Consider the following 144,179-nt stretch of genomic DNA (forward strand, 5'->3'; position numbering starts at 1 on the left):
TGTCAATGGTTGTCCCTGATTGAGAACCATATTTAGGGAGCCTGTTTTCTATTGTGTTTCGTGGGTGATTGTTTTCTGTTTTCTGTCTGCACCAGCCAGAACTGTTTTCGGTCGTTTCGCTTTGGTATTTTTTGTTATTTCCGTGTTCATTGTAATAAATATGGACACATACCTCGCTGCACCTTGGTCCTCACCTTCTTCCACCAACAACGGCTGTTTACAGCCATCTCTCTGCTTGCGTGGGCGGGCACTAGGTACTATAGATCCATTCACATCGCTATATGAAAGAAGAGAAAATGCCCAGATGCCATATCTGTTATATGAAAATTCTATAAATTCCTATGATACATACAGGATATTCAAGAGGCCAGTGCTTTGTCTTTCGGTAGTAGGTAGCAAAGCTCAAAGCTTCTCGGGGTTAAATCTGGAGATAGAGAGATGGCTTGGTGCTTTCGAAGGTAACATTTTACGTTGACATTCAGTAATAAACCATTTATAAGGCCGTTATAATAGTTATATCATTCATTACCCCCACATTTATAAACAATTTACTCATCATTAATACTGTTTTTGCCATCCCTAATCTAAAGTGAGCGCTGTTTGTACTTTATAATTGCTTTGTAAATATTTTGAGTGACCTGTGTAATTTCTCACAGAACTTATGGACATGTCAATGGTAGACATTCCAGCAGTACCTGATGCTCCTTAAAGACATGCTCTGGAACTTTGGTGTTTTTTAAACATCCAGCTTTGGGCTGGATGTGTCAATGTGTAGTTCATACTGTACACACATAATCTATGAGCAGAATTACTGTCTTACCATAATTAGCCATGACATCCCTAGTTTGAAAGCAACTGTTTTTCTGGAAGCTATGCTGCTCCATTTTCTCTAAATTGTCCCCCGATGTGGGCCAGCCCTCTAGCAATTCAAATTCTAGCAAATGAGCTTCAGCCACTTGCCATGTGAGTGACAGCTAGCAAGAGGCATGCAGAGCAAGCGATGACGTGGTGCTCATATCTGCACATACAGGTATGTGAAGTAGTATGCATATTTCGGGGACCACTTCTGGCTTACTAGAAAGTATACAACAGTACCGGAGAATCTCTTTAATGTCACAAAATGGCCTAGAACATGGTAAATTGGTAAAAGAATAAGCGGGATATTTAAGGAAATATATTGAACATTTTAAATAAATGCGTGAATAACTAGCTTACTAACATTTACAAATATGGGAGTCAAACTGTTCGTAAATGCCTTAGAAATGTATTACTGAACGTTAATATAATGTGTTACCCTTTTGAAACTATTTTTACATTTGAGTGGATTAGTAGAGGCATGGGGACATACTATACATTTGGAACCCTATGGCTTAGTGCCTTGTCAACAGAATCAAGCACGAGATGGCATTTAAGGTGATGGCATCTATGGTACTGATGCCAGCAATACTCCTGTTGCCATCTCCATAGAAGTAGAATGATTCTAATTCTATGGCCAGCTCACTTCCCATCTGATTTGGGATTCAGAAGGTGTGGCATGAGGAAAAGGGGATATCAGTCAGAATGGTGAAGCCAGCACTGCGTCTCATGATGAAATGAATAGTAGGATCAGAGAGAGAGAGAGAGAGAGAGAACCCAGACCAAGGGCAACCGATGAGCTCATTCTGGCTGGAGTGGGAGGAGTCCAGGGCATAACTTATCTTGTGCATGACATCACCACTAGCCAATCGGCTGCTCTCACCCCGGCTGGGGACATCCATTTACTGTACTGTAGACTCCAAATGTAATATCTTGGGTTTTTTCATCCTTTCTGTGTCAGATAATGAGGGAAATAACAGTGAAAAGTAGAAATAGATCGGCATCCTGCTCTGCAGAGACATTTAAACTCGTCAAACCAGTAAAAACTATGTTAAACAAGTTGTCGTTTGGAAAACCAGGCAAACAGGGCCCATATGAAATGACACTGTGTAAACAGCAACAGGAGGCATGTTTAATCCTTCACCGTTGAGCTGAAAATGAGAAAGGGGCCTCACACACACACACGCACACATCTCATCAATCATACTGTTGTTGGTATCGGATTCCTAGAGTGACAGGCCTCAAGGTCTCACCCTCTCAGGGGGACGATGGGGTGACCCAAGGTCTCTTTCTGTTTCAAAAAAATAATCTCGGGAACAAGAAGAATGTGTGTGCAAGCAAAGAAGCTCTCCACACTCACACACCCAGCTCCCCATTGAACCCCTTGCCCTCCTGCAGCAACTTAATAGCCACACATTCTTCTGTCAATCAAAGCTAGGTTTATTTTGCCTCGACATCGCTGTGTACCTTGGTATCAGCGCTTTCCAAAATAGGACCGGAAATGACTGTGACGAGAAAGAGGAGATCTGTGGCCTAAAGGCTTCTTTGAACAGAATGTAAATATAAAGTGACAGAGGGAAAAACACAGGGAGCCTTGACCCTGGTGGCATAAATGTGGTGTTGTCATATAAGATGTCTATCAGGCTGGGGTGTTGTTTTAGTGGAGACAGTCCCATCTGTGACTATAAAAACCTCCTATACAATGACGTACACCCCAAAAGGCAGGCACACAGTGGCTAGGAGCCCATCACAGTAGCCAGTCTTGTCCTGCACTTGAAGAGAAGGGTTCATACAGTTCAACGGTTGAGACATTTAAAACCCATTTAAAACCAGTACTGACCACATTGTCAGTGTCACATTACAGAGCAGGCCTTACATACACATCCCAGTCAAGGTGGTACACTTAAACAGCAGTCAGTGTGGTGTTATACATGACAACCAGCCATGTGCTGTCCTCATTACCACTACCATTTAAATCCTTCAAAGACACGGTTACATGAGGTCACCCCTCATACACTGTACCCCCCCCCCCCATCCCTTACCACCGAGTTATGGGGTCGTTTGTGTGTGTTTCTCAATGGGCACGGACATCAATTCAACGTCTATTCCATGCTGGTTCAACGTAATTTCATTGAAATGACGTGAAACAATGTTGATTCAACCAGTGTGTGCCCAGTGGGGTGTGTGTGTGTGCTTCACACTCGTTCGACACTGACAGGGAGCAGCGGGACTCGGAGAGTGGCCATGTCGTGATGTAAGCTGGCTGGGAGCCAGCAGAAAGGGTTGCGTGTGAGGATGATGCATGGTGCCTGCCTGACTGGTGTTGGGGTTCAGGGGGCAGGATCTGCAGCGGCAGCGGGGGTGCTAGGGTGGTTTGGTGGCGTTTGTGTCTGTTGAAAATAGTTTCTGCCTCTCAACAACAACATTCATGGGACACAAAGGGACATGGAGGGACATCCGAGAACCAGGACATCTAAACACAGGTCCTTCAACGACACCCCGACTCTCTGATTCCCTTCCAATTGTTATTGCAACTAACCGCAGAAACATCCAGTACATACAGTACATACAAAATCGCACCCTACTCCCTATATCCCTCAACTCTCAACTCCAGTTCCACTGCATATTTCCATTGTTCTCCTCTAATCAGGGACTGATTTAGACCTGGTACACCAGGTGTGTGCAATTCATCATCAGGTAGAAGAGAAAACCAGCAGGCTCTTCTTACCTCGTAGGGTCAGAGTTGAACACCTCTGCCCTATATAGTGCACTACTTTTGAGCAGGGCCCAACGGGAGGAACAGTGTGTGTGGTTTCTCCTGCAGGTCAAAAAACATTACCGTTGTTTAATTTCAGCACGTCACATTGTTTTCACCACTGACTGGTGGATTGCTGTTGATGATGTCTGATGGGATGTGTTGTGGCAGTGTTGGGAGAAACTTGTCGGTCCTGCTGAATTGTCTACAAGGCCACTCTTGATCACTAGCAGCACACGGTACTGAACCTGCAGTGTTTTTATTTATTATATTTAACATTTATTTAACTAGGCAAGTCAGTTAAACCTCCACAGGATCGGTGGGTCCCTCACGGGACGGTTGAGCTAATGTAGGCTAATGCAATTGGCATGAGGTAGTAAGTAACAATATATCGCAGGATATAGACATATCTAATATTGGCAGAAAGCTTAAATTCTAACAACATCTAACAGCACGGTCCAATTTACAGTAGCTACTACAGTGAAAGAATACCATGTTATTGTTTGATGAGAGTGCACAGTTATGAACTTAAAAAGTTATTAATAAACCAATTAGGTACATTTGGGCAGTCTTGATGCAACATTTTGAACGGAAATGCAATGGTTCATTGGATCAGTCTAAATCTTTGCACATACACTGCTGTTAACTAGTGGCCAAAATCTAAATTGCGCCTGGGCTGGAATAATACAATTTGGCCTTTCTCTTGCATTTCAAAGATGATGGTAAAAATATATATATATATATATTATATATATATATATATATATTTGAATTATCTTTTACCAAATCTAATGTGCTATATTCTCCAACATTAATTTCACACTTCCACAAACTTTAAAGTGTTTCCTTTCAAATAGTATCAATAATATTCATATCCTTTCTTCAAGTCCTGAGCTACAGGCAGTTAGATTTGGGTATGTCATTTTAGGTGAAAATTGAAAAAAAGGGGTGGAATCTTTTAAGAACAAATTCTTATTTACGATGATCACCTACCCCTGCCAAACCCAGAAGACACTGTTGTGCACCGCCCTATGAAACTCCCAATCACAGCCAGATGTGATACAGCCTGGACTTGAACAAAGGACTGTAGTGACACCTCTCACACTGAGATGCAGTGCCTTAGACCACTGTACCACTCAGGAGCCCAGTGACTTGCTCCCCTGAATCTTTGAATCTTTATCTTCTGATGTCTACTGAAGCTGATGGACGGTTGCAGAGCTATATCGTCGGATGACCAGCTTGATATCATCCCAAATAAATCCCATGTTAGAACTATGGCTCTAGATAGAACAACACCATTGGATTTCTACCCCAATAAAGAACTGTCACAGCAGTGGATTCTCTTCAGATAAAAAATCACAAGGCTCTGAACCTGTTTTGGTGATGAGAGATGGCAGCAATGGCAGGTTGGGTCTAATGCATTGGCTGAAGTGGTGCCAGTGATACAGATTAAGGAATGAGTCCCAAATGCCCCCCATCCCCTATCCCCTATCCCCACCTACCCTCCAGTCCCCCTACCCCTTTACCCCCACTCCTAATACCCTTGGATGATTCCATGCCCTTTAAGTCAGTACATTGTGTACCATGTCGCTCTTCCTAAAATAGAGCCAAGACCCAGCCCTGGATAATGGGCCCGCCAAGAGCTCCTGGACAGCCACATTAATTACAGAAACAAATGGATCTCATCACCAACCACAATTGTGTTCGTCCCACTGGGCACAGATGTCAATTCAACATTGGTTCAACATAATTTCTTTGAAATTATATTGCCCGGTGGGGAGTGTTTCACACTGACAGGGCACAGCAGGACTCAGAGAGTGGCCATGTAGTGATGTAAGTAGGCAGGGAACCAGCAGAGCAGGTGGTGTGTGATTACAGTGCATTACATTTGACATTTTTTTTTAACATTTGTTATTTTGCAGACACGCTTATCCAGAGCAACTTACAGTAGTGAGTGCATACAATTCTGTTTTTTTCCTACTGGTCCCCCTTGGGAATTTCACAACCCTGGCATTGCAGGCCCTATGCTCTACCAACTGAGCCACATGGGACCATGGTGCCTCCCTGACTGATTTGTTGGCCAGGGTAATGGGGTAGGATCTGGAGCGTCACCGGGCGCCTAGTGCCGTTGGGGGTTTGTGTTTATTGAAAATAGTCCCTATAACCCCCCAGCCTGCTACACACACACACACACACACACACACACACACACACACACACACACACACACACACACACACACACACACACACACACACACACACACACACACACACACACACACACACACACACTCAGCATCTCCGATCATGATTTTTCTGGCCCAGGCGAGGAATGCTCAGGCTATTTCTGCCTCCAACAACAACATGCATGGGGCTCGAAGGGACACGGAGAGACATCAGAGAACCAGGACATCAAAACACAGGGCCTGCAAGAACCCCCTGACCTCTTAATGTATCATGACACACATACACTGAGTGTACGAAACATTAGGAACACCTGATCTTTACATGACATATACTGACCAGGTGAATCCAGGTGAAAGCTACGATCCCTTATTGGGGTCACCTGTTAAATCGACTTCAATCAGTGTAGATGAAGGGGAGGAGACAGGTTGAAGAAGGATTTTTAAGCTTTGAGACAACTGAGACATGGATTTGTATGTGTGTGATTCAGAGGGTGAATGGGCATGACAAAATGTTGAAGTGCCTTTGAACTGGGTATGGTGCCAGGCACACCGGTTTGTGTCAAGAACTGCAACGCTGCTGGGTTTTTCATGCTCAACAGTTTCCTGTGTGTTTCAAGAATGGTCCACCACCCAAAGGCCATCCAGCCAACTTGACACAACTGTGGGAAGCATTGGAGTCCACATTGGCCAGCATCCCTGTAGAACGCTTTCCACAACTTGTAGTGTCCATATCCTGACGAAATGAGGCTGTTCTGAGGGCAAAAGGAGGTGTAACGCAATATTAGAAAGGTGTTCCTAATGTTTTGTACACTCAGTCTATATAGTGCACTTCTTTTGAGTGAGCAGTGTGTGTGGTTTCTCCTGCAAATCAAAAAGCATTACCGTTGTTTAATTTCAGCACGTCACATTGTTTTCACCACTGACTGGTGGATTGCTCTTGATGACGTCTAATGGGATGTGTTGTGGCAGTGTTGGGAGAAACTTGTCGGTCCTGCTGAATTGTCTACAAGGCCACACTTGATCACTAGCAGCACACGGTACTGAACCTGTAGTGTTTCCACTGAATCTTTATCTTCTGACGTCTACTGAAGATGGTGCACAGTTGGAGAGCTGTATCGTCGGATGAGTAGATTGATATCATCCCCAATAAATCCCATGTTAGAACTGTGGCTCTAGATAGAACAACAACATTGGATTTCTACCCCAATAAAGAACTGTCCCAGCAGTAGATTCTCTTCAGATAAAAAGTCTCTGAACCTGTTGCTGTAATGTGAGATGGCAGCAATGGCAGGTCTGGTCATAATGCATTGGCAGTAGTTGTGCCAGTGCCACAAATTAAGGAATTAGTCCCAAATGTCTCCCTATCCCCTCTACCCTTATACCCACCTACCCTCCAATACCCCTACCCCTGCACCACCCTGCACCCCTACCCCTTTAACCCCACCGATACCCCGTTAACCCCACCCCTACCCTCACTGGATGATTAGAATTCCATGCCCTTTAATACAGTACATTGTGTACCATGTAGCTCTTCCTAAAGTAGACCCAAGACCCAGCCCTGGATAATGGGCCCACCAGGAGCTCCTGGACAGCTACATTAATTCCAGAAACAAATGCATCTCATCACAAAACCCAATTCATAGACGCAGCATGCGTTACAGGCTAAGCTAGGCTGTTCCATGTTTGAAGCAGTGGTGACAGGCTAGGCACATTAGTGTGGGCAGGGTTGTGGAGCAGGGTGTGTGTGTGTGTGTGTGTGTGTGTGTGTGTGTGTGTGTGTGTGTGTGTGTGTGTGTGTGTGTGTGTGTCTGTGTGTGTGTGTGTGTGTGCGTGTGCGTGTGTGTGTGTGTGTGTGTGTGAGAGAGAGAGTCCCACTGCAGATTAAAAAGCATTACCGTTGTTTAATTTCAGCACGTCACATTGTCTTCACCACTGACAATCCAATGGATTGCTCTTGATGATGTCTGATGGGATGTCTTGTGACAGTGTTGGGAGAAACTTGTCGGTCCTGCTGAATTGTCTAACAAGGCCACTCATTATCACAAGCAACACACAGTACATCTTCTGACGTCTACTGAAGATGGTGGACGGTTCTAGAGCTATATCTTCGGATGACTAGCTTGATATCATCCCAAATAATTCCCATGTTAGAACTATGGCTCTATATAGAACATCAACATTAGATTTCTACCCCAATAAAGAATTGTCCCAGCAGTCGATTCTCTTCAGATAAAAAGTCTCTGAACCTGTTGCTGTGTTGCTGTGATGGAGCTCCCGAGTGGCACAGCGGTCTAAGCCACTGCATCTTGGTGCTAGATGCGTCACTACATACCCTGGCTTGATTCCAGGCTGTATCGCAACCAGCCGTGATTGGGAGTCCCATAAGGCCGCGCACAATTGGCCCAGCATTGTTAGGGTTTGGCCAATGTAAATAAGAATGTAAATGTAAATGTAAATGTAAATGAATTTATTCTTAACTGACTTGCCTAGTTAAATAACGGTTTTAAAAAAAATAATTTACAATAAAAGGGTGCAATGGCAGGTCAGGTTGTAATGATTTGTCACAAGTGGTGCCAGCTCTACAGATTGAGGAATTAGTCCCAAATGGCACCCTATATACACATGGGGCAGCAGGGTAGCCTAGTGGTTAGAGTGTTGGACTAGTAACCGGAAGGTTGCAAGTTCAAACCCCCGAGCTGACAAGGTACAAATCTGTCGTTCTGCCCCTCGACAGGCAGTTAACCCACTGTCCTAGACTGAGGTTAACGGTTAAAATAAAAAAGATCTCACCTATCCTCCCTGCACATGCTGCAACATTTTCTCCCTCCAAAATAGCACTACTTTTGACCTATGAATAGAGTGTCATTAAGGATGCAGATTAAGTCAAATCAGCAGAGAAACACCTGATCCGTCACCCTACAACACCAAGGTTTCGTCCCAAATGGCACCGTATTCCCTTTATAGTGCACTACTATTGACCAGGGCCTTATGGACCATCCAACCCTGGTCAAAAGTGACTAGGGAATAGGGAATATAATGCTATTTGGGACACATCTCCCAGTTGGGTTCACAGGTCTCTGTGTAAGTACAAAGTGCTTATCCCCATATTTTAAACCTATAATAAGTGGGCTGTTGTATGGTTTTGTGTGTTTTTGCAGCTTTGTCACGGCAGCTGCTGTGGAACCCTTTGAGGGCCCAACTAAAACATGTATGGATGCCTTACTGCAGAGTAGGAGCACATGTAACTCACTACGGCACAGATTCATTACATGGCATTTAGATTTTACAGATCAGTCTCTCTGGATAAGACTTACAATCAGTGCTTTCAAGTAAAGTAGGAAAAACAACCAATGAGCATGATCAAGAAGAATACCTAGTCTCTGCTAGGTAAAGCCCCGCCTTTATCTCAGCTCACTGGTCACCATAGCAGCACCCACCCATAGCACGTGCTCCAGCAGGTATATTTCACTGGTCACCCCCAAAGCCAATTCCTCCTTCGGCCGCCTTTCTTTCCAGTTCTCTGCTGCCAATGACTGGAACGAACTGCAAAAATCACTAACGCAGGAGACTCATGCCTCCCCCACTAGCTTTAAGCACCAGCTGTCAGAGCAACTCACAGATAACTACACCTGTACATAGCCCATCTGTAAATAGCCCATCAAACTACCTCATCCCCATACTGTTATTTATTTTGCTTCTTTGCACCCCAGTATCTCTACTTGCACACTCATCTTCTGCACATTTATCACTCCAGTGTTTATTGCCATATTGTAATTATTTAGCCACTATGCCCTATTCATTGCCTTACCTCCCTTATCCTACCTCATTAGCACACACTGTATATCGACTTTTTCTATTGTATTATTGACTGTATGATTGTTACTCCATGTGTAACTCTGTGTTGTTGTTTGTTTCGCACCGCTTTGCTTTATTTTGTCCAGGTCGCAGTTGTAAATGAGAACTTGTTCTCAACTAGCCTACCTGGTTAAATAATAATACAAACATAAAATGGAATGTAAATCCATCTTCAAAACTAGCAGCCATCTGAAACATCAGTGGTACTAAGCGCGAAGGAAAAGACACGTAACATCATAATAATAAATGCCATTTAGCAGGCGCTTTTATCCAAACTAACTTACGGTCATGTGTGCATACATTTGACATATGGGTGGTCCCAGTAATCAAACACACTATCCTGGCATTGCAAGCACCATTCTCTACCAACTGAGCTACGGAGGACCCATTCCCCATCAGAATAGACTGTTATGTAGGAAAGGATTTGTCTCTGATATTAACCTGAGCTGTTAGCCCCATGAGGACGGGGAATATGTATAACAACAACAACAAATGTGTTGAACGAACAGGGTAATTCACGGAGCCGCTGTGTTGTGTTTCCTCCTCCCTGTAACTCGTGTTACCCACCTCTCGCTCTCTGTCTTAATTCAAGTGGCTTCATTTGTTGTCAAATCAGGGTAATTATAATCTACTGTCTAATTGACTCTGTAATTAGAAGAGGTCATTTCATAAATCAAGTTCCCTTATTAACTTGTGTGCAAAACAAAACAAAGTTATTACACAAATGCCCATGATGAAAATGTATAAATGATTTAGATAACGATATGAAGTGAAGTCAACAGCAGTATCGTAGTAATATATAACAATAGCTTCTGTAGTGCAGCTTACAAAGAGGGCCTTTAACTGTGCTTTCATTTGGTCTAAATGTTAGGACAGTTACAGGCTCACCAAGGGCACTTAAATCTAGAATCTGCAGTTGCTGCATCCATTTTTTGACTTAATTATAACCATTGATTCTTAAAGATTATAACTTATAAGCACCTCATGAGCATAGTTCATCTGTCAAACCCCATCAGAACCCACAAAGCTTGTTTTACTCCAATGTTTGTAAACAACGTAAATGTTAAAAAATATATATATATTGAGAGTGGCTACATTTATCCAGGCCCATCCCTCAGCTTTTGATCAAAACAGAGGCGGGTGTCCGCTTTGTTATTGTTTCAACTCCGGAATCTAGCTTTAAGTTCTGAAGCAAACATAATGGTGGCCTGTCTATACATGGTGTCAGAAGTGGGACTCGAACCAATACCTTACCAATACACTGACTTGCAGTTCCAGTGATAACATGTCAGGAGTGGGACTCGAACCAATACCTTACCAATACACTGACTTGCAGTTCCAGTGATAACATGACAGGAGTGGGACTCGAACCAATACACTGACTTGCAGTTCCAGTGATAACATGTCAGGAGTGGGACTCGAACCACTACCTTAACAATACACTGACTTGCAGTTCCAGTGATAACATGTCAGGAGTGGGACTCGAACCAATACCTTACCAATACACGGACTTGCAGTTCCAGTGATAACATGTCAGGAGTGGGACTCGAACCAATACCTTACCAATACACTGACTTGCAGTTCCAGTGATAACATGTCAGGAGTGGGACTCGAACCAATACCTTACCAATACACTGACTTGCAGTTCCAGTGATAACATGACAGGAGTGGGACTCGAACCAATACACTGACTTGCAGTTCCAGTGATAACATGTCAGGAGTGGGACTCGAACCACTACCTTACCAATACACTGACTTGCAGTTCCAGTGATAACATGTCAGGAGTGGGACTCGAACCAATACCTTACCAATACACTGACTTGCAGTTCCAGTGATAACATGTCAGGAGTGCCCACATAGACCCTCATGATTAAGGGTTTTCCATGTTCAGACTGAAGCCAGAGCAGAAACGGTGGTGTGCACTGGCCTCAAGCCAATGACGGGGGTAAGCCACTAGGCCTATTCTGATTGTTTATATGATCAATGTCTCTATTTTGACTTTTGAAATATGAAAGACCAAGGAAGATATGCAAGGCTTGCTCAGCTACTCTGATCATTTTGGCAGAGTCACTCAGGTTGCTATTGATCTCAACCGCCATGCCAAGATAACAACTGCTGCAAGTGGACCTGATTGAAAGCACAAGTCTCCCTGGGAAAATGATTATTTTGCTCTCAAAACGAAGAAGCTCTTCATCAGTAACCTTATCCCTTCTCTGTGGAAACTTGGCTGAAGGCCAGCGGCTGACCAGTGAATGTGTCCCAAATAGCACTCTATTCCCTATATAGCACAATACTTTTGACAAGGGCCCATAGGGCTCCATTTCAGATTCAGACTGTGGCTCTTGTACTGTTTTATTTTTACCGAACAGACAGCTCGAAAACACACATTTCACATCCCAGGCCCGTCGTCTAGGCTATTTGTTGGATGAGGGAGAGAGTTTTCTGTCCTGTGAAATATTTATGTGATAATGCAAGAGAAGCCAGTGTTTGGAGGATATACTAGCACGGGTGTTGTTAGGTCCAGACAAAATCAAGGGCCAGCAAACTGTGTCAATATATCCTCCAAACATGGGCTTTGAGGGCATTATCACTTTTATACAACCGGTTACCAACATCTTCAAATAATGATTGACATATTTTCAGAAACGTTACTTTGATGAATTTATTGATACTATTTCATCCTTCCACAAGATATGTTTCCGACACAAATCTAAGGTTGCTAACCAAGCCGTCTGGTTGCTAATTCTATCGGTTCAGTTGCCAGAGACACGACCCAGTTGTTAAGTCTTCTTGTTCTGTATCTATGGATGCGACCCAGTCGTTCGTTTTAAATGTTCTATTGCCAACGTTCTTATCCCTTGCTTGCTTGCTAGCCAGCTATGGCTAACTTGCAGTCACATCAAACAGTGCAGACAGAGTAACAACAAAGTAGCTGCATTTGGTTGTCTATAAGTTGTTTTCTGGTGACATTTATTTTGGTACCTACATAACAATGAGCTGATGATGGCCGATTTCACATCGCAAAGAAAATGTGCTCTCTGGTCAGGACACTGTTGTTCAGAGGAGCTAGCCAACAACACAGCTAGCACAAACTGCTACTTCAAACTGAAACTGGAAAGTCCTGATTCCTACTGACATTACTTTGTATATATACATAAAAATTATGCCAGCTGATTCATGATTTCTACTGGCTAAAAAAAGCTGCCTTCCTGTCTTTCTCATCCGGACTACTGACCCCTACACATGAATTACTATTGGACAGCTGGAGATCGAATTTCAATACTGAAACAATGTTGCAAATATCAGAGAGACAGACAGCAAGCTTTATACAAATTTTAGTTATTGAAAACCAATTGCTAGTCGAAAAGAAATGGGAGATTATGTCTAGATGCTTTTTATAGTGGAGATCAAGTTTTTAAATTGCCTGGCTGGGCTGATGATAGTGGATTGTGCCGTGAGATGGAATAGAGTAAATAGGCGTATCAACATCTTAGCTTTAGCCGGTGGTAACTTGTGGAATAGACACCAGTTGGAATGCGGTTTTAACCAATCAGGGCCCAGGATTAGACCCACCTGTTGTATAAACTGTAGCACTCAACAGTTTCTCTGGAAACTTACATTTAAAAGTAAAGGCTTTTATAGCATGACGAAAGGCAGGAGACGTTCAGTCAAATGATTGAATTGAAGAATTTTGTTCACAATAGTAACAATGGAACAGCTGTAGTAAGAAGGAATATCAGTGAAGTCTATGTGCTATAACACTGTTAGGATAACTTGACCCTTGACTTGTACAGGCCTACAGAATGGCCTGTAACAAATGTCAACCCAGTTGAAAATCAAGCAAATATGAAATGAATTCAAAACATGGAATATTCACGATTGCAACCAAATCCTCATATAATACCTAAGATGAGATGATCCGTCCTGATTACAGTTGATCAAGGCGATGCCAGTAGTCTTTAGCATAATGACAGATTAATGAAAAAGAGCTTTTGGTGAAAAGAACCTTTGACATGTAATACATTTTATCCAACTGGCTACATTTTTTTCCATCTCAAAAAGCAATCAGACCTACAGTGCTGCAGTTATGGATGGTAGCTATAGACACTCACAAACACGAATACCATAGGAAATGTTATCGTTGTTTGTTTTGTTTCATTTTATAGCAACTAACATGTAGAATGATCTATGGTCATGTCCCAAATGGCACCCCTTCCATATATAGTGCTCTACTTTTTTACCAGAGCCCTATGGGGATAGGGTTCCATTTGGGACATAACTCATATTAGAAGTATTGCGCCCATAGAGTATGGCGCTGCATACTAAGAGACCAATGTTCTGATATGGGCAGCAAAGGAACACTGTGACCCACATATTGCAGTCAGAAAACATACAGTAAAGCCCACACTATACCACACACACACACACACACACACACACACACACACACACACACACACACACACACACACACACACACACACACACACACACACACACACACACACACACACACAGAGAGAGAGAGAGAGAGAGAGCTGAACTAGCTCCCCCTCCCCCACCCTGCACAGCCGCCTAAAATTCTGGAATATTAATCAAGCAGAATGCTGTTAGTGTGTGTGCGTGTGCGTGTGCTCAGCCAACAAGCTGTCCACCTCCTATTCCTCCTCCTCATTGCAATCTCTAGATACAGAACATGCCATACCACGTTATATAAACTGTATAATGGAACACAAATGAATACATTTAGGGCAATATATAATACAAAAAAACACGATGTCAACCAGGAACACTAAAACTCTTCAAAAAAAAGGGTTCCAAAAGGGTTACTCGGTACTTCTTTTTTCTAAATGTAGGTTTACCAGAAACTATATTCATAGAACACCACTGGTAGGTGAGCGAATCTTACCTAATGTAACAGCATTCTGACAACACAAGGCCTCCTCTCAGAGCTAAAGGGTGAAAGAAACCACAGGCTGGATGAGTAGGTAGTGAAGCCAGTTTCGTGGTGCTATTGCTGGTATACCAGCAGAGGGGGCTAGAAACGCCAGAAAGCTTAAGATGATGACTTCAAAGAAACAGAACATTGGTTTAGGCTGAACACACAGATGACTCTGACTAGGGTAGGAAAGGTCCACCTAGAATCGATAATGCTGTGGGATGCTGCCACAGTGAAGAGGTTCCACATAGATCGTATGACAAGCCATGCCCTGTGAAACAGAGTAAGGGAAGGAGGAGGAGTGAACTATTTAAGGTTGGCGGACAACAAAGCTCACACAGTGGACTTTGGCATGTAGCTACATGGATGAAGCGGAGAGAGCTTGGCTGTCACTCACTGGGTATTGATACAGCCATGACACAGATAATGAAATTACCAAGAGTTCAATGCTCCCTCCAGGCCTACTCTTTTGACCTGGGTTTATTCCAATGAATATGTCTATGCTAAGAGATTGAACAATTAGATGATCGTCTAGCACAGATAATGTCATTGTTTTGCAACACATTCGCCAACACCGTTGGGGAAGGATAATGATCATCACTAAGACCGGAGAGGCTGTTATCACTAATCTGATGGATTAAAATGGGATTCCGTCTTTTTATGACATGTGGTGGATCTTTAGAAAAGGAAGGAGCGAGTAAAGCAAGTACACAATGATGATCGTTAACGACCAGGGAGTTCAAACGTTATCATATGTGTTATTATACTATATGTCTGTAGATACTGTCCAATATATTATCTTTGTCTCTATCTGTATATCCATATCTACTGCATGTGTCTACGTACAGTGCCTTCAGAAAGTATTCATACCCTATGACTTAATCCACATTTTGTTCTGTTACAGCCTGAATTCAAAATGGATTAAATAAATACAAAATGCTCACCGATCTAGACACAATACCCCATAATGACAAAGTGAAAACACGTTTTTAGACATTTTTGCAAATGTATTGAAAATGAAATACAGACATATACTGTAGGAGTCAATCATTTGTAGAAGCACCTTTGGCAGCGATTACATCTGTGAGTCTTCATGGGTAAGTCTCTAAGAGTATTCCACACCTGGGTTGTGTATCATTTGCCCATTATTATTTTCAGAATTCTTCAAGCTCTGTCAAATTGGTCATCATTGCTAGACAATCAATCAATCAAATGTACAGTGCCTTGCGAAAGTATTCGGCCCCCTTGAACTTTGCGACCTTTTGCCACATTTCAGGCTTCAAACATAAAGATATAAAACTGTATTTTTTTGTGAAGAATCAACAACAAGTGGGACACAATCATGAAGTGGCACTGTAGGTATAAAGCCCTTCTTACATCAGCGGATATCTCAAAGTGCTGTACAGAAACCCAGTCTAAACCCCCAAACAGCAAGCAATGCAGATATAGAAGCACGGTGGCTAGGAAAAACTCCCTAGAAAGACAGGAACCTAGGAAGAAACCTAGAGCGGAACCATGCTTTGAGGGATGGCCAGTCCTCTTCTGGCTGTGCCGGGTGGAGATTATTACAGAACATGGCCAAGATGTTCAAATGTTCATAGATGACCAGCAGGGTCAAATAATAATAATCACAGTGGTTGTCGAGGGAGCAACAGGTCAGCACCTCAGGAGTAAATGTCAGTTGGCTTTTCATAGCCCATCATTCAGAGTATCTCTACCGCTCCTGCTCTAGAGAGTTGAAAACAGCAGGTCTGGGACAGGAAGCACGTCCGGTGAACAGGTCAGGGTTCCATAGCCGCAGGCAGAACAGTTGAAAGCCATAAATTTTCAAGTAGATTTAAGTAAAAACTGTAACTCAGCTATTCAGGAACATTCACTTTCTTCTTGGTAAGCAACTCCAGTTTAGATTTGGCCTTGTGTTTTAGGTTATTGTCCTGTTGAAAGGTGAATTCATCTCCCAGTGTCTGGTGGAAAGCAGACAACCAGGTCCATAGCAATTAGAAGAATATCCATCCCTTCACGCAGCCACCACTATGCTTGAAAATATGGAGTGGTACTTAGTAATGTGTTGTATTGGATTTTCCCCAAACATAACACTTCATGTTCAGGACAAAAAGTTAATTGTTTTGCCACATTTTTTGGAGTATTACTTTAGGTCCTTGTTGCAAACAGGATGCATGTTTTGGAATATTTGTATTCTGTACAGGCTTCCTTCTTTTCACTCTGTCAATTAGGTTATTATTATGGAGTAACTGCAATGTTGTTAATCCATCCTCAGTTTTCTCCTACCTCAGCCATTAAACTGTTTTAAAATCAATATTGGCCTCATGGTGAAATCCCTGACCTGGTTCCTTCCTCTCTGGCAACTGAGTTAGGAAGGAGGCCTGTATCTTTGCAGTGACTGGGTGTAAGTGATACACCATTCAAAGTGTAATTAATAACTTCACCATGCTCAAAGGGATATTCAATGTCTGCTTTTTTTATCCATCTACCAATAGGTACCCTTCTTTGCGAGGCATTGGAAAACCTCCCTGGTCTTTGACGTTGAATCTGTGTTTGAAATTCACTGCTCGAGTGAGGGACCTTACAGATAATTGTATGTGTCGTGTACAGAGATGATGTCGTCATTCAAATATCATGGTAAACACTATTATTGCAGTCCATGCAATGTATTATGTGATTTGTTAAGCACATTTATACTCCTGGACTTATTTAGGCTTCCCATAACATTGACTCAAGAGATTTAAACTTTAAACGTTTTGTTAATTTGCAAACATTTCGAAAAACATAATTCCACTTTGATATAGTGGCGTATTGTGTGTTGGCCAGTGACAATAAAAATCTAAATGTAGTCCATGTAAATTCAGGCTGTAACACATGAAAATGTGGAAAAAGTCAAGGGGTGTGAATACTTTCTGAAGGCACGGTATTTGTGGACTCCTCAAGGCAGTTCTCAGATCTCTCTGTGTTGCATTTTCACCAGTGACAGTATGTCCTTGCCTGCAGAGATGGAGAGAGAGAGAGTAGTCAATAGATTCCTCCTGCATCTTTTCTGTTTTTCACATGACATAATGCCTCCCTTGGGGCCAATGTTCAAGGCTAATGATGTTATCAAGCAATAAATTACTTTTCATCGCACCAAATGTTGTCTGTAAAAGTAATCAGGGACTATTGATGTTTAGATGGGTGGCTTATGAAACTGGAGACGGGAGGTGCGGGCCTAAAAGTGTCCAGACAGCCATGGAGGACTCGTGTGATCATCTGATCCTGTCTAAATCTCTCTCACTCTCCCACTCTCCCACACACACACACACACACACACACACACACACACACACAGACTTGTGTATATACTGTAAGATTATCTTTATTCCGTCACCCCTATAATATGTATCACATAAAATAGGTGTTTTACTGCAGTGTGCGTTTAATCTTCCATATTTAACACCTTGGACCTATTTCGGGAGCTTGGGGAACGGTTCTTGGCAACTGCATTTGCTTAATTACAGTAGAGCCGAGACTAGAGAGTACAGTCTGGGACCTGGGAAGCTGGATGGGGGGGGGGACTCCTCTGTGCTCCGACCTCTTCAGAGAAAAGTGTCTCATTAAGGTTTTGTTGGAGAAACGAGGACCAGGAAACCTTCATGCTCTGCAGGCATTCTTTTTTCATTGGATCATTTCTCATATTATTGACTTTTTTTAATACTATTTCTAAGCATCAGCTCTCCTCTTGAACATTACTAACAGCTGTAACACACTGTCTGTATCCTGTCTGTAAGTAAGTACTGCTGTGAATGACCTGACAAAGGAAAACTCATTCTCAGAGTGAAAGGGCAATGCTCACCACTGGAAAATAGGCTGTCTACTATTCAGTGCTCAGACAAGGTAGCCAATCAGCAGGATGTCTGCGGACTCATTTCCTGAACACATTAGCTGTCTGAAGGAAGGATCCCCTCTCAACATCACCCCAGGAGGTTTTTCTCATTGACTTAGCAGCAGGGTACAATACATCACTGCCATGCCTGGCTGGATCTCCACACACACATGCACCCACACATGTGGGCGCACACACACGCATGTACAGAAAACACAAGGACACATGCATGCACACACAAGACCTGTACATTAATGTGACACTGTCAGAAACAGAAAAAGCTTGGAAAGCAATCTGTTATGAGGCAAAGACATATACAGTTGAAGTCGGGAAGTTTACATACACTTAGGTTGGAGTCATTAAAACTCAAATTAAAATTAAATTAACTTAAAATGAAAACTTGTTTTCCAACCACTCCACAAAATTCTGGTTAAGAAACTATAGTTTGTCGGTTAGGATATCTACTTTGTGCATGACACAAGTCATTTTTACAACAATTGTTTACAGACAGATTATTTCACTTATAATTCACTGTATCACAATTTCCAGTGGGTCAGAAGTTTACATACACTTATTTGACTGTCACTTTAAACAGCTTGGAAAATTTCAGAAAATTATGTCATGGCTTTAGCCCTAACCCATCTGGACAAGAGGAATACCTATGTGAGAATGCTGTTCATCGACTACAGCTTGGCATTTAACACCATAGTACCCTCCAAGCTCGTCATCAAGCTCGAGACCCTGGGTTTCGACCCCGCCCTGTGCAAATGGGTACTGGACTTCCTGACGGGCCGCCCCCAGGTGGTGAGGGTAGGCAACAATATCTCCACCCCGCTGGTCCTCAACACTGGGGCCCCACAAGGGTGCGTTCTGAGCCCTCTCCTGTACTCCCTGTTCACCCACGACTGCGTGGCCACGCACGCCTCCAACTCAATCATCAAGTTTGCAGACGACACAACAGTGGTAGGCTTGATTACCAACAACGACGAGACGGCCTACAGGGAGGAGGTGAGGGCCCTCGAATGTGGTGTCAGGAAAACAACCTCACACTCAACGTCAACAAAACTAAGGAGATGATTGTGGACTTCAGGAAACAGCAGAGGGAACACCCCCTTATCCACATCGATGGAACAGTAGTGGAGAGGGTAGTAAGTTTTAAGTTCCTCGGCATACACATCACAGACAAACTGAATTGGTCCACCCACACAGACAGCATCGTGAAGAAGGCGCAGCAGCGCCTCTTCAACCTCAGGAGGCTGAAGAAATTCGGCTTGTCACCAAAAGCACTCACAAACTACTACAGATTCACAATCGAGAGCATCCTGGCCGGCTGTATCACCGCCTGGTACGGCAACTGCTCCGCCCACAACCGTAAGGCTCTCCAGAGGGTAGTGAGGTCTGCACAACGCATCACCGGGGGCAAACTACCTGCCCTCCAGGACACCTACACCACCCAATGTTACAGGAAGGCCATAAAGATCATCAAGGACAACAACCACCCGAGCCACTGCCTGTTCACCCCGCTATCATCCAGAAGGCGAGGTCAGTACAGGTGCATCAAAGCTGGGACCGAGAGACTGAAAAACAGCTTCAATCTCAAGGCCATCAGACTGTTAAACAGCAACCACTAACATTGAGTGGCTGCTACCAACACACTGACTCAACTCCAGCCACTTTAATAATGGGAATTGATGGGAAATGATGTAAAATATATCACTAGCCACTTTAAACAATGCTACCTAATATAATGTTTACATACCCTACATTATTCATCTCATATGTATACGTATATACTGTACTCTATATCATCTACTGCATCTTTATGTAATACATGTATCACTAGCCACTTTAACAGCAGGGCGGCAGGGTAGCCTAGTGGTTAGAGCGTTGGACTAGTAACCAAAAGGTTGCAAGTTCAAATCCCCGAGCTGACAAGGTACAACTCTGTCATTCTGCCACTGAACAGGCACTGTTCCTAGGCCATCATTGAAAATAAGAATTTGTTCTTAACTGACTTGCCTAGTAAAATAAAGGTAAAATTAACAAACAAAAAAATAACTATGCCACTTTGTTTACATTCTCATATGTATATACTGTACTTGATACCATCTGCTGTATCTTGCCTATGCTGCTCTGTACCATCACTCATTCATATATCTTTATGTACATATTCTTTATCCCCTTACACTTGTGTGTATAAGACAGTAGTTTTGGAATTGTTAGTTGGATTACTTGTTGGTTATTACTGCATTGTCGGAACTAGAAGCACAAGCATTTCGCTACACTTGCATTAACATCTGCTAACCATGTGTATGTGACAAATAAAAGTTGATTTGATTTGATTTGAGAAGCTTCTGAGAGGCTAACTGACATAATTTGAGTTAATTGGAGGTGTACCTGGGGATGTATTTCCAAGGCCTACCTTCACACGCAGTGCCTCTTTGTTTGACATCATGGGAAAATCAAAAGAAATCAGCCAAGACCTCAGAAAAAAAGTGTAGACCTCCACAAGTCTGATTCATCCTTGGGAGCAATTTCCAAACACCTGAAGGTACCACGTTCATCTGTACTAACAATAGTACGCAAGTATAAACACCATGCACCCATCATACCGCTCAGGAAGGAGGCGCTGTCTCCTAGAGATGAACGTACTTTGGTGCGAGAAGTGCAAATCAATCCCAGAACAACAACAAAGGACCTTGTAAAGATGCTGGAGGAAACAGGTACAAAAGTATCTATAGCCACAGTAAAACGAGTCCTATATCGACATAACCCGAAAGGCCGCTCAGCAAGGAAGAAGCCACTGCTCCAAAACCGCCATAAAAAAAACAGACTACGGTTTGCAACTGCACATGTGTCACGCCCTGACCTGAGTATTCTTTGTTTTCTTTATATATTTTGGTTAGGTCAGGGTGTGACATGGGTGATGTATGTGTCTTTGTACTGTCTAGGGGTTATATAGGTTTATGGGGTTGTTTACCATCTAGGTGTTTATGTATGTCTATGGTTGCCTGGATTGGTTCTCAATTAGAGGCAGCTGTTTATCGTTGTCTCTGATTGGGAACCATGTTTAGGCAGCCATTTTCTTTGGGTATTTCGTGGGTTATTGTCTATGTGATGTTGCATGTTAGCAGTCAGTTTCGATAGCAGTCATGTTGTTATTTTGTTTGTTTAGTGTACTTCGTGTTTTTTGGTCATTCATTAAAAGTATGTATTCACACCGCGCTTTGGTCTCCTCACTACGACGATCGTGACAACATGGGGACAGAGACGGTACTTTTAGAGAAGTGTCCTCTAGTCTGATGAAACAAAAATAAAACTGTTTGGCCATAATGACCATTGTTATGTTTGGACAAAAAAGGGGGATGCTTGCAAGCCGAAGAACACCATCCCAACCGTGAAACACGGTGGAAGCATCATGTTGTGGGGGTGCATTGCTGCAGGAGGGACTGGTGCACTTCACAAAATTGATGGCATTGAGACAGGAAAATTACGTGGATATATTGAAGCAACATCTCAAGACATCAGTCAGGAAGTTAAAACTTGATCGCAAATTGGTCTTCCAAATGGACAATGACCTCAAGCAAACTTCGAAAATTGTGGCAAAATGGCTTAAAGACAACAAAGTCAAGGTATTGGAGTGGCCATCACAAAGCCCTGACCTCAATCCTATAAAACATTTGTTGGCAGAACTGAAAAAGCATGTGCCAGCAAGGAGGCCTACAAACCTGACTTAGTTGCACCAGCTCTGTCAGGAGGAATGTGTTACATTCCTCCTGACAGAGCAAGATAAATCAAATGGCTCTCTAAGGTCAGGGCGTGACAGAATGGGCCAAATTTCACCCAACTTATTGTGGGAAGTTTGTGGAAGGCTACCTAAAACATTTGACCCAGGTTAAACAATTGAAAGGCAACGGTACCAAATACTAATTGATTGTATGTAATCTTCTGACCCACTGGGAATGTGATGAAAGAAATAAAAGCTGACATAAATAATTCCTTCTACTCTGACATTTCACATTCTTAAAATATGGTGGTGATCCTAAATGACCTAAGATTTTTATTCGGATTAAATGTCAGGTATTGTGAAAAACTGAGTTTAAATGTATTTGGCTATGGTGTCTGTAAACTTCCGACTTCAACTGTACCTACAAGAGGTTCAACAAAGGGTCTTCATTTCATTCATTACTGTAGGCTGTTAGTAATGGTAGAAAATAAGTAAACTAGAACCATTAGAAGCAATTCCCGAAGAAAACCACTCCAATATTCTCCTTAAAAGACCTCTAGAACGAAGTAAGCACTAGTCTCGTTGCTGACTGCTTTCTTTGTTCACTTTTAGTTTTTAATTTGGATTGATTACAGTAGGGTTAGTGTTTGCAGGTATTACACAAATGAACATCCACTGGGCTCTGGGAGAAAAAGCGATGAAGTGTTATATATGAGGAAAAACATCAAATGAGACATCTAGTTTCAGAAAAGAAAAAGCATTATATCACTAGTTTACAATACCTGCCCATTGGCACTGCATGCAATTATATTGTAGCCCTACTGAAAGGCTATGAATTACAGACACTTAGTAATGAAAGATTTCCCAGGCTGGAAGGCTAGCTTCTCATCAGTCTTTGTGCTCTCCTGAGATGGCTGTAATTGATTATTGTGACAACACCGTAGAAAGCTAGCTGCCTAGCTGGTGCTTCTACTCCTTCCTGTGCTTGGAAAGCCAAGCATCTCTGCAGGTTTCTTTCCTCACGAGTTTGATCTTTCCTCAGAAGTGCTTGTATTCTATTTCTTCTGCACCAAGTGGGCAATGTCAGCCAATCTTTCCCACTGGACACAGACGTCAATTCAACATCTATTCAACGTTGGTTCAACATAATTTCATTGAAATGATGTGGAAACAATGTTGATTCAACCAATGTGTGCCCAGTGGGCTGTCTGCAGATGAGACACACAAATACACACGGGAACACAGACATACAGTATTGACCCGTATTGACAGTTGAACAGACCATTGGTAGCAGCAGGCATATGTTACTGAGGCCCAGTGTTGGGGATTACCATCTTTTTCTCTCTGCAACATCAGCAGATCTCCATCAGTCCCAGACAATAGTTGTTTCTTCTTCTGGAGAATCCTGAAGAAAAGGACATGGAGGTGGGAGAGAGAGGGAACTCTTCCGGGAACTGGCTCGCGATGTCCAGCTGTTGATTGAAGCAGCAGCACATGGTCTTCAAGGTCCAATGAAGTACCTTATTGCGATTGTTTTCAATTAAACGGAACAAAAATGTACACGCAGCATTCAACCATTTCAAGGATTTTACTGAGTTTGTATTTGTATTTATTAGGGATCTCCATTAGCAGCTACTCCAAACACATTAAACACATACATTACATATAAAACAAAAGATAAAACAGTACATCATTTAACTTTATTATACCACTACATATCTACAATACAAAACGTATAATACCACCATGTGTCACACCCTGACCTTAGTATTCTTTGATTTCCTTGTTATTTTGGTTAGGTCAGGGTGTGACATGGGTGATGTATGTGTTTTTTGTCTTGTCTATGGGTTTTGTACGTTTATGGGGCTGTCTCCTTTCTAGGTATTTTGTATGTCTATGGTTGCCTGGATTGGTTCTCAATTAGAGGCAGCTGTCTATCGTTGTCTCTGATTGGGAACCATATTTAGGCAGCCATATTCTGTGGGTACTTTGTGGGTGATTGTTTCCTGTCTTTGTGTTCTCTGCACCAGATAGGACTGTTTCGGTTTTGCTCGTTTGTTAATTTGTTATTGTGTTCATGTTTAGTTTCACTTATTAAACCCCATGAACTCTAACCACGCTGCATTTTGGTACTCCTCTCCTTCGACGGAAAAAAGCCGTTACAGAATCACCCACCAGTACAGGACCAAGCAGCGTGGTGACAGGCAGCGGCAGGAGGAGCAGCGCAATCAAGACAATTGGACTTGGGAGGAGATACTGGATGGAGATGGACCCTGGACGCAGATGGGGGGAATATCGCCGCCCCAAGGCATAGCTGGAGGCAGCCAAAGCGGAGATGCGGTGGTTTGAGGAGGCAGCACGGAAGCAGGGCTGGAAGCCGGAGAGTCAGCCCCAAAACATTATTGGGGGGGCACACAGGAACTATGGCAAAGCCAGGTAGGAGACCTGCGCCAACTTCCTGTGCTTACCAGAGAGCGAGAGGGACCGGGCAGGCACCTTGTTATGCTGTGGAGCGCACGGTGTCCTCAGTGCGGGTGCATAGCCCGGTGCGATACATACCAGCTCCTCGTATCGGCTGGGATAGAGTGGGCATCGAGCCAGGTGCCATGAAGCCGGTTCTATGCATCTGGTCTCCAGTGCGTCTCCTTGGGCCGGCGTACATGGCACCAGCCTTACGCATGGTGTCCCCGGTTCGCCTGCACAGCCCAGTGCGGGCTATTCCAGAGCTGCTAGAGTCTCCCGCCTGTCCAGAGCTGCTAGAGTCACCCGCCTGTCCAGAGCTGCGAGAGTCGCCAAAGCCGCCAGTCTGCAAGGAGCCGCCAGAACCGCCAGTCTACAAGGAGCCGCCAGAGCCACCAGTCTGCAAGGAGCCGCCAGAGCCGCCAGTCTGCAAGGAGCCGCCAGTCTGCAAGGAGCCGCCAGAGCCGCCAGTCTGCAAGGAGCCGCCAGAGCCGTTAGTCAGCCAGAATCCGCCAGAACAGTCAGTCAGCCAGGATCCACCAGAGCCGCCAGTCAGCTAAGATCCTCCAGAACAGCCAGTCAGCCAGGATCCGCCAGAGCCGCCAGTCAGCCAGGATCTTCCAAAGTCGTCAGCCAGTCCGGAGCTGCCCTTCAGTCCTGAGTTACCACTCAGTTCTGAGCTGCCCCACCGAGCAGTGTGCTAGTATTTTAAACAGACAGCTCGGGTACGTCCAGCTTGTCAAAACTTCTTACAAAAACTAGTAGTGATGACGTGAATTTCTATTTCACTTTGAGCCATGAGAGGTTGACATGCATACCATTCATGTTAGCTCCCTGTGTACTTTTAACCTCTTGATTTGTGGGGGGCAGTATTTTGCTGTTTGGATGAAAAATGTACCCAAATAAAACGGCCTATTTCTCAGGCTCTAGAATATGCATATAATTGTCAGATTATGATAGAAAACACTCTAAAGTTTCCAAAACTGTCAAAATATTGTCTGTGAGTATAACAGAACTGATATTGCAGGCGAAAACCTGAGGAACAAATCAAATCAAACAAAACAAATCTCCCTGATCCATTTCATGCCTATCCTCCATTTAAAGGGATATCAACCAGATTCCTTTTCCTATGGCTTCCACATGGTGTGAACAGTCTTTAAACATAGTTTCAGGCTTTTATTTTGACAAATGAATGAGAAAGATCACATTGCGTCATTGGATGGCTGGGTGCCAGCAGCGTTTTGCATGCGCAAACGGAGTGGAGCAGACATTTTCTCAAATCAAATCAAATCAAATTTTATTTGTCACATACACATGGTTAGCAGATGTTAATGTGAGTGTAGCAAAATGCTTGTGCTTCTAGTTCCGACAATGCAGTAATAACCAACAAGTAATCTAACTAACAATTCCAAAACTAATTTCTTATACACAGTGTAAGGGGATAAATAATATGTACATAAAGATATATGAATGAGTGATGGTACAGAGCAGCATAGGCAAGATACAGTAGATGGTATCGAGTACAGTATATACATATGAGATGAGTATGTAAACAAAGTGGCATAGTTAAAGTGGCTAGTGATACATGTATTACATAAGGATGCAGTAGATGATATAGAGTACAGTATATACGTATACATATGAGATGAATAATGTAGGGTATGTAAACATTATATTAGGTAGCATTGTTTAAAGTGGCTAGTGATATCTTTTACATAATTTCCCATCAAAACCCATTATTAAAGTGGCTGGAGTTGAGTCAGTGTGTTGGCAGCAGCCACTCAATGTTAGTGGTTGCTGTTTAACAGTCTGATGGCCTTGAGATAGAAGCTGTTTTTCAGTCTCTCGGTCCCAGCTTTGATGCACCTGTACTGACCTCGCCTTCTGGATGATAGCGGGGTGAACAGGCAGTGGCTCGGGTGGGTGTTGTCCTTGATGATCTTTATGGCCTTCCTGTAACATCGGGTGGTGTAGGTGTCCTGGAGGGCAGGTAGTTTGCCCCCGGTGATGCGTTGTGCAGACCTCACTACCCTCTGGAGAGCCTTACGGTTGTGGGCGGAGCAGTTGCCGTACCAGGCGGTGATACAGCCCGCCAGGATGCTCTCGATTGTGCATCTGTAGAAGTTTGTGAGTGATTTTGGTGACAAGCCAAATTTCTTCAGCCTCCTGAGGTTGAAGAGGCGCTGCTGCGCCTTCTTCACGATGCTGTCTGTGTGAGTGGACCAATTTAGTTTGTCTGTGATGTGTATGCCGAGGAACTTAAAACTTACTACCCTCTCCACTACTGTTCCATCGATGTGGATAGGGGGGTGTTCCCTCTGCTGTTTCCTGAAGTCCACAATCATCTCCTTAGTTTTGTTGACGTTGAGTGTGAGGTTGTTTTCCTGACACCACACTCCAGGGCCCTCACCTCCTCCCTGTAGGCCGTCTCGTCGTTGTTGATAATCAAGCCTACCACTGTTGTGTCGTCCGCAAACTTGATGATTGAGTTGGAGGCGTGCGTGGCCGCGCAGTCGTGGGTGAACAGGGAGTACAGGAGAGGGCTCAGAACGCACCCTTGTGGGGACCCAGTGTTGAGGATCAGCGGGGTGGAGATGTTGTTGCCTACCCTCACCACCTGGGGGCGGCCCGTCAGGAAGTCCAGTACCCAGTTGCACAGGGCGGGGTTGAGACCCAGGGTCTCGAGCTTGATGACGAGCTTGGAGGGTACTATGGTGTTAAATACCGAGCTGTAGTTGATGAACAGCATTCTCACATAGGTATTCCTCTTGTCCAGATGGGTTAGGGCAGTGTGCAGTGTGGTTGAGATTGCATCGTCTGTGGACCTATTTGGGCGGTAAGCAAATTGGAGTGGGTCTAGGGTGTCAGGTAGGGTGGAGGTGATATGGTCCTTGACTAGTCTCTCAAAGCACTTCATGATGACGGAAGTGAGTGCCACGGGGCGGTAGTCGTTTAGCTCAGTTACCTTAGCTTTCTTGGGAACAGGAACAATGGTGGCCCTCTTGAAGCATGTGGGAACAGCAGACTGGTATAGGGATTGATTGAATATGTCCGTAAACACACCAGCCAGCTGGTCTGCGCATGCTCTGAGGGCGCGGCTGGGGATGCCGTCTGGGCCTGCAGCCTTGCGAGGGTTAACACGTTTAAATGTTTTACTCACCTCGGCTGCAGTGAAGGAGAGACCACATGTTATCATTGCAGGCCGTGTCAGTGGCACTGTATTGTCCTCAAAGCGGGCAAAAAAAGTTATTTAGTCTGCCTGGGAGTAAGACATCCTGGTCCGTGACTGGGCTGGTTTTCTTCTTGTAGTCCGTGATTGACTGTAGACCCTGCCACATACCTCTTGTGTCTGAGCCGTTGAATTGAGATTCTACTTTGTCTCTATACTGACGCTTAGCTTGTTTGATAGCCTTGCGGAGGGAATAGCTGCACTGTTTGTATTCGGTCATGTTACCAGTCACCTTGCCCTGATTAAAAGCAGTGGTTCGCGCTTTCAGTTTCACGCGAATGCTGCCATCAATCCACGGTTTCTGGTTAGGGAATGTTTTAATTGTTGCTATGGGAACGACATCTTCAACGCACGTTCTAATGAACTCGCACACCGAATCAGCGTATTCGTCAATGTTGTTGTCTGACGCAATACGAAACATGTCCCAGTCCACGTGATGGAAGCAGTCTTGGAGTGTGGAATCAGCTTGGTCGGACCAGCGTTGGACAGACCTCAGCGTGGGAGCTTCTTGTTTTAGTTTCTGTCTGTAGGCAGGGATCAGCAAAATGGAGTCGTGGTCAGCTTTTCCGAAAGGGGGGCGGGGCAGGGCCTTATATGCGTCTCGGAAGTTAGAATAACAATGATCCAAGGTTTTGCCAGCCCTGGTAGCGCAATCGATATGCTGATACAATTTAGGGAGTCTTGTTTTCAGATTAGCCTTGTTAAAATCCCCAGCCACAATGAATGCAGCCTCAGGATGTATGGATTCCAGTTTGCAAAGAGTCAAATAAAGTTCGTTCAGAGCCATCGATGTGTCTGCTTGGGGGGAATATATACGGCTGTGATTATAATCTCGAAGATAATTCTCTTGGTAGATAATGCGGTCTGCATTTGATTGTGAGGAATTCTAAATCAGGTGAACAGAAGGATTTGAGTTCCTGTATGTTTCTGTGATCACACCACGTCTCGTTAGCCATAAGGCATACGCCCCCGCCCCTCTTCTTACCAGAAAGATGTTTGTTTCTGTCGGCGCGATGCGTGGAGAAACCCGCTGGCTGTACCGCCTCCGATAGCGTCTCTCCAGTGAGCCATGTTTCCGTGAAGCAAAGAACGTTACAGTCTCTTATGTCCCTCTGGAATGCTACCCTTGCTCGGATTTCATCAACCTTGTTGTCAAGAGACTGGACATTGGCGAGAAGAATGCTAGGGAGTGGTGCACGATGTGCCCGTCTCCGGAGTCTGACCAGAAGACCGCCTCGTTTCCCTCTTTTACGGAGTCGTTTTTGGGGGCGCCGGCTGGGATCCATTCCGTTGGCCTGGTTGAAAGGCAGAACACAGGATCTGCTTCGCGAAAGTCATATTCTTGGTCATACTGATGGTGAGTTGACGCTGATCTTATATTCAGTAGTTCTTCTCGACTGTATGTAATGAAACCTAAGATGACCTAGGGTACTAATGTAAGAAATAACACGTAAAAAAAAACAAAAAACTGCATAGTTTCCTAGGAAAGCAAAGCGAGGCGGCCATCTCTGTCGGCGCCGGAAGTCTCTCTCTCCTATTGCAGAAGCTAGAGTCCGGTTGAAATATTATTAATTATATATTGTAAAAACAACCTGAGGATTGATTCTAAAAAAAACGTTTGACATGTTTCTACGAACTTTACAGATACTATTTGGAATTTTCGTCAGCCCCGTCGTGACCGCTCGAGCCTGTGGATTACTGAACATAACGCGCCAACCAAATGGAGGTATTTTGGATATAAATATAATCTTTATGTAACAAAAGGAACATTTATTGTGTAACTGGGAGTCTCGTGAGTGCAAACATCCGATCATCAAAAGTAAGCGATTCATTTTATTGCTTTTCTAACTTTCGTGACCAATCTACTTTGCTGCTAGCTGTTTGTATGTAATGTTATGTCTGCTGAGAGAGATGTCCTTATATAAACGCTTGGTATGCTTTCGCAGAAAAGCTTTTTTGAAATCTGACACACTAGGGGGATTAACAACAAGCTAAACTGTGTTTTGCTATATTGCACTTGTGATTTCATGAAAATTAAATATTTTTTGTAATTTAATTTGAATTTGGCGCTCTGCAATTCAGCGGATGTTGACAAAAATGATCCCGCTAAAGGGATGGGTGCATCAAGAAGTTAAGGGCCAGCCATGCTGCCATGTTCTGAGCCAATTGTAATTTTCCTAAGTCCCTCTTTGTGGCACCTGACCACACTACTGAACAGTAGTCGAGGTGCGACAAAACTACGGCCTGTAGGACCTGCCTTGTTGATAGTGTTAAGAAGGCAGAGCAGTGCTTTATTATGACAGACTTCTCCCCATCTCCCCATCTCTCCCCATCCCCACAACATGGTAGCAGCACAAAACATGGTACAAACATTATTGGGCACAGACAACAGCACAAAGTGCAAGAAGGTAGAGACAACAATACATCACAAAAAGCAACCATAACTGTCAGTAAGAGTGTCCATGATTGAGTCTTTGAATGAAGAGATTGAGATAAAACTGTCCAGTTTGAGTGTTTGTTGCAGCTCGTTCCAGTCGCTAGCTGCAGCGAACTGAAAAGATGAGTAACCCAGGGATGTGTGTGCTTTGGAGACCTTTAACAGAATGTGACTGGCAGAATAGTATAAGACTATATCATCTGCATATAAATGGATGAGAGAGCATCCTACTGCCTGAGCTATGTTGTTGATGTAAATTGAGAAATGCGTGGGACCTAGGATCGAGCCTTGGGGTCAGGCAGTGGCTGAGACAGCATATTTTCTGACTTTATACACTGCACTCTTTGAGAGAGGTAGTTAGCAAACAAGACCAAAGACCCCTCAGAGACACCAATATTCCTTAGCCGGCCCACAAGAATGGAATGGTCTACTGAATCAAAAGCTTTGGCCAAATCAATAAAAATAGTAGCACAATATTTCTTAGAATCAAGGTGAATGGTGACATCATCGAGAACCTTTAAGGTTGCAGTGACACATCCATAACCTGAGCGGAAACCAGATTGCATACCCGGGAGAATGCTATAGACATCAAGAAAGACAGTCAGTTGATTATTGACAAGTTTTTCCAACACTTTTGATAAACAGGGCAAAATAGAAATAGGACTATAACAGTTAGGATCAGCTTGATCTCCCCCTTTAAATAAAGGACAAACTGTGGCTGCCTTCCAAGCAATGGGAACCTCCCCAGAAAGGAGAGACAGGTTTGGCGATGATATGGGGCAGCAAACTTATTAAAGAAGAAAGGGCTTAAACCATGTTTTTTTGGAGTCAAGTTTAAGGAGCTCCTTTAGCACCTTATTAAAGTTGTATGTTTAATATGTTTTGACCATGACAATTTACAATCCAGGGTTACTCCAAGCAGTTTAGTCATCTCTACTTGCTCAATTTCCACATTATTCATCACAATATTTAATTGAGGTTTATGGTTTAGTGAATGATTTGTCCCAAATTCAATGCTTTTAGTTTGGAAATATTTTGGACAAACTTATTCTTTGCCACCCATTCTAAAACGAACTGCAACTCTTTTTAAGTGTTGCAGTCATTTCAGTTGATGTAGTAGTTGATGTAGTAGTTGATGTGTATAGTGGCATGTCATTAATAAAGATTGTTGAGACTGGTGTTTTGCGGGTGACAGTTGACAGTTGAGGACTTGTGTGGCGTCGGTTTCTAAAATTAAACGATCTAATGTACTTGTCCTCTTGCTCAGTTGTGCACCGGGGCCTCCCACCCCTCTTTCTATTCTGGTTAGAGCCAGTTTGCACAGTTCTGTGAATGGAGTAGTACACAGCGTTGTACGAGATCTTCAGTTTCTTGGCAATTTCTTGAATGGTATAGCCTTAATTTCTCAGAACAAGAATAGACTGAAAAGTTTAAGAATAAATTCCTTTGTTTCTGGCCATTTTGAGCCTGTAATCGAACCCACGAATGCTGATGCTGCAGATACTCAACTAGTCTAAAGAAAGTGCACCAGTCCCTCCTGCAGCAAAGCACCCCCAAACATGATGCTGCCACCCCTGTGCTTCACGGTTGGGATGGCGTTCTTCGGCTTGCAAGCCTCCCCCTTTTTCCTCCAAACATAATGATGGTCATTATGGCCAAACAGTTCTATTTTTGTTTCATCAGACCAGAGGACATTTCTCCAAAAAGTATGATATTTGTCCCCATGTGCAGTTGCTAACCGGAGTCTGGCTTTTTTATGGCGGTTTTGGAGCCGTGGCTTCTTCCTTGCTAAGCGACCTTTCAGGTTATGTCGATATAGGACTCATTTTACTGTGGATATAGATACTTTTGTACCTGTTTCCTCCAGAATCTTCACAAAGTCCTTTATTGTTGGTCTGGGATTGATTTGCACTTTTCGCACCAAAGTACGTTCATCTCTAGGAGACAGAACGTGCCTCCTTCCTGAGCGGTATGATGGTTGCGTGGTCCCATGGTGCTTATACTTGCTTGTACCGATGAACGTGGTACCTTCGGGCATTTGGAAATTTCTCCCAAGGATGAACCAGACTTGTGGAGGTCTACAATTTTGTTTCTGAGGTCTTGGCTGATTTCTTTTGAAATCAAGCGAAGAGGCACTAAGTGTGAAGTTAGGCCTTGAAATACATCCACAGGTACACCTCCAATTGACTCAAATGATGTCAATTAGCCTATCAGAAGTTCTAAAGCCATGACATAATTTTCTGGAATTTTCCAAGCTGTTTTAAGGCACAGTCAATTGAGTTTATGTACACTTCTGACCTACTGGAGTTGTTATACAGTGAATTATAAGTGAAATAATCTGTCTATAAACAATTGTTGTAAAACGTACTTGTGTCATGCACACAGTAGATGTCCTAACCGACTTGCCAAAACTATAGTTTGTTAACAAGAAATGTGTGGAGTGGTTGGAAAACTAGTTTTAATGACTCCAACCGAAGGGCATGTAACCTTCCGACTTCAACTGTATATCCATTGTGTCTGACTCAATTCGAGGTGAGTAATCGCTGTTCTGATATCCAGTGCCACTGACACTGCCCGCAACCAAAACATGCGGACTCTCCTTCACTGCAGCCGAAGTGAGTAAAACATTTAAATGTGTTAACCCTGCAGGCCCAATGTGGAAAAAACACACAAAACAGTACAATTAATTAGGAGCCCGTACAACGGCAGCCATCCCCTCTGGTTCCCTTCCACAACATCTGCTTTTTGGGAAGATTTCTACATTTAACTCGTCTCTCTAGGCAGACTTGTTGCTTAGGATCGATCGGGTTTACTAGACTAACATTTAACAGGGTCCCACCACCGATCATTTCACACTTATTAAAAGCAAGATTGCTTTTCTTTAACATCAAGGAGGCTAATTAAGCTGTGTTTAAATAGCAGAATTTTCCTGTGTCAATGAGTGTGTAGGTTTCAGGGTTGGGGTCAATTCCATTTATTTTCCAGTCAATTCAGTTTACTGAAGTTCCAATTCTCTTCAATGCTTTTCAATGAGAACATTTTAAAATTAGATCTAGCTTACTTTCTGAATTGACTGGAATTTAAATGGAATAGACCCCAACCTTGGTAGGTTTAAGATTCCAAAGTCATTCACCATCTGCTACTTATCACTTTACATGGACAGATCATAATAATAATCTATAAAAAAAATCTCAACCTTCTCCTTCCTTGTTCCCTTTACAGTACTGTATATCACTCTGCTCATACAGGCTAATACACAGGCGAACATGATACCCGAACATGATACATGATACTACACTCTCTCTCTCTCTCTCTCTCTCTCTCTCTCTCTCTCTCTCTCTCTCTCTCTCTCTCTCTTCTCTCTTTCTCTCTGTCTCTGTCTCTCTCTCTCTGTCTCTCTCTCTGTCTCTCTCCCTCTGTCTCTCTCTGTCTCTCTCTCTCTCTCTCTCTCTCCATCTCGCTCTCTCTCTCTCTCTCTCTCTCTCTGTCTCTCTCTCTCTCTCTCTCTCTGTCTCTCTCCCTCTCTCTCTCTGTGCTAAACTGCCAGACCTTTGGATGCCCACACATAGTGATTCTTGGTGGTCCGCACTCCATAGCAATCGGGGTGTCTGGTTTCAAAGGCAGTGGGATTTGTGGTCTCTTTAAAACCCCTGGGCTGGCTGGCGCCTCTCATTCCGGCCCACTGAAAGAGAGCAGCACAGCTCCAAATCCCCATCGACAATTACTGTACAGCAGAGGTGTCGGGTCATTGAGAGAAATCTAGGATAGATGAGTTAAAATTCTCCCTGTTAGAATTAGAACTAGAATGTCTGCCTGACACACATAACATATCACTGAAAAGTATAGCAAAAACGCATCGGAACAGAATCCCCCAGTGAATAAATATTTTAAGAGGCAATCTCTGAATACAGAAGGTGGTGCGAGCAACACCAGTGGATTAAATTCCCACACCAATCACAGAGTAAAAATGTATTTACTGACGTGAAAAGTGGGTCATATCCCTTTTTTGGAGGACACAGTGTTCTTGAACGCAGCAGACAGCCATTGACTTCCCTCGCTGTAACGCTGTTGCATTATACATTGGATTTGATTACTTCAGTTCAGCCTCCTGCTGGGAAACAGTGATGTATGGAGGGAGAGAGAGAAAGAGGGAGAGAGACAGTGAGTGAAAGAGGGAGAGAGACAGTGCGAGAAAGAGGGATACAGGGAGACAGAGTTGTGTGGGAGAAAGAGAGAGAGAGAGAGAGAGAGAGAGAGAGAGAGAGAGAGAGAGAGAGGAGAGAGACGGAGAGAGATGGAGAGAGATGGAGAGAGGGAGGCAGAGTAGAGTGGGAGAGAGAGAGAGAGAGAGAGTGAGAGATCACTACATTATGTTACCACATATTCTTCGTGGTACATGGTGAAGGTGGTTCTTTCAGTACTGTACATGCCAAACTCACAGCTGTGTTGAGACATCTGCCTCATCCTTTCATTTGATCACTGAGATGAACCTGTTCAGAACACTATTGTGCCAATGGTTTGACCATGTCTTCTTCTCTGAGCAACTGCAGGATTTTTCTCTCTGTCTTCTTTCTCACATTATTAGAAAGCAGAAAATGATCCACTGAAGAACATGGAGTTACTTTGGTTTCAGTCATTGGAAAACCAGGTGGCCAGAGTGGTATTATTAGTATACACAAAAACAAAAACACACCAATCAATTTATACCCAGAGACTGCTATATGGAGATTTCTTTTAATGCACGGCTTTGAATTATAGTAAGATGAGTCCACTAGGATAAACTAATGCATAGTAGATACAGATAGCAGTTTGCAAAGTGCTGTTTGAAAATCCCTTTGTTGACCACAGAAACATACAGTCCACAAACCTATGAATCGTCAAAGAGGAAGTAAACTGTTCTCTGTAGAACCAGTTTATTAAAAGTTCCCAGAGAAACTGAAAGAGAACATATGGATAACAACAAGATAGCAAACACCCTAATAGAAACATACTCTTCAAATTAAGCACACCACTATGTTTAGCTAGTCCCACATCCCAGAGCTCGGTCTCACCTCCGCCTCCACACCAGAGAGGTGTCTAAGCAGGATTGCTTATCTGATCTTCTCTTCATTTAAATTCACTGTGAACAGATGAACAGATGGCTAGATTCAGCCATCCTTCTTGAGCCTCCCTAGACCTTATTTACAGCTCAACGTTAAACGTTAGAAAAGGAACATTAGTCAGTGAGCAATGGCCTCCACGTGAATAACATGGCGACCACCCCTCATCACTGTTGAACACTCCCTAAAACTCTTCTGCGAGCAGGCCCTTCTAATCGACCTGGCCCGGGTATCCTGGAAGGATATTGACCTCATCCTGTCAGTCAAGAATGCCTGGTCATTCTTTAAAAGTAATTTCCTCACCATCTTAAATAAGCATGCCCCTTTCAAAAAATGTGGAGCTAAGAACAGATATAGCCCTTGGTTCACTCCAGACCTGACTGTCCTTGACCAGCACAAAAACATCCTGTGGCGGCCTGCAATAGCATCGAATAGTCCCCGCGATATGCAACTGTTCGGGGAAGTCAGGAACAAATACACACAGTCAGTCGGGAAAGCAAAGGCTAGCTTTTTCAAACAGAAATTTGCATCCTGTAGCTCTAACTCCAAAAAGTTTTGGGAGACTGTAAAGTCCACGGAGAACAAGAGCACCACCTCCCATCTGCCCACTGCACAGAGGCTAGGTAACACAGTCACCCCCGATTAATCTATGATAATCGAAAATTTCAATAAGCATTTCTCTACAGCTGGCCATACTTTCCTCCTGGCTACCCCTACCCCGGCCAACAGCTCCGCACCCCCCGCACCCCCGCAGCTACTTGCCCAAGCCTCCCCAGCTTCTACTTCATCCAAATCCAGATAGCAGATGTTCTGAAAGAGCTGCAAAACCGGGACGCGTACAAATCAGCTGGGCTAGACAATCTGGACACTCTCTTTCTAAAATTATCCGCCATTGCTGCAACCCTTATTACCAGTCTGTTCAACCTCTCTTTCGTATCGTCCGAGATTCCTAAAGATTGGAAAGCTGCCGCCGTCATCCCCTCTTCAAAGACCATTTCGAATCCCACCGTACCTTCTCCGCTGTGCAATCTGGTTTCCGAGCTGGTCATGGGTGCACGTCAGCCACACTCAAGGTACTAAACGATATCATAAGCGCCATCAATAAAAGACAGTACTGCGCAGCCATCTTCATCGACCTGGCCAAGGCTTTCAACTCTGTCAATCATCGCATTCTTATCGGCAGACTCAATAGCCTTGGTTTCTCAAATGACTGCCTCGCCTGGTTCACCAACTACTTCGCAGACAGAGTTCAGTGTGTCAAATCGGAGGGCCTGTTGTCCGGACCACTCGCAGTCTCTATGGGGGTACCACAGGGTTCAATTCTCGGGCCGACTCTTCTCTCTGTATACTGTATATCAACGATGTCGCTCTTGCTGCGGGTGATTCCCTGATCCACCTCTACGCAGACAATATCATTCTGTACACATCTGGCCCTTCTTTGGACACTGTGTTAACTAACCTCCAAATGAGCTTCAATGCCATACAACACTCCTTCCGTGGCCTCCAACTGCTTTTAGACGCTAGTAAAACCAAATGCATGCTTTTCAACCATTTGCTGCCCGCACCCGCCCGCCCGACTAGCATCACTACTCTGGACGGTTCTAACCTAGAATATGTGGACAACTACAAATACCTAGGTGTCTGGCTAGACTGTAAACTCTCCTTCCAGACTCATATCAAACATCTCCAATCCAAAATCAAATCTAGAAACGGCTTTCTATTTCGCAACAAAGCCTCCTTCACCCACGGCGCCAAACTTACCCTTGTAAAACTGACTATCCTACCGATGCTCGACTTCGACGATGTCATCTACAAAATAGCTTCCAATATTCTACTCAGCAAATTGGATGTAGTCTATCACAGTGCCATCCGTTTTGTTACCAAAGCACCTTATACCACCCACCACTGCGACCTGTATGCTCTAGTCGGCTGGCCCTTGATACATATCCGTTGCCAGGCCCACTGGCTCCAGGTCATCTATAAGCCTATGTTAGGTAAAGCTCCGCCTTATCTCAGCTCACTGGTCACGATAACAACACCCACCCGTAGCATGCGCTCCAGCAGGTATATCTCACTGGTCATCCCCAAAGCCAACACCTCCTTTGGCCGCCTTTCCTTCCAGTTCTCCGCTGCCAGTGACTGGAATGAATTGCAAACATCGCTGAAGCTGGAGTCTTACACTTCCCTCACTAACTTTAAACATCAACTATCTGAGCAGCTAACCGATCGCTGCAGCTGTACATAATCCATCTGTAAATAGCCCACCATATCTACCTACCTCATCCCCCATATTGTTTTTATTTACTTTGCTGCGCTTTTGCACACCAGTATCACTACTTACACACCATCATCTGCTCATCAACATCTGCTCATCTATCACTCCAGTGTTAATCTGCTAAATTGTAATTACTTTGCTACTATGGCCTATGTATTGCCTTACCTCCTCATGCCATTTGCACACACTGCATATAGACTTTATTTTTTTCTATTGTGTTATTGACGGTACGCTTGTTTATTCTATGTGTAACTCTGCGTTGTTGTTTCTGTCGCACTGCTTTGCTTTATCTTGGCCAGGTCGCAGTTGTAAATGAGAACTTGTTCTCAACTAGCTTACCTGGTTAAATAAAAAAAACATCTGTAGATGGAAACCAGCCGACCCAAAGACAAATGCCAAGCTGTTCTGCCAACATATAAAGGAAAGTCAGTAGTATTAACTCCCTTCGAAGTCGAGCCAGTGGGGCAGTATTCTGCCTTTCACTGGTATTGGCGACAGCCGATTGGCTTCTACTTGGCTTGGCTGAAGATAATTGCCCTGTGTACGGCCTACAAAGTGTGGCCATCCTGGAAAGGCTTCAGCTGTAGCTGTGAAGGGGCCTCGCTGCCACTAAATGCTATGGAGTTGGGGAACACATCCTCCTCCTCAGCCACAACAACTATGTCAGCCTGCAACAGATGGCCCACACACACATCACCACCCCCTCCTCTCAAGAGACCCAGCCACTGGGCAAACCCAGAGACTCAGACAGCAACATTACCCACTCCATTCAAACCCCATTGTTTACCAGTTTGTCCTGTTTTGTGGGAATACTTGGCATGTTTGGTGTGCGGCCTGCGAGACTAAGGGGAGGGTCGAGTGAAATGAGCCATGTCCAGAGATTGTGTGAGAGAGAGAGAGAAACTAAGCGTAGGGCTGAGCGAGATCACTGTCGGACCGGCGCCACTTTATCTACAGCAGGATCTCAGACTGCCCAGGAGTTTCCTGAATGAGTCGCTACTGCTTCCCAACTGAGGTTTAGGTGGCTGTGTTAAAATATCTCTTAGCTGAGCCACACCACAGGGCTGGAGTTAGACAGAGCGAGTGCTCTGAAAGACAGCAACATTCCAGTGTTCCTCTCCACAATAATCTGACAACCTATGTGTGTTCGTATGTGTGTCTTGGAGGGATTGGGATTAAGCAGAAGACTAATTTCCATTTCCCTGTGAGAATGGACCAAAGTCATCTTTTTCTTCTTCTTATCAGACAAATACTACAGTGCTGTCTTGAAGTAAATCCCATTAACTCATCCTGGAAGTGTAAACTGTCTCCATATAGTACAGCTCGTCATCACATTATGGTAGAACAACAGCAGAACAGAGGGCACATGAATAAACCCTTCCTGTTGACCCGTTTTGTCTTTCTCTTCATGCCTCTTGACAGACATTCTAGTTAGTCTGGGGCTCTGAGGACCATGCTGCTATCTGTCTGTCTGTCTGTCTGTCTGTCTGTCTGTCTGTCTGTCTCTGTCCGTCCATCCCCCTCCTTCTAACAGGGTATAATGCTTAATGTTTACCCTGCAGCGACAGCTCCCTGCTCCTCACCCATCACCCTCCCTCCGCCACACTATGGATTAGCTCGACAACAACACTTTCAATGCCTCCTGTCTGACTAGATAGAAAAGGACAGAAAGAACCGGGGTAAATCCCCTTTAGTCTGGAAATATGCAAATGCTGATGGTGGCAGGATTCTGGCAGAACTCAATGGGTACAGAACGTAGCTGGCCGATGTGGTGGACTGGCTAGTGGATGAAAGACCCGGCCGTTGTTTTTAGCGAGCAGGGTTCTCTGCTGCTCAGGCTAGTACAATGCCTGGCTGCTGTCTCTGTCTGTCTGTCTGTCTGTCTGTCTGTCTGTCTGTCTGTCTGTCTGTCTGTCTGTCTGTCTGTCTGTCTGTCTGTCTGTCTGTCTGTCTGTCTGTCTGTCTGCCTGCCTGCCTGCCTGCCTGCCTGCCTGCCTGCCTGCCTGCCTGCCTGCCTGCCTGCCTGCCTGCCTGATTGCCTGTCTGTGGGGCCAGAGCAGCTATGTGAATGTACTGTCATGTTCAAAACATGTTTGATCGTCTACCAACCAAAGCAAAGCTAATATTCTTCTCAAATTAGCCCTCATGAGAGGGAGCTTTATGAAAATAATAGTGTATATTTCGGGTGGTGATGGACTAAGTATAGAGCAGTCAATGCTCAGTCTGTCGTGCTTTCATCTCCCCAATGAGAGGAAACAACATGGAGTCCCAAATGGCACCCCATTCCCATTAAGTGCACTACAAGACAGACTACACTTTTTTTAAAGTAGCACACTTGGGAATAGGGTGCCATTTGGGACTCCTTATTTCAGGAGTAGGTCTATATGTGAACAGCCATCACATGCTGATTAATACTCTGTGATAACTCAGGTCGCATTTGTTGGAGACATCACAAATCTCTGCATGAGGTTGAACCCTAAATTGGGAGCAGCACCAATAAGCGTCCTCTCAACACCAGTGGGATCCTAACTTAGGGGCACCTTTAGGCCCTGTTGACAGGCTAACGCTAGCGGAGAAGTATTTCAGCGTGACACCAGAACCAGCTGGAGAAGAGGAGCAGCTCCAGTAGACCAAAGTCAGCAGTATACAGTGGTGTATGACATATGTATGACCCTGTTTCCCTCACAATGATTTATTATGGCTTTGCAATTTGCCAATACTCTATGTATATTGTGATGTTATTTTACATGGACGACGTAAAGAGATGTATTTTTTGTTGACCTTTCCACAATGTCTATATATCTCATAACATTGTGAGTTCAATATAGGGCAAATCCATCAACACATGCTTTGATTTAAGAGAAGATGGGTCCTGTGGTCAAATAACTCCGACTGCACAGACATTATGATGGCACTGCCAAGTACAACCAAGTACAATTTAGGGCGGTGGCTTTTCAATGCGCTGTCACACAGGTTGCTTATCTAACATTTAGTATATCAAAAGGAACTTCAGAAGTCTGCCACAATACATGCATTAGCGCCCAAGGTTCTTAGAATGAAAAGCGAATGCGTGAATTCAAAATTCTATGCAAGGATGTGAACTCATGAAAGGCTGTTGGATAATAACCTTCATTGCCATATGTAAACTTAAATAATTAATTGCTTTCATCTGTAGATGCAATTCATTTCCGTGGCTCTCTGAAATGTGAAAAGAAAGATGTTTATTTGTTCCAATAACGACGAGTTGAATTTAAAGGTGAATAGGCCTATGGGTGGGCAAGCCTTCATCTACCTGAAGGATGGCCTTACAGTAAAAGATATTGATGCCATAAATGGCAATGGAACAGAAAGCATAAAGAGACTTGTTTCTGGTACGTTTTGGAGTGAGTTGAAACGACAGTGGCTATGGAAAAATGGCCAACTTGGAAAATGTGCTCCACTGCTCACACAATTGTGTACACAAAAACAATTTTGTGCTTTCAAGAGTAAAATCCTTCTTGACTCAAACCTCTCGTTGTGGCGAAAAGTCTGTCATCAGATTCTTTGGGAAGATCTTTGCACGGTACCAGGAAAAAAATTGAGGTAATCGAAACACTTTAAAACCCTTATATTGATACATTTATAATGCCTGTAATCATTTATCCCTGCCTGTCCTGGCAATGCCTGGTAAATAAATAGGCCTTGCCTGTCTATCTAGAGTGCAACAGGGGCAACAGTAGCTAATGCTGGGCATACTAAGATTAAAGAGACACTGATACGTGCTTTGCTTTAAAAAGCACTGAGCTTGCCAGTTTTAATGTTGAGCATGTTCAAAGCCTCCCTGCACAGGGGGGGGGGATATAAATCAGAGAGAGAAAGCAGAGAGAGGGAGAGAGAGAGAGAATGGGAGAGAGAGAATGAGAGAGAGAGAAATATGGAGTGAGAGGTGGAGAGAGAGATGGAGAGAGAAAGATGGTACCTGGGTTCATGTAAGGACATGAGGAGAGCAGTGCCAGGTAAAAGCAAGGGTTTCTTACAGGGATGAGGAACAAAGCTGTCAATGATACCATCACTCATGTCAAGCGCCATGGAGTGCGGGTGTCGAGGAGAGACAGATTCTGCCTGTTTTGACAAATAGGGGAAAGAGAGACCCAGAAATACCATAATAACTATTTTGGATGGTTTGCTCGGTGTAGGTGTGAGACATGTATGTGTGAAATAATGTCGAGCAAACAAATAAATAATTTAATTTAACTAGTATTGTAGTATGGTATCACAAGAGGCTCCTGAGTGGAGGACAGCTCATAATAATGGTTGGAACGGAGCGAATGGAATGGCATTAAATACATGTAAACCATGTGTCTGATGTCTTTGATACCATTCCACTGATTCCGCTCCAGCCATTACCACGAGCCCGTTCTCCCCAATTAAGGTGCCACCAACCTCCTGTGTATGGTATGTAGGCTGTAAACCCGATGTCAACACAACATCAATCAGAAAACCAAACCAAAATTATTGTTTGTGACACTGAAATAGAAGTAGCTATTATGTGTCAACTTAATCAGATAGTGGAATATTAGGCCTCTAAAAATCCCCCTGAGATATTCACTGAAAACTGTTGCTGCATAAGTGTTCACTCCACTCTTTGCTGGAGAGGCTGAAGTGAGGCACATGCCTGCTCTGTACGTACATTTAAGACGTATGCACGTATGCCAATCACGAACAACCTAACTAACTAGCATCATCATATGCAATGGATGATTGTGTAATGCCGTTACAGGAGATTTTGTTTCCTAATGAGATAAGGAGGAGGGTAAAGCTGTGTTCCAAATGACACCCTATTCCCTATATTACTCTATGTGCCCTGGTCAAAAGTAGTGCACTTGGTTTGGGAATAGGGTGCCATTTGGGACGCATAAGGTGCCAGTAGGATGTAGCCTATATGTCTTGTGATGTATTGTTATCTCTATGCCATGTAGCCTAAGCCTGTACTTCATTGCCAAGCACATGTTCCTGTGCGATATACTATTCTATTCTTCCTTCCTTTACATTGCTCCTTTACTCAAGAAGAGAGAAATAGAAAGGAAGAAAAGGAAAATAAAAAAAGAAGATACTTGTGATGTGAAAGATAGAGGAAAGGAGGACACCAGGACTATGCCATGTGGTAAGGCTGTTAGCCTTACGACATGAACTCCATCTAATCCTGAACAATTTTATCCTGGGGCCTGGGACCATAGGACAGTAATGGCTTTGGCAGAGATCAGCTGCAGGCAGGTGGCAACAATTACCAGGTGTGAATAAGATCAGGTGTGTCAATGGATCAAGCTGTTTAGAATCTGCTTCTGATCCAAACGGACTTCCTGTCACCACTTGTCTTTGACTTTTAGATTTAGCAACGTCGTGAGTAGGCATTACAAGGCAGTAACTAAGCGATATTTATTCAGTTTACTTCAAGATCAAACTTCCATATCTCGCTATTGAACACTGGCCTGTTCATACTTGCTGTAGGGGTGCTATATTCCACACTACTGAAGCAAATGTTTTCTCCCTAAATGTTTTGGATAAAATAATTGAACAAGCCAGAACATTGGCAAGTGTCCTTCTCAAGTGATTACTTTTATTACACACGCATGGCTCACATAGCAAGCTCTAGGCTAAGGATAGGAATGCAGAAAGTATGTCAGAGCAGTACCGTTCTGTATGAACAATTTAACATTCCCGAACAGAAACCTAAATGTAAACAAACAGCCAACTCTGAAGGCTGTCCTCCTTTTTCATCCTTCAAATACATAGAAAATGTTTATGTTAAAAGGAAGACAATATCCCCAAACTGGAATTACATGGGGTTGGTGAACTTGGTAAGTTATAGGAAGGAGAAGTAGCCAAGGTTTGTAGAGAAGTTCTCACAAAGATATTAAAACAAGGAACATTTGGACAAGTGGGGAGAAGGAAAAAGGCTATTTTAGGCTTAGGGTTAGGTTTAGGGTTACAATTAGGGTTAGGGGTTAGGGAGGGTTCCTGAGTGATGCAGCAGTCTAAGGCACTGCATCTCAGTGCTTGAGGTTTCACGACAAACACCCCGGTTCGAATCCAGGCTGTATCACAACTGGCCGTGATTGGGAGTCCCATAGGGCGGCGCATAATTGGCCCAGCGTCGTCCGGGTTTGGCCGGTGTAGGCCGTCATTGTAAATAAAAATGTGTTCTTAACTGTCTTGCCAAGTTAAATAAAGGTTTAAAAAAATAGGCTTAGGGGGGAAATAGGATTTTCAATGGAAATCAATTGTTTGGTCCCCACAAGAACAGTAAAACGAATGTGTGTGTGTGTGTGTGTGTGTGTGTGTGCTCGCGGTGGGAGAGAATTTGTCTTAGTGGCATACAGTAATCTCTTCTGTGCCAAGATCCCTGGACTTGTTTGGCTGTTGTCCCATTTGGCATGTAGAATTGTTTCAAATCTTAAATTGTTGGTTGTGGCTGTGCTCCTGACATACATTAATATAGACTGCTGCTTGACTACAACTGACAAAGAAAGTGTTCTTGGGGGTCCTCAAACCAGTGGGCCTGCTGTAACATTGACAGGAGGACATCCCTAGTCTATTCACCTCACATTGTACACTTAGTAAGCTACGTAACAGCAGGAGGACATGGCTGCCCGGGTGGGTAATAGTTGAATTCCTGTGTGACCACTTGGCCTTTTTAAACTAAGTCCTCCTGTAATTAGGATATGCTGCTCTAGTCCAATTACCGTCTCTTATGCAGCCAGAGGTTGGGATTGGGATTGGGATTGGGTGTGAGAACAAGTGCATGTGTGTGCCTATGACCTATTGGGTCAGAATCTTTCAAACGAGAACCATAAAAACTTGAAAAAATCCAAACACTTAATGTTAAAAGGTATTTCTACTGGCTACTGTAGTGCTCCTACAACACAATGCTACTGTACTTTTGCATGGTAACAAAGTACTTAACACACAGTGGTGTTATATTTGTGTAGGTATGACAACATCAATGTAGCTTGGAAAAACACTACAGTATGACAAATCACTGTTGACATCAAAGAATTCCAACTATCCCAGACACTGAGCCTTATGTGTTACAGTAGCTCACAAGTAGAATGGGTACGCCCTTTGTGTGTTGAGGGAGAGAGAGGGGTGGGGGAGAGAGAGAGAGGGGGGGGGGGCACTGTTGCCTGAGTACATTAATCACAGCCTCATCCATCAAAACAAATTTAGCCTGATAGATCACCTTGTGCAGTCAGATAAATCCTTCAGCTACCAACATGCAGGAGGCAAATACATTAATTTCCTTGAGACACAGGGTTTATGGGTACATTTCACCACAAATCATTATCCACCAGTCCACCATCATGAAATTGTAAAAAACATGATCCTGCTTAAGGTAGGCCTACACCTTTCTTTGCTCCACTTACCATTGATTTCCAATCAACTCCAGGGGGGTTAGCTGACTAAACTCCACTCCATGGTGAAGGAAGTTTATGATGAACTCCGCCAATGGAGTGGAGCAGAGATCAGGCTTTGTGGAATTCAGCTCCCACTACATCAATCCGCCCAAAGTCAGTACTTTAAAAAAAAATGTTGCGTGCCTTTCTTTGAAGTTGCCTGCCTTTTCCTCTGTAGTTGCGTTCCTTTCTTTGTTTGCTGAAATTCACACTTTTTCAATAAATGTGCTGCATGTGGCAATTGAATCTCAACAAGGAAACAATCGGTGGTTATTATAAATTAATCTTTATTGAAAAAGGCACGCAACTACAGAGGATAAACATAGTTACAATGTAAGCGTTTAATCATTACAATGTTGAAGTGTTGACCTTTGCTGAATTGATGTAGTCAGAAGCGAGAGGTTTTACTCCGCCCAGAATCTGTCCATACAAATAAGCCCAGGAATGAGGGTTTTAAACAAAATTGGTTTTGGGAGGCTGGTTTCTTGACTGGAGGCTTTACTGAGCTTGAAGTGGAGAGAGTACAGGGCTTAGCATGTCTCTCTCTCTCGGATGCTAAAAAGAGATTTCGGCTTGGAAAAGTTAAATATTTTCAGAAGGAGTCAGGTAATTGGTTAAGGGAGGAGGATTGGAGGGAAAGAGAGAGGAGGTTGAAAAGACTGAGGGAGGCAGAGGATAGGTTTGAATCTGTTGAAGCTAGCAATAACAAGGGAGAGTGTATGTCGAGGAAGATTGGTGTCAAGTTCAAACAGAGTGGGTGGGACGCAAGTTCGAGTTCTGGAGGTGAAATGGAAGGGATAGAAGGAATTGTGATAGAAGGAATTGATAATCTTATTATCTGTCAGTTACATTATTTTAAGAATGTGAAATTTCAGAATAATAGTAGAGAGAATGAATTATTTCAGATTTTATTTCTTTCATCACATTCCCAGTAGGTCAGAAGTTTACAAACACTCAATTAGTATTTGGTAGCATTGCCTTTAAATTGTTTAACTTGGGTCAAACATTTCAGGTAGGCTTCCACAAGCTTCCCACAGTAAGTTGGGTGAATTTTTGCCCATTCCTCCTGACAGAGCTGGTGTAACTGAGTCAGGTTTGTAGGCCTCCTTGCTTGCACATGCTTTTTCAGTTCTGCCCACAAATTTTCTATAGGATTGAGGTCAACGCTTTGTGATGGCCACTCCAATACCTTGACTTTGTTGTTATGCTTGGGGTCATTGTCCATTTGGAAGACCCATTTGCGACCAAGCTTTTACTTCCTGACTGATGTCTTGAGAATTTGCTTCAGTATATCCACATAATTGTCCTACCTCATGATGCCATCTATTTTGTGAAGTGCACCAGTCCCTCCTGCAGCAAAGCACCCCCACAACATGATGCTGCCACCCCTGTGCTTCACGGTTGGGATGGTGTTCTTTGGCTTGCAAGCGTCCCCCTTTTTTCCTCCAAACATAATGATGGTCATTATGGCCAAACAGTTCTATTTTTGCTTCATCAGACCAGAGGACCATTTCTCCAAAAAGTACGATCTTTGTCTCCATGTGCAGCTGCAAACCGCAGTCTGGCTTTATTAAAATATTTATTTTATTTTTTATTAAAACTTTATTAAAGTATCTCTAGGAGACAGAGCGCGTCTCCTTACTGAGCGGAATGACGGCTGCGTGGTCCTATGTTGTTTATACTTGTGTACTATTGTTTGTACAGTTGAATGTGGTACCTTCAGGTTGTTTGGAATTGCTCCCAAGGATGAACCAGACTTGTGGAGGTCTACAATTTGTTTTCTGAGGTCTTGGCTGATTTCTTTTGATTTTCCCATGATGTCAAGCAAAGAGGCACTGAGTTTGAAGGTAGGCCTTGAAATACATCCACAGGTACACCTCCAATTGACTCAAATGATGTCAATTAGCCTAACAGAAGCTTCTAAAGCCATGACATCATTTTCTGTAATTTTCCAAGCTGTTTAAAGGCACTGTCAAATTAGTGTATGTAAACTTCTGCTGGAATTGTGATACTGTGAATTATAAATGAAATAACCTGTCTGTAAACAATTGTTGGAAAAATGACTTATGTCATGTACAAAGTAGATGTCCTAACCGACTTGCCAAAACTATAGTTTGCTAACAAGAAATTTGTGGAGTGGTTGAAAAATGAGTTTTAATGACTCCAACCTATCCAATCCAAGATGGAGTAGCAGTCAGACGTCTTTGTCCTGCCGTGTCCCTTGTATATATCGTTTCACATCTTTTTCTTCGCATATCTTTAAAAAATATTTTGCTAAACCTCAACTTCTAAATACTCTCCTGCAAACCACCTCACCCAATGTTGCATGGATCTTTTTTTTTCTCAAAGTATTTATATTTACTTCAGATCTGGAATACCTCAACATAAGCTAGCTAGCTAACTAGCTACCAGCTATCAGTCAGCAAACCATTGCTAGCGGTCATCAGTTAACCTTTAGCTCGGAAAGCTCTCACCAGTTTGAACAACGAACAGCACCCACTCGTAGCCAATTCCTCCTTTGGTCATCTTTCCTTCCAGTTCTCTGCTGCCCATGACTGGAACGAACTGCAAAAATCTCTGAAGCTGGAGACTCACATCTCTCTCATTAGCTTTAAGCACCAGCTGTCAGAGCAGCTCACAGATCACTGCACCTGTACATAGCCCATCTGTAAACAGCCCATTTATCTACCTACCTTGTCCCCATACTGTATTTATTTATTTATCTTGCTCCTTTGCACCCCAGTATCTCTACTTTCACATTCATCTTCTGCCGATCTACCATTCCAGTGTTTAATTGCTATATTGTAATTACTTTGCCACCATGGCCTATTTATTTCCTTAACTTACCTCATTTGCACTCACTGTATATTTACTTTTTGTTTTCTTTTGTTCTACTGTATTATTGACTGTATGATTTGTTTATTCCATGTGTAACTCTGTTGTTGTATGTGTCGAATTGCTATGCTTTATCTTGGCCAGGTCGCAGTTGAAAATGAGAACTTGTTCTCAACTAGCCTACCTGGTTAAATAAAGGTGAAATAAAAAAATAAAAAATAAAAAAATAAAAGTATGTAAACTTCCGAAGCCCAGACCGTACCAAATCTGAACCAATCACAGATGTCTATGTTTCACAAGTTTGGACAGCACAGCACAATATAGTACAGTAGATCACAGCAGAGTACAGTACATCACAGTACAGTAAAGAAATGTAGAGTATAGTACAGTATAATACAGTAGAGCACAGTAAACTGTACTGTACTGTACTGTACTCTACTGAATTAAACTATATTGTACTGTACTGTAATCATCAAATCAAATCATTTTTTTTTTATATAGCCCTTCGTACATCAGCTGATATCTCAAAGTGATGTACAGAAACCCAGCCTAAAACCCCAAACAGCAAGCAATGCAGGTGTAGAAATAAAGTGGCTATGAAAAACTCCCTAGAAAGGCCAAAACCTAGGAAGAAACTTAGAGAGGAACCAGGCTATGAGAGGTGGCCAGTCCTCTTCTGGCTGTGCCGGGTGGAGATTATAACAGAACATGGCCAAGATGTTCATATGTTCATAAATGATCAGCATGGTCAAATAATAATAATCACAGTAGTTGTCGAGGGTGCAGCAAGTCATCACCTCAGGAGTAAATGTCAGTTGGCTTTTCATAGCCGATCATTAAGAGTATCTCTACCACTCTTGCTGCCTATAGAGAGTTGAAAACAGCGGGTCTGGGACAGGTAGCACGTCCAGTGATCAAGTCAGGATTCCATAGCCGCAGGCAGAACAGTTGAAACTGGAGAAGAAGCACGGCCAGGTGGACTGGGGACAGCAAGAAGTCATCATGCCAGGTAGTCCTGAGGCATGGCCCTAGGGCTCAGGTCCTCAGAGAGAGAGAGAAAGAAAGAGAGAAAGAGAGAGAGAATTAGAGAGAGCATACTTAAATTCACACAGGACACCGGATAAGACAGGAGTACTCAGGAGTACTCCAGATATAACAAACTGACCCTAGCCTCCCGACACATATACTACTGCAGCATAAATACTGGAGGCTGAGACAGGAGGGGTCTGGAGACCCCATCCGATGATACCCCCGGACAGGGCCAAACAGGAAGGAAATAACCCCACCCACTTTGCCAAAGCACAGCCCCCACACCACGAGAGGGATATCTTCAACCACCAACCCAGACAGGAAGATCACATCAGTGTCTCAACCCACTCAAGTGACGCACCCCTCCTAGGGACGGCATGAAAGAGCACCAGTAAGCTAGTGACTCAGCCCCTGTAATAGAGTTAGAGGCAGAGAATCCCAGTGGAAAGAGGGGAACCGGCCAGGCAGAGACAGCAAGTGTGGTTCGTTGCTCCAGAGCCTTTCCGTTCACCTTCACACTCCTGGGCCAGACTACACTCAATCATATGACCCACTGAAGAGATGAGTCTTCAGTAAAGGCTTTGAGACCAAGTCTGCGTCACTCACATCGGTAGGCAGACCATTCCATAAAAATGGAGCTCTATAGGAGAAAGCCCTGCCTCCAGCTGTTTGCTTAGAAATTCTAGGGACAATTAGGAGGTCTTGTGACCATAGCGTACGTGTAGGTATGTACAGCAGGACCAAATCAGAGAGATAGGTAGGAGCAAGCCCATGTAATGCTGTGTAGGTTAGCAGTAAAACCTTGAAATCAGCCCTTGCCTTAACAGGAAGCCAGTGTAGGGAGGCTAGCACTGGAGTAATATGATCAAATTTTTTGGTTCTATCAAATTGTTCAGGATTCTAGAAGCTGTATTGAGCACTAACTGAAGTTTATTTAGTGCTTTTTCCAGGTAGCCGGAAAGTAGAGCATTTCAGTAGTTTAACCTAGAAGTTAGACTAGGTGGTGAGGGTAGGTAACAACATCTCCACCCCGCTGATCCTCAACACTGGGGCCCCACAAGGGTGCGTTCTGAGCCCTCTCCTGTACTCCCTGTTCACCCATGACTGCGTGGCCACGCACGCCTCCAACTCAATCATCAAGTTTGCGAACGACACTACAGTGGTAGGCTGGATTACCAACAACGACGACGGCCTACAGGGAGGAGGTGAGGGCCCTCGGAGTGTGGTGTCAGGAAAATAACCTCCCACTCAACGTCAACAAAACTAAGGAGATGATTGTGGACTTCAGGAAACAGCAGAGGGAGCACCCCCCTATCCACATTGATGGGACAGTAGTGGAGAGGGTAGTAAGTTTTAAGTTCCTCGGCATACACATCACAGACAAACTGAATTGGGGGAAAACTACCTGCCCTCCAGGACACCTACACCACCCGATGTCACAGGAAGGCCATAAAGATCATCAAGGACATCAACCACCCGAGCCACTACCTGTTCACCCCGCTATCATCCAGAAGGCGAGGTCAGTACAGGTGCATCAAAGCTGGGACCGAGAGACTGAAAAACAGCTTCTATCTCAAGGCCATCAGACTGTTAAACAGCCACCACTAACATTGAGTGGCTGCTGCCAACACACTAACTCAACTCCAGCCACTTTAATAATGGGAATTGATGGAAATTGATGTAAAATATATCACTAGCCACTTTAAACAATGCTACTTAATATGTTTACATACACTACATTATTCATCTCATATGTATATGTATATACTGTACTCTATAATCTACTGCATCTTTATGTAATACATGTATCACTAGACACTTTAAACTATGCCACTTTGTTTACATACCCTACATTACTCATCTCATTTGTACTCGATACCATCTTCTGCATCTTGCCTATGCCGTTCTGTACCATCACTCATTCATAGAATTTATCACTGCTGAAGTGAAAGCCATCCTCACTTGGGGAATGCTGCTTTTTAGTTAGCTTTGCGACAGTATCAAAACAAAATTTTGGATTGTTCTTATTTTCCTCAATTAAGTTGGAAAAATAGGATGATCGAGCAGCAGTGAGGGATCTTCGATACAGTTGATGTTGAGATGTGTCTGTTACTTGAACTCTGTGAAGCATTTATTTTCACTGCAATTTCTGAGGCTGGTACTTATCCTCTGCAGCAGAGGTAATTCTGGGTCTTCCTTTCTTGTGGCGGCCTTCACGAGAGCCAGTTTCATCATAGCGCTTGATGGTTTTTGCAACTACATTTGAATAAAGTTCTTGAAATGATCCAGATTGACTGATCTTCATGTCTTAAAGTAATGATGGACTGTCGTTTCTCTTTGCTCATTTGAGCTGTTCTTGTCATAATATGGACTTGGTCTTTTACCATATAGGTAAAATATACACCCGTTAATTGAAATGCTAATTGGCAAGGCAAAAGGTGGCTACTTTGAAGAATTTCAAATATTAAATATATTTTGATTTGTTTAACAGTTTTATGGTTACTACATGATTCCACATTTGTTATTTCATAGTTTTGATGTCTTCTACAATGTGGAAAAAGGTAAAAAATAAAGAAAAACCCTTGAATGAGCAGGTGTGTCCAAACGTTTGACTGGTACTGTATGTGCAGTTGAAATTTGACCATAGAATCAACGTCCGGATAATATGTATTTTCACCTTTCATTCAGCACGTAAAATGCACCTGATTTCAACATCCGTAAAATATGTATTTTCAAAGTCCACAAAATAAATATTTTCGATGTTCAGAAAATGTAACCTTTATTTAACTATGGAGGTCAGTTAAGAACAAATTATTATTTACAATGACGGCCTACCGGGGAACAGTGGGTCAACTGCCTTGTTCAGGGGCCGAACAACCGATTTTTACATTGTCAGCTCAGGGATTTAATCTAGAAATATTTTGGGTCCAGGCTGAAAGCTCTAACCACTAGGCTACCTGCCTCACGTAAAATACGTTTTTTCTATATCCGGAATATATGTATTTTCAACATCCACAAAATACGTATTAGCAATGTTTAGAAAAGGCGTATTTTCGATATCCGGAAAATAAACCCGAAAAATACGTCTTTTCGCCTTTCATTCCGCACCTAAAATGCACCTGACGTCTGGAAAATACATCTAAAAGACAAGATAATTTGCTTAGTGGGAAACCTCCTTCATGGAGATAAAATTTGTCAGCTAGGGAGTATATTGCTTTTTGGCATTGTCTCTCTTCCTTCATGGGTTGATCTGAAACTGAACAGGACAGGTAAAACAACTTCCTATAAGAATCGATCATATTTATTTCACCTATCCAATGTTTTTCGATCAGAGCATATGAAGAAGAGGACATAAAATGAGGAATCCACGCAGACTATTGAGATGTATCCCAACTATGAACGATTATCTTCCTCTCTGATTGGATTCCAGTCATCTTTAGGCTGCCCGAGCTCGCTTTCGATTTGACGAGAGGGGGTTTGAGTAAACTGATGGGAGGGGTCTGAGGGTGGAGTGAAGAAAAAAACAAAGACAATCCACACCAAACGCCATCTTGAAACTGTGGAACTGGTCACAGGAGAGGGAAACGTTGAGGATACTGCACGCTTGGGAAAATGCTGTACTGCCGTTCTTGTCCTTGATACACTCATGACTTGACAGCAGCGTGTTGTCAAAACTTATTCGCTGTTGATTTCATGTGCGTTTCCCAACGACGTGTCTGATAACATTTTGGTTGCTCCAAAGCTGCAATTTGATACGATTTTTACAGGCACTGGTTGCCAGTTTTTACGGTGTGTAACAACTAGCTCGTAAAAGCCAATTGACAGAACACATTGCAATCCATTGGGAAGGGGAAATACAATGTTTCTGTTTGGAATTGGATTATACGCTAGCATAACGTTAACCTTACATTTTGGAAGGTGAAGACAGCGTCGTGAGGACCAAGAAATGAGATGTATCAAATATAACGTTAGTCCACGAAATGTGGTGTATTTAAACGTCTTTCTTATCTAGCTAGCTGACGTTAGATAATTTACGATATCTACAAAACTACGTAATTTTAAACCACCTGAAGCTAGCTATCCAGCTAAGATTGCGGGTTAATTAGATATGTTCCATGATATTGTTGCTAATTTGACTGCTTATCATATTTACCTGGTTTCGTCTAACTTGGTAAATTAACAAGATTAAATGTAAAGAAAGGGAACATTAATGTTAAACACAGTGGAATAGTTGCCTAGTATTATTGCTAGCAACTAGTGCTGTAAGGTGCTACGGATAGTTAGACCAACCTGCAACAAGTCAGTCATTTGCTATGGTTTTAACCATTTTGTAGCCTCTAGCTAGCTACACAAGTATCACCTCTTCCATATTTTTGGACATAATTCTTCAGGACCTTCAACTGTGTAACGTAGTAGCAAGCCTCGTGGCTGGCCAGTGGATATTTTGGAGTGGGTTTTCTCAACAAACACCTGTCAACTGGAAAGTCCGTGTTAATACCACACTATGCTGACAATACTAGCTTGCAAACTAGCTGGCTAGTTACATTTTTTCTTTTTTTTTGCACAGACCTTCACAACACACAGTGGAGGAGCAAACCTTTGCAGCTGTGTGTTGTTTATTTCCCGGAAATAAAAGGATTTCAATTGGATTGAAAATGGGAGCCGCTAGTGAGCTGGCGTTTGCTGTTTTTCTCATCTCGTTTTCCTCAGGTGGGTGGATATCTGTTGGTAAAATAATTGGCTTTGTATGTATGGTTGTGTTAGAAATACTGTGCTACTTACTGTACACAGTCAGTGGTACAATGTTTCTTGGCCTTTGACCGTGACACTCGCCTCATTTTAAAGTTTATTACACTTCGCTTGAACAGAGATCCCGATTTGTTTTTCTTTCTCATTAACAAGTATACTGATACCTCCTGTTATAAAGAAAAATGCAATTTGTTGCATGGCTCAGTCTGTGCAGTAGCAGTGATTGGATACTTTAATGCACTTGGGTGTCTTCTGAGTCAGGGACTTGTATAAGTGGGAAGATGTATGTTGATTCATAATGTAAGACGAATCATAGTGTGTGGATATACCTGGAATATGCCTCTTCCACAGTGCGTGCCGCATTACATTTCCAGTGCACCAAGACCATTGACAAAACAAAAAAACTCACGAAGAAGCATCCATGGTGCTATCATCTGAGGGGAACTAGCCATAAGTCACCTATGCCATCTATCATTTTGTAGAGTGGTAGGGGTCAAAATGAAACTGTATATGGTGTTATACTTTGTATTTCCTGTCATATAGAAGCACCTCAGGAACATAACACTATATTTCATGAGGATAGGACTTCCTGTTGCTGAGATCTTATCTGAAGTGATAGTTAAAGGTCAAAGACCAGTCCACAACCTTGTGTTAATCAAGTAAAACATTCAAGTAAAATGTATTAAATTAAAATGCAATATTACACAAACATGGCACTTAATATGCAAATGAGGCAGTACGTAATACATAATTACACTAATGCAAGACCAAGAATTTTAAGGTGAGTTGGTCATATTAACAAATGATCAGGATTTATGCAACACTGAGAATGTGTAACATTATGAACCAATTTATGAGAATGCAACTTTTTATACTACTTTATGCAGTCTTTCAAAGATAATTTGTAAAAATCCAAATAACTTCACAGATCTTCATTGTAAAGGGTTTAAACACTTTCCCATGCTTGTTCAATGTACCTTAAATAATTAATGAACATGCACCTGTGGAACGGTCATTAAGACACTAACAGCTTACAGACAGTAGGCAGATAAGGTCACAGTTATGAAAACTTAGTACACTAAAGAGGCCTTTCTACTGACTCTGGAAAAAATACCAAAAGAAAGATGCCCAGTGTCCCTGCTCATCTGCATAAATGTGCCTTAGGCATGCTGTAAGGAGGCATGAGGATTGCAGATGTGGCCAGGGCAATAAATTGCAATGTCTACTGTGAGACGCCTAAGACAGCGCTACAGGACGGACAGCTGATCCGAACATCACAACGGCGGGACAGGTACAGGATGGCAACAGCAACTGCCTGAGTTACACCAGGAACGCACAATCCCTCCATTAGTGCTCAGACTGTCTGCAATAGGCTGGACTGAGGGCTTGTAGGCCTGTTGTAAGGTGGGTCCTCACCAGACATCACCTGCAACATCGTCGCCTACGGGCACAAAACCACCGTCGCTGGACCAGACAGGCAAAAAGTGCTCTTCATTGACAAGTCACGGTTTTGTCTCACCAGGGGTGATGGTCGGATTTGTGTTTATTGTCGAAGGAATACATTAGAGGCCTGTACTCTGGAGCGGGATCGATTTGGAGGTGGAGTGTCCGTCATGGTCTGAGGCGGTGTGTCACAGCATCATCAGACTGAGCTTGTTATCATTGCAGGCAATCTCAATGCTGTGCGTTACAGGGAAGACATCCTCCACCCTCGTGAGGTCCCCTTCCTTCTGTGCGTGATTTCCTGCAAGACAGGAATGTCAGTGTTCTGCCATGGCCAGCAAAGAGCCCAAATCTCAATCCCATTGAGTACATCTGGGACCTGTTGGATCAGAGGGCTAGGGTGATTTTTTTTTTTTTATATATATATTTTTTTTAATCCCCCCCAGAAATGTCTGAAGAGTGGGGTAACATCTCACCGCAAGAACTGGCAAATCTGATCTTGACCATGAGGAGATGCACTGCATTACTAAATGCAGCTGGTGGCCACCAGATACTGGCTGTTACTTTTGATTTTGTTCAGGGACACATTATTACATTTCTGTTAGTCACATGTCCAGTTCATGTCTCAGTTGTTGAATGTTATGTGAATACAAATATTTACACATGTTAAGTGTGCGCATATTCTTATTTACAAATCTACAACTTGGGGATTGGATCCAGCAACCTTTTGGAAACTGGCCCAACGCACTAACCACTAGACTACCTGCTGTCCCCAAACGAGTAGGGTTTTCCAAACTTTTGACTGGTAAGTTTCAGGTAAATGCTGTCTTTTGGCCCCCCCCCCCAAATAATAATAAATCAGTACGGGGGGATCCCATTGCAAAATAATGCTTTTTATTTATTGATGGAAACCAATTTTACTGTTTTACTGTCATGCTATTAGGTGTTGGATAAAGAAGATACATAAACAACTGTCACACATGCACAGCATACAGAGCCTATTATCCTCATCTGGTTGCTGCTGGAGTAAAACATGCTGTTATAAGACCATATATTGCGCAACAATTCAAGTACAGTCGCCTGTTTAAAAACAGTTTTTGTGCACGGTTTAAAAGCTATTTTTATTTCTCAACTGGTTATTGAAGTGCACATCCCATTCACGTGCAGGCAACGGTCTATCAGTTAAGAACAAATTCTTATTTACAATGATGGCTTACTGGGGAACTGCGGGTTTAACTGCCTTGTTCAGAGGCAGAATGACAGATTTTTACCCTGTCAGCTCGGAATTTGATCCAGCAACCTTTTGATAACTGGCCCAACGCTCTAACAACTAGGCTACCTATTTCTATGCTTCCCATCTTATTTTTTATTTTTGGTCACAAGCTGAAAATACAATATTTTTGGTTATTGAAAATACATTTCAGTGGTTTAGATGGTACACTGATTCTCTACATTTCTGCTTCGTGACCCTTTTGAAATTATGCTCAAGTCATATTTTAAGACATATTTTCGATGCTTGTCACTGACACCTGCAACTCAGTAATCAGGTAGACCTATTGCCATGCTTGCTGCCCAAAATGCGCACTTCCCAAATAGGCATCGTAGAGGTTGACCGATGTATGATTTTTCAACACTGATACCGATTATTGGAGGACCAAATAAAGCCGATACCGATGGTTCCTTTTAAAATGAGTCTTCAATATTCCCAGTTAAGAAGTTTTCGGTAGTAGTTATTCTAGGACTTATGGGACTCTTTCTCTATACCAATTGAATTTCATATACATTTGGCTATTGGATGTTCTTCTAGGCACTACAGTATTGCCAGCCTAATCTCGGGAGTTGATAGGCTTGAAGTCATACAGCGCTGTGCTTCAAGCATTACAAAGAGCTGCTGGCAAACGTAGGAAAGGGCTGGTTGAATGAATGCTTACGAGCCTGCTGCTGCGTACCACCGCTCAGTCAGACTGCTCTACCAAATATCAAATCACAGACTTAATTATAATAAACACACAGAAATACAAGCAATAGGTTATTAATATGGTCAAATCGAGAAACACAACTTTTATTCTTTCAGTGGAATACGGAACGGGTGGCAACCCTAAGTCTAAATATTGCTGTTACATTGCACAACCTTCAATGTTATGTTATAATTATGTAAAATCTGGCAAATTAATTACGGTCGTTTTATTAGGAAGAAATTGTGTTCACACAGTTCGCAATGAGCCAGGCGGCCCAAACTGCTGCATATACCTCTGCTTGCACTGAACGCAAGAGAAGTGACACAATTTCCCTAGTTAATATTGCCTGCTAACATGAATTTATTTTAACTAAATATGCATGTTTAAACAAATATACTTGTCTATTGATTTTAAGAAAGTCATTGATGTTCATGGTTAGGTACATTGGTGCAACGATTGTGCTTTTTTCGAAAATGCACTTTTGTTAAATCATCACCCGTCTGGTGAAGTAGGCTGTGATTCGGTGATAAATTAACAGTCACTGCATTGATTATATGCAACGCAGGACAATCTAGTTAAACTATTGATATCATCAACCATGTGTAGTTAACTATTGATTATGTTAAGATTGGTTGATTTTCTTTTTTACAAGAAGTTTAATGCTAGCTAGCAACTTACCTTGGCTCCTTTCTGCACTCACGTAACAGGTGGTCAGCCTGCCACGCAGTCTCCTTGTGGATTGCAATGTAATCGGCTATAATCGGCGTCCAAAAATTCCGATTACCGATTGTTATGAAAACTAGAAATCGGCCTTAATTAATCGGATCGGCCATGCCGATTTAATCAGTTGGCCGCTAAGGCATAAGCCTACAAGCTTGTGATTTGAGACAATGCACAGCTATTTAAAAAAAAAATAAGCTAATGATTCTCGATTCCTTTGTGGCTAAGTCATGCTTTCTGGTGAAGAATTTTGAATAATATTATTTATTTCTGTATAGATAGGAGTAATTATATATATGTCGGAAGTTTACATACACTTAGGTTGGAGACATTAAAACACGTTTTTCAACCACTCCACAAATTTCTTGTTAACAAACTATAGTTTTAGGTTAGGACATCTACTTTGTGCATGACACAAGTAATTTTTTTCCAACAATTGTTTACAGACAGATTATTCCCCTTGAAGTGAATTACATCACAATTCCAGTGGGTCAGAAGTTTACATACACTAAGTTGACTGACTTTTTAAACAGCTTGGAACATTTCAGAAAATTATGTCATGGCTTTAGAAGCTTCTGATGGGCTAATTGACATAATTTGCGTAAATTGGTGTACCTGTGGATGTATTTCAAGGGGTATCTTCACACTCTGTGCCTCTTTGCTTGACATTATGGGAAAATCAAAAGAAATCAACCAAGACCTCACAAAAAAAGTGTAGACCTCCACAAGTCTGGTTCATCCTTGGGAGCAATTTACAAACGCCTGAAGGTACCACGTTAATCTGTACAAACAATAAATAGTATGCAAGTATAAACACCATGGGACCACGCAGCTGTCATTCCGCTCAGGAAGGAGATGTGTTTTGTCACCTAGCGATGAACATACTTTGGTGCGAAAAGTGCAAATCAATCCCAGAACAACAGCAAAGAACTCTGTGAATATCCTGGAGGAAACCGGTACAAAAGTATCTGTCCTATATCGACATAACCTGAAAGGCCGCTCAACAAGGAAGAAGTCACTGCTCCAAAACCGCCATAAAAAAGCCAGAATACGGTTTGCAACTGCACATGGGGACAAAGATTGTACTTTTTGGAGAAATGACCTCTGGTCTTATGAAACAAAAATAGAACTGTTTGGCCATAATGACCATCGTTATGTTTTGAGGAAAAAGGGGGATGCTTGCAAGCCGAAGAACGCCATCCCAACCGTGAAGCACGGGGTGGCAGCATCATGTTGTGGGGGTGCTTTGCTGCAGGAGGGACTGGTGCACTTCACAAAATAGATGGCATCATGAGGCAGGACAATTATGTGGATATATATTGAAGCAACATCTCAAGACCTCAGTCAGAAGCTTGGTCGCAAATGGGTCTTCAACAAATGGACGTACTTGCAAAGTTGTGGCAAAATGGCTTAACTTCTTATGGTATAAGGGGACTGTTGCGTCCCACTTGAGCAAAAAATGGAAAATGCAGAGCGGCAAATTAAAAAAAAAAAAAAAACTTTCAGTAAATCACACATGTAAGATACACAATTAAAGCTCCACTCGTTCTGAATCCAGCCAACATGTCAGATTTTAAAAAAGCTTTTTGGCGAAAGCATAAGAAGCTATTATCTGATAGCCCAATAGTAAACAAAGAGGGTAGCATATGTCAACCCTGCAGGCGCTACACAAAACGCAGAAATAAAATATGAAACATGCATTAACTTTGAGCTTCTTTTGTTGGCACTCCAATATGTCCCATGAACATCACAATTGGTCCTTTTGTTTGATTTAATTCCGTCCATATATATCCAAATGTCCATTTATTTGACGCGTTTGATCCAGAAAAAAACAGCTTCCAAAAAACGCAACGTCACTACAAAATATTTCAAAAGTTGAAATATTTTGGCAAAATTTATAGGCAAACTACTTTTGTAATACAACTTTAGTTATTTTTAAATGTTAATAATCGATCAAATTTGTAGACTGGTCTGTGTTCAATACAGGAAGACAACAAACCATGCTACTTTTCACGTCTTGCACACTCTCAGTTCCTAGATGGCCTACTTCTTCATTGCACAAATGAATAACCTCAACTAAATTCCCAAGGCTGGTGACATCCAGTGGAAGCGGTAGGAACTGAAAACAAGTTCCTAAGAAATATAATTTGCCAATGAGAACTCAGTGAACAGACAGAGACAAAATAAAACCCTCAGGGGTTTGCCTGCTACATTAGTTCTGTTATACTCACAGACATGATTCAAACAGTTTTAGAAACTAATATGCATATCTTTTATTCCTGGCATGAGTAGCAGGAAGTTGAAATTGGGCACACTATTTATCCAAAAGTGAAAATTCTGCCCCCTATACCTTAAGTTAAGGACAACAATGTCAAGATATTTGAGTGGCCATAACAAAGCCCTGACCTCAATCCTATAGAAAATGTGTGGGCAAAACTGAAAAAGCGTGTGCGAGCAAGGATGCCGACAAACCTGACTTACACCAGTTCTGTCAGGAAGAATGGGCCAAAATTCACCCAACTTGTTGTGGGAAGCTTGTGGAAGGTTACACTCAATTAGTTTCGTGTATGTAAATTTCTGACCCACTGGGAATGTGATGAAATAAATAAAAGCTCAAATAAATCCTCTTCTGACATTTCACATTCTTAAAATAAAGTGGTGATCCTAAGACAGGGAATTTTTACTTCGATTAAATGTCAGGAATTGTGAAACTGAGTTTAAATGTATTTTGTTTATGTATAGTTTTGGCATATTTATTTATGTAAACTTTCTTTTGTTTTCCAGAAGCCAAAGATGCAACCCATCCTAGTTATTGCATCTTTAGATTCTTTGTAAATTTCGAACAGATATTTGAATCTCTCACATATGGAAGCTCCATTAGGTGCGCTGTTTCGAATGGTGTTTTCCGTATGACCTGTATGGCCTGTATGACCTCCCTACAACGCCTGGGCATGCTCCTGATGAAGGGGCGGATGGTCTCCTGAGGGATCTCCTCCCAGACCTGGACTAAAGCATCCGCCAACTCCTGGACAGTCTGTGGTGCAACCTAGCGTTGGTGGATGGAGCGAGACATGATGTCCCATATGTGCTCAATTGGATTCAGGTCTGGGGAACGGGCGGGCCAGTCCATAGCATCAATGCCTTCCTCTTGCAGGAATTGCTAACACACTCCAGCCACATGAGGTCTAGCATTGTCTTGCATTAGGAGGAACCCAGGGCCAACCGCACCAGCATATTGTCTCACAAGGGGTCTGAGGATCTCATCTCGGTACCTAATGGCAGTCAGGCTACCTCTGGCGAGCTGTGCGTCCCCCCCCCCAAATAAATGCCACCCCACACCATGACTGCCCCACCGCCAAACTGGTCATGCTGGAGGATGTTGCAGGCAGCAGAACGTTCTCCATGGCGTCTCCAGACTGTAGCGTCTGTCACATGTGCTCAGTGTGAACCTGCTTTCATCTGTGAAGATCACAGGGCGCCAGTGGCGAATTTGCCAATCTTGGTGTTCTCTGGCAAATGAAAAACGTCCTGCACGTTGTTGGGCTGTAAGCACAACCCCCACCTGTGGAGGTCGGGCCCTCATACCACCCTCATGGAGTCTGTGTCTGACCGTTTGAGCAGACACATGCACATTTGTGGCCTGCTGGAGGTCATTTTGCAGGGCTCTGGCAGTGCTCCTCCTGCTCCTCCTTGCACAAAGGTGGAGGTAGCGGTCCTGCTGCTGGGTTGTTGCCCTCCTACGGCCTCCTCCACATCTCCTGATGTACTGGCCTGTCTCCTGGTAGCGCCTCCATGCTCTGGACACTACGCCGACACTCAGCGAACCTTCTTGCCACAGCTCGCATTAATGTGCCATCCTGGATGAGCTGCACTAGCTGACCCACTTGTGTGGGTTGTAGACACCGTCTCATGCTACCATTAGAGTGAAGGCACCGCCAGCATTCAAAAGTGACCAAAACATCAGCCAGGAAGCATAGTAACTGAGAAGTGGTCTGTGGTCCCCACCTGCAGAACCACCCCTTTATTCGGGGTGTCTTGCTAATTGCCTATAATTTCCACCTGTTGTCTATTCCATTTGCACAACAGCATGTGAAATTTATTGTCAATCAGTGTTGCTTCCTAAGTGGACAGTTTAATTTCACAGAAGTGTGATTGACTTGGAGTTACATTGTGTTGTTTAAGTGTTCCCTTTATTTTTTTGAGCAGTGTATCTCAACCGGGACATTTGGCTTTTCAGTAGGAGCGAGAGGAAAAATGACTACCTGTCTTTTACGCAAGAATCGCCCTCAGCTGGCCACTGACGCAATGTAGTCGTTTACGCTCATTCTTCAAAATAAAGGCCTGAAACTACGTCTAAAGGCTGTAGACACCTTAGGGATGCCACAGAAAAAGGAATCTGGTTGATATCCCTTTCAATGGGCAATGGGGATGCATAGAAAGACAGGGGTTTCAAAATAAGTCACTTCCTGATTGGATTTTTCTCAGGATTTCGCTTGCAATATCAGTTCTGTTATACTCACAGACAATATTTTTACAGTTTTGGAAACTTTTGAGTTTTTTTATCCTAAGCTGTCAATTATATGCATATTCTAGCATCTGGTCCTGAGAAGTAGGTGGTTTACTTTGGGAACGTTATTTTTCCAAAAATAAAAATAGTGCCCCCTAGTTTCAAGAGGTTAAGATGCATTACCATCATTTAAATGTGATTTCTGTCATTCTGAGCACCGTGGATGGAAGCCCTAATGGGTTATGCACCCAATGGCCGGTAAATTCAAATCTTACCGGGTCATGTTGTTCGGCGCAACATTCTCCTCACCGAAACCCTGATACAGCCACTGCAGAGCAGCGCTGCCTCTTGCCCAGAGCGTTACCTCAGGGAACGGCGTCAAGCCAACATCCTCCCTCATAAAGCTAGCTAGCATCTTGTCATGAAAACAGGTGGCAATGTCAATTTTGACTTCTCGTACACCAAAATGTAGCTACAAAACTCTACTTTGTAACCTGTTATGCTTTTTTTAATGTCTCTGAAAACATCTGAATGACCACAGCGAAGGAAAAACATTTAACCTTCTATTTCAGTCCAATGGATGTCTGATGACTGTGAAATGTTCCCATACTTGTTGGCAATACAATGTCACATGGTAGAGCGTAATATCAATGGCAAAGAGCAAATATCAGCACACAGGTTTCGTGAAGGCTGTTCCACAGATTTGACCGTTTTTAACACAGCACTTTACATTTGGGCTCATGGTTAACTTCCACATTCAGGTTTTCAAAGGACTTTTATTTATTTTAACAACCATATGTAGTGAAAGTGTATTCGATCACACATAGCGTCCATTGTCATGTCACCTAACTGAGTACCCACTGTCAATAGATGTTATCGTAGATGGGAAATCATTGGGGAAATACCATCTTAACCTATAATGTTTTCATTTGAGTGTTATCACTGTTTTGTTATACTGTGCCATCAGAACCTCTAGGCCTATACTGGAAATGCAAAATAAAACCATATGTTTTTGTCTGGTGGTGGTGGACCTCGTCTCATTAATAAAGACTACAACTTGCTGACTTGAGACTATATGGAATTAAATGCAAAATCCTCACTGGGGAGCAAGCTGCCTAGATAATCCTGTATGCTGTCTGCTTTTGAAAGCTGCTATCTTCCCTAACAGTTGGTCAGTCAAGCAGTGTTTCCCCTATATTCATTTAGCAGCTGAGATGTGCTTTTAAAGGGATAGTCATTGGCTCAATGACTGGAAGTCTATGCAAACAGCTACCCCTGTCACCTTTGCCACCACTGCTGAAAGAATCTTAGGGGAAACACTGTCAAGGTTATTTTCAAGGTTTGATGACATGTCACCTTTGCCACCACTGCTGAAAGAATCTTAGGGGAAACACTGTCAAGGTTATATTTTCAAGGTTTGATGACATGTTAGCTTTTCTGGCCACATTACAAATTTACATGGTTTCATTTAAATCTTTCATTCTGTGTTAAGCCTGAATATCTGTCACTAAATGTGGGTGTTTTGTATACTGATATGAGTAGGAATTATGAGGACAGTAAATATGCAGTGTGATGCTCAACAAAGAATTCAAATGTCTAGCCTCAAGCAGTCCTTTGACTCTGATTTTGGACAAAGGCCCATGTAGAGTTTGATCCTCTTTAAAACAAGGCTAAAGAGGTTAGACTATACAGCCATATGCTGAGGGTAAAGTAGCTCTAGCCCAGCCGCTTAAATCCTCAGCTCAAAAATGTGTAATGACCAATGTTGGCTTCACCAAAGCCAAGCAACAGCAGTATAATTGAATCACACTCATCTTGACATGTCATGTACAGTAATACAGACATGCTCTGCTGGACTGTAGATTTGTTACTAAAACTGAAACCAAACTCCGCTCTGACTGACTGAAGTGGTTGAGGTTTGGTGTGGGATAATAAACATCTCAATTGCTGTCTCTCGCCTGCCCATGGCCCATTCCATTCCAGGCTTTGTATACGGTTCAGGTTACCTGCTGCCTCGCTCTCTAGAGTCTGGACTTGGGTTCAAATAGTATTTGTATCATTCAAGCTTAAGCTGTGTTTGATTAAGCTTGCCTGATACATCAGGGCCAATGGAATAGTTCCATAAGTGCAAACCACTCCATTTCATATACTCCAGGCAGACACTCAAAGTATTCGAAAGTGGCCAAAAACTATTTGAACCCAGGCCTGCAGCATCCCTCGGAGTCACCAGTCTCCAGGGAACCCTGGAGGCACCGGAGCGGAGCCCAGGCATTCCTCACTGTGTCAGTGAAAAGGAGCATGCTCCCACCCCACCAGGGCTCATGTTGACACTGTCAACCACCAGCAACCCAAACCAGACCAGAGAAATGATGAAGCCAGACAGATGTAGCAGGCCTAGCCCTCCCCCCCCCCCCCTTAGGTCCAGGCTTCAGGATGGATGGATGGCACAGCTGCAGAACATCTTCTTAGTTTTTGCTAGCACCGGTTTCAAGAAGCAAGGGGAGTTGCACTAAAGATCTTCACGTGTCCAAAATATTGGACTCGTTCTGAACTTTTACAGTTTGTTATTTGGATTAAACTATTTCTGCAATATTTTGGTCGCTCACAGTTTAAGGAGCTGCTGGAGTTGGCTGGCACTGTGTCCCAGTTTCCTTGTATCCTTCCGGAATAATTAGGGCCCTATAAAATCTGTGATGCGGACAGAATCACGGAATCCAGACAAAACTGAATTCAACAATATTAAAAAATGTATTGAATTTAGTAAGAAAACCACTAAATGTAATCTGAGATCTACCGCATAGATTTTTTTTTTAAAACACGATTTAAATGTAAGCCTATGCAATATTAACCAAGTAACCTCTCTCTGGGTTATGTGGGACAGTAGCGTCCCAACTGGCCAACATCCAGTGAAAATGCAGAGTGCCAAATTCAAATAAATTACTATAAAAATTTAACTTCCATGAAATCACACATTCAATATACCAAATTAAAGCTACACTTGTTGTGAATCCAGACAACGTGTCAGATTTCAAAAATGCTTTATGGCGAAAGCAAACGATGCTATTATCTGAGGATAACACCCAAGCAAACAAACACAGACCACCATATTTCAAACCCTCTAGGTGCGACACAAAATGCAGAAATAAAGATATATTTCATGCCTTTAACGAGCTTCTTCTGTTGGCACTCCAATATGTCCCATAAACATCACAAATGGTCCTTTTGTTTGATTAATTCCATCGATTATATATCCATTTATTTGGCGCGTTTGATCCAGAAAAACACTGGTTCCAACTCACATAACATGACTACAAAAGTTACCTGTAAGCTTTGTCCAAAACTACTTTTGTAATACAACTTTGGGAGTTTTCTATCCAAATCTATGCATATCTTAGTTTCTGGGCATTTTTTTAACCTTTATTTAACTAGGCAAGTCAGTTAAGAACAAATTCTTATTTTCAATGACGGCCTGTTCAGGGGCAGAACGACAGATTTGTACCTTGTCAGCTCGGGGGTTTGAACTTGCAACCTTCCGGTTACTAGTCCAACACTCTAACCACTAGGCTACCCTGCCGCCCCATGAGTAGCAGGCAGTTTAATTTGGGCACGCTTTTCATCCTATATTCCGAATGCTGCCCCCTATCCTAGAGAAGTTAAAAATAGTAATGTAGCAATGAGGTTTGTGCAGTAAACAATAGGCCCAATACATTATCACTGCATATTGGCTTTGCTTGAACTGCTCTGCCAATGCATTGTTGTTCGGGCCATTTTTTAAAATTGTGGTAGGCTATATTATCACACTGGTAATATATTGGTTGTTGTGTTACTTGTGAAACACAGCTGAGTGAGCATACATTTCAATTTACTTTTATTTTACTGGGCTGATGGTGCCTGCATCTGATGGTCATTCTCAGCAGAGGAAGAGAGCAGCAGACTGAGTGTCCGCACACTCAACATTCCTCCACTGACACTGACCAAAAAGGGGCACTGCCTTCCAGATGATGGCAACTCTAGTCACACTGCATTATTTCTGTCTCGTGCACAAATTCATGTTGTTACTCCTATGAACAGACAAGTTAAATATTCCTCGATATTAACAAAGTCCCAAGCCGCTAATGATAACAACAACGCAAGCCTATAGATACTCATTCACTACTGCTACAGTGCCTGTTGTAGCACAGAGTGGAAATACGAAGAACGTGCATTTTATGGCTTATAAAAGTGTTGAATACAAAGTTTTGGCAGTGCTGAGTAATAACTTAAACATGAACTCACTCATTAAAACACCATCTCTTTTGCTGTATTCGTTGACCGTCTCTGCAGTCATGGTTTTAAACGTTTTGAAATCTCACAATATCAACTTTGCTGTAGCTTTCTTCTATGCCTGCTGCATTACTGCAGACACAGTCATCTGAGCCATCCGATTGGCCAGTGGTAGGTCTATAGTGCACTTGATTTTCTCTCTGGGCCCGCCGGGAAGGCAGAGTTTGTACCTTCAGACACATGAAATGGTTTAAAATTGCCTGGCACACAGTGGCAGCCGAATCTACCCGCAACAGCCCGAGACTAATAAAAAAAAATTAGGAACACAAGGATTTTTTTTTTTTTTTTACAAAAATGAAAAACACAGCCATTTTTCCAGCCAAAGAGAGGAGTCACAAAATGCAGAAATAGAGAGAAAATGAATCACTGACCTTTGATCTTCATCAGAATGCACTCCCAGGAATCCCAGTTCCACAAATGTTTGATTTGTTTGATAAAGTCCATAATTTATGTCCAAATACCTCCTCTTTGTTCGCGTTTAGTACACAATCCAAACTCACGAAGAGCGGGCAAGTCCAAGCGAAAGTTCAGACAAAGTCATATTACAGTTCGTAGAAACATGTCAAACGAAGTATAGAATCAATCTTTAGGATGTTTTTAACATAAATCTTCAATAATGTTCCAAAAGGAGAATTCCTTTGTCTGTAGAAATGCGATGGAACGCAGCTACCTCTCCCGTGAGTGCGCGTGATCAGCTCGTGCCATTCTGGCAGACCTCTGACTCATTCAGCTCCCATTCCCCCTTCCTTCACAGTAGAAGCATCAAACAAGGTTCTAATGACTGTTGACATCTAGTGGAAGCCTTGGGAAGTGCAATATGACCCCATAGACACTGTATATTGGATAGGCAATGAGTTGAAAAACCACAAACCTCAGATTTCCCGCTTCCTGGTTGTTGTTTTTTCTCAGGTTTTTGCCTGCCATATGAGTTATGTTATACTCAGACATCATTCAAACAGTTTTAGAAACTTCAGAGTGTTTTCTATCCAAATCTACTAATAATATGCATATATTAGCAACTGGGCCTGAGTAACAGGCAGTTTACTCTGGGCACCTTATTTATCCAAGCTACTCAATACTGCCCCCCAGTCCCAAAGTAATTAAATGGAAGAAGTTTGGAACGTCAAGACTCTTCCTAGAGCTGGATGCCCGGGCCAAACTGAGCAATCAGGGCAAAGGGCCTTGGTCAGGGTGGTGAACAAGAACCCGATGTTCACTCTGACAGTGCTCCAGAGTTCCTCTGGAGATGGGAGAACCTTCCAGAAAACAACCATCTCCACCAATCAGGCTATGGTAGAGTGTCAGACGGAAGCCACTCCTCAGTAAAAGCCACATGATCGCCCGCTTGGAGTTTGCCAAAAGGCACCTAAAGGACTTTCAGACCATGAGAAACTAGATTCTCTAGTCTGATGAAACCAAGATTGAACTATTTGGCCTGAATGCCGAGCGTCACGTCTGGAGGAAACCTGGCACTATCCCTACGGTGAAGCATGGCGGTGGCAGCATCATGCTGTGGGGATGCTTTTCAGTGGCAGAGACTGGGAGACTTGTCAGGGTCGAGGGAAAGATGAACAGATCAAAGTACAGAGAGATCCTTGATGAAATCCTGCCCCATCTCATGATCTGTCTGGGGGCGAAAGGTTCACCTTCCAACCGGACAACGACCCTAAGCACACAGCCAAGACAACGCAGCGATGCTCCCCATCCAACCTGACAGAGCTTGAGAGGATCTGCAGAGAAGAATGGGAGAAACTCCCCAAATACAGGTGTGCCAAGCATGTAGCGTTATACCCAAGAAGACTCGAAGCTGTAGTTGCTGCCAGAGGTGCTTCAAATAAGTACTGAGTAAAGGGTCTGAATACTTATGTAAATGTTATTTCAGTTTTATTCTTTATAAATTTGAAAACATTTCTAAAAACCTATTTTTGCTTTGTTATGGGGTATTGTGTGTAGGTTGATGAAAAAAACAACTATTGAACAATTTCGAATAAGGCTGTAACAAATGTGGAAAAAGTCAATGGGTTTGAATACTTTCTGAATGCACTGTATAGAGGGTAAAGTTGATAAAGTGATTGTTGTCCCTTTTATGACATTTTCTACCCGCAGTTGACGGTTGAAGCAGAAGGAAAAGAGAACTTCCAAACGGTCTTAACCATTTTGAGATGGGGCTGAAATCCAGAGTTATATATCCATTGGCTATATCATAGCTACTTTTTGGAGATAAATATTGGTACATTACTAACTCTTTGAAACTGCAGAAATGACTTATTAGTAATAATAATAATGTATTACATTTGTACAGCACTGTTCATTATACAATAATAATCTCAGTGCATAAAAAGTTAAAACTGCACATTCATACTGAACAAAAATATAAATGCAACATGCAACAATTTCAATGATTTGACGGAGTTACAGTTCGTATAAGGAAATCAGTCAATTTACATTTAATTAGGCCCTAATCTATGGATTTCACGACTGGGCAGGGGCACAGCCATGGGTGGGCCTGGGAGGGCATAGACCCACCCACTTGGGAGACAGGCCCAGCCAGTCAGAATGAGTTTACCCCACAAAACCGCTTTATTACTGACAGAAATACTCATCAGTTTCATCAGCTGTCTGGGTGGCTGGTCTCAGATGATCCCGCAGGTGAAGAAGCCCGGGTTACAGGTGGTCTGCGGTTGTGAGGCCGGCTGGACGTACTGCCAAATTCTCTAAAACAATTCTGGAGGCGGCTTGGCTTATAGTAGAGAAATTAACATTTGAGTCCCTGGCAACCTCTCTGGTGGACATTCCTGCCGTCAGCATGCCAATTACACGCTCCCTCAACTTGTGAAACAAAACTGCACATTTTAGAGTGGCCTTTTATTGTCCCTAGCACAAGGTGCACCTGTGTAATTATCATGCCGTTTAATCAGCTTCCTGGTATGCCACACCTGTCAGGTGGATAGATTGTCTTGGCAATGGAGAAATGCTCACTAACAGAGATGTAAACAAATTTGTGCACAAAATTTGAGAGAAATAAGCTTTTAGTACGTATGGAACCTTTCTGGAATCTTTTATTTCAGCTCATGAAACATGGGACTAACACTTTACATGTTGTGTTTATATTTTTGTTCAGTATAGATACGTATAGAATTGTTTTGAAAGGGAAAGATGCACTTCCTGTATTCTGTCAATTGGTGGAGTTACCCACTTACACAAAGGTATGATGTCTATGTTAAGACGTGCATAATTAGGCTACGGTTACCGTTAGTAAACCATGGGTTTCACTTTCAGCACAATGCAATTTTCTCAGTGCTCAGGAGGAGGCCTAAAGTAAAAAGGGCCTAGTCCTAAGTGTAATTAATGTGTCCTGCAGATGTTTCCTTATGCTTCACAGGACTGCAGTAGTCTAGACAGACTGGCTGCTCAGCGTACGGCCTTGCTTAGATCCAGGCTGATTAACACTGGTTGTTTTACATTTATTATGTTCTTGTTTCAAGTCTCTCAAGACTCTTTTTCCCCTTGCTCTTTTTGCTCCCGATAAGATTTTTCATGCCTTGCTGTCTTCAGGTTTTTTCTTCTCCCTCTCACTGACTTGCTTCCCAAAGCACAAATCGAAGTCTGTTTTAGGGACATGGGTTATATGTATCTGCTGCTTGTTGAACAAGACGGGTTGATTTGCTTCCCGTAGGCTAATGCACACTAAATGGTTAGAGGGGGACCAATTACTAATAATCATGGCCTGTTTTTAAAGACCTATTTGAAAATGTAGGCTTTTCCTGTAGTACATAAGCATGAGGTATTTTCGAACCCTGTGGATGAAAGAACAATAGTGTAGTAAGAGATACTGGGGAAGTCCTTTTTTATCAATTAGGCCTGAAATGGTCCTCTCGGCTAAATAGTCCTAGCTATAGGTGGTTGTGAGCAGTCATTTGCTTTTACGTGGTTGGATTGCTCTGAAGATAAGCATTGAATTTTGCTTTCCCCATTCCCTTCTGGTCATAAATTATGCTTACCACAATTTTCCTCCTCAAGATAATTCCAGACAATTTAGCTAGCTGGGGTCAGTGAACTTACCCCTACACCCAACACTGCTGAGGATAATTAGCAGTTTAAAATTGTATTTCCTTCCTGTAGAATAAACTGTAAGAATGTACACTATGCACAGAGCTGGCTGTAGCCTATTAGGCTGGCGCGGGGCCCTGAAATATGGGTGCCTGTACAGTAGACTAGTTCATTGGGTGCCCTGAATGCTGTAGCCTTGGCCGTAAGCAGTTTAATTGAAGTTGAGACTGATAGGCTGTCGGACATTCCAGCAAGGATTAAGGGGATTGGATGCTGTTGCTGAGTTTGGTGGTTTTACTGGCCTGTATGGAAAGACTGCAGGCTTTGTGACCGCGTCTGGCTAGCAACTAACCGGTTCAGTGTGCTTTTTGAAGTCCATATCAACTTAATATGAATAGAGAACTTATTTATATTGAATAACCAATAAGGATACATAATCCATTTCCAAGTATTGTTAGTTGCTTCTTAACAGTCACTAGAGATGCTGCTCGACATTTGGCCGTAAGTGGCTAATTCCAAGGGTCCAGCATCCCTCACCCTGTCACAGTAAAGTGATTACACCAGGCAGGCAGAGTGGAGAGCAATATTCCTCCCGATGGGCTACAATGGCACTTCTACTGTATATTATATAACTGTAACCCAATCCCAGGAAACCAGCCGCATAGGGGCCGTGTGTGTGTGTGTGTGTGTGTGGGGGGGGGGGGCATCAGGGTGCACAACCACATGATTCCGCCTGCAGTGAGTCTCCTGTCTCTCTACTCATTGCATAATGCAAGCTGGCTGATAGTCAGCAGCAACCCTACACTGCAGCTGTATAGCTAGCCACTCCTGTCCCTCAGCCACATCACAGAGAGAGAAACCAGGCCCAGTGTTTTTCCATAGCTCCTCCTATGTCGTTGATCATGGCAGAACACGGGCATGTTATTCAGTGGGTGCAATGTCCAGGATATAGTAGGTATATCTGCCGTCTCGATCGCCAGACTCAGGGTCCCCCACAGCGGTCGTGGTGCGGGACGAGTAGATCTGTAATGCATGGAACAGAACCAAAGGTTTTTCTTCATCAGATAACGCTGCATCTTCATACTCAAGTTGGTTGTAATTGTGCAATGCAGTTATTGGGTTGAAGGAGTCAACTGAGTGTAACCGAGTAGTAACAAGTGGTTCTAGAAGTTGAACACTCCCCGGTGTCAGTAGAGCTGTTAGCTGTTTAAGGGACCCCTCTCTCACCCCATATCTTTTCCTGCCAGTTGTTGTTGGTGTTGTAATATGATGCCCCGGTACTCTCGACATAGCCAAAAAGAGAATGAAAACCAATTTCTTCAGGCGTCTGCTACTCTGCTTTCTTGACGCTGCTTTATTTATCTGAACTGAACCCTAAAATGCCTGACGTAAAGGGTGTTTCTAACGTCACGTGAAAGCATAAGGGTCCTGGAAAAATAAACATTAGGCTATATGTCATTACAATTCGTGCTGACTCCGTAGGATCTCAGCTTTGCAGAAGTAAGCAGTGTTTCACCATGCAGTTCTAATGGGGCCTGGTCAAAAGTAGTGCGCTATATAGAAAAAGGGTGCCAATTGCGCCGCTTCCTACGTATCAGCTACGCGCCTCGGCAGCTGCTGTGCCTCCAGTCAGACAAGCAGCTGGCTGTAATTGCCCCAATTTTTCAGTTTGACAGACTGAAACAAGTCACTTTTCCAGCTAGAAAGTTGTAGTAGGTGAGGTTAAAGCTGCTCCTGGCCCGAACTGCAGAGAACCTGGGGTGTATTCAGTAGGAACAAAACGGTAGAACACGATCCAAAGAAACTGAGTGACACGGGGAGGTAGTATACTGAACATGTTCATTCTTAACCTATGTCCACTACTCTCCTCACAAAGCCAGTTCTTAAGTCCCGTGAGACCTCTGCACTCTTGCCTTTGGCTAGCTCCAGTGCTGTTGTAAAAGCATTACCGTTTAACGTCTTGCCATTCCTCTACGCTAGCAGCATCGCAGTGCTTGAGGTGTCAATACAGACCTGTGTTCGATCCCGGGCTGTGTTGCAGCCGGCCCCGACCGGGAGACCCATGAGGCGGCGCACAATTGGCCCAGCGTCGTCTGGGTTAGGGGAGGATTTGGCCGGCCAGATGTCCTTGTCCCATCGCGCTCTAGGGACTCCTTGTGGCAGGCCGGGAGCATGCACGCTGACTTCGGTCACCAGTTGTAAGGTGGCTTCCGGGTTAAGCAAGCATTGTGTCAAGAAGCAGTGTGGCTTGTCAGGGTCGTGTTTCGGAGGACGCATGGCTCTCGACGTTCGCCTCTCCCGAGTCCGTACGGGAGTTGCAGCGATGGGACAAGACTGTAACTACCAATTGGATATCACAAAATTGGGTAGAAAAAGGATAAAAGTACATTAAAAACAAAACAAAAAAATACATTCTTCACTCCAGTTTATCCTGGAGTGGCCCCTGAAATCAGTCCATTGTAAAGGCTGGTGTAATGTTGTACTCGGGAGCAACTGAATTAATTACTCACTCTGGAGGTTTCTCAAATGAATTCCCTTTCACTCCATCTTGGCACTGAGCATCATCACGAGAACAGGGATTGTTTTTTTAAGGGTAAAGATGCACCCAGCTTGAAGCAATTCTGTGTGGAGTTTATTTGCGTTCTGTAGGCCTATCTCTCACAAAATCAACAAGCGAATCGTCAATAATCGTTATTCATTAGGATATTTGCTCTGGGTCTTGAATTTTTTTATGAAATCAACAGCATGAGCAATTCCACCCTCTGCTATAACTATGCCAAGTCTTTAATGAATAGTTTGGTTTACACATGGCAGTGCAGGAGGTCCCCCATGCAGGGCCGGTTCCAGACGTAAGTGACATTTCTGGAGGGTTAAGGAACTCAGTCTGGGTCTCAACTTACTGTTGAGAGTAAGAATAATAGAATACACAAAGTGCAATTTCGAAATGTGGTTGTGTATCAGCAGTTTTTCTCTTGTTATGTCAGTCACTGACAGTCACTGAATTAGCCATGTCAGCTAACAATTTTAGATTGGTAGTTAATCTAGCCAGCTATACAAACTTGTATTAATCATGGCCGAATACCGACTGGACACCTGCCCAAGGGCCCTGACCTCCAGGGGAGCCACATTGATAGCCACTGGACTGAGCGGAGCCCTTTAGCTCTTAAATGCTCCGGGCCTCAAGCTCGTATGATTACCTTCTCAGTCCCAGCATCACCTTTTGGCTTCTGGACAGGCAGCAAGTCAGGGAGCCTTTGGTGAGGCTGCAAGTCCAAACTCACTCCCTGTACTGCAGTCTACCAGCCTGCCAGTCAGTCAGTCAGTCTACTGTACATAAAAGGCAATGGCCCTGTCTGTCTAAACCACAACATTTGATTGCATTTAGGTTGAGTGGGGAATGGGAGGTCGTCTGGTGGGCAATGTTCACTTTGCATTTGCTTGTACTGAAAGTAGCCAATTAATGTTCCCTTAAACTTAGTTGATGCTTATACTGTGGGCATGTTTCAGTACATCTAAGGACAAAGATGTTCTCCAAGCTAGAAATGGAGGACACTCAGGGCAGAGTGAGAGTTCGGCTACACTCTGAGCAGGGGGCAAATCAGACTAAGTTTTGCTGTGAGCAGCACTGCTCTCTATGTACATTAGTAGTACCACTTGTGATGCACGATATATCTGTAACCTTATCGGAATCGGCCCGATGTCTAGTTTAATGCCGATGTGGAAAACTGATGTCAAAGCTGACGTGCATACCTATATAACGTCGGTACATGGCCTAATGACACCACGTAAAATGTAGCACTACATGTGCAACACTGCATTCCTAACCTATCCCACAATGGCTGCTGTGTGGATCGAGCAGTCAACAAGTTGAGCAGTCATTTGAAAGAGTAATAACATTTCAGCGAGACAACTCAAAGGCGGCGAAATCCATGAACTCCAGTCTAATGGAATTCATTGCCTTTGACAGTCTATCGTTCTCTGTCGTGGGTGATGTTTGCTTTCGCCAACTGGTCGCGCACCGGTACACACTACCAAGTGTGCTTTTTTTCGATTTTGCCCTACCGGAGTTACACAGTAATAGCGTCACTCCGCCCCCCAAATTTTTTTACATTGCGTCACTGCTATTAGCTTCACGACTGACATTTGGACCAGCGATATCAACCCCATGAGCATGCTGAATCTGACAGCACAGTGGGTTGTCGAGGATTTTGTACTGAGGAAAGTCGTAGTGCATGCTCATGAATGTGCTGGTTGTCATACCTCTGCTGCCATTTCAATGGCATTTGAAACATGATCACACTAGCTAGCTCCATTCAAACAACAGACTCAATAAATAAGCTTGTCAACTGCGCCTGCAGCAGATGTGAATACCCTCTGTCGTGGCATTGAAAGGCCTGCTCAACAAAGCGATTCGGTGGCATTCTCTCTTTACTGTGTCGCCTCGATGCTATGTACAATGACCACTACTTCGATGCAGACAAGAATCGGGGTTTACGTGAAATGTTACGTCCACAGCTGGACATGCTGGAAATGGACACAGTGAGAGTGCGCACCAAGGAAGTGAGGCCACAGACAGAGCTGAAACTTTACTGCTTTACATGTAAACTCAGCAAAAACAACAACAAAAAAGGTCCTCTCACTGTCAACCTCATTTATTTTCAGCAAACTTAACATGTGTAAATATTTGTATGAACATAAGATTCAACAACTGAGATATAAACTGAACAAGTTCCACAGATATGTGACTAACATAAATAGAATAATATATCCCTGAACAAATGGGGGGTCAAATCAAAAGTAACAGTCAGTAGCTTGTGTGGCCACCAGCTGCATTATGTAATGCAGTGCATCTCCTCATGTACTGCACCGGATTTGCCGGTTCTTGCTGTGAGATGTTACCCCACTCTTCCACCAAGGTACCTGCAAGTTCCTGGACATTTCTGGGGGGAATGGCCCTGCCCTCACCCTCTGATCCAACAGGTCCCAGACGTGCTCAATGGGATTGAGATCTGGGCTCTTCGCTGGCCATGGCAGAAGACTGACATTCCTGTCTTGCAGAAAGTCACACACAGAACTAGCAGTATGGCTGGTGGCAGTGTCATGCTGGAGGGTCATGTCAGGATGAGCCTGCAGGAAGGGTACCACATGAGGGAGGAGGATGTCTTCCCTGTAACGCACAGCGTTGAGATTGCCTGCAATGACAGCAAGCTCAGTCCGATGATGCTGTGACACACCGCCCCAGACCATGACGGACCCTCCACCTCCAAATTGATCCCGCTCCAGAGTACAGGCCTCGGTGTAACGCTCATTCCTTCAACGATAAACACCAATCTGATCATCACCCCTGGTGAGACAAAACCCGCGACTCGTCAGTGAAGGGCACTTTTTGCCAGACCTGTCTGGTCCAGCGACGGTGGGTTTGTGCCCATAGGCGACGTTGTTGCCGGTGATGTCTGGTGAGGACCTGCCTTACAATAGGTCTACAAGCCCCCAGTCCAGTCTCGCTCAGCCTATTGTGGACAGTCTGTGCACTGATGGAGGGATTGTGCATTCCTGGTGTAACTTAGGCAGTTGTTGTTGCCATCCTGTACCTGTCCTGCAGGTGTAATGTTTGGATGTACCGATCCTGTGCAGGTGTTGTTACACGTGGTCAGCCACTACGACGATCAGCTGCCCGTCCTGTCTCCCTGTAGCACTGTCTTAGGCCTCTCTCAGTACGGACATTGCAATTTATTGCCCTGGCCACATCTGCAATCCTCATGCCTCCTTGCAGCATGCCTAAGGCACGTTCACACAGATGAGTAGGGACCCTGGGCATCTTTCTTTTGGTGTTTTTCAGAGTCATTAGAAAGGACTCTGGTGTCCTAAGTTTTCATAACTGTGACATTTATTGCCTACCTTCTGTAAGCTCTTAACGAACATTCCACAGGTGCATGTTCATTAATTGTTTATGGTTCATTGAACAAGCATGGGAAACAGTGTTTAAACCCTCTACAATGAAGATCTGTGAAGTTTGGATTTTTACGAATTATCTTTGAAAGACAGGGTCCTGAAAAAGGGACGTTTCTTTTTTTGCTGAGTTTTTGAAAATATCGATATCGGACAAAAATGTAATCGGTGCATGGTTATACCACCATGTCTTCTGTAGCACAAAGACCTCTGTATATTGACATTTCCTCCGACATTGTGTTATCTTAACACTACAACTGCAGTTCCTTCAAACAAGGGATCATGAGTTGACAGAAGTTTTCGGGTGAGCTCATTGTAAACATGTGGTGAGGGGTGTTTTTGTTAGGTCTGAATGCCTGACTCTTGAGTGTTGTTTTGGCTAACCACAAAAAAACAGCTCCGATTATGATGGGGCTTGAAACCATATGGTTCCTCCAGACTACTAGTTTCGCAAAGTGTTGCGACTATTTTGTTACATGCTTTGTGGATTACATTAATTCCAGCGGATTACTTTTGTTAAACAGAAGGATGAACTACTTTCATTGAAAACATGTCACACGTGTCTGTTCTGTTTAACAGAGGCTTGTGGTTAGGAATGGTTTGGTTTTAAGCAGTGAGCCTGGACTGCAGTCATTTTTTAGGTTATTAGGTTTATAAGCTTTTTGGTTTGTTTTCAGGCTGTTTATTTTATTGCGGCTGTTTATTCTGTTGAATATTTATTCATACCCACACCTACCCAGAAATCCTCATTGCAGTATGACGCTACAAACATCCACCCATAATTTATTTCATCCAGAGTTTAACCTGAATCTCACAAATCACTACAACATATGGCTCATTCTGAAATGCTTTAAGATGTTCCTGAGAAGTTTCTCACTCTCACCTATATAATATCTCTCTGCAAACAAATAACTCATTGTTAGAATAACATCAAAAGTGTTGAAAAATAAAGAGTAGTTTTATGGTACCATAAAACAAAACTGTGTCCCAAATGGCATCATATTCCCTACCTTTGACCAGAGGCACTGGTCAAAAAATAGTGCACTATGTATGGAATAGGGTGCCATTTGGGACACAGAGCTGTTGTGTGGGAGGGAATGTTCTTCAGGCATATCTGCCACTTTGTGTGGGCTATGCTATGCACTCACCCTGATTGGTATCTGAAGGAGCAGTAACTAGCGATCGAGTCAGAAGATTGATTGAGCGTTTCTTTTGGAAGTATTTTGCATCCATTTCATTCTGTTCAATAGTCTAGTGTTCAACTTAGTCAACTTAGACACAGGAACATTGTGTGCAATATTGTTTAGTTTGTACTGTTGAGCTACATAGGCTAATTTATGTAAAGGGGTATTTCCATCTAAAAGGACCCATGAGCACCGACGAGAAGTTCATAGGAGGATGACAAATTGGGTGTCAAATGAAAGCTATATTTGAGAAGTTGAGGCATTTGTGTATTTTTCAAGCTTTTTCAATTCTAAAAATGTGGAGTAAGAAAAGGCTTTGATTTCTGGTCAAACGGATGGAATAGGAGTCATTGACGACATCAGTGGTTTAAAGTACTTGAGTTAAAATACTTTTAAGTACTACTTTGTTATTTTATATTTTTGACAACTTTTACTACATTCCTAAAGAAAATTATGTACTTTTTACCCCATACATTTTCCCTGACACCCAAAAGTACCTGTTACATTTTGAACATTTAGCAGAACAGGGAAATGGTCTAATTCACACACTTATCAAGAGAACATACCTGGTCATCTCTACTGTCTCTGATCTAGCGGACTCACTAAATACAAGCTATGTTTGTAAATTATGTTTGACTGTTGGAGTGTAACCCTTGTTATCCGTAAATTAAATTAAATTAAATAAATAGAAAATGGTGCCGTCTGGTTTTCTTAATGTAAGGAATTTGACATTTCTTTTGATACTTAAATATATTTAAAACCAAATACTTTTAGACTTTTACTCAAGTAGAATTTTACTGGGTTACTTTTACTTGAGTCATTTTCTATTAAGTATCTTTACTTTTACTCAAGTATGACAATTGGGTACTTTTTCCACCAATGGAAGACATCTACCAGAAAAGAGTTAGCTATTAGAAATACATCAAAACACAATCATGTTGAAGTAAAGACCCCTGCCAACTAATATCAAAATAAATGATTTGCCTCCTAAGTTTAAAAAACATTGCATTGCCAATTCCGTTACTTAAACCCACATATCTTTAAAACCTCTTAACGATCTGATCCTTTTTTTTCAATTTCCGCCTAAAATGACATACCCAAATCTAACTGAGAGAGCAGGGGTTCAAACTGTAGAAGCCAGTTCCTACATTTGAATATAAAAATAGATTTGATCAAACAAAACTATGCTACATTTTATCTCTGGGACCCTCAGGATGACAAATCAGAGCAAGATTACCGAATGTGTGTTCATTATTTACGTTCAAAGGTGAGTGTATCAAACCAGTTGCCATGATACGTGTTTTGTTGTGCACTCTCCTCAAACAATAGAATGGTATCTTTTCACTGTAATAGCTACTGTAAATTGATCACTGCAGTTAGATTATCAAGAATTTAAGCTTTCTGCCCATATAAGACATGTCTATGTCCCGGAAGGTTGGCTGTTGTTTACAACGTCATTCTAGTCACATTAGCGCATGTTAGCAACAACCATCCCGGTTTAGAGACACTGATCCTGTAGAGGTTAAAGGCAGTGCAGTCGAAAATTAGATTTCCCTGTGTTTTATTTATATTTCCACACTGAGGTTGGAATAATATTTTCGAATTGTGTAAAAGTTCCTTTTAGTGTAAGAGCGTTTGAAAAGACTGCTGTTTTGGTGGGGTGGAGTTTTGTCCTTCCATTGTGACATCACCATGTGTTAAATTAGTTAATAGGCCAATAAGAAAGTTCCAAACCTCTCTGCCAAGAACAGCACATCCACCCCCCCCCACTCAAACCACTCAGACAGTCCTAGCAAAATTGTTGCTTGAGACATTTCTCTTTGCTGAGGAGCTTTTTTTATTACCATTTTACTAGAAAACAATCACAGTAAGGTGCCTTCAGAAAGTATTCATACCCCTTGACTTATTCCACATTTTGTTGTTACACCCTGAATTCAATTTTATTTTTTTTTACACCACACAATACCCCATAATGACAAATTGAAAACAATGTTTTTAAATATGTTTGCAAATGTATTAAATTAAATACAGAAATATATAGTTTACATAAGTATTGACACCCATGAGTCAATACATGTTTGAATCACCTTTGGCAGTGATTACAACTGTGAGTCTTTGCACACCTGGATTTTACAATATATTTGAACATTATTATTTTAAAACTTCTTCAAACTCTGTCAAGTTGGTTGTTGATCATTGCTAGACAGCCATTTTCAAGTCTTGCCAGAGATGTTAAAGTCATCGTTGGCCTGATGGTGAAATCCCTGAGCGGTTTCCTTTCTCTCCAGCAACTGCATTAGGAAGGACACCTGTATTTTTGCAGTGACTGGGTGATACACCATCCAAAGTGTAATAACTTCACCATGCTCAAAGGGATATTTAATGTATTTTTTATTAATCTACCAATTAGGTGCCCTCCTTTTGAAATTCACTGCTTGACTGAGGAACCTGACAATTATCTGTATTTGTGGGGTACAGAGATGAGGTAGTCATTAAAGAATAATGTTAAACACTATTATTGCACACAGTGAGTACATACAACGTATTGTTACTTGTCAACCACATTGTTACTCTTGAACTGATTTAGGTCATAGCAAAGGGGTTGAATACTTATTGACTAAAGACATTTCAGCTTTTCATTTTGTATTCATTTGTACTCATTTAGAAAAACATAATTCCACTTTGACATAATGGGGTATTGTGTGTAGGGCAGTGACACAATCTCACTTTAATACATTTTGAATTCAGGCTGTAACAACACAACAAAATGTGGGGAAAGTCTAGGAGTATGAATACTTTCTGAAGGCACTGTAATTGTTACCCAGAAATGATTTGATATTGAGTTAAAAACATCTGCATTGGACCTGTTTTTAAGATATTTTCTCATTTCTCTATCTCTCGTGAAGAGGGAGGATAAAGAAGGGTAGACCTACCAAGTAGTTTACTGATTTTACCTGCATACAAGTTTGTTTATTCATTATTAGGTTGTGATTAAAACTGGTAATTTTGTTACCAAATCAGTAGCAGAATTTATAGAAATCATAGTAGCCACAAACCACAGTTTGGTCACCTGCTACTGTTCTCCCTTCCACTGCCATACTGTTATGTTCAGCTCATAACAGTTTTTTTCCTGTTGTCTGGTGGTCAAAGCAAGACTGTGAAAACCATCTGGACAATCTCTCTCTCTCTCTCTCTCTCTACCTACCGTAGTTCCATAACCAAAATAAATTGTTGTCATGTCATAGCTGACACCATTTTCTTTCTGCAGACATTTTTCAATCTTAATTCGGAGCAGATAATTAAGAGTTTTTGGAAAACCTGCATTAACAGAGGGATATTTTTTACCTTAATTATCTTAGCAATGTTTGCATCATTCAGTAATTAGTTTTTGGGACAATTTGTGGAAATTGTTAAATGTAGACCTTGTGCATGGAGTTGTATGGTTTGTTAAACTTTGAAATCAATGGTTTCTGTTTAGCATACATTTTAATTGAAAACTGAGTCAAAGCGTAATTCCGTTACCATGGAATTGCCCAAAGGCTTTCATAAAACAGCATATTCTTGAATACAGGAAGAGAGAACCACCTGCATCTGATTCCCAGCATTGCCTCCCACCCACACACAGCAGCCCTGGCAGGCTGTGACTTAGGCAGTGACGTGGTGCTGTTGAGCCCAGGTCTGCCAAGCCGAGCCCGGGTTTGAGATACCAGAGGATAAGAACGGCCCTACTACAGCCTGGGCACAGAGCAGCACAGCCCACTGCCAGAGCTGTTCTTAGCTCCTGAGTGAGAGAACCAACCAGAGCAAGCTGAGGTGGCAGGAGGACCAGGGCTGGGTCAGTTTCAGGCTAACCCAAGCCAAGGGAGAGAGGGCTGGGATTCTGGTTCCCAAACATGGGTCTTCTCAGGGTTGTGAGGTGGGAATTAGAGGATTCCCACTGGAAGAATGGTAGCTTAGAGCAGTAGGACAGAGCATTGAGAGCAGTAGGACAGAGCATTGAGAGCAGTACTACTTCTCTTACCCGCTGAAACAATTGTTTCACCTGTTTTAATAGGTGAAAACTGAGGTCTGTTGGTATGGGATCATCTTTTTTTGACCACTTTTATAAATCAAATTAACAAATCCACCATGCATCAGGGGCGAAGCTCATTCCTTAATGATTATTGCTGGGCTTTGGCCCTCCCTGTGTGTGCAGTTCTCTAACTGTGTGAGGCAAGTGCAATGCACAGCAAAGGTGAGGATTGGATTTATATAGCGCCGTTCTACCAACTGAGGTACCCAAAGCGCTTTACATAGTAAAGGGGGAAACTCACCTTATCCACCACCATTTTGGTAGAGTGCCCTCAGCCTGGATGCTGTTTACGTTGTAGTTTAAAACGACCTACCGCTGCAGCCCGACTCTGGCCCACTTGACTTCTGTAGCCCTTTTATTTCAGCCTGACTGATTCAGTCAGTGCCCTGCTGAAAAATACATGGCGTAGCTAAAGTTAGACCCATACCTCAGTTACATGGAAGCTGCTGTACACATCAATAGCCTAGCTGTTCTATTTGAAAATGCACATGTTGTTTTCCTGTGTGTGCACTGCATCTGTCTGTGTCTTTTAAGGACACGTAGGCTGTAACCAGAATGCCACATTTGGCCTCGTCAGTTAATCAATCAGTCCGATAGTAAAAGCAGACCAATTTGACATCCATACACTACTGTCCAGTGAACTGAACAAATGATATGAATGAACACTAGTTGAGGCAATTGCTTCCCTGTTATGAGCTCTGTTAGCCTGTGTTGTACAGTGCATTCAGACCCATTTGTCTTTTACCACATTTTGTTATGTTACAGCCTTATTCTAACATTTATTTAAAAAATATATATATTAATCTACACACAATACAGCATAATTACAAAGCAAAAAAAACAGGTTTTTAGAAATGAAAAAATAACTGAAATATCACCTTTACATAAATATTCAGACCCTTTACTCAGTACTTTGTTCAAGCACCTTTGGCAGCGATTACAGCCTTGAATCTTCTTGGGTATGACCCTACAAGCTTGGCACACCTGTATTTGGAGAGTTTCTCCCATTCTCTGTCAGATTGGATGGGGAGCGTCGCTGCACAGCTTTTTTCAGGTCTCGCCAGAGATGTTAAATCGGGTTCAAGTCCGAGCTCTGGCTGAGCAACTCAAGGACATTCAGAGACTTGTCCCAAAGCCACTCCTGCGTTGTCTTGGCTGTGTGCTTAGGGTCATTGCCCTGTTGGAAGGTAAACCTTCGCACCAGTCTGAGGTCCTGAGCGATCTGGAGCAGGTTTTCATCAAGGATCTCTTTGTACTTTGCTCCGTTCGTCTTTCCCTCGATCCTGACTAGTCTCCCAGTCCCTGCCGCTGAAAAACATCCCCACAACATGCTTCACCGTAGGGATGGTGCCTAGTTTCCTCCAGATGTGATGCTTGGTATTCAGGCCAAAGAGTTAAACCTTGGTTTCATCAGACCAGAGAACCTTGTTTCTCGTGATCTGAGAGTCCTTTAGGTACCTTTTGGCAAACTCCAAGCGGGCTGTCATGTGCCTTTTACTGAGGAGTGGCTTCTGTCTGGCCACTCTACCTTAAAGGCCTGATTGTTGGGGTGCTGCAGAGATGGTTGTCCTTCTGGAAGGTTCTCCCATCTCCACAGAGGAACTCTGGGGCTCTGTCAGAGTGACCATCGGGTTCTTGGTCACCTCCCTGACCAAGGCCCTTCACCCCCGATTGCTCAGTTTGGCCGGGCGGCCAGCTCTAGGAAGAGTCTTGGTGGTTCCAAACTTCCATTTAAGAATGATGGAAGCCACTGTGTTCTTGGAGACCTTCAATGCTGCAGAAATGTTTCGCTACCCTTCCCCAGATCTGGGCCTCGACCCAATCCTGTCTCGGAGCTCTCTAGACAATTCCTTCAACCTCATGGTTTGTTTTTTTCTCTGACATGCACTGTCAACTATGGGACCTTATATAGACAGGTGTGTGCTTTTCCAAATCATGTCCAATCAATTGAATTTACCACACTCCAATCAAACATCTCAAGGATGATCAGTGGAAACAGGATACACCTGAGCTCAATTTCATGACTCATAGCAATAGGTCTGAATTGTTATTTAATTAAAGAAAAAATGTGTTTAAAAAGAATTGCTAACAATTCACAAAAACTGTTTTTACTATGTCATTATGGGGTGTTGTGTGTAGATTGATGAGGAACATTTTTTATTTAATCAATTTTAGAATACGTCTCTAACGTAACAAGATGAAAAAGTGAAGGGGTCTGAATACTTTCCGAATGCACCGTATGTAGAATACAGGCTGTGAATGACCCTTTCTGCTTGTGTATCTCTTGCTCTGTCCTGTAGGTGCAATCCTGGGTCGCTCGGAGACACAGGAGTGCGTTTACTACAACTCTAGCTGGGAGAAGGAGCGAACCAACCGCAGTGGCATCGAGCCTTGCTACGGAGATAAGGACAAGAGGCTCCACTGCTTCGCCACCTGGAAAAACACCTCGGGAACTATCGAGATCGTCAAGCAGGGCTGCTGGCTGGACGATGTCAACTGCTATGACAGGTTAGGTAGTGTCTTATTCTGAGGCAAGATTGTAGACTTAGGGCTTAGTGGTCCTCTGTAGCTCAGTTAGTAGAGCATGGCGCCAGGATAGTGGGTTTGATTCCCGGGACCTCCGATACATGAAAATGTATGCACGAAAACAGTCACTTTGGATAAAAGTGTTTGCTAAATGGCATATACAGTGAGGCAAAAAAGTATTTAGTCAGCCACCAATTGTGCATGTTCTCCCACTTAAAAAAAATGAGAGGCCTGTAATTTTCATCATAGGTACACTTCAACTATGACAGGCAAAATGAGAAAAAATAATCCAGAAAATCACATTGTAGGATTTTTTTAATGAATTTATTTGCAAATGATGGTGGAAAATAAGTATAAGTACGGTGTCTCCGACCACATACCACATTTTCGGATCAAGCATAAATTGGCTTTCTACTACAGCGCTTGTCAGAGTGGTTGTCTGTCTCTTCCTGTAAAGATCTTAGTTCTTCCTCACCAGAGAGAGGAAAAAGTGAGAGAAAGAGGGGGATCGGTTCAGTGGAGGGCTGCCAGCACTCAGTTCTCTACCTTTGTGACAGAGGTGTTCTCTTCTTTCTTCTCCTGTCTTTCTCTCTCTCTCTCTCTGCTGCAGTAGTGAATGTGTGGAGACGAAAGAGAGTCCGGACGTCTTCTTTTGCTGCTGAAGGCAACATGTGTAACGACAAGTTCCTCTACAGCCCCGACACGCAGGCTGTCCAAAGTAAGTCGTCATGTAAGTTCACACACAGGAAGCTGATGTAATGTCACATCCTCCTCTGTCTGTTTTCCAGCCAAACACAGACGATCAGTCAATAAGAATAACCCAACCTAACCCAAGAGGCACTGGGGCATATTCCCCAACACACACTAGAGACACAAGGTCTTCTACTTCACCAGGGCCCATAGGTCTACTGCTTTAATTTGAAACTCTGTGTCCAGGCTGGCCACTGTCCTCCTCTATGGCGGCCAGTAGGGACCTGTCTGAGTCTAGGCCCAGTAAGAGTGTAGCAACTAGTGTCGTCCGTCGGGCCCACCAAGCCCAGCCCCAGATAACCTCAGTGTCACAGGAAGGGAAACCGCAGAAATAATGCAATCCAGCTGTGTTTGTGATGTCAGAGAACTGTGATGGCAGAGAACTGTGATGGCAGAGAACTGATGGCAGAGAACTGTGATGACATAGCTGTGGCTGATCACATCAAATACTACATCTTTGTGATATGACAAGTGGGCGCACTGCACAGTAAGGCTTAGCTATTTGTTTTTTGGGTCACTTGGTTGTTTCGGTGGTTATTTTTGGCTGCTGGCTTAAGTTCTCATGAAATGCATTTCACTATTAATCTCACTATTTAGAGGATTTTTTGAAGCGACCCAGATGTGTTGAGCTGTGTCGGGAACTATTTTTAGAGTGTTTCACTACTAGTCTTCTGATACCATTGTGTATGGCGTGATGAAAATATGAGGGGAACAAAGCACATTTGCATACCTGTATTAAGGTGTATTCTCTCTCCATCTCCCTGTCTCCTCCTCACCAACCCCCTTCCCTCTCTTTCCCCCATCCTCCCCATTCTCGCACCTTTATGTACCCCACACCTCTCATTTTCTTCCCCCTCCTCCCCATTACCACCCTCCTCCCCCGGTCCTCCGTCCACAGCAACCTCCAACCCGTTTTCCCAGAAGTCTCAGCTGTTCAACACCCTGCTGTACACTCTGGTGCCCATTATGGGCATCGCCGCCATCGTCCTCTTCTCCTTCTGGATGTACCGTCATCACAAGCTGGCATTCCCGCCCGTCCTGGTGCCAACACAGGTAAGAGTGTGTGCGTGCGATGTCCAGAATAAACGGAAGACATACTCCTCACTGCTTGGTATTTTAATCTTGATATAGGAGTGACTCACTAACATTTCCAAGGAAAACGGATGCAAAACAATGGATGGCAGAAGAGAACGTTGAACCTGCTGATCTGAAGTGAACACACGTGATTAGCTGGAGAGTGACAGGAAGCCTAGCCCCGACTCGGACCGTGTGCGGCCGTGTGTGTGTGTGCGTGCAGTGTATGTGGGCACAGCCTGCCACTAATACTGTGAAATGTTTATCTGCTCAGCACTCAAGCCTTTACTATGGCCCCACACACACACAGGCACACGACGGACACACACAAAGCTGTTGTTTGTTTACCCTGGTTAGGCTCACAGGATAGGGCTCTGTGCTCATAGGTCGGACAAGGGTGGCTCACTCAAGCCTGCTCCTGTACAGCTCTTTGTAAACTGCCGTTCAATAAATACAAATGTCACCAGAACACTGCCACTGCCTTTCCTCTGCCTGTTGCCCTTTGCAGTGTGTTTGAGAGGGAGCCCACGATGCCGTGAAGTGTTTGGTTACTGTGCTTGGTTACTGCGTCATACGGAACAGTGTGACCTGACCCCACTCCTCTGCCTCCACCCCAAAGGCTCCCTGTGTTTGTCATCTATTTCTGGGGTGAGCTGGGATGATTCTGGTTTGATTCCTCCCTAACCCAGCACTACGTGGCCATGATGCCATGGAGGAGAGAGCACCCAGGGTGCGGTTTAGGCCTGAAAGGGAAAGTGAGGGGAAAAGCACAAACTAATAAATAATGCAGTCAGGCTCTCCCTCCCCCTTCCCCTCTCTATCCCTCCCCTGGAGGCTGGCTCTAACCCTGGGCCCTTAAAGTGTCCATGTTTAATCTATAACGCATCTCCTTTGAGCAGAAGTGCTGATTGCCTTGCCTTGTGAGCAGCTGATCTGACACCGGACTAAAACTCGCCCACTTCGACTCTTAATCTCTGTGTCATGTCTGATTTGTTACGACAAGCGCCCCTCCGTTTCATTTTTTCCTACGTGGGTTTGCTTCAAGCTCTGCTGTAGCCAGACGAGCAGTCGTGACACGCGGGTGAGGTGAGCCTGGAGAATGTACATTAAGAGCATCCGTCTATTTGCTATGAATACAACAATGGAATGCAGGAAATGCCAGGACACCGTTAGCTAGAGGTTGCCAGAGTCTGGCAGTAATACATGCATACACAGGCCCAGGGCTAGTTATGGCAGGGACATCATTTATGACTGTTCTGCTTGGGCACAGCAGCCACTCTCCAAACTACCTGTCTTACTGTATGGAACATGAGCTGAGGCCTCTCCATTATTAATGAGCTTTTTTTTTTTCTTTAAAGGTAAACACTCACTGTGCTTTGTTACAGAGTGAGAGTGAGCGAGAAGGGATTGGCAACCTTTCAAGGGTCACCACAATCACGATCGCGTCCATATCTGAATTTGAGCCAGTATGCTACAGCAGGAACATAATCCCGCAGGAACAGGACATTTGAATTATTATGTGGATTATAATTAATAGACATTTTTGTAGGGGTTGATGCACGTTTCATTAGGGAGAAACGAGTCAGAAATATCAGTGGAAATTACGAACTTTTAAAACCTTGCAGGAAAGTTCTCCTGCAACAGGGTGGTCAAATTAAGATCCTACATCTGTATGAAAACAGTTGAGTATTAAAAAAAGGCTCAGGCAGAAAAGGAGATGGCTGCTCTATTAGTATTCTATACTTTTAACTAGCCTGCACTGAGTGTACAAAACATTAAGAATACATTCCTAATATTGAGTTGCACCTCCTCCCTTTTGCCCTCAGAACAGCCTCAATTCGTCAGGGCATGGACTCGACATGGTGTCGAAAGCGTTCCACAGGGATGCTGGCCCATGTTGACTCCAATGCTTCCCACAGTTGTCAAGTTGGCTGGATGTCCTTTGGGTGGTGGACCATTCTTGATACTCACAGGAAACTGTTAAGCGTGAAAGAGCCAGTAGCGTTGCAGTTGACACATCTGTGCACCTGGAACCTACTACCAAACCCTGTTCAATGTTTAAAAATCCTTCTTTAACCTGTCTCCTCCCCTTCATCTACACGGATTGAAGTGGATTTAATGTGACATTATATAAGGGGTCATAGCTTTCACCTGGACTCACCTGGACAGTCATGGAAAGATGTTTCGTATATTCGCTTTCCCACACAAGCACAAACACATGGTCATCAGATGCTGCGGCGCCAGGCGACACTGTCCACATATTTGTTATCGGGGCTCTATTTTTCATACGGCCATGAGAGGTCAGGGGAAGCTGGAATTGATTCAGTAGCTGACAACACACACAGGCCCACATCTTTCACACGCCAGACCCAGGAGGAGTGAGAGGGGCCAGAGAGAAGAAAAGGGAGGAGGCCCAGGAGGAAAGCTGGAGAGAGAGGGGAGAAACGGGGAGAGATCTCTCTTACCAGAGTCATCTATCATCTGGGATGTGACTACTGCTCCTTTATCTACCTCCATTTCACCCTCACTGAAAACAGTCATTTCTTTTTTGCCTCTTTTCTATCCTATAACAAGCACGCCTTTCATATAATGATAGAGGTAAGATACGTTTAATTAAACTCCAACCCTTTTCAATTTCAGTGGGTTTTGGCTGGGAGGTAGCTTGATAACTGGGCCCGTCTAATTTCTGACTGCTTCCCGATTTATTGTTTTATTTCTTTGGGATGGGTTTATTTAATATGTGAGTCATGGTTGCTTTTCTGGATCTTTTTAATCATATTTTTGCATGGACGTCATGCATTTTTTTTCATCCTTTGTAATGCAAAATACAGTGGAATCAACCAATGACCAAACAAAGTACATGCATGAGTCAATGTACAAAATGCATTTTATGAGCATGGATGTCCACTTTGGATGATAATATTTTGCACTTTTTTTATCTGTTGCAATGCAACCGAGGGTAGCTAACTAAGATGACGTGTGCCAACATGTAAATGAAAGAGGGGTTGGAATCCATTGAATTACGGAAAGGCTGCCTCTGAAATGAAACCTTATTCTCTATATACTGCAGTACTTTTGCCCAGGGCCCATAGGATTCTGGTCAAAAGTAGTGCACTATGTTGGGAATACAGTGTCATTTGGGACGCGGCCCATTCTTGTGCTAATACATGGATGAAAGAGGCATTGGACCAATTTAAATACAAGTATGGCCTTTGATGTGGCGCTGGTCAACATTTAGCCAATGTTTCGCAACAAAGGACTACTGTTAACCCCCCCAGCAGCATGTGATGCTTTCAATGTCATAAGTCAATTGCTGTAATTGAAGTAGCTGAGATGTGTGATTGTTTGAAGGCCTCATGCATCAGAGTGGGTGGGTTTGTGCAGATTATTTGTTATTTCCTGTGGTACAGTGTGGTGTGCTGACAAAGTGTAATGCACGCCATTCAGCCGCCCAACCACCTTGTGAACGGAGCCTGGGTCTGGTGACACTGTGACTGACTGGTCACTGTACACAGCCCAGATCATAACAATTCTAGAGAAAGAGATGCTGCTCCAGCTTTTGCTTTACTTGAACTGTTTGCCACTTGAACTGTTTGCCACTGGTCTAGGGATGTGTCCCAATTGGCACCCTATACCCTAAATAGTGCACTATTTTTTGACCAGAGCTCTCGTGGGCCCCAGTCAAAAGTAGTGCATATATAGGGAATAGGGTGCCATTTGAGACTCACTCTCTCGTGGGCCCCAGTCAAAAGTAGTGCATATATAGGGAATAGGGTGCCATTTGAGACTCATCCTAGGCCTTTAGACAGTCAGTGGATCTGATCCAGCCATCGGACCCTTACCTCCTTAGCAGGGTTACCTAGGGTTACCTCTTCCAAATTGTTCTGTGGTACAGCTGGTATCTATTGTGAATGCTCCTTAGCCTCCTTGGCTGTGTCATTGTTCCTGAGGACTTCGGATTTTAGAAACAAAACAGTCCTTCAATTCCAATATAGAACCGTCATGGTGGCCTAGAGTCAGTTGGAACTGCCTCTGCCTGCCAAGTGGTTACTTCTAAGTGAACTTGCAGACAGTAAGAAAATATTTTCACAACTTTTTACCTTTCAATCTGCTCCTTGTCGCATGTGTCATTACATTGCTAGCCAAGGAATGCCTCCCAAATGACACACTATCCCCTATAGTGTGCCCTACTTTTTAACCAGGGCCCATAGGACTCTGTTTAAAAGTAGTGCACTATATAGCGAATAGGGTGCCAATAGGGACACACCACAATTCATAACCCTCTTACCACCACCAAGGACGTACCAGATCGTAAATCGGCCGTAAAATAAACAACACAATTGTTTTGTTTTTTTTAGTTCCTTTTTCAAAACATCATAAACGGGATGGAATTCTATTGAGGGACATTTATTAGTGCCCAGGGGCGTCTCTCCATTAAACACAATACGGTTTTCAATCCTGCTTTTTACGACTCAGCATTCAAGCTTCTGATTAATTATTGAAACTATGGCGAGGAAAAGTCAGGTGTAAGCATGTCGGGCAGGCAGGCGTCTGGTGTGTTTACTGAAACCGTGGCCAATGTCAGCGCTGTTGCTTGGCAGGCTGTTGATGGCGGCGAGAGTCTGCCCCAACCTCCCCTCTCACCATTCTTCAGCTCTGCAGGGCGACAATAGACCCCGCCCCCGAACACCCCTCACTTGTTCATCTTTCCATCAATGTTTGCCATGCTCTCCAGTGGACATTGAACCAGCCACTATGTATTGTTCGTTTTTGGGGCTCCACATCGATGATGACATCGTACTCCCTCACTCTTTCTCGAAAGTCACACGTGGAAGTGATTAGTTTAATCCAGAGGACCAGCTGACTTGACCCATTTTATATTTGGAACACACACACAATTTGTGACACTTGCTCCCTCTAGCACATTGTTGATTTGAAACTAACCCTGCCCTAAGCCATCACCAGAGGGAGAGGCTTGACCCATCCAGGCCACTCGTATCAAGTTGCTCTTCATGCGATACAGTGCCCAGATATAAATATGCTAAATACATGGCATTACTTCTGACAGCAGCTACTGCCACACCCGCCCTGCCAGGTTGGCACCCGATTGCATATATATAATGTACTACTTTTGACCAGAGCCGTTTAGGCCTTGGTCAAAAGTAGTTGAGAAAATAGAGAGCCATTTGGGACACATCACCACAATCGAAGGCTAAAGGCGCCCTCCCCTCTCTTTTATTAACTATCTTCTTCTAAGTCCCAGACCTCTCCTCTCTTCTCCTGTCTCTTCTTTACTCTACCTTTTATGCGTGAGGACTTGTAAAAGACAGGCTTGGTCTTCAAATATTCCTATAATAACATGGATGGATCTAATTGAAAATGGATGTCAAGTCCATTTCTTTGAAGAGACGGTAGGACTGACCGAGCTAATGCCCTGTGAAGTCTCAGAGAAGACTCTGGGTGTGCCCCAAAAAGCACCGTATTCCCTATATGCTGTAGTGCACTACTTTTGACCCGAATCCTATGGGCCCTGATCAAAATTAGTACACTACATAGGGATCCATTCAACTTATAACGTTTTAGTTATTTATCAGACAGTCTTACCCAGAGCGACTTACAGTAAGTAGTGAGTGCATTTCTTTTTGTACTTGTCCCCTGTGGGATTCGAACCCATAACCTTGGCGTAGCAAGCGCCATGCTCTTTCCAACTGAGCCACACAGGACCACGTAACTGAAGTAGAATACAACAATGCTCTCTCCTTGTCCTGGAATGACCCCTGCGGACAGTGTTTTAAGCGTTCACACTGCTCTGTGTCTAGACTAACTAAGACAGTTTTCCTTGATGGAGATCTTTCAGATGAATCTCATCAGGTTTTCATCAATGTCTTGTCTAGTCTGGACTCTTTTTCATGATGATCTGTCTTCCCAAGTGTGTTCCCAGCAATTACACAGCTTTTAGAGTTCAAAAATACTGTTCCTGTTAGCGCAATGACAGAACTAATTAGATACAATTTTATTGTATCCGGTGTATCAGCATCATGTGGGGACTGAATACTGTGAGGACGTGCACCTGTTCTTTCTGCTATTCTCAACTGAGAAGCAATGATGGAAATTAGAATTGGCATTTCAATTTACCTCCTGAATCAATTGACTGAACTGAAATGGAATTGAGCCCAACACCAAGTATGTAGCCCCAATGTCACACTAGTACAGAGCGTATGAGTGTTTTCATTGATCCCAGTACCAACCTGCTGCCTATCTCCCTGTCTGCCCTCTGCTACAGGACCCACTGGGGCCACACACCCCTCCCTCTCCCATCATGGGGCAGAAGCCATTGCAGTTGATCGAGATCAAAGCCAGGGGGCGCTTCGGCTGTGTGTGGAAGGCTCAGCTCCTCAATGACTACGTGGCTGTTAAGGTCTTCCCCATTCAGGTATGAGTTGGACGTTGAGGTACACTGTTGGTGTAAAAATGACTTTATATAGATCATTGATTGAGGTTTAGCTCTGTTCTAGGAAGTTGGCTTGAGCCTCCTGTTTTATGGGACTTGAAGTGCCCCATGAAATACTATTAGTTATTGTGGTCATATTTGTGCATCACACAAGGTGAAATAGCTAATATATGCCATTCAGCAGACGCTTTTATCCAAAGCAACTTAGTCATGTGCGCAAACAGTTTCTGTATGGTCGGTCGCGGGAATCAAACCCACAATCCTGCCGTAGTAAGCGCCGTCCTCTACCAACTGAGCTACAGAGAACCTAACGTTGTCGGTTGGTGTGTCGCCTGCAGGACAAGCTGTCATGGCAGAACGAGTATGAGATCTACAGCCTGACTGGGATGAAACACGAGAACCTGCTCCACTTTATCGGTGTGGAGAAGAGAGGCAACAACATGGACATAGACCTCTGGCTCATAACAGCCTATCACGACAACGTATGTACATAACTTGATTGTCCATTCAAATGTACATTTGTCTATTTCAGGGATCATGAACTGGAATCAGAGAGGATGGTCTGGGGGCCGGAACATAATTACAAATAATTTGTAGACTGCAAATTGACCGCAAGAAGCCCAAACAGATACACTACTGTTCAAAAGTTTGGGGTCACTTAGAAATGTTCTTGTTTTTGAAAGAAAAACACATTTTTTTGTCCATTAAAATAAAATAAAATTGATCAGAAATACAGTGTAGACATTGTTAATGTTGTAAATGACTATTGTAGCTGGAAGTGGCTGATTTTGAATGGGATATCTACATTGTTGTACAGAGGTCCATTATCAGCAACCATCACTCCTGTGTTCCAATGGCATGTTGTGTTAGCTAATCCAAGTTTATATTTGTAAAAGGCTAATTGATCATTAGAAAACCCTTTTGAAATTATGTTAGCACAGCTGAAAATTTGAGAAACAGACGCCACACAAGTCCTCAACTGCTCAATTGCCAAGAAACTGTCTCAAACCAGAATAGAAAGAGGAGTGGGAGGCCCCGGTGCACAACTGAGCAAGGGGACAAGTACATTACAGTGTCTAGTTTGAGAAACAGACGCCTCACAAGTCCTCAACTGGCAGCTTCCATAAATAGTACCAGCAAAACACCAGTCTCAACGTCAACGGTGAAGAGGCGACTCCGGGATACTTTAGGCAGTTTCTCTGTCCAGTGTCTGTGTTCTTTTGCCCATCTTAATATTTTCTTTTTGTTGGCCAGTCTGAGATATGTCTTTTTCTTTGCAGCACTGCCTAGAAGGCCAGCACCCCGGAGTCACCTCTTCACTGTTGACGTTGAGACTGGTGTTTTGCTGGCACTATTTTCTCAGAACAAGAATAAACTGACAAGTTTCAGAAGAAAGTTGTTTCTGGCCATTTTGAGGCTAATTGAACCCACAAATGTTGATGCTCCAGATACTCAACTAGTCTAAAGATGGCAGTTTTATTTCTTCTTTAATCAGCACAACAGTTTTCAGCTGGCTAACATAATTGCAAAAGGGTTTTCTAATGCTCAATTAGCCTTTTAAAATTATAAACTTGAATTCGCTAACACAATGTTGCTAATAATGGGCCTCTGTACAGCAATGTAGACATTCCATTCAAAATCAGCCGTTTCCAGCTACAATAGTCATTTACAACATTAACAATGTCTACACAGTATTTCTGATCAATTTGATGTTATTTTAATGGTCCTTTTCTTTCGAAAACAAGGACATTTCTAAGTGACCCCAAGCTTTTGAACGTTAGAGTATATTTGACACACAAAAAAACAACCTTGCTTACATTTGTATACGATCACATATTATGCGTGGGAATACTTTGGAAGAGAATTTCAAAATTAAAATCACTTGGAGCTGAAAAGACCACCCAAAAATAGTCTCAGACAACTTGGGGGGGGAGCAAATAAAATGTGCCTGCGTGTCGCCAGTTGGGGAACCCTGGTCTATTTGTTCTTAACCCCCAACCGACCACACACCACAGGAGACTGGTGGGAGGGGCTATAGGAGGACGGACTATTGTAACAACTGGAATGGAATAAATGGTTCCACATCAAACATATGGAAACCACTCGTTTCACTTCGTTCCATTAATTCCATTCCAGCCATTACAATAAACCTGTCCCCATATAACTCCACCTACCAGCCTCCTCTGCCACACATATACCAAGAGAATGGAAGCAGCACAGGGTCAGCCCCTGAAGCAGGTTTCCAATGACTGGCAACAACAGGTTGTCTGTCTGCCCTCCAGTGGTTGGACAGTGTTACTACAACTATATTATCCCCCCCCTCCTCCCATGTCACAGCTGAAGCAGGATCAGAGATGTCAAATGTCCTAATTTTCCTGCGCACAATCCTACAGGGTGAATAGAGAAAAGACTAACACTAATTGTGTTTCCCCCATAGGGCTCTCTGACTGATTACCTGAAGGCCAACGTGGTGTCGTGGAACGAGCTGTGCCACATCTCCCAGACCTTGGCCCGTGGCCTGGCCTATCTCCACGAGGACATCCCTGGGCTGAAGGACGGACACAAGCCCGCCGTCGCACACAGGTGGGTAGAGTGTGGTATCCTCTCTCTCTCTCTCTCTCTCTCTCTCTCTCTCTCTCTTATCACTCTCTTATCACTCTCTTATCACTCTCTTATCACTCTCTTATCACTCTCTTTCTGGCTCCAACAGGGACATGAAGAGCAAGAATGTGCTTCTGAAGAACAACCTGACAGCCTGCATAGCGGACTTTGGCCTGGCCCTGAAGTTTGAAGCTGGGAAGTCAGCAGGAGACACCCACGGCCAGGTAAAATAGTGACGCTGGTTATTCTGACGCTGTATTAACCTGCAGAAAGAGCAGACTCTGTCAATACGTTATCCGCAAATGTTGTGATACTGTAGTTCACTTCAAAATCAAATACATGTTCAGACTTCAGAAGCGGTGTAATATCCCACAATTGAGGTCCGTAAGAGGCGTGTAAATATCGGACAAACGTTGATTTCGGAGTGAACTTAGGGCAGTGTGTTGTTGACATGAGACAGAGTGTAACCTTGTAGCCTTGTGTCATGCTTCTCAAGGTGGGCACGAGGCGCTACATGGCCCCTGAGGTGCTGGAGGGGGCCATCAACTTCCAGAGAGACTCCTTCCTGAGGATAGACATGTACGCCATGGGGCTGGTGCTGTGGGAGCTGACCGCTCGCTGCACCGCTGCAGACGGTGAGAGAAAAACGTGTGTGTGTGTGTGTGTCCTCGTGTGTTTGCAACGGGTATGTTGACCTTGTGCGTCTCAGTAAGGATCAGTGACACGGCCGACTGCTGACTCCATGTGGAGCTGACGGAAGTGACCAGAATACTTACAGTGCCGAATGTGATCCCAAAGGACTCACCGTGTGTGTGTGTGTGTGTGTTTTCTCTGTATTCTCATGCAGTGTGTGTGTGTTTTGTTGCAGGTCCTGTGGATGAGTACACACTGCCCTTGAGGAGGAGGTCGGCCAGCACCCGTCTCTAGAGGACATGCAGGAGGTGGTGGTCCACAAGAAGCTACGGCCCTGCCTCAGAGAGTGCTGGCAGAAACACATAGTGAGTGAAGACCAGTGGTGGTCAATTGTCATTCTCGAGTAAAAGTAAAGATACCTTCTTGGAAAATGACTCAAGTGAAAGTCGCCCAGTAAAAACTGAGTAAAAGTCTAAAAGTATTTGGTTTTAAATATACTCAAAAGTAAATGGAATTGCTAAAATATACTTAAGTATTAAAAGTAAAAATTGTTTCACATTTTAAGCAAACCATTTTCCTGTCAAAATGTAACGAGTACTTTTGGGTGTCAGAGAAAATGTATGGATTATAAAGTACATTGTTTTATTTAAGAATGTATTAAAGTAAAAGTTGGCAAAAATATAAATAGCAAAGGACAGATACCACAAAAAACAACCTAAGTAGTACTTAGGTATTTCAGTGGTACTCTGGGCAGAGCAAAATTCAGTTAGTGTACAGTAACCGAAAAAGGTTGGAAACCAAATGGGTTAGAACATAGAGCTAGCAACATCAGGGTTATGGGTTCAGTTCCTGCGTATGATCAAAGCTTCTGCTTAAATGACCATATATATATACTCTAATGCTTGTCCCAGGGCCTGGTGATGCTGTGTGAGACCATCGAGGAGTGCTGGGATCACGAGGCCGAGGCGAGGCTCTCGGCGGGCTGCGTGGAGGAACGCATCATCCAGATGCAACGCCAGACCAACATCATCGCCCCCGAGGAGATTGTCACCGTCGTCACCATGGTGACCAACGTGGACTTCCCTCCCAAAGAGTCCAGCCTATGAATGGACGAACATTGACTGGACGTGTCAGGTGGTGGACATGGAGCTATTTTGATTGGATGTTTTCAGGTATACATTGATCAACCAGAGTGGCCCGTTCAGGATCATGAACTCTGGATGATCCCGGGTTAAACTCTGACCCCTGACCCCCTCAGATGGGTGTGCTGGCGTGGTGTCGTTTTAGTGCTGTGCGCTACACTACTGTCATTCAGGAAATACCTGGCTGTGCCCACCAATACTGGTTTGGTTTCTACCCACTTCATAGTATCATGATGTGTTGGACTCCCATAGCGAGCCTCAAACTGTCAAAAAGAATCCACTAGGTCGTAACAAACCCTGTGAGCTGGGCAAAAGGGATATTTTCTATATGAAGAAAACACTAGGACCTCCTAACAGACTTCTGTTCTATTTTCTAAGAAAAAGAAGAGGAAGAGTATGGACTCTACAAGACGAACTCTCACAGCTCAGAAAAGAAAAGGGCAACTTGTTTTAAAATTCCTTTGCTGTTTTCTTTCTGTGTTGATATGATAATGTTAATGACAATTGTAATGCCAATAAGAAACAGCTTCTGAATGTCATGTGTACTGCTGCTGTACATAATATCAAAACAATGGTAATCAAGGTTTATTTTAGGGGGGGGGGTCCATTTCCAAGCATTACTACTTCGAAAGCAAAACCATAGACCTCCCTCAAGTCAACACGGTATACCTCAGCTCCATCTTCATTACAACACTACAACCATAGAAGTAGAACTACTATTGTTTCTAGTTCTGTTAATTCTATTTCTATGATTACAACAATCTCTCTGTAAAATATTCAGATGACATCATTACTTTGGTATTATTGAACTATATACTGTACAGCTGTGGCAGGTGACAATATAATAAGTATCACCACAGTTTTTAAAACTAGTCTGCGGAGAGATGTATGACCATGCATTTATGCGAGCCTTCTTGTTTTTCTTTGCGAGAATTCTTTTTGAGCATTATTTTGTCCTTCCTTGCTGTTTTAATTTGTTTTTATTGTAAACATTTTAATCCTACATTTTAAGAGTATTTCAATAATCCCCTAAATCATTGAAAATGATATTATTATTTTTTAAACACTTATTTTGGCTTGCTGTGTCAACCGAGTATTTAATGATGTGAGCATGCCTTTTGGTTATCCTTTGATCTTCTTTTTAAAAAAGCTCAGGAAGCTACTCTTCTGTCTCTCTTGACCCCCTAGTTATTACTCATCTTTATCTCCCAGTCCCTAGCTACTACCCTTCTGTCTCACCCTGTCTGTAGCTATTACCCTTCTGTCTCTCCCTGTCTGTAGCTACTACCCTTCTGTCTCTCCCTGTCTGTAGCTACTACCCTTCTGTCTCACCCTGTCTGTAGCTACTACCCTTCTGTCTCACCCTGTCTGTAACTACTACCCTTCTGTCTCACCCTGTCCGTAGCTATTACCCTTCTGTCTCTCCCTGTCTGTAGCTACTACCCTTCTGTCTCTCCCTGTCTGTAGCTACTACCCTTCTGTCTCTCCCTGTCTGTAGCTACTACCCTTCTGTCTCTCCCTGTCTGTAGCTACTACCCTTCTGTCTCACCCTGTCTGTAGCTACTACCCTTCTGTCTCACCCTGTCTGTAGCTACTACCCTTCTGACTCATCCCGTCTGTAGCTACTACCCTTCTGTCTCTCCCTGTCTGTAGCTACTGCCCTTCTGTCTCACCCTGTCTGTAACTACTACCCTTCTGTCTCACCCTGTCTGTAGCTACTACCCTTCTCTCTCACCCTGTCTGTAGCCACTACCCTTATGTCTCTCTCGAGTCCCTAGCTACTACCCTTCTCGCTCTCACAGTCCCTAGCTACTAAACTTCGGTCTCTCCAGTCCCTAACTACTACCCTTCTCGCTCTCACAGTTCCTAACTACTACCCTTCTCGCTCTCACAGTCCCTAACTACTACCCTTCTCGCTCTCACAGTCCCTAACTACTACCCTTCTCGCTCTCACAGTCCCTAACTACTACCCTTCTCGCTCTCCAGTCCCTAACTACTACCCTTCTGTCTCTCCAGTCCCTAACTACTACCCCTCTGTCTCTCCAGTCCCTAACTACTACCCTTCTGTCTCTCACAGTTCCTAACTACTACCCTTCTCGCTCTCACAGTCCCTAACTACTACCCTTCTGTCTCTCCAGTCCCTAACTACTACCCTTCTGTCTCTCCAGTCCCTAACTACTACCCTTCTGTCTCTCCAGTCCCTAACTACTACCCTTCTCGCTCTCACAGTCCCTAACTACTACCCTTCTCGCTCTCACAGTCCCTAACTACTACCCTTCTGTCTCTCCAGTCCCTAACTACTACCCTTCTGTCTCTCCAGTCCCTAACTACAACCCTTCTCGCTCTCACAGTCCCTAACTACTACCCTTCTGTCTCTCCAGGCCCTAACTACTACCCTTCTGTCTCTCCAGTCCCTAACTACTACCCTTCTGTCTCTCCAGTCCCTAACTACTACCCTTCTGTCTCTCCAGTCCCTAACTGCTACCCTTCTGTCTCTCACAGTCCCTAACTACTACCCTTCTCACTCTCACAGTCCCTAACTACTACCCTTCTGTCTCTCCAGTCCCTAACTACTACCCTTCTGTCTCTCCAGTCCCTAACTACTACCCTTCTGCTTTGAGACGCGGGTGAACCATCTCTTCCTGGTGTCATCTCAACCATAGCGTTAAAACATCTCTACTTCTAGCCTCTATCATCTCAACTCGGTTGAGCCTTTAATCCGTGTGACAACGTTACTACTGTAGACCCACCCTGGGCAAAACTAGGATGTCTCTCGTCGTCCTTCCGGAATTTGATTTGTGAATGTGTTCCATTTCTAGCTTGTTGTATGAGCTCAGATTTGTCTTCTGGGTGACATTGACACGGATGATGATGCCTTCATCTTTGCATTCTCTCTCTTCACACCAAGTCAGTGTTTAAACTGGAACTACAACAACGTTCAGGGATTCAATACTATGCTTTTCAGTAATTACTACAGTATATGCAACTCGTGCAGAATGGTGCAAGTGCGTACGTACTTGCATTGCTGCAGGAGCGACTTTCACACCACTGTAGCATTTTTTTAAACAGTTAATCTTGTCTATTGATCTTTTAATTATTTGCAGACCTGAGCTTTTGAGTATTAGACAGAGAGCAGGTGGGCAGGTGCCAAATCAAACTATTACTTTACCTCTTATCTGAAAGACAGTGGAACGGACATAGGGAAGGTCCAACTGTATTACTAGATTGTGTCTGTACTCTCGGGGTAAAGGCTGCAGTTGGCCAGTGGTCTCTCAGCGGATGTAGGCTCTATCCCAATTTGTCTGTCCTTGGTTCCTCACATCCTGTCTCCTGGCCTAATATGGTTGAGGAGGAGGAGAGGGGATGTGAGGATTCAAGGACATTTTAATTGAGAAAGCCGTAGAATGGTAGCCGTTACTGTGAATCCCTCCCTCCCTCCCTAGACACTGGAACCCTGTAGTGCTCAGCAATACAACTAGCAAGCAAAGGGCATTGGAGGAAGAGAGGAAGGGGCACACATTTCCAAGCAGTTAGCGGTGAACCAACAATCAGATATACAATCACTACAGTACTACTGCATTATTTTGATTGTCGTATGTGCTTTTGAGAAAAAATAACTATGTAGCCATGATGTGATCCTCTGATTTCTGGTATTTTGAGGGTATAATTTTGTGTACCTGATTTTTTTTATTTTTCAACCACAGCTACTTGTACAGAGATGATTTCACTGTACAGACATTTTAAACCCCAAACCACACTACCATCTTCTTAGTTGATCAGACCTTGGCCTTCTTGTGAGAGGTGATTTTCTTTCAGATAAACTTCAGAAATCCCAATAACATTTGACTTCAGATTGACTGGAATATTGAAATGCACATTATGTAAATATACATGTCATATTTAGATTGTAGTTGATGGATATAGCAGGTTGTTTCTAATGTTTTTAGAATATATCACAAAGAAGCAAAAAAAATCCCTGATGAATTAATTATTCCATAATAAGATTTGACCTGTTTATTTTGTATATCTATGTTTTTAAATTGTTTCAATTTATGACCCAAATAGCCCAAAACGGTCACTCTTCCTTCCCCAGATGAGACTCATTTCTTTCTAAGGTGGTCTGATGAAAATTCCCTCAAATGAAACCCTGAATCAATAGTTTTACCATTTTCACACTACTGAGGTGAGCCAAACTAAGCCGAACCGAGTCGGACTGGTTAAGCATCCACCATAGTTGCTGAAAATGACAATGTGATCGGAAAATATCAGAGCCAGCAAATTATGGTTTGGGTTGGCTCAGTAGTGTGAAACCGGTCATTGTTTTACCTCAGACATCCTAGCTCAGACCCCAGATGTTACTCTACAGCATTGAGATACCATTGCTACAATATTCCAGCAGTGTTGCAAGAATGTTATCCCTTGTATGTGACCAGCAGACAGTGTTTTCTGTAACACACTTCCTTTCAAAACAACACTAAAGCTAAACCTAGGTTCTGTATTTGCTGATAGTCAAACAGTGTGACTTGGCACAAATGACTGTTCAATTGGCTAGTGGACTTGCCAATAGTTTTTATGCTTTGCAAGTTATTTAACAAACTTTTTCAGATGCCTGGTTGGAAGTGGATGTTAAATATTGTACAGAGAAATTGTATGCTTTTGTCCCTAAAATAAAGTATAGTGACTGCTCATTGCTGCTGATGTCCATCTGAAATCTGCGAATTGTTTTTACCTAATAATGTTTGGTGCTGAAAGCAGACCACTAGATGGCAGCATTTAGCATTGAATGGGCCAAATAATTCTATTTACACACAGGAAATATACACGTGGGGGGGGGGGATTGGATCAGGTCATTCATTGTCAGTCTGTGAGGGGATGGTTTGGGGTCCCATGTCTTTCAGTGGTTGTCCAAAACCAACCCTCAAACTGGACTCAATATTAAAGAATATTACCTTTTTGACAAGCATATCGACTCTCTTCAAACTGAAAGAAAACCTTTCTTCAATATTGATGCAGATACCTTATTAAGAAGTATCTATAGAAACCTATGATGGATAGTGTGCAGGAAATTGTCTTCTACTGAGATGATGATATGCGGGACTCACCTTGATGACAACTTGCTTGTGTCAAAATGATGTATAAAATTGGATTTCCTCTGGAGGAACTTAATTAGAAAGAAAATGTGGTGTAAATGCATGTACAGTCATTCCCACCAATAATATACCCGCTTTTGCGTAACCTTCTGTTCATACATCCTTACCATTTGAAAGTTCAAAGGTTCTTCATCGTAGATGTCATTCAAGTGTTTTGTCGCAATTATCAGGCAAAGTTCATGAATGGACCGACCTGAAGGGGAAATCAGGCCAAATCATTGATGTGTAATAAGAAAGTAACCCTGCCTCACAATCTATTGAATAAATCCTACCATTTTTTAAAACTCATTCACTATGATAACTGAAGTTCCGAGCTCAACACAGTCTTGCTCACTGTCTCATAACTACAGCACCAGTAAGCAGTGGTGGGGAAAGTATAGTGATAGTAGTAGCAGGCTTTAAAGTACCATGGAGTATGATGGCTTTGGAGTTCAACATACACAGCAGACTTGGGCAGAACATCATTGTACTTTGTAGTTTATTTCAAATGCCAACTTTGAGAACCAACTAAAGGCAACTATTTCCTTTGAAATTCAAATACAGGTCTCAGAAAAACAAATAATATTTGAAAGTATTTTGAATACCTCTCAGAATGATAAATAATATTTGAAGGTATATATATAAATATATATATTAAATAAATAAATATATTTGAATATATGCAATTATTTGGAAAATATATATTATCATGGTTTGGAGGGCTTTCAGTTATCAATCAAATGTGTTTATAAAGCCCTTTTTAAATCAGCCGATGTCAAAGTGCTGTACAGAAACTCAGCCTAAAACGCCAAACAGCAAGCAATCCAGATGTCGAAGCACGGTAGCTAGGAAAAACTCCCTAGAAAAGCAGCAGCATGACCAGGTGGACTGGGGACAGCAAGGAGTCATCAGACCAGGTAGTCATGAGGCATGGTCCTAGGACTCAGGTCTTCTGAGAGAAGAGAGAGAGAAAAAAATAGAAAATTAGAGGGAGTATACTTAAATTCACACAGGACACCGGATAAGACAGGAGAAATACTCCGGATATAAGAGACAGACCCTAGCCCCCGACACAAACTATTGCAGCATAATTACTGGAGGCTGAGACAGGAAGGGTCTGGAGAGTTATGAATCTTAATATATAGCTTAAAATGAAATACTTCATGATTAAAGAAAATTGAAGAAGAAAAAAATGTACAACGTGTTAGGGAGCATGAACCGGTGAAATTGCAGTGTGAAATTCAAAATACAAAAATCGTAGTATTAAACATTCATGAAAATACAAGTGTCATACATAATTTAAAAGCTTAACTTCGTGTTAGTCCAACCGCGTTTTCAGATTTCAAAAAGGCTTTACGGCGAAAGCATACCATGCAATTATGTGAGGACAGCGCCCCACATCAAAATACTTTTTCAACCAACACACAAATAGCAATTAAATAAATCACTTACCTTTGAAGATCTTCCTCTGTTTGCAATCCCAAGGGCCCCAGCTACACAATGAATAGTCGTTCTGTTCGATAAAGTCCTTCTTTATATCCAAAAAGTATGTTTAGTTGGCACCAATGATCTCAATAATCCACTGGTTCAACATGCATACAAACTAATCAAAAAAGTTACCGGTAAAGTTCATCCAAACAAGTCAAACAATGTTTCTAATTAATCCTCAGGTTTTCTAATATCAAAATAAATGACTGTTGATATCTAGTGGAAGCCATAGGAACTGCAATCTGGGAGGAATTATTTTGTATATCCCATAGGCTAGCATTGAAATGGCCTGTGACCTCAAAAAATTGTTATTCTGGATGTTTTTTCCTCAGGTTTTCGCTTACCATATCAGTTCTATTATACTCAGAGACATTATTTGAACAGTTCTAGAAACCTCAGAGTGTTTTCTATCCAATGCTACCATATGTGCATATCCTATTTTCTGGGCCTGAGTAACAGGCAGTTTACTTTGAGCACATCAGTCATTCGAAATTCCGAACAATAACCATTATGCTAAAGAAGTTTCAAACATAAACATGTATCAATCGAAGTAATGGAAAGTACAAATGTAAACCAAACAGATTTTATTTTATTATTGAACATTTATTTTTCCGAATTTTCATGAACATCATGGTCATATCCTATGGTTCTTTAACTGTCATTTTAGATGGTGGTTAATTCATTTAAGATGGTGATTGCATTTGATAAGCATCCATCAACGTTTTGTCACTCATTGAGCAACGGTCAGGCCTGAATGATCTACCAGTGATGCTGAAGACCCGTTCCACTGGGTTTGAGAATGCAGGGACATGGAGGTACATTGCAGTCAACTTTGATAGTTTCGGGAAAAGGGAGGCGTTGCCATTCCATTCCATCTGAAATGTCAAGCAGGAAAGGAGCAGAGAGGTAGTTTGATACCTCTCTGGAGACAACAGCAGGAGTGAGGTTGAGGGGTAAGAACAAGGCAAAACACTTGCTTGTCTTTGCAGGTGGTTCTTGTGCAATGGCAGGCTGGGGAGGTTGTGGAGCAAGGTTGGTTACTGCTGGTAGCCTACCTGCTCTGGGCACCAGAAGGCCTTGAAGCGAGGATCAAGAAGAGCTGGCAGCTTCTAGACACACTTTTCCTCAAAAGGAGAGAGATGCTTCTCCACAGACACTTTAGAGAGAATGGGTTTTTCTGTTCTTCACCAAAACATTGTACAAGTTGTAGCAACAAGCTGAATTGCAGGTACAACTGGGTTATAATAAAATAATAAAATAAAATAAACAAAAGACACAAGGGTAGCACTTTATAACAGCTCCACACAATAAAGCAATTATAATGGATTAGTAAAACGTTTATTCATAATGTATTAGTCATTACTCATTTCATAAGATGCTTAAAATAGGTCCTAATAAACCATTTAGTTACATACTTTTGTGTGGCCTCATCTAAAGTGTGGGTTATTTATACTTTATAAATACTATATTAATAATGTTTTGAGTGACCAGTGTAATTTCTCTCCAAATGATGGACATGCCATTCGTTGATATTCCAGGTGTACCGAATGCTCCTTAATGTCTGAAAATAGCCTAAAACATATCAAAGCGCGTTCATGTCATGACGGAAACTCTGGACCTCAGAGTTAAAATTAAAGTAAGTTATTTGCGTAGACTACCTATTTGTTGATTCCAATACTTCCCAAGTGGGAAACTCGGGTGTCATCTTTCTACAATGAGTAAGCAAGTCAGAAATGTCAGAGTTTCCGGCATGATGTGAAAGGGCTCATTCAGAGAAATGGCGCGTTCCACAGCTAAGGCAAGACGATGCAACAACCAATGGGTGCGTTCCACGTTATTGACTGACTAATTGCTGTAACATGTGATGTGGTGAGATGATACTTAAAATACCTATCCATTATACAGTAACTTCCCACTTGTAATTCTAATTCTCAAGTTTCACTTGAGGGTCAATCAAGGGAAACTTCCTAGTTGGAATGTCGGGTTCACCTTGGGGTCATGATCGGGGCTGTACCAAATGTTTGATGTATTATAATAATTGATTATGCTTATGTTGTATTAATAGAAGGGGAGGGATTATAAGACCCCTCCCTCCTTACATGTATGGGGTCCTAGACTACAGATTAACAATATATATATTCTTGTCTCTGCCTCTTATAAAGAAACGGTCTGAGAAATGTGTGACTATGAGACAGAACTCTGCAGGGGAGTGTAAGAGATAAGAGACTGGTCAGACATTACACTATAAATCAATTTGGGGAGTGGACATTTACTGCTGAGCTTTTAGATAACACTGAAACTCTTGTTTATATAGCTGTGTAGGCATGGGTTTGGTGTCATGAGAAGAAGGTAATGATGTAAGTAATTCATGACATCACTAAGATATATGACTGTTGGCATAATAAAACAACTCGGACCCTTTTCTATTTTGCAGAACTTACTCAGAAACATGCGTGCTATATTCCTGTTGTCAACTTCTGTCTGCAATTGCATTAATAAAGATTTTTGAATGATTTAATAAAAGATAGTCTGAATGCTAATGATTGACAAGGAACGAACCACAGCAGGAACTAGGAACTCAGTTAAATTTCCAACCAAATAATTGTTCAGTATTAACATTATCATACATTGTGTGAGCAATTGGTAGCGAAAAAAATAACAATGACAAAAAAACATTATAGACAGGATGTTGCAAATATTATTAGCAGCATAAATAATGCGGCGTTCATGTCACTAGTCGGAACTAGGTGTCTTAAGCTAGCTATCTTAAGATGAATGCACTAATTGTAAGTTGCTCTGGATAAGTGTCCTAAAATGTTAAAATGAATATGTGAAATCCATAGATGAGGGCCTAATGAATTCATTTCAACTAACTGATTTTCGCATATATGAAATGTAACTCCGTAAAATTGAAGAAATTGTTGAATGTTGCATACATATTTTTTGTTCATTACATATCGTGCATTTGGAAAGTATTCCCACCCATTGACCTTTTCCAAAATGTTGTTATGTTCCAGTATTATTCTAAAATGTATTAAAATGTTTAAGAGACTTGTCCCAAAGCCACACCTGCGTTATCTTGGCTGTGTGCTTAGCGTTGTTGTCCTGTTGGAAGGTGAACCTTCACCCCAGTCTGAGGTCTTGTGCGCTCTGGAGCAGGTTTTCATCAAAGATCTCTCTGTACTTCGCTCCGTTCACCCTGTTTGCGTGTGTATGGACCACTTACTTTGCTCTGTACTGTACTTCACTCTGTTTGCGTGTGTATGGACCACTTAAAGTATTCAGTGATATGGACATCGAGGAACTTGAAGCTCTCGACACGCTCCACTGCAGCCCAGTCGATGAAGATGGGGGCGTGCTCGTCCAACGCCGTTCCCTGTAGTCCACAATAAGCTTCTTGGTCTTACTGACGTTGAGGTAAAGACTGTTGTCCTGGCACCACACTGCCAGGTCACTCACCTCCTACCTGAATGCTCTCTCATCGTCGCCGGTGATCAGGCCTATCACCGTCATGTCATCAGCAAACTTAACGATGGTGTTGGAGTCGTGCGTGGCCTTGCAGTCGTGGGTGAACAGGGTGTACAGGAGGTGTAACGGCGATTTCCTATGAAAATCCACTGGCACAGTAGAGAGCCGTCCATAACATAACAGCTTTCCGAAACGTTACTCTTTTTGGGTAAAGTTCCCATTTATGGAGCATATAAAATATAAATAGCTCCAATACACATATTCCTAGACAAAAGGTGGAGAGAGATGCATTCTATATGCTGTATCTGTGATATGGTAAGAACTCCTCTCACCTGTGTTAACCCTTCCAGATCACCCGTGCAACCTATATATATACACACACACGCACGCACGCACGCACGCACACACACACACGTGACCAGAAATATGGTCTATGGAAATATGTATATTAGAAGCCTTTTATGTATGCTATTGTAACACCTGGTAGACATCTATGGTTACCTTTTAAATTAGGAATGGATGGTTATGGGTAAAAGATGTTGTCAGTAACCATTGGTGGAAAGAAATGTACAAAACCTCATTTTCAAACAAAGCATATTTTTGTTTAGTGAGTCCGCCAGATCAGAGGCAATAGGGATGACCAGGGATGGTACCTTGATAAGTGCATGAATGTAAACCATTTTCCTGTCCTGCAAGCCATTCAAAATGTAATGAGTACTTTTGGGTGTCAGAGAAAATGTAGGAGTAAAAAGTATGTTATCTTTATGAATGTAGTGAAGTAAAAGTAAAAGTTGTCAAAAAATATTAATTGTAAAGTAAAATACAGATACACCAAAAAAAATTACTTAAAATGTTTTTACTTCAGTACTTTACACCATTGTCAGTAAATCATGATGGGAAGTGGAGCTTCAGTTTTCTACCATTTCTTTTGAAATTGTATTTGGCTTTTGCTACCATTTATTTTGGATTTAATTTGGCTTTTGGTACCATTTCTTTGGGATTTAATTTGCATGTTACTACATACTTTTTTAAAACATTCATAACACTTGGAACTTGTTTATGCATTATTTGACCATTTACCAACCTGGAATCTGTATGACAAACAATGGACAATTAATAAATACATTTGAACTGAAACAACTCTCCTTTTTTCTATGAAAATGCGAAAGGAATCAAACCTGTATTCAGACGTTTATAGACGTGGCCTTTTAGTAGGCTATATGGAAGCCTTGCCATAACAAAGTTTTATTTTATTTTCTAATTCTGATACGGGTACGGTTTCGAATGGATTTTTGGAGCAATGCAACGTATGAAGATTCTTCTGGAAACGTTTGCAAAGCATCAGTGGAACACTGTTGATTGCAATTCTCACATTGGATTGGCGTGAAGAGTGTCTTTGTGTGCGAATGTTTGATGTGACTTGGAACACAGTGGAATGCTGTGCTTTGATCGCTGTGAAGAGTATCAAAATGCACTGCATAAGCTATTGGAATTGTGGCATTACTGTGAACATTGGCTTCATCTGTAATATTGAACGCATTGCATAGGTATTGGAACTGTGTAACTTTGGAATTGCAGTGAAGAGTGGCTTCGTAAGCAGTATTTGAACGCTTTGCATATTAGAACTTTGATTTGTGGGGGTGGCTTATGAATCATTGTGGTTTGGAAGCCTTAGGAAGAAGATGCATGTTAGTTAGGTCATATGAAACGTGAATTTTGCATGATTGCTCTCTGGTGATTCACATCGAACAAGATTCGTTTCTATTGGATTCATGTGAACTGTCAAAATAACTGTATTCCGTGATTTTTGCTATGATACTGTGAATTGTGTTGATTGGAAAAACGAAGACAAGTGACATTTGTGGAGATACGACATGATCTTGGGCGCCTTTGAAGATGCGCGCCTCTTTGGAACGCCGTTTGGGTCTTTGCAAGTCAAAAAATATACACGTCACGTCATATGTCATGTCAAATAACACAGTTCTATTATAGAATGTTGTGTGTTCTGAATTTGCACGTGCACGCCAAGCACCACCACTACTATCAGTAGCACTGTCAAAGCTGTACAAAAAAGTCTGCAAACACCGGCCACGAACGATGCGTTTACAATACCGCATTGGTAATAAGGCATTATTTGTTCGACCGCAATTTCTGGGGTAGCGAGCTTCAGCTTGGTGCCTAGCTAACACCAATACAACCAGCCTGAAAACGATGACCAGTAGAAACTGCAGTCATTTTCATTATTCCTAGCAATGATTTAAGAATCCTTGTTGTTCGCCAATTGAGCTAGCCAGGTACTTGATGATGGTTTCCCAAAGCTAAAGTTATAAGCAGCCAGTTTGCTTCATCTTGCTGGTGAGGCTCGACCTGACCGGGGTATGGAGTTGTGAAGCTAGCCACAATAAGGACAGTGTTGCCAACTCCTCAGTAAGGAAAGTAGCTATTGGCTGTCCTAAATGTCGCGAAATGACGTCTTCGCCTAATTTGCATAAATAGCCAAGTGCATGTAATTGTGATGGACGTTGTAGGAGAGAGGAATAATGTCGTGGGAGAGACAAAAAGTGAGTAAAAAACACCGTAAATATATTTAGAACTACAAATGAACTTTCTTCTGTCGATTCTTGTATTTTTTTATGTCACAATTCCTCCTCCGTTATCCGGGCTTGGGACCAGCAAAAGTGACCCAAGAGAGACACTGGAGGAGTTACTTCGTTTTTTATTGTTTTGTTTTTTATTCTAGTTTTCTTAATTTGGTTTGGTTTTTACCCTTATGGTAACTAGTCTGGCCCTAATTCAGGTTAATTGTTTTTTCTTTATGTAAACCAGGGCGGGTTCAGCCAGCGGCGGCTTCCCGCATGCGCGATTCATTTGCAGTCTGGACACGGAGGTGAACATATCCTCCTCTGACTGCAGCGCGAGGACTGGGCCGCCTGTGAGTGCTTTGGGACGGGGGTGGGGCCCACGGCAGCACCCGCAGCTCGTTGACAAGAGGAAGAAGGAAACGTGCTTTCACTTCAGAGACTCCAAAAGTCTCCAATAACACCAGAAAAAGTCGCTAGATTTGTCGCTAGTCGCTTTTTTGAAAATGTGTCGCCAAGTTGGCAACACTGAATAAGGATTAGTCACAATAGTGGAATTTGCGGTTTGCCTTCAAAATAAAAGTACCTATTTCAAATGAGAAATGTATTAGTCACATGCGAAACAGTGAAATGCTTACTTACTACCCCCTAACCAACAATGCAGTTTAAAAAAATAAGAATAAGAGATAAAAGTAACAAGTAATTAATGAGCAGCAGTGAAATAACAATAGCGAGACTATATACAGGGGGGTACCGATGTGCGGGTGCACTGGTTATTTGAGGTAGTATGTACATGTAGGTATTTGAAAGTGATGCAGAAGGTTACAATTGGTGTAATCATGCCACATTTAGACTAGATAATGTCAAACAAGGTTGGAATTTGAAGCAATGACATTGGGTATCAGTCTACTTGGTGACACCCACAGAACACAACTGTGAAGCGTTTACACAAATATTAGCATTGTAGCTCTTATCACGGGACTGTGACTGTGAAATAACTTCCTCAGTCAGCCTATTGTGTGTATTGACATTCATATTCCACTGTACAGCTTTACCTAAGGATTGGAAATCAATGAAATGGGGTATCAGTCTACTCAATACCCAATATGTTTTTTCCCCAACATCCTCCTCAGAGTTATCAGACTACAAAACATCCACACAGTATTGTTTTTCCCCGGGAATAGTGTTCAATACACATAGGTTGACAGTTAATGTGGCTCATTTCACAGTTGTTTCAGAGTCCCGCAATAAGAGCTACGACACTAATGTTCTCTGGGTGTCACTGAGTAGACTGATACCCCATGTCATTGATCCACAATCCATAGGTAAGGCTTTTATATAACAACATTCCAACCTTGTTTAGCATGATCTATTCAATTATGGCATAATTCTACTTTTTGTATTCATTTCATAACTGTCAATGACATACTTTTATTTTGAAGGCTTACCGATTGGTCAACAAGTTTATTTGACACTTAAAATATTTACAATTATATAAGCGGAGTGCATGCATCAGGGGAGTGTCGATGGGATGTCGCCCATATATCTCTCTGGACGCATATGGTAGCAGGCTGAAAACTGAGATCTGGATTGGATGCATAGAGAAACTGTCCCTTTATAAAGTATATCCTAGCTCCATATATGAAATTATGGAGATGTGTTTCTGGAGCATGTCTACTCCTTATATCTAATAAAATGTCAGGTATTCGGGATATATATATCCTCTGATATATAACCTTTTGGCTCAGTGGATGGTAATTCAAACCAGGATTTGGTTCTATAAGGTAGTTTGGTCTTCTCTGCTCTGCTACAAGAGGGATTCCCATTGAACAGATACCCTCAAACCAATCAGGTAAATTTCCTTTTATTTCCTAAACCAGGAACTCTGTGTAGAATAAGAGTGTAGATGTGAGATATTACCTTTTATAAGTGTATTTTTTTCAATCAATGTCTGAGCAAGTGAATCATTCATTGTTCCCATTTCAGTCAAACATTTGTAGACTACATTAGAATGACTCATTGTGTCTTTGTGAGAAAATAAAATATGAAGAAATCTTGTCAGATTGCTTTTGCTGAAAATGTTTTCTTTATGTGTAATTGATTGACTTTAATTACTTACTTAACCCTCTGGTGTTTTTATCCCTGTAGGATAACTACTTCCACAGCATTATGAGTAAATATAGAAAGTATAAAGATCTATTGAGAGATATTCCTGTCTTTCCAGGTAATGTTTTATTTATATTCTATTTCTGTTATGTGATATTTTATTGCTGTCAGTTTCATAGAGATGTAATAAAAATAATCATAACTGGATAAACAATTAAAACGTTTTTTTTCAGAATCCAGAATGTTTTCTAAACTGCAGCCCAGAAAATGGATTGGCAATACGGTAGTTCGGGGGAAAAATAATAATAAATGTTATTATGAATTGACAGATATGCCCAGGCCAATTTATGGTAATATTCAGCCCCAGCTACAGCCTCCTGATTAATTGGAAAGGATATACTGTAGCTTTCATGAGCAGTCGATGTTACATTCCAGTCTAATTTTTAACACAACATTTCAGTATAATTTATAACAGCCACTTCCAACTCATGTTCTATTTGATCAGCGTAGATGTTTGAATGTTTTTAAAAAATAGATCAACCATGAGTACCTGTGAATGTGTCATGTGTCCTTCAACTGTCATTCATTTTGGCACCTTGTAATTCAGACATTTTTACTAATGGAATCATGCGCAATCTGGTGCACCCCAAGAAAAGCTTGATGGGCCTCTACACTAAGTGGACCATGGAGAAGTACAACAATGTCATGATCAAGAACGTTGTCAAACTGTGTCAGATCCAGGCCCATCATGCTATCCTGGAGGTAACAGCTTATGTGATACGCTTATACAGTGGGGCAAAAAGTATTTAGTCAGCCACCAATTGTGCAAGTCCTCCCACTTAAAAAGATGAGAGAGGCCTGTAATTGTCATCATAGGTACACTTCAAATATGACAGACAAAATGAGAAAAAAAAATCCAGAAAATCACATACAAGTATATGTATATTTGTAAACAACATCTGGTTCACAATATCTAAGGAAATCTCAATGTTTTGCTCGCCTAAGGTAGAGTATCTCATGATAAGCTGTAGACCACACTAACTACCTACAGATGTTTCATCTATATTCTTCATAGCTGTCTATTTACCTCCACAAACCGATGCTGACACTAATACCGCACTCAATGAGCTGTATACGGCCATAAGCAAACAGGAAAACGCTCATCCAGAAGTGACGCTCCTAGTGGCCGGAGACTTTAATGTAGAGAAACTCAAATCCGTTTTACCTCATTTCTACCATCATGTTAAGTGTGCAACCAGAGGGGGAAAAAACTCTATAGACAACCTTTACACCACACACAGAAATAAGGACACGAAATAAGCTCTCCCCAGCTCTCTCTGTCTCTATGGTATTAGGTGTACAGACTAACACTATCTACCAAGAGAATTTTCATCTATTTACCACCACAAACCGATGCTGGCACTATAACCGTACTCAAGGAGCTGTATAAGGCCATAAGAAAACAAGGAAATGCTCATCTAGAAGCGTCACTTGAATCAGTTTGATTCAATGGACCGATGTCTACCAGCATGCCACATGCAACAAGAGGAAAAAACTCTAGACCACCTTTACTCCACACACAGAGACACATACAAAGCTCTCCCTCGCTCTCCATTTGGCAAATCTGACCATAATCCTCCTGATTCCTGCTTACAAGCCAAAATTAAAGCAGGAAGCACAAGTGACTCGGTCAATAAAAAAGTGGTCAGATGATGTAGATGCTAAGCTACAGTACTATTTTACTAGCACAGACTGGAATATGTTCCAGGATTCTTCCGATGACATTGAGGAGTACACCACATCAGTCACTGGCTTCATCAATAAGTGCATCGATGACATTGTCCCCACAGTACATACCCCAACCAGAAGCCATGGATTGCATGCAAGATCAGCACTGAGCTAAAGGGTAGAGCTGCTACTTTCAAGGAGCGGGACTCTAACCAAGAATCTTATAAGAAATCCCGCTATGCCCTCCGATGAACCATCAAACAGGCAAAGAGTCAATACAGGATTAAGATAGCATCGTACTACACCAGCTCCGACGCTCGACAGATGTGGCAGGACTTGCAAACTATTACAGATTACAAAGGGAAGCATAGCCAGAATGTAGTGCATTGTAATTCTTAGGTCCATTACATCACCGGGGCCAAGTTTCCTACCAGGCACTGTTAGAGGAAGGCCCTAAGAATTGTCAGACTCCAGCCACCCTAGTCATAGACTGTTCTCTCTGCTACCACACGGCAAGCGGTACCGGAGTGCCAAGTCTCAGTCAAAGAGGCTTCTGAACAGCTTCTACCCCCTCTAGCCCGAAGATTCCTGAACATTCAATCAAATAGCTACCCAGACTATTTGCAATTCCCCCCTCTCTTTTACACTGCTGCTACTCTCTGTTATTATCTATGCATCGTTACTTTAATAACTCTGCCTACATGTACATATTACCTCAATTACCTCGACTAACTGGTGACCCCGCACATTGACTCTGTTCCGGTACCCCCTGTATATAGCCTCACTATTGTTATTTTACTGCTGCTCTTTCATCTAAATGTACAGCTATGTGTTGTGTGCATAGCAGTGAAAGTTGACATTGTGTTTCCGAATGTATAGTGAAAACAATAGTGGTCCTAAAACAGAATCTTGAGGAACACAAACTTACAATTGATTTGTCAGAGGACAAACCATCCACAGAGACAACCTGATATCTTTCCAACAGATACGAGCTAAACCAGAACTTGTGCGTGTAGACCAATTAAGGTTTCCAATCTCTCCAAATGAAGGTGCTGATCAATGGTGTGAAAACAGCTAACAGCTGAACTAATCACTCTGACATCAACGCAAATGTAATCGAAAATCTAATCAAACACTTCATGAGCTCATGTTGCGCAACATTTCTAAAGGCTATGCAATTGTGTAAGAAAACAGAATGATGGCCTCTATTAAAAAGAGGAGAATCCCATTAGCTTTCTATAGACTAGGCCTACTATATTTATTTCTGAACTTTCCTACTATTAAGCACATTGTTGATCTTTACAGCAGGAGTATAGCCTACCTGGCTGGCAGGAAAAGGAACCACTGGAAAGGTGTCCTCCATTTGCTATTTAAGTGCAGACTACATTTATTTTTTTCCCGGACCCTATTTCGAGACAGGTGCATGATAATGGTCCATTCTAAATCAAAACATATTTCACACATATAAGATTTAGTGTAAAGACAAGATTAAATCAAGAATAGTCTGATGGGTGACAATATTAGCCTGTGAATTATATATTATCACTTGTGAATGATGCTCTGTTTCTTGCCTTATGCTGGGCATGTCTTTTTTTGCAACTTTTTCAAATCATAGTCGCACACTTCATGTAGTCTAGCCCATAGGCTTATATGATAACGTTTGTATCACAACTAAAGTGGCCAAATAACTTCTTAAAATGAAGCTTTACAATGGGTTTAGAGCCTAACTGGCATACATAAGCAGCGTATGAGTTTCAAGTTTGGGGAAGATAATTTTCACCATAAAAATGCACTTTTATAATAAAAGCATCACATGCATAATTGCATTTGCGGTCACTTTTGATAATGGTGTTTTCCCGCTAATGGAACATTTGTGCTTACCATGTGCGTATTGCTGCACTTATAATGGGAAGAAATAGCCTAATAGTTTATCAATATTTTAAGCTAAACATTTTGATCTGTTGTGTCAACCCCATTGCGTAAAAAAAAATATGCTAGTGGTTGTATTAATTTGGGATTTATTGCATCCCACAACTGTTCCAAACTATGTTTGGAATGTTTATTTTTCGCACAGAATAGGTAAACTTTTGTACTATGGGGATAGTAGATTGACATAGGCTAGTGCTTTTGCTGTTCATTAGGCCTACTCATCTTGTTCTTCCAATATCTTCAATATGCACCTCAGAATTGGATAAGGACGCATGCATTTGCATCCCCAATGTGTCTGTCTGTGTCTGTCTTCACTTGTAGCCTGTGAGAAAGACCCAATCACCTGATGGAGAGCCATGTGAGTGAGAGGCACTTTGGACCGTGCAGCACTCATAAAGAAAGGCACAACACAGCATTCTGGGCCAAGGGCACAACGGCCACTGGCGCAAGGGGCATGGACTTTTTTAGGGTGCCTCTTTCCCCCTTTTTCCTCTCTCTACCCTACTGATGTTACATTTGAAAAACCCTTGGTTAACATAGAGATTCTGGGAACATGAGAAGGTGGGGGGAAATGAACTATATTCTGGTAATCCGAACAATTGAACATATGCGGTGGTACTGAATGAATATGATGTCAGTTCGGTTGTCATCTGAGACATTCTCATCAATGATTTTTATTTATTTTTTATTTAACCTTTATTTAACCAGGTAGGCAAGTTGAGAACAAGTTCTCATTTACAATTGCGACCTGGCCAAGATAAAGCAAAGCAGTTGACACATACAACGACACAGAGTTACACATGGAGTAAAACAAACATACAGTCAATAATACAGTATAAACAAATCTATATACGATGTGAGCAAATGAGGTGAGATAAGGGAGGTAAAGGCAAAAAAAAGGCCATGGTGGCAAAGTAAATGCAATATAGCAAGTAAAACACACAATGATAAGATGACATAAACTCTACAGTGGAAAGTCTACACATCCGAGTTATCGGATTCACATGGAATTGTTGTTCAATTTAAATGTTTGAATATGAAATTATTTGTGATGGGATGAAATGTGATTTTAGCTTCTAAAATGTGAGATTTGGGTTTTCATAAGATAGGGCTCTGCTCAATCAGTGGCCCGCCCCTGTGAAGGGACATGGGCTATAAAACTTTTCAAACACGCCCTCCTCTCCCTTCCTATATAAGCCCTTGACGACAATATAACCTCCTGTTCCGAGGACGACGGTCCGATGTCAGAATGATTCAGATAATAACTACAGAATGAAGTCAACATCAGCGTGAGCTTTGGTTGCGAATGGTATGAACTTTGAACTCATTCACTATAGAAGTGATACCTCCAAGCCGTTGAGTTAGCAACAGCAGATGCAAACGCAGGTTCGGAAGGAACAGACAGAGTACCCAGTCTACAACACAACAACGTTACTACAACTACCAGCAGAGACATTCTTCAAAGGACAAAGGACTCTGTGGGGCAACACGGCCTTCCATCTACCACCAACTACCGAAGCGCAGCTCAGAGTAAATATTTACGTTTTCCTTTATGATGTAATTTGTAATCAAGTTATGATTTAATTATGTGTATGTGTAATTCTGTGTGATAAGTTAGGTATTTAGTAAATAAATAATTAAACCCAATTTTGTATTGCTGGTTCAACTTGTTAGCCAGGATTCGTGCAGATAACCAAGAATTTAGAACTTTCAGATGAAACTGAATTAAGATGACGATTAATATTGACTGCTATTGATGTAAAATATTACTAGGTCTTTAAGAGTTTATTCGGAAGATAACAGCTCTATAAATATTATTTTGTGGTGCCCGACTCTCTAGTTAATTACATTTACATGATTATCTCAATCAGGTAATATTAATGACGGAGAAATTATTTTATAGATTAGCATGTCATATCACTTAATCCGGCATAGCCAAAGACACGACACTACAGTATTTGCAATAATTTCATATACAATTGCATGGTTTCCCTCAGTAAACAGCTGCGGCTTCCGTCCGTATAGCAGGCTTGAGTACTCTGGAGGCATGGACGCTGCTGTTGTGTGCAAAGATAATTACCTTCAGATTGTCCTTCCACCATTTCTGGTACCCGTCAAGGGACTTGCCCGTGGCAGTCCCGTTGGTCCCTTCATCCAAACCTGGAGTCACCATACATATACACATAATATATATATAACTCAGTGTCCATTTCGAAAACTCTAAATTACTGGACACCTATGTGAAACAATGCAACAACCATTACATGTAAGCTGACGTTGACTAAAACCAACTAGCCTAGAGCTAACTAGCTGTTAGTCAAGCAAACTTTAGTTAGCATCAAACTAGAAAACTGTTAAATGCTATTTTTGTACGAATATTAGCACTAACACATTGTGACATCACATGTTTACATATATTACCTAAAGTAAACTGAGCCTTTGTTCACAGAAAATAAAACGTTGTTGAAAAAAAGTACAGAAAGTTTGGTCGCCATCTTAATCCCTTCTCTGACATGTAAACCATTAGCAACCTTGTCTAACTCCATTACTTACAATGGGTACCAAAATACCAACCAATTTTTCACTCGGTTAAAATTGCCTTCAAACATCAAACTCAGAGACTTTGTAATTAACCGTGTTACCTCAATATTTTGAGTCATATTGCACGTTTGCACATTACATACCTGAATTAATAGAGTAAAATGATGAGAAGGAAAAACATTACTGTTCAGAACTAGTCATTCTCCAAGAATGAAAAAGAAATCTCCAGGACCTCACGATCTCACTAATGCATTCCATTGACGTCACAGCTCCCCTAGTGGCAGTAATTATATACATTCATTAAATGTATAAAATAACAAACAAAATAAAACATCAGAAATATGACCATACATATGTTATAAACTTATCAACAAAAATGTATTATTTTCAAATAAATCTAATTTGACTTATAAACACAGTAGCCCCAAATATTTCCTAAAGATATCATAACTTAAATATAGCCTACTTACTCCTCAATTGGATCAAGAACATCTTGGTAATTATTTTCATCATCTCTAAGGAAACTAACTGGGGCAGACATTCAAAAATCGCTTCTGCCACTTGTAAAAAAAACTAACAAATGAATGTCTGTGTCATCGCCGAGCTCTCAAATACTGTGCCAGTCTCCTACTCTATGAACGGTCACTGCTATCCAGATTCCTCCAGATTACCCTGAACCCTAAACTAACACTAAACCATTTATATTCATACTTGATAGAGGTGGAGACATCCCAAGGATCACGAATAACACGGACCCTCTGGGAAAGCCTATGAACTCCTCTATTCAACTGAAAGCCGTGGACACAACTCTTATTGGTTGTCTGGTTGTCTAACATACCATAACATGCCATGAGGTGTTGAAGGAAAGACAGATTACCTATAGATTGGACATCATCTTTTCTAGGCCATTGGCGATAACAGGAAATACACAAGCCGTAGGCTACACTCGGAGGCTACTTTGGAACGTCGGCTTGCACAGGGAAAATGGTAAGTTCATCACAGTTATGGTTGAGATGTAATGAATATAAATATCAACTATGCACCTTATGACATTCATTAACACGCAGGCATCACACAGACGTTAGTATGGAAGCCACACAGTGGTACGGTTGCCTAGGATTAATTATGTCTGTTATCACCCCCCATACCCCATCCTACATCGGCCGATCTAGCATGTATACATTGGGCAGATGTAGGCGAGATGTATGTGTGCTGTCCGGGGTGATGACATGCACAAATGCATGAATGATTGATTGATATATATTGATGTAGGCTTTTAGGCCAATATGTAAGTTATGTTAAGACAGCGACAGTAAACAGGACTCTAAGTCCTACATCTCAGTGTCATTTCATTAAAAACCTTGAACCCACCTGTCACTGAAAATGGTCTGTTATATTCCATTTCATTCTTAAAATATATGTGTTGACTGAATATACGGAAGTGATGTCTGCTATTGGAATAAAGTATTTGAAGGCAACAAATTTTGCTTACTGAAACACCCAAAGTCATCCAATTGTTATAGTAGGATTTGAAACAATAAACTACCCGTGTGTGGTCAACTATTTCATCACAGTTTCGTGCTGCTCTGAGACAAGCGTGGGGCCTGGTCTTGATAAATTCATCCGATATTTATTTTCACTGAATCTCCATTTGGGTGTGAAATTAGGGTGTGGAAATGTTAGGATTATTTTGCTCTTCACTAGTAGTCGAGAGTAACCTAGGGAAACCCTGAGGTCTACATAGACTAATGTCAAATGCATTTTTGTTTTTCTGAGAATAGAAACACCATCATTTTAATAAATGTATGCAACATTTCTAACAGTATAAACAGCACAACAAAAAGGTTTTAAATTCTAGTACAGCCAATATTAAAATCAGTCAAATGCATTCGTGAATTCAATTGCTTTAGTCGACATGTTGCACTTTATTCATTGTTTATTCAAGGCTCCCTTTGTTATTTCATTTTATAACTAAAATGCTTGACTGTATTTAAAGACATGGATGACTTGTATGCTGTGCTTTGACATGCACAAATGAATGAATGATTGATTGATATACTGAAGTTAGCCTTTATGCCAATAAGTAAATTATGCAAAAATCAGCTACAGTAAACAGGACTCTTAGCCTTCAACTCCATGTAATTTCAATAACTTCTCAAAGATGCCCTCTGGTGGTCAAACTAACATTAATGGCAACAATGGCTGACAGTAATATATTACGCCATGCACTCAAACTTGCCATACTATTCCGTAGCATGGGTATGACACAACTTTAAGGGAAGAACCACTGTAGGAGGGCCAAGCACAGAAAGTTGCCCTTTCAGTAGTTTAGTTAGAATAGGGTCCAGTATGCAGCTGGAAGGTTTAGAGGACGTTTAAAAAATATATATATATAAAAAAACTTTTGTGCCTCCATTGATCCTAGGTCCTGGCAGTTCTGTGCTTGAAAAAAACTTTGGAGAAATATGCAGATTCAAAGAGTCCGTAATTTGCTTTCTAATGATCATGATATTTTCGTCAAAGAAGTTCATGAATTCATCACTGCTGAAGTGAAAGCCATCCTCTCTTAGGGAATACTGATTACATTTAGATCCTCAGTTAGGTGGTTAACCAATTTTTGTACTCTGAGGTCCTTGGGTAGGCGGAGGGAGTCTAGATGGGCATCTAGGAATCTTTGGGTTGTCTGAGAATTTATAGCACGTCTTTTGATAATCCTTGGTTGGGGTCTGAGCAGATTATTATAGTCCAGGATTATGAGGGAAAACATTTAGATCCACAATATGTATTTCCACGGGACAAAACTAGATCCAGGGTATGACTGTGGCAATGCACAGGTTCGGAGACGTGTTGGGGAAAACCCCACTGAGTTGTTGATGGCTCCGAAAGTCTTTTGGAGTGGGTCTGTGGACTTCTCCACCAAAAAATGTGAATATTATCTGCCATGACTGCAAGATCCGATAGGAATTTAAGGAACTCAGTGAGGAACGCTGTATACGGCCTAGGAGGCCTATAAATAGTAGCTATAACAAGTGATTGAGTAGGCTATATAGATTTCAAGACTAGAAGCTCGAAAGACAAAAACACAGTAATTTTCTTTTTTGTAAATTTATATACAAATTATATATTTTTGGTTTTCAACCAGCGATTGAGTTGAGACACTTTGTTGTAAAGCTCATCACTCCCCCTAACTGGGAGAGGGCCAGATACTCTGCTGTAAAGCTCATCACTCCCCCTAACTGGGAGGGGCCAGAGACTCTGCTGTAAAGCTCATCACTCCCCCTAACTGGGGAGGGGGACTCCTGTAAAGCTCATCACTCCCCCTAACTGGGAGGGGCCAGAGACTCTGCTGTAAAGCTCATCACTCCCCCTAACTGGGATGGGGCCAGAGACTCTGCTGTAAAGCTCATCACTCCCCCTAACTGGGAGAGGGCCAGAGACAATTACTTGATGCCAACTCATCTTTCTTGCTAATTTACACTCTGAAGCCATGTTGTGCTTAGCAGTGGCGATTTTAGCATGTAAATCTTGGTGGGGCAAACTGCACCCAATTGTTTTTTTAATGCATGCCATCAAAGCCACTACACAACGCTAAACAATACATTGATTGCACTATAACGGTGACAAGCGGTGCCCACAAATATTTAGGGCCTACATAAAGCTGTCCCAACAGCAGAGCTTTCTTTCCAGCACAATGGAGTGAATCCTTACCACCGATACACCTGGCCATCAGCGGAGCCTTGTCTGGCAACGAAACAATTCCTTCAGCCTCGTTTCCTGCCTTTTAAAAAGCATAGCTGATATGGCTGACCATATCTCCCTAGCATATTACATTATTTATGCAGCAGCGTATAAGACATTGTTGGACTCACTTTGTTGTGCGCGGTGGTCCTTCTTGGCAAATTTTGTCATCAAAGAAAAAGGTTTACAATTCCGAGTCGGATGACCGCTCAAAACATATTTCCCAGTCTGACTTCCCAGTTGCAATGCTTGCGGTTAGCCACTGTCACCGATTCCTTCCAAACAACTCATCGTTGAATTTGCTATACGTTTTATCTATATTTTCTCTTCATTATTTCTCTTCATATGACAAGGATTAAAAAGGATTTGCCAGTAGACTTGATTCACGATGATGACTGCTTGCTAAGGTTGTGAAATTAAGATGTTGACTTGATCAGTTCAATCAAAGCTACTGTACATATAACGTGATTTGACGTCATTTCTGTGGCCAATGACCTTGACACTTCTTGGGTGGGTACTTGCAATATAGCACTATGGTAGGACCCAAAGGGCTGAAATTTTGGATGTCTACCCTTACTAAAGGACTGAAGCTAGGCGATTGCGCAAGGTCCCCATGAGTGACAGAAAACTGAGCCAATCACGGCACCATGTTCCTATTTTCTCCTGGCCCGCCCCACCACCACAGAAAGCACTGAGCGAGACTGAAACACCTGCATTTTGGAACTGCCTTACTCAAGAAAACAAAAAAGAGACCATGGTTTTCTGCAGATTTATTAACTCAATTATATATATATATTTGTTTTTACATTGTTTGCAAACTGATACGGGACATGTATTAATGCCAGAATAACATACACCCCCCCCCCCACATTTTTTGGTATATATATATATATATATATATATATATATATATATATATATATATATATATATTATATATACTGTATATTAATATATATTTTTTATACAAAAAAATGCAAAACATGTGGGTCTCAAAACAGGTGGGGCAGAGCCATGGATGACTGGTCGCCACTGGTGCTTAGTGACCTCTGACTGTATTATCCTAACAATATTGGTGCCAACGTAGATGACAATATCCCCATACTCTCTACACTCACCAGTTTTAGCCTTAACCAGCACCCTCTTCAGATTAGCCTTAAATCGGCCGCCATGCCCCTTGGTAAACAGTGTAGGATCGCTGGATGATTAAGTCTAATATTGCGGTTATTGGAGTAGCCAATGGGTTTTCCATTTGTCAGAGCTAATGGTGGGAGGCTTTGGTGGTTCAGACCCCGTAATCTGACTCCGACTCGTTGCTTTAATGGGGAGAACCGGTTCAAAGTTTCTGTCGGTTGGATAAGCGACATCGGTTGAGCATGCCGACAGCATTTCTTTACAGAAGCCTTGAGAAAATTGTCTGGTTGCGGGGACTGTGTGGGGGGATTTATATTACTTTCTGTACTTATTGGTGGCACAGACGCTGTTTCATCCTTTCCTACACTTAAATTGCCCTTGCCTAACGATTGCATCTGAAGCTGGGCTTGCAACTCGGCTATCCTCATCACAAGGTGATAGTTCTCCTGTACAGCGGCTGCAATTAGATGGCATAGCATTCATGTTAGCTTTTTCGGCTGGTGGAGGGCCTGTGAAACCATGTCCGAGGTGAAAAAGTTTAATTTAAAAAAGTTGAGCGAGGAAAAAACTAAGACATTGATACATTTATTAATTGCAGAGTTTTGATGAAACGGTTATTAAAAATGAAAAGTTTGGCAGGTAGCCAAGTAGCAACAAATATCACAGCAGTACGGAGATAACGCGGAAGTGTGCCATTAGCTGGGTAAGCTTATACCTATCAGTTGGTAACTGGCCAATTGGGAGTGGTGGTGGTCTGTTGTTAAAGTATGGGATAGTTTGCAATTCAAATTAGGGATGTGTTTAACTTTGCTATTGTTAATGAATTTACCTGCAAAAAAGCTGAGAACTATTCACACAGACCCAATACCTATATTTTGGTTTCAGGTTCTGTGAAAATGTAGGTTTCATGGCACGGTCTTGAGGTGGGATTTAATATACTTTTTCAGGTACATAAAAAATCTGGTAGAAAAGGTGAGATTTCTGTCTGTATATGAAAGAGGTATTACTTTATACACAAACAGACACTTCGATTTTAGTCATTTAGCAGACACTCGTATCCAGAGAAACTTAGGGTAGTGAGTACATACATTTTCATACTGGTCCCCCGTGGGAATCGAACCCACAACCCTGGCGTTGCAAGCACCATGCTTCACCAACTGACACACACACACACACACACACACACACACACACACACACACACACACACACACACACACACACACACACACACACACACACACACACACACACACACACACACACACACACACACACACACACACACACACACACACACACACACACACACACACACACACACAGTGCCATCAAATCTACTCTGCCCTCCAGGTAGGCTTTGGTCCAGGCCTGGGGCTCCAGGAGGCTTTGAAGTACCTGACGGACCCCAGGGGCATGCTGTTCGGCCTGGACGTCAGAGTACATGCACAAGGTGGCCCGGGAGCATCTAGGTCCTCAGCTGGCCTCGGGGAAGGTCCACCTGCTCCAGGGCAGGGTGGAGTGTATTCCCCTCCCGGACCACTGCGTTGACGGAGTCTTCCACTCCAACTGCCACCTCTACTGGCCGGACATGGTCATCGCCACCGCCGAACTGCTCTGTGTCATGAAGCCAGGTTAGTGGAAGCACGGTCCACACATGCGTATGCCAGTCACACAAGATGCAATGTGAGTGCAGTCAGAGCCATACTACATAAGCTGTCGAACATGCACTAAACTTTTACTGCATCTCTACGGCACTGCATATCTAGAGTTATCACAGTAGCCTTTACAGGAAGACAGTATTGCAGTGCACAGAACCTGTTGTTGTTGTATCTCTCTGTATAGAAATAGAAGGATCGTTCAAAAGAATCCTACAACCCCCTCCTTTTCTTCCTTCCTGGTAGGAACAAGGATGTTGGCAACGTGTGACCTGGGCTTCCTGCGTCATGGGGTGGAGCAGGGCTTCTTCAAAGGTGTGATGGTGGAGCCTGAGCCTTACATGCAGGCCCTGGGGGCTGTGGGCTTCCTGGGGGTCAGCATGGAGGACCTGATGGACGAGGGTAAAAGCTTCCAGGTCATCTATGCTACCTTTCCACCTCCCTCCACCACTGAGACTCAGAACAGTTAGGAACACACTCTGTATGTACACTCCGGATGTATTTGATGGATATAAGAGCATATTGTGTCATAAAAACAAATGTTACATCCAAAGAGGCACGTCTGTTCATACTCAAGGTTTTATATTGAGCACTTGTCTGTTACCGTGATGATTGGTTGTCAGAAATAAAGTATGGACCTGTCATTCACTCTGCATGGGAGGGTTATACACAATACGAGCCTTGAGTTTTTCTGGTGACCACAGAGTGCCTAATGTTAAATAGCAGGTTTACAGTATAGACATATTGAGGATTTTGTTATCAGTGACAAATGCACGAATGTTAACCAATCCATTTTATTATAATTTTCACTTATTTGCATGACAGATTTCTGTCAATAAAAAGTAATCAATCAATCATTCAAACAGGGTCTCACAGTCCATTCTCCAAATAGACTACATTTGAAGGAAGCAAAAAGGATCAAGACATTAGTTTATGTGGGTGAGCTATTTTATCTATCTGAAGCCAAGACAAGACCTTGGTTTTTAAATGCAATGGTTGTATTAGAGCGCTTTTCTGACCTCCAGCAGAGCGTTTGGCACCACTCAGTGGGCTGTAGGGAACTCAGCCAGGCAGGTGGTGTTCAGGTATGCGGATCACATGGCCGAGCCAACAGAGATGTCCTTCAGCCATGCTTGCTTCAATGCAGGTCGACTTGGGTCTCGATTCAATCCGTATCGCTGTTCAGCGCTATAGCGCGATTGAAATTTCCAAACAAGCCGACATATGCAGCGTTTACCGTGAATGCAGTCTCCGCTAACGTGGGAAAACGATTCCAGGATGATGTTGTGCTCCCTATATTGGGTCCAGGTCTCTGAGCCATAAAGCAGACTGGAGAAACAAACAGCATTGCATACTACCACCTTGGTGTGGGTATTATCGATCTTCCAAGACCCTGGCCCGAGGCATCCGAAGGAAGCGAAGTCTCTATTTACCCAAGTATGAACTTCTGATATCAAATAGAGCAGGAATGTATCCTCTCTCTGGGGTCTAGATGTGGGGAAGGATGCCTTTCAAATGCCTTTTTGAGAGACTGAGAGGAGGTAGTGCATAAACACATCTGATTACTCCATAGAAATAGCTAGATAAAAGTTCAAAGGAAAGGAGGAAAGACTAAGAGAGTGGTCGAGTCTGGACCTTGGTTGTTTACGAGTTCTTTGTTCAGACTGTTCTTCTAGAGCATGGTTCTAACAGCATTAAAATGGCTGCCTAGCTCTAGTTTGTCACAGAGGGTAATGTTTACCAATGGTCTAAATAAACCATATAATTAATAGGCATTGAAATGTACGTGTGTGTATTGTTGTGTATGTTTTCCACATCCATCCCACTGGTCACCGACGTCAGTTTGACATCTAGTTTTGATTTACATTTGGTTAAGTTGTCAACTAAAATGAATTCAACATGAAATTAATTATTGTCACCATGTCAATGGATTTAGGTTAGAAGTTGGGTTTGTTGAAATGATGTAGGAAACAACGTTGATTCAACCAGTTTTTGCCAAGAGGGATTGTCTAGCTACAGTACAATGAACTCCATTAATGGTCAAACTGAATATTTATATTAGTTATTGGACATACCTGTGGTGGAGGACTGCCAATTCCCTCCCTCTCCTTCAACACATCCATAGCAGCACAGGCTGAAAAAAAGAAAAGGGCCTCCCGAGTGGTGCAGCAGTCTCTAAGAATACTAAGGCACTGCATCGTAGTGATAGAGACATCACTACAGACCCGGGTTCGATCCTTGGCTGTGTCATAACTGGCAGTGACCGGGAGACCCATGAGGTGGCGCACAATTGACCCAGCGTTGTTTCAGCGATGTTCTTGTCCCATCGCGCTGTGACTGGCCGGGTGCCTGCACGCTGACTTTGGTCGACAGTTGTACGTATTTCCTCCGACACATTGGTGTGGCTGGCTTCCGGGTTAAGTGAGCAGTGCGGCTTGGCAGGGTCTTGTTTCGGAAGATGCATGGCTATCATCCTTCGCCTTTCCTGAGTCCGTACGGGAGTTGCAGCAATGTGACAAGACTGTAACTACCAATTGGGGATTAAAAAGGGGTATTATGTACACCCAAAAATTCACTAAAATAGCTTCTTAGCAAAGGGCAATATCTCAAGTGGGGAAGGGAAATTTAAATTGGCTGTTATCGGCAGAGAGGTTTGGAACACTTTATTATTGGTCTGTTAACTAATCCCTAACTAACCCCACTAATCCCACCAAAAACAGGCTCTTTTCACAAATTCACAGTATTATTCCAAGCTCATAGTGTGGAATATATAAAACACAGGGAAATAACATATTTGGCTGCACTGTGCCTTTTAAAGTCCACTTAAAAAATGTTTTCAATGAATGTCTTCACTGACCACACGTTCTCCAATTGGTCCTCGAGGTTCTGAATCTGCCAGAAAAACAAGTAACAAACGTTAAAACATTTCTGCTTAATTTGACCCAGACGTGATTGAACCAGAGTTTGTGTCAGTATTCATTAGGGGTTGAATCCTGACTGACCGATTTTCACTTAGTCCTGTATTGATGTCAATGGGAGATGTGGGAGGGTCTAGCAAAAAGCTTGAATGTGTTTGAGGGAGACTGCCAGCATTGCTTATATATTTTTTGGTCCATTTCCTCCATCCTTTGTTTCCAGACCTTGACCACATCTACTTCTTTGGAGAAGTCGGCCTAATTCTCACTCTGCTCTTGGCTGTGAGACATCTTGGCCTTGTGCAACAATTACGCATTTAAAAACCTTTCAAAAGCAGTTATGCAACAGTCATTTAATGATATCACAATAGTATTTTCAGTCAAGGAAACATAGGAGCATGTCCTTTGCACCAATCACACTTAAGCTCACAACTTCCAAGAATAACTTCTGAATACCTCTTACTAACAACCTAACACTTATGAGGGTGAAATACAGAAGTTACTTCTAATGACTTGTGAAACAAACACAAACAATGTTATCACAGAGATTTGTAGTGAATACCTTAATGTGTAACTCTAAAGATCCTTCCTTGGTTACACTTACATTATCAAGTTAACAATTGGTGTACTGTATGAATTGTTTGTGAGCTTCACACCTGCAAAGCATCTAACGGTCAACGTGACAATGTCACAGCCTCAGGAGACTCACCAGAGGTGTCTCTGGTTAAAAGAGTGGTGGCCTCGATTGGCTGATGCTATAAAAAAAAAACATGTTTTAAGTCAACCAGTGCTTTTAAACCGAGACGGTTGTTGCTCAATATGCGATAATGATGTTGTAAACAACAGCCAATTCTGGGACATAGACATGTCTTACATTCTTGTTAATATAGCTGTAGTGTTCAATTTATTTTATCTTTATTTAACTAGGCAAGTCAGTTAAGAACAAATTCTTATTTTCAATGACAGCCTAGGAACGGTGGGTTAACTGCCTGTTCAGGGGCAGAACAACAGATTAGTACCTTGTCAGCTTGGGGGTTTGAACTTGCAGCCTTCCGGTTGCTAGTCCAACGCACTAACCACTAGGCTACCCTGCTGCCCCATTTACAGTAGCTATTACAACAAAAAATACCATATTATTGTTGGGGATTGTGCACAACAACAAAACATTTATCACAGCAACTGATTTGATGCATTCACTTCTGAAGGTAAATAATGTACTTAAATTCAGTAATCTTGCTCTGAATTGTCATCCTGAGGGTCCTAGAGATAAAATGTAGAGTAGTTTTGTTTGAAAAAATCTATTTATATACTCAAATATAGGAACTGGGTTCTACAGTTTAACCCCACTGTTGTCTATGGCTCCACACACCCCAGCCAAGTTCTTTATTTGGTCAGTCATCTTCTGGGTGATCATACCAGGCTGATTATGACAGCATTACAGCTTTGGAGCATTACAGGTCTGAGTAACCTTACCGATGTCTACACATAAAGCTCTATTTCATAGCTAGCAAAACACTTAACATGTTCATGTATACACATTGTATAACTTGCTCACATCCTGCTCTGTGGCTTTTCTCTCAGAGTTCAGGAGTCTGGCCTCCTTCAGAGCCCAGAGCTTTTTCAAATCAAAATCAAATCAAATGTTATTTGTGATAAGATAATTTTGTTCTCCAGGTACATAATCCAATTTAATTATATTACTCTCAGCCTGAAACTCAGAATTTGTAGGAAACTGGTTGAAATGAATCAGGCGAAGGCCCAGCCACTATAGTCAAATGTTCATTCACGGGAACATTCCCCTTATCATTTCCTGTACATTGGTCTATATCTCACATTTCATCATAAATGTCCCTCCTCTCAGATAAGATGGCAATATAGTTCACAAGTCTTCTCACATTGTCTGCCACCTGTTTAACAATCTACTACAAGCCCAAGGTCTCTCCCCTCCCTGGGTGGGGACAGAATGTCCTGTAAGAAACACAGTATTCCAGCCGGTCTGACGATAGCTCCATTCGTTTCTAACAAGGAACAGAAAGTCCTTGTTCTAATTCTTGACTAAAACGACACAGATCAGATTTAGTGATATGATTCTAATAAGATTCATACAATCATACAGTGACACAGTAGTATTCTGTTTACTTATAGTTCTTCGTTAAATGTATACATAATTTAGTCATTATTCATAAAAAAATCCCATAACAATTTGTCACTTGCACTGAATACAACCTTACAGTGAAATGTTTACTTACAAGCCCTTAACCAACAATGCAGTTGGTTATACAAAGTGTGTGGTTGTATGGTTTGGAGGTAGAAGCTGTTAAGGAGCCAATTGGACCTAGACTTGGCGCTCCAGTACCGCTTGCCGTGCGGTAGCAGAGAGAACAGTCCATGACTTGGGCGACTGGAGTCTTTGATAATTTTTTGGGCCTTCCTCTGACACGGCCTAGTATATAGGTCCTGGATGGCAGGAAGCTTGGCTCCAGTGATCAAATAAAATAACATTTTATTTGTCACATGCACAGAATACAACAGTGAAATGCTTACTTACAAGCCCTTAACCAACAATGCTGTTTAAATATATATATATAAAAAATATAAGAAATAAAAGTAACAAATAATTAAATAGCAGCAGTAAAACAACAATAGTGAGGCTTTATATAGGGGGTACCGGTACAGCGTCGATGTGCAGAAACACCGGTTAGTTGAGGTAATTGAGGTAATATGTACATGTAGGTAGAGTTATTAAAGTGACTATGCATAGAAAATAAATAGAGAGTAGCAACAGAGTAAAAGGGCAATGCAAATAGTCTGGGTAGCCATTTGATTAGATGTTCAGGAGTCTTATGGCTTGGGGGTAGAATCTGTTTGGAAGCCTTTTGGACCTAGACTTGGCACTCTGGTACCGCTTGCAATGCGGCAGCAGAGAGAACAGTCTATGACTAGGGTGGCTGGAGTCTTTGACAATTTTTAGGGTCTTCCTCTGACACCGCCTGGTATAGAGGTCCTGGATTCAATCGTCGTCCTGTCTTGACGCTTTGCCTGTTTGATGGTTCGTCTGAGAGATTAGCGGGAGTTCTTACAAGTGTCCAGAATAGTGTCCCGCTCCTTGAAAGCGGCAGCTCTAGCCTTTAGCTCGGTGTGGATGTTGCCTGTAATCCATGGCTTCTGGTTGGGATATATACACATGGTCACTGTGGGGACAACGTTGTCAATGCACTCATTGATGAAGCCAATTTTTTTTTATTTTTTTATTTCACCTTTATTTCTCATTTACAATTGCGACCTGGCCAAGATAAAGCAAAGCAGTTCGACACATACGACACAGAGTTACACATGGAGTAAAACAAACATACAGTCAATAATACAGTATAAACAAGTCTATATACGATGTGAGCAAATGAGGTGAGTTAAGGGAGGTAAAGGCAAAAAAAGGCCATGGTGGCAAAGTAAATACAATATAGCAAGTAAAACACTGGAATGGTAGATGTGCAATGGAAGAATGTGCAAAGTAGAAATAAAAATAATGGGGTGCAAAGGAGCAAAATAAATAAATAAATTAAATACAGTAGGGAAAGAGGTAGATGTTTGGGCTAAATTATAGGTGGGCTATGTACAGGTGCAGTAATCTGTGAGCTGCTCTGACAGTTGGTGCTTAAAGCTAGTGAGGGAGGTAAGTGTTTCCAGTTTCAGAGATTTTTGTAGTTCGCTCCAGTCATTGGCAGCAGAGAACTGTAAGGAGAGGCGGCCAAAGAAATAATTGGTTTTGGGGGTGACTAGAGAGATATACCTGCTGGAGCGTGTGCTACAGGTGGGAGATGCTATGGTGACCAGTGAGCTGAGATAAGGGGGGACTTAACCTAGCAGGGTCTTGTAGATGACATGGAGCCAGTGGGTTTGGTGACGAGTATGAAGCGAGGGCCAGCCAACGAGAGCGTACAGGTCGCAATGGTGGGTAGTATATGGGGCTTTGGTGACAAAACGGATTGCACTGTGATAGACTGCATCCAATTTGTTGAGTAGGGTATTGAAGGCTATTTTGTAAATGACATCGCCAAAGTCGAGGATTGGTAGGATGGTCAGTTTTACAAGGGTACGTTTGGCAGCATGAGTGAAGGATGCTTTGTTGCGAAATAGGAAGCCAATTCTAGATTTAACTTTGGATTGGAGATGTTTGATATAGGTCTGGAAGGAGAGTTTACAGTCTAACCAGACACCTAAGTATTTGTAGTTGTCCACGTATTCTAAGTCAGAGCCGTCCAGAGTAGTGATGTTGGACAGGCGGGTAGGTGCAGGTAGCGATCGGTTGAAAAGCATGCATTTAGTTTTACTTGTATGTAAGAGCAATTGGAGGCCACGGAAGGAGAGTTGTATGGCATTGAAGCTTGCCTGGAGGGTTGTTAACACAGTGTCCAAAGAAGGGCCAGAAGTATACAGAATGGTGTCGTCTGCGTAGAGGTGGATCAGAGACTCACCAGCAGCAAGAGCGACCTCATTGATGTATACAGAGAAGAGAGTCGGTCCAATAACTGAACCCTGAACCCCCCCTGAACCCCCCATAGAGACTGCCAGAGGTCCGGACAGCAGACCCTCCGATTTGACACATTGAACTCTATCAGAGAAGTAGTTGGTGAACCAGGCGAGGCAATCATTTGAGAAACCACGAGTCTGCCGATACGGATGTGGTGATTGACAGAGTCGAAAGCCTTGGCCAGATCAATGAATATGGCTGCACAGTAATGTTTCTTATCGATTGCGGTTAAGATATCGTTTAGGACCTTGAGCGTGGCTGAGGTGCACCCATGACCAGCTCTGAAACCAGATTGCATAGCAGAGAAGGTATGGTGAGATTTGAAATGGTCGGTAATCTGTTTGTTGACTTGGCTTTCAAAGACCTTAGAAAGGCATGGTAGGATAGATATAGGTCTGTAGCAGTTTGGGTCAAGAGTGTCCCCCCCTTTGAAGAGGGGGATGACCACAGCCGCTTTCCAATCTTTGGGAATCTCAGACGACACGAAAGAGAGGTTGAACAGGCTAGTAATAGGGGTGGCAACAATTTCGGCAGATCATTTTAGAAAGAAAGGGTCCAGATTGTCTAGCCCGGCTGATTTGTAGGGGTTCAGATTTTGCAGCTCTTTCAGAACATCAGCTGAACGGATTTGGGAGAAGGAGAAATGGGGAAGGCTTGGGCGAGTTGCTGTTGGGGGTGCAGTGCTGTTGACCGGGGTAGGAGTAGCCAGCTGGAAAGCATGGCCAGCCGTAGAAAAATGCTTATTGAAATTCTCAATTATGGTGGATTTATCAGTGGTGACAGTGTTTCCTATCTTCAGTGCAGTGGGCAGCTGGGAGGAGGTGTTCTTATTCTCCATGGACTTTACAGTGTCCCGGAACTTTTTTGAGTTAGTGTTGCAGGAAGCAAATTTCTGCTTGAAAAAGCTAGCCTTGGCTTTTCTAACTGCCTGTGTATAATGGTTTCTAGCGTCCCTAAACAGCCGCATATCACGGGGGCTGTTCGATGCAAATGCAGAACACCGTAGGATGTTTTTGTGTTGGTTAAGGGCAGTCAGGTCTGGGGAAAACCAAGGGCTATATCTGTTCCTGGTTCTAAATTTCTTGAATGGGGCATGTTTATTTAGGATGGTTAGGAAGGCATTTGTTTTTTTAATATCCAGGCATCCTCTACTGACGGGATGAGATCAATATCCTTCCAGGATACCCCGGCCAGGTCGATTAGAAAGGCCTGCTCGCTGAAGTGTTTCAGGGAGCGTTTTACAGGAAGAAGCCACTGCTCCAAAACCACCATAAAAAAGCCAGACTATGGTTTGCAACTGCATGGGGACAAAGATCGTACTTTTTGGAGAAATGTCCTCTGGTCTGATGAAACAAAAATAGAACTGTTTGGCCATAATGACCATCGTTATGTTTGGAGGAAGAAGAGGGAGGCTTGCAAGCCGAAGAACAACATCCCAACCGTGAAGCACTGCAGTGGCAGTATCATGTTGTTGGGGTGCTTTGCTGCAGGAGGGACTGGTGCACTTCACAAAATAGATGGCATCATGAGGTAGGAAAATTATGTGGATATATTGAAGCAACATCTCAAGACATCAGTCAGGAAGTTAAAGCTTGGTCGCAAATGGGTGTTCCAAATGGACAATGACCCCAAGCATACTTCCAACGTTGTGGCAAAATGGCTTAAGGGCTACAAAGTCAAGGTATTGGACTGGCGATCACAAAGCCCTCACCTCAATCCTGTAGAAAATTTGTGGGCAGAACTGAAAAAGTGTGTGCAAGAAAGGAGGCCTACAAACCTGACTCAGTTACACCAGCTCTGTCAGGAGGAATGGGCCAGAATTCACCCAACTTATTGTGAGAAGCTTGTGGAAGGCTAGCCAAAACGTTTGACCAAAGTTAAAGAATTTAAAGGCAATGCTACCAAATACTAATTGAGTGTATGTAAACTTCTGACCCATGTGATGAAAGAAATAAAAGCTGAAATAAATCATTCTCTACTATTATTCTGACATTTCACATTCTTAAAATAAAGTGGTGATCGTAATTGTAAACCTAATGACAGGGAATTTCTACTAAGATTAAATGTCAGGAATTGTGAAAAACTGAGTTTAAATGTATTGGGCTAAGGTGTATGTACATTTCCAACTTCAACTGTATGTGTTTATGTAAAATGAAAATTTGTTTTATTCTTTACTACTGACAACATTTCTCCCAAATTCCAAATAAAAATATTGTCATTTAGAGCATTTATTTGCAGAAAATGACCACTGGTCAAAATAACAAAAAAGATGCAGTGTTGTCAGACCTCGAATAATGCAAAGAAAATAAGTTCATATTCAGTTTTAAACAACACAATACTAATTTTTTAACTTAGGAAGAGTTCAGAAATCAATATTTGGTGGAATAACTCTGATTTTCAATCACAGCTTTCATGCGTCTTGGCATGCTCTCCGCAAAGTCTTTCACATTGATATTGGGTGACTCCACTCCTGGCGCAAACATTCAAGCGGCTCGGCTTTGTTTGATGGCTTGTGACCATCCATCTTCCTCTTTATCACATCCCAGAGGTTTTCAATGGGGTTCAGGTCTGGAAATTGGGTGGTCCTCCATCCACACCTTGATTGACCTGGCTGTGTGGCATGGAGCATTGTCCTGCTGGAAAAACCAATCATCAGAGTTGGGGAACATTGTCAGAGCAGAAGGAAGTACGTTTTCTTCCATGACAACCTTGTACACAGCTTGATTCATGCATCCTTCACAAAGACAAATCTGTTCCGATTCCAGCCTTGCTGAAGCATCCCCAGATCATCACCGATCCGCCAACCAAATTTCACAGTGGGTGCGAGACCTGGAGAGGCCTACAAGCCACAGTGTCTCTCACCCACTGTCAAATTTGGTGGAGGATCGGTGATGATCTGGGGGTGCTTCAGCAAGGCTGGAATCGGGCAGATTTGTCTCTCCATCAGCACCGGCCTGTACCCTACCTGCTCTAAGAGCTCTCCTGGCCCCTTACACTTAGTCTGAATGTGTCCTGCTAGGTGACCTAAACCGGGACATGCTTAAACCACCTGACCAAGTCCTAAAGCAATGGGACTCCCTAAATCTGTCTCAGATTATTACCAATCCCACAAGGTATGAGTCCAAAGACCCAGAAAAGGCTGCTATTTTTATTGACTTGGCCAAAGCTTTTGATACAGTAGACCATTCCAATCTGGTGGGCCAGCTAAGGAGCATTGGTGTGTCTGAGGGGCCTTTGGCCTGGTTTGCACTCTCTCAAAGAATGCAGTGTATATTGTCAGAACATCTGCTGTCTCAGCCACTGCCTGTCTGCAAGGGTGAAATAGCAGCCATTACGAACGTAATCGCTCCTCTTTCACCCCAGCTGCCAAACTAACCCTGATTCAGATGACCGTCCTACCCATGCTAGATTACGGAGACGTAATTTATAGATCGGCAGGTAAGGGTGCTCTTGAGCGGCTTGATTTTCTTTACCATTCGGCCATCAGATTTTCCACAAATGCGCCATATAGAACAGACACATCACTGCACTCTATACTCTCCCGTAAACTTGTCATCTCTGTATACCTGTCGCAAGACCCACTGATTGATGCTTATCTATTAAACCCTCTTAGGCCTTAGTCCCCCCCCCCCCTATCTGAGATATCTACTGCAGCCCTCATCCTCCACATACAACACCCATTCTGCCAGTCACATTCTGTTAAAGGTCCCCAAAGCACACACACATCTCTGAGTCGCACGTCTTTTCAGTTCGCTGCAGCTAGCGACTGGAACGAGCTGCAACAAAACACTCAAACTGGATAGTTATCTCAATTTCTTCATTCAAAGACTCAATCATGGACACTCTTACTGACAGTTGTGGCTGCTTTGCGTGATGTATTGTCTCTACCTTCTTGGCCTTTGTGCTGTTGTCCGTGCCCAATAAGGTTTGTACCATGTTTTGTGCTGCTACCATGTTGTCGTCTTTGGTCTCTATGTAGGTGTCGTGTTGTCTCCCTTGTCGTGATGTGTGTTTTGTCCTATATGTTTATTTAATTTATTTTGAATCCCAGCCCCCGTCCCCGCAGGAGGCCTTTTGCCAGGCCGTCAAATAAAAAAATGGAAGAATCATGCATCTGTCTCGAATTTTGTGCACTTAAATAGCAAATGGAGGATGCTTTTCATGTGATTTAAGCTGATGGGAGAAGCCTAATTACCGTGACTAAACAGTCACATGGAATTTGACTCCCTTCATGACCGCCAGGTGTGGCGGTAATACGGTCACCGCAACAGCCCTAGGCACAACACACAATGGCTAATATAGCACACTGTTTTCCAGGGCTACCGTGACACGTATTGTAAAGCAGTTCTGTAAAAAAAGTATTGGTGTATTTAAGTGTAAGTCAGGCCGACACCAATACTTTTTTACAGAACTGCTTTACATAACTTGCCACAATAGCCCTGCATCTGAGGATTTTTCTTATATATATATAAAGGCAAATGCAAATGTAAGACATACTTGTGTCCCAACCTTACATTGGATCCCTGTCAGATTCCCATCACCTAAGAGCCTCATGTGCACCAACAAGTTCCTCCATGGCTTGCCCCCTCTGACCTGCTCTGCCCCCCTCCTGCGGTCTCTGTTCCTCAGACTTGGACTTCTCACCCTTCATATACAAAAGCTATGAGTGTGACAAAATTGCATGTGACTTAGTAGTGAGGAAACACATTGAGGATCAAGTTAGTTGATACCATACAGGCTTATAGTAGCCAAATCAGGCCTTGTAGGTGTTTAATTTGAGCCACCCCAAAAACCGTCCAGTTTCTCTTCGCACAAATACTTTACTGAGCACCAGAACACAGTCACATTAAAACATAGGTATATTTAATTTCAACTGTATAATGCATACATATGATTAGTTTCAATAATTAATCTGAAAACAATCAGTGGTGCTGAACTTCTATGGAATCATTTACATACAATTTTTTAAATCTGATTTCAGTGACCAATGACTTGAAAAAAAAAAAGATCACCAGACAATTCCCAATGGCATTATTTATTTTTCTGAGTGACTGATTCCATCCCTTCCAGCTATTTGCCGTTAAATAATATATAAAAAAGACAATAAATACAGCTGGGCATAAAATAAAATGAGTACATAGACGAGCACTGATATATCATAGTCTTCATATATCATAGTTTTCCTGACCAGTTAAACACCCTCGTACACACCGAGGACACATGGAAAGACAGGCCCATGTTATGTTGCTGTAGGATCGGGGCAAGTACGTTCTGTATGTGGATTCTGAGTGGGAGGGGGTTCTCTTTCATTAAGATGGCCAGATAGAGGGAACAATCCTTCTGCCTTTCGTCCTGGTGGTGAACACTACTTTCTGTTTGTGGGATTATGCTAGATACAAGCCCAGAGGTCGAGGAATACAGGCCAGGAGTATAGCTGAGGGGATGTGCTAAGGCCTCAGGCCCAAAGCCCTCATCGGCCTCCAGTAGATACCAACCAACCACACCGACAGACACAGAGCAAACAACAGAATTTGACCGGCGACACAGTACAAAAATAGGTCAATAAACGAACGTCAATCGCATTTATACAAGCGAATTTCCCCTCCTTCTAAATTGTTGTTTTTGTTAAAAGAATTGTGCTATGATAAGAAAGTGCTCTCCCTGACACAGTTACCGTAGCAACAGCGAATGTCTGAGAAAAAAAAAGGAAAAAAAGGTCAGACACCACATTTACTAAACATAGAATTTACCTGCTCAGCATTCAAGTAAACCACAAAGTCATACAGAACACATGATGGTAACACTTCAAAACAGACGGTCACTTTCAGAAAAAAAGTCCAAGTTCAATTTCATCCCATTGTTCTCAGATTTCACCAATACTTGAATAAGTGAATTTCAGTGAACCTTAAAACCTGAACAACAAAAAAACAAGGCAAAAATAGGTCCTCTTCCAGAGCCAAAAGCATGTGTTCGTTAGTACTCAGATTAAGTGCGTCTTGCACCTGCTCGAAAACAAAAATAGTTTATTTTACCTCTAACCTATTCCTTCGAGACAATTTGTTTTTGGTGCAGCCTTTGCACACAGTCAGTCAGTACAGTGATTCCTCTGGAATAATATGTACATATTGAACAGTTTGTACAGTGGCCAGTGTGGCGCTATGACTACAGCAAAGGATAGAGGATTCAGCAGGGTTTGGGGGGCAAGGGGCTGAAAGTGAGTGAGGAGGAAATATGAAGATGATATTGCTCACACACACACACAAATTAACTGGCCCCGCTCTTTCCCTTCATCTATCACAACTTGCCATGTCATGCATAGACAGAGACACACACCAACCAATACAAACAACCACAAACCGAAGCACCCCTGTCCAAACACAGTGTGTCCATGTGTGCCTCATACAGAAGGTTGTGTTGACGATCAGTGGAACCAGCAAGCCAGTCACAGGTGCGGGGGGTAAGAACCAATAAGAGAGCCAGTATTACAGGTACACCAAACCCTCTTCTCTGACAGTGGGGGGAGAGAGGGTTATTTTCATATGAGAATTCAGTGAATACTGAAAAAGACAGACAAGTTAAAAATAGAGCAGATGGAACTCAGGCCAGAACAGGAGCAGGGCCAGTGGTCGCCCAGCAATGAGTCCTGAGAGGAGAGCCAGTGTCAGTTCCCTGCCGCCATGCCACGTCCCGGTTCCAGAACCACAGCCAGGAACCAAACCACAGAGGTCCAGGCGTGGTGGGGGCACAGCGGGGGGCGGGGGCAGCGGCCCACAGGGGTCATGTGACGTTAACCTCCATCACGTGGTCGTCAGTAACAGGCAGCACCAGCACCTGCCGCCCCTGGCTCCAATAGAACACCTGTCCCGGACTGAAGGGCTCCAGCCGGGGCATGGGCAGACCCCTCTGCTGCTCCCCGCTGCCCACCGAGTGGATGCTGCCCCGGCTACGGATGCTGGCCGTGTCGCCCTGGTCGTCCAGACCTTTGTCCAGCAGGGACATGGTGTCGTTCTCTAAGCAGCTGTCTGTGAGCGGCCAGAGAGAGAGGGAGACGAGCGCATGTGACCGAGTGTGTGTGTGAGAGAGAGTACAACGCATGCTGTAATAACGCTTGGAAGCAAATAATATAAACAGCGTATAAGAGGTTGACAAAGACGGCACAAAATATAGACCACCATTTTGTTAAGTAATGGGAGACATGGCTACGGACTGAGCTTAGGTATCGTTCTGCAGCTGTGGGTTACATACCTGTGTCCGGCTGAATGGCTGGGACGGCACTGTGGGGCAGGTACTTGAACACTTTGATGTTGGGGAAGGGCAGGTGCCCAGCGAACAGGGGCATGACCTCCATCTGAACCCTGTGTGTGGCGCTGGCAGCCACGGGCATGGACACCACCCCCGAGCTCTTGCCACACACCGCCCAGTTACTGCTGTTGTCCACCACTGCAGACAACACACACCAGGGTAGATGGGTAAATGGACGGACATGGACGGACACACACACACCTTCCCGTGTCCTACCTTCATACATGAGCTTGGTGGTCCTCAGGCCCTCTATTTCTGTAGACTCCTCCTCCTCCCCTTCAGTCTCGCTGGGCTCTGCCTGCCGTGTGATGGATACCTCGAGGCCACAGAGGGCGCCGGTGCGACAGTGCTGGTCACCAGACGACGGCAAGATCTCGGCCTTCAAGCTGTAAAGGGTCTGGGGAGGAGGGTTTCGCAGAGTCCACGGTTAGCAACATTGAGCGATGTTCGAGAACCAGAACGGCATTTGTTTGTGATGAGAACAGGGTTGTGTTCATTCGTTTTGCAATGGAAAACAAAAAATGTGTTTTTCTTTCATGTGGTGCCTAATGATGGGGACCCAGAGCTGGGTCTTGAGTATACGCACAGAGACCCGGTCCAGCTGGAACTCGTAGCGGTAGGGTTTGAAGGCTGTGTGTGCGTCAGAGGCGGAGACGGGCGCGAAGCTGGCGGAGAATGCACACTGCAGGCACAGCGGGAGGTGTTTGACCCAACGCATCTCCCACAGGCAGAAGACTGACTGCTGACTGCACACCGTCTGAGGCAAAGAGGATCCGAACAGATGAGTGAGTGAGTGAGTGAGTGAGTGAGGGAGTGAGTGATGAAGTCTGTGCACGGTCAGTTACTCACCTGTTGTGTTTTAGCATTGAATGAGAGCAGCTCCACCGGGATTGTGGGCTGGCGCTCTGTGAGGACCGGGTCCGCCAGGTGGAAGTTTGTGTCGGACACGTTCTGGAGACACACCTGTATATACTTCCTGTGTGACCAGTCAGAGGAGTCAGATTCTCAACGTCACCATAGATTCCTTACTAAATGACTGAGCAGACACGTCAATGAATAGACACCGAGGGCTCAGCTATTTTTTTTTTGGGGGGGGGGGCATTTCAAATCTTGTAGACGAGAAGGTATATTACCCAACGCAGGTTCCAAATACTGCAATTGGAATTTGCATTGGGTGCATCACTCAGTAAATACATTTTAAAAAGATTCAAATTAAATCATGCTGTATTTTTTTTGCACACATCTGTGACTGTGCGTGACAAAAATGTTTCCCCATACAGTAAAAGCAGATGGAGTGTGTGTGTCCTACCTTTTCCCAGCAGAGAGTATTGAGTGCTTGGCTTTGAAAGGGACATAGAAGGTGAGGGATATGAGCGTGGAGTAGATGGACCAAGGACAGTCGATGGAGACCTATGGAGAGAGAAAGAGAACACACAGGGCTGTAAACATCTGTTCGGCATGGTCATGTTCATTCGGGCACAGCGTAACAAAACACTTTCAAACATTTTGAGGCGGAATACTCATTGGACAAATCCAGGTAGTCCCTACGTTTCAGTCTGTTGTCTTCCGTTGGGAGCCTAATGAACATGACCCAAATAAATAAAGGTGGTCCTGGGGTTCTATAGGTTAGGAGGACAAACAGTCTTCTAACCTTCTGGTCGATGTGGATCATGCCACTGTCTGCCTGACTGTGGCTCTTGGGCCGGTGGCGAACCTCGCCATTGGTGAGACGCTCGATGTCAGGCTTGAAGGGCGTGGGGGGGATGTGGCACAGCACCTCCAGCTGGAACTCCAGGGTGTGGTAGGGAGGGGTTGGGGGCAGGGAAATGCTGGTCACCTTCTCCGATGACTGAACAGAAAGAGCACGCTCCCCCACGAGCTCTGCAAAGAGATGGATGAGAGGGTGCGAGAGAGCGAGAACAGAAAATAGTTAGCAACAGCATAAGTAGGGAAAGGCAGTCAGCATGGAACGCTAAAGGTGTCTCCCCCTAAGGACCGGGGGTCATTGATCTCCATGGTAACCCCCAGACCTGCCTGGGCTAATATTAGTGATTGGAAGCAGTGGCTAGTTAAACAAAAGGTGTGGATTGCAGTCTCTCCCCGTCTATAGACTACTTTCAATGTAACGAGGCAAATTTGTTCATCTGGATGAACTATCCCTTTAACCTCTCTGACCCTTGACCCAGAGTGGATGGAAGGAAGGCTGACCTCCCGTGCTGGACAGGATGGTAGCAGAGCAGCAGCTAGAGTGGAGGATAGGCATAGAGTCTGTATTGCTAAGCTGCAGCGCGTCACCCTTCTTCACACTGTAGTGGCCTGTTGCTATGGTGAACTTCACCTTCTGGGGAATGCCTGCCAACAGGTTGTCTGGAGGGCAAACACAGATACACACAGTCACAAATGTAAAAATACAAGGATGACCCAGTCCAACAGGCAGCGATTAGCATCCATTGTTTATGGCAAAAGAGGGGGACAGAGGGCCAGACAGACGGACCTGAGAGGGGCTCGATGGTGAGCTGAGGCTCCTGGGAGTAGACCTCGTACTGCACCACAGGGTAGATGTGAGACTGGACAAACTGGACTCTCCCCACACTCCCGCACAGCTGACGTAACGTGTACGAGCCTGGCTCTCCAGTCTAGAGAGAAAAGGGCGAGAGAGTGGAGATAGGGGGAAGAGAAAAAGAGAGACCGACAAGGAGTGATAAAGTGACACTTGACCTCTAACTGACAGCGTTCCCCATTCTGCTTTAATGGAGAGGACGCAAGGAGATTACAGATTTCTTTAGACAAATTGAAAATGATCCATGGGGTGGACTTGGACTCGAGACATGACTGTTGATATTATAGGAGGCTGAAAAAAAGAAGAAAAAAAACGTACAGGGGCCGTGAATAAGATGCTGTTGTCGCCGGGCTGTAGCGTTATGTCGCGTGCCCTCAGCATCTGGGCCCCGTCGTCCACGGCAACCGCTGCCGGGAGGGCCCCGGCGGTGGGCGTGTCTAGGGAGGCTGAGCTGTCGTGGCGCCGCAGCAGCAGGTGCATGTTCTTACACACCACCCCCGTGGAGTTGAGCGAGCTGTCCGACGGGCTGCGGTCCTGCATTTCATAAAGCTCCAGTGCGGGGGGTAGCGAAGCGCCCATCCCGGCCCCAGCTAGGGGGCTTCCCTGGGGGAACAGGACCACCCCGTCCCCCTGGCCTTGTGGTCCCTGGCCTGTCCTCCTCTGGGTGCAGCCCGCCCGGCCCCTCGCCCCGCCCTGCTCCAGGCTGAAGTGGAGAGTGGCAGCCAGCTGCTCCACCTGCACGGCCACAGGCATCAGGCAGCGCACGCGCAGCTCCAGCTGCAGGGCGGCACCCACGTGCACCACGGCGCCAGGCGGGCTGAACTGCATCTGGCGCAGCTGGGCGAATGCCGCCATGCTCAGAGCCACAGTCTGGTCTGGAGAGACGAGAGGAGGAAGAGGGGGATGAGAGAGGGAAGTGACAGAGGGCATGGCATTACATGGCATCATTGTGAAGTCAGAGTTATGTTGGTCTTGCCTGGGTGCCAGTCTTTCTGTTCTCTTATGGAATTGTCAGGCTTGACAATGACATTGGAGCAGGCAAAATGCACAAACATATCTGGGGACCAGGCTAATGTTGATCAGTCTTGGGTGAAAAGCTAGCCACTGTTTACATGTTTGACCAGTTTAGTTGGAAAGTCTCTCAGAAGTTGAGACAACCAGACAAGGATCCTTGAATTTTTCATTGTTCAGCTTTCTTCCTGCATCAATGAGAACAAACAACTGACTGTTCCTGCCATGTCTCGAGTGTACGTGGTGTGTGTGTGTGTGTGTTCACCTGAGGGTGCCGGAGGCTGGCTGGCGAAGGTAAGGATCACCTGGTAGAAGTGCTTCCTCTCCTCCTCTGTCAGGTTGGCGTCACCCGCCAGCAAGGCACTGGTCTGCAGGTAGCTGGCACAGTGAGTCAAGGAAACCTGAACTAGAAGATAGCCAGGTGTCTGTATCTTGACTATTTCAATGCAATGGGAGAGTGAAAGGAGAGAGAGAGAAAGCCTTCAGAAAGGATTCCCTACCGAGCATGCGGATTGGATAGGAGTAAAATAGTAGCCAACCTTCCTTTGTGGTCATTATTCATCTAGCTACCCATGATGGAAATCTTTAGTCCACCCACTCATTTAACAGATGACCTCTCAAACAAGTGACAGCACAGAAGGCTGGGTTGTGTTCAGTAGACACAAAATGGGGGAAAGAAATAATGCTCTGAAAAGGTATGAACCAGGGAGGTACCATCTTTCCAATAGGAGTCCCACGTTTTTGTTTTCCATTGAAAAAAATTAGCTACGGTTGGCCCTATTGAACATGACCCTGAGTCATATAGAAAGTACACCAATGAAGACATTGTCCGTGTTGAGAGCATCTAAACCGTGATGTATTATGGGTAAATTGTGGCTGACTGACCTACAAAATAACATTGAGTAGTTATTTATGATGCAAGGTGATTCGTAGTCAGTCTCGATTAGCCTTTAAAATTGGTTGCAATGTCGAACACGTCCACTGAGACTGATTGACATTGGGTCATATACACAAGGCACAGAACAGAAAAAAACAGAAGGAAACAGACAGGGACTACCTGAATTTGTCCAATGGCAAACACTTGTTTTGTTTTGCAACAGTGTGCTATAATGAATACCACCCTGTAGTGAGGTGGTCAATGTGTAAACTCTTTGTCAAATCTTGAGGTCAGTGATCTTCAAGTCAGAGCTCTAGAAAGAGGCCTGAAATAGGCTCGAGTTTCCGAGTTGGAATTCTGAGTTGG

General features: G+C 42.9%; 1 protein-coding gene, 1 long non-coding RNA gene and 1 pseudogene across 3 annotated transcripts in view; 1 reads left to right on the forward strand and 2 right to left on the reverse strand.

The window, feature by feature from the left end:
• The first annotated feature begins 52,534 nt into the window (after nucleotides 1–52,534).
• LOC135543584 (activin receptor type-2A-like) lies at nucleotides 52,535–101,826 on the forward strand (annotated as a pseudogene).
• Nucleotides 101,827–102,800: 974 nt separating this feature from the next.
• On the reverse strand, nucleotides 102,801–118,346 carry LOC135543059 (uncharacterized). Its single transcript, XR_010456175.1, has 3 exons — nucleotides 118,234–118,346; nucleotides 117,630–117,709; nucleotides 102,801–103,203 (listed from the first exon to the last, which is right to left on the reverse strand). It is a non-coding gene; the product is annotated as an uncharacterized LOC135543059 (long non-coding RNA).
• Nucleotides 118,347–136,904: 18,558 nt separating this feature from the next.
• LOC135543585 (trafficking protein particle complex subunit 10-like) overlaps nucleotides 136,905–144,179 on the reverse strand; it is an 18,421-nt gene continuing 11,146 nt past the window's right edge. Inside the window, exons 13-23 of one of the 2 annotated variants that reach the window (XM_064970964.1) lie at nucleotides 143,202–143,314; nucleotides 142,244–142,800; nucleotides 141,860–142,001; nucleotides 141,574–141,732; nucleotides 141,017–141,246; nucleotides 140,675–140,775; nucleotides 140,215–140,341; nucleotides 139,952–140,122; nucleotides 139,582–139,762; nucleotides 139,309–139,503; nucleotides 136,905–139,085 (exon numbers count right to left, since the gene is read on the reverse strand). In XM_064970964.1, coding sequence (XP_064827036.1) covers nucleotides 138,841–139,085; nucleotides 139,309–139,503; nucleotides 139,582–139,762; nucleotides 139,952–140,122; nucleotides 140,215–140,341; nucleotides 140,675–140,775; nucleotides 141,017–141,246; nucleotides 141,574–141,732; nucleotides 141,860–142,001; nucleotides 142,244–142,800; nucleotides 143,202–143,314 — 2,221 coding nt within the window. In that variant the 3' untranslated portion in view covers nucleotides 136,905–138,840. Of the gene's footprint in view, nucleotides 139,086–139,308; nucleotides 139,763–139,951; nucleotides 140,123–140,214; nucleotides 140,342–140,674; nucleotides 140,776–141,016; nucleotides 141,247–141,573; nucleotides 141,733–141,859; nucleotides 142,002–142,243; nucleotides 142,801–143,201; nucleotides 143,315–144,179 lie in introns of both variants that reach the window. The other variant, XM_064970963.1, reaches the window with a different exon arrangement.

The sequence above is a fragment of the Oncorhynchus masou genome, chromosome 7 (genome assembly GCF_036934945.1).
Source record: "Oncorhynchus masou masou isolate Uvic2021 chromosome 7, UVic_Omas_1.1, whole genome shotgun sequence".
Lineage (NCBI taxonomy): Eukaryota > Metazoa > Chordata > Actinopteri > Salmoniformes > Salmonidae > Oncorhynchus > Oncorhynchus masou.